Source organism: Ursus arctos, unplaced genomic scaffold, assembly GCF_023065955.2.
Source record: "Ursus arctos isolate Adak ecotype North America unplaced genomic scaffold, UrsArc2.0 scaffold_4, whole genome shotgun sequence".
Classification (NCBI taxonomy): Eukaryota; Metazoa; Chordata; class Mammalia; order Carnivora; family Ursidae; genus Ursus; species Ursus arctos.
Genome location: NW_026623056.1, coordinates 32,722,056 through 32,826,181, shown reverse-complemented (window position 1 = coordinate 32,826,181; position 104,126 = coordinate 32,722,056). Strand labels below are relative to the sequence as shown.

Here is a 104,126-nt window from a genome sequence, read left to right as displayed (position 1 = left end):
GTTTTTTGGAACTTTCTTAGGACAGCTCATTTTCTGCCTGCTTCCCAAGTGCCAGTTCTTGCTTTATTATCAGGTGCTAACTGGGGGATCCTGAACCCCACACAATCCCCTATAGGCCCCCCGGAGATTTCTCCACATTGGCTGTCTATCCCCCAGGCTGCCACCTGCTGTCTTGCCTTGTAGTAGTTCATCATCAATTCCTATCATCCCTGAGAACGTGCTCTGCTCTGACCATAACTCATCTGACCTTAGGAACTGTGTCCTGCTCCAAATACAGAAGGCACAGTGTGGCTGAAGACAGGCCCAGGCCGTCCTCCCTGGGCTTACTGCACTGTAGAGGTTTTCTGGCATTCACCATAATTTAGATGGGGGCCTCTTCAGACTTCATGAGTATGAAGCAAGTCTGGTCATTATCACGTGACTCCCTCACTCCCACCCTAGTGGCTTGCTACTTCTCAGATTTATCTGCTGCAGTTACTAAGAAAACCTCACCTGGACTGTAGTCGTTCTTCAGAGCCTATGCGAAAGCCTTCATTTTGTCTTTACTTGGTCTGTACACTACCCCAGGTATCATGATCTAGTTATTACTGGGGAATCTTCTGAGACCCTGACAAAGACCTTGATCTGGGGTCCAGGTTTCCATCAGTGGGGGCTTTATGTTTAACTCCCAGTATCTTGAGGAAGTGTCAGGGCTGTTTAATGCCCCAACATTGCCAAATAATGGACTTTCTGTTAAACTCTTAAGGCATGAAGAATTTGACTGATCCCACTGTGACCCTGACTTTTCTGCGACCAGCCAGAACACTCCAGAGTTTACAAAGATTTCCACACTCCCATGAAATACTGTGGCCTCCAGGTATGTTATAGATCAGTCTTCTCACACTTTAATGTGCATGTGAATCACCTGGGGATTTTGTGAGAATGTAGACTCTGACTCAGCAGATCTGGGTGGGGTCTGAGATTCTGCATTTCTAGCAAGTTCCCAGGTAATGCTCATACTGCTGGTCCCAGGACTACACTTTGGCTGCATGACTTTGAAGGAAGCAGAGGAAAAACATTCCAGGACATAATTCCAAATTATTGTCCTTCTGTGGATATAAGTTTCTTGCAGCTGGAAAGGAAGTTACCTTTAAGGCTAATGAAAATGGCCTTAATCCACTTGGCCCTTGTAATCTCCTCCCAGACAAATAACATTTCTTTGTGAGAAAGCAGAGATAAGGGAACTGGTTAGAGTCCAAGAGGAATCCAGACATCTGTCAGTATTTGTACCCCACTGCACATATACTCCCTCAAATACTCACCTAAACATACTCATTCCTCACCCACCCACCTAGTGATGTCGACGGTGATTCAGCTCTTCGGGTCCTAGGACAGGGCAGAAGAGAGGATGTGAAATTGCTCAGTGACTGGAAAATGGTTAGTTTTGGATGGCTGGGACTTTCAGAGAAGGGTTCTTTTCTCTTCAATCTCTACCTGCTGTCCAGGTGGTAGTTGGCAGCTTGCTGGGCTGGGCACTGTGGGAATCAGAAATAAATACATAAAACCTTATCCCGGCTCTCTAGACACTTGCCATCTAATGAGGAAGACACATGCGGGCAAATAACAATGGAATGATGTATTAACTCTTTAGTAGTTGTACGACAAATATGGTTTGAACATATGTGGTAAGAGGGTGAGGCTGAAGTTTGGGAAAACATGGGCAAGGCTTCACAGAAGAGTGGCATGGGAGTGAGGACTTTTCCAGCTGAAGGAGGCATGGCAGGGTAGTCTAACCAGAGTATCCTGACAGGTTTCCTTGAGGGAAAGCCTGGGAAGGAAGAGCACCCCCAAAGAGGAGTTCCCAGGACCAAGGTTTTCCAAAGCACACAACACAAGAAAGGTGATTGAAAGTGAGGCAAAGGCTCTTGCTTAATATTAGATAAATGTTTGGTCAGATGGAGTTCCTGCTGAGGTATGAGGGAAAACCCTCTTATCAGTTTTAATGTTTCTCTGAGTTTTTTGTAAGTATCCCTAGTAAAGGTAAAGGTAGATAAGAAACAGTTGTTGGGTATTTATGAGCTTCTCAAAGGTCTCTGCACCAGAAAGACATCAAAAAGCTCTGGGGACAGGCCTGTTGTCTAGGGTCAGCTGCAACAGGGCAAAGGGACATAATTGCCATCTAGTGGCCCAGACCCACGAGTGGGAGCTCCCTTCCAGGCATCCATAGTTTCTTTCTTTTCTTGGACTTTTAGAAAAACTTATTGAGGTATAATTGACATACTCAGGTGTACAACATAATGACTGACCTTTGTATACATTGCAAAATGGTTACCACAAGTCTAGTTATCAACTGTCACTTTACAAAGTTAATACAATACCATTGACTATATTCCCTGTGCTGTACATTGCATCCCCATGACTTTTTATTTAATAACTGGAATTTTGTACTTCTCAATCCCCTTCCCCATTTTGCCTACCCCCCTCAACCCTCCTCCCTTCTGGCCACTACCAATCTGTTCTCTGTATCTGTGAGTCTGGGTTTTGTTTTGTTTTGTTCTTTAGACTCCACTTGTAAGTGAAATAATGCAGTACTTGTCTTTCTCTGATTTATTTTACTTAGCATAATACCCTCAAGGTCCATCCATGTTGCAAATGGTAAGATTTCATTCTTTTTTATGGCTGGGTAGTATTCCATTGCGTGTGTATATGTGTGTGTTTGTGTGTGTACATAATAATATGTATATTCATCCATCCATCAATGGATGAATGGATAAAGAAAAAAAAGAGACTTCTTTACCCATTCATCCTTTGATAGACACCTAGGTTGTTTCCTTATCTTGGCTATTGTAAATAATGCTGCAATGAACACAGGGATGCATGTATCTTTTTAAACTAATGTTTTCATTTTCTTCAGATAGATACCCAGTAGTGGAATTGCTGGATCATATGGTAGCTCAATTTTTAATTTTTTGAGGAAACTCCATACTGTTTTCCATAGTGGCTACACCAAGTTACATAGCCACTAACGGTGCATGAAGGTTGCCTTTTCTCCACATCTTTGCTAATACTTGTTATTTCTTGTCTTTTTTATTCTAGTTATTCTGACAGGTGTGAGGTGATATCTCATTGTGGTTCTGATTTGCATTTTCCTGATGATTAGGGATGTTGAACATCTTCTCATGTTCCATAGGTCATCTGTATATTTTCTTCAGAAAAAATGTCTCTTGAGATCCTCTGTCCTTTTTCTTTCTTTTTTAAAAATTTATTTATTTGAGAGAGAGAGAGAAAGAGGGTGGGGGGTGCGCAGAAGGAGTGGGAGGGAAAGTCTAAAGGAGACCCTGCACCGAGCATGGAACCCAACATAGGGCTTGATGTGGGGCTTGATCTCACGACCCTGAGATCTTGACCTGAGCTGAAACCAAGAATCAGACGTTTAAGTGACTGTGCCAGGAGCCCCTCCTCTGTCCTTTTAAAAATTGGATTATTGGGTTTTTTTTTTTTGTTTTTTTTTTTTTTTGGTTATCGTATTGAGTTGTATGAGTTCGTTATATACTTTGGATATAAAAACCTTAGCAGATGTATGATTTGAAAGTATCTTCTCCTGTTAAGTAGGTTGTCTTTTTGTTTTGTTGATGGTTTCCTTCACTGTGCAGCTTTTTAATCTGATGTAGTCCCAGTTGTTTATTTTTGCTTTCATTTCCCTTGTCTTTGGAACCAGATCCAAAAAGTATTGGTATGACCAATGTCAAGGAGCTTACTGTCTATGTTTTCTTCTAGGTGTTTATAATTTCAGTACAATCCTTTCAGGTATGGAACCATCATGGATGGCTTCTACAAGCCATTTAGTATAACCTCTTCCACCCTCTTCCAGGTCCTGGTGCCTCTGTTTGCTTCCTGGAGAACATTTGTCCAATGATAAAAATGTCAAATGGGCAGTATTACTCAAAAAATTAATTCATACAAAAGTGTAAAGAATTACTCAGAAAATGCCTGTGCCTGCTGCTGCTCCTGTGTCTAATTTGGTAGAGGAGAGGAGCGGATGGAGGAATGGTGGAGAGCAGGAAGAGCAGGGGTGGAGGTCGGGGAGTGGGCTGTTCCTGAGAGACAAGAAACAAATACAGGAAGAGGTGGCCAGTCAGCAGCCGCCTTCGAGTTTACTTGTTTACCTTCTCCTGGGAAGGAGCAAACAGAGACTGCTCAAGATATTATTTTTAGAGCTATTTTCAAGCAGTGTGGCTAGAAAGGGCTGTGGTATTAGCTGGCTATAAAGAATGTTGAGCATGCTTAGCTTTCTTAGAGAAGGACTTTTTTTCTAGGTGCACCCACATGTTAAATTAAATGCTCTCAAGAAAGAAATCCTGTATCTGTGCCCCTTGAATGATGTGGGGGGCTCTCTGGCGCCCTAAGGGGTCTCATATGGCTTTCTTCTGGCGTCGGTTTTTCTGCTGGACTCCACTTCTCTGGGGTTCCTTGAGATTTGACAAATTCTTACATTACTCAGAGAGAGCCCAAGGGCTCCTTCAAGGTGTGAAGAGGTATTTTCAGATGAGGAGGCTGATGTATGGTGGGGCAGAACCATTACAGAGCAGGTGAGAGGGAGATTAGAATGAGTCCACAGTGGAGAGGGAGTCAGAAGGGGCAGGAACCAGGTTTCGTAATCAGACAGACCCTGTTCTCATCCTGGCTTCTTCTGAGCTGTTCGACAATTTAGGCAAGTTAGCTCTGGCCTCAGTTTCCTTTTCCATAAAATGGATATAAAAACAGTTAATGTTATTGTGAAGATTTTTAAAGGCAATAAAGAATGTAAAGCACAGAGTCTGGCTCCTCTGAGGTGCCAGTCATTCCCTTTGAATGCCTACCCTGGAATCTCCCTTCTAATTATCCCATTTCCTTCACCCTGCCTCCTCACCTCCCTTGGAAGGGTACCTCAGTCTCCAGTGTTGCTCAAAGATCGCCCTCTTCTAGAAGGAGCAGTTCCCATTTGACGTGGGACAAAACCAGAATGAGAATACGGAAAGGATGAAGCTTTGGAGAGCCTGTGGGTAGATGGCTTTTTTTTTTTTTTTTCAGAATACCTGGGCTTCCCTTTGAATCACTTCCTCCCTCCCATGCTCAGGGGCTGTAAGGGGCCCATTGCCAAAAGTCCAGGGGTGAGTGGCTCAGGGTGCTGCTGCTCTGAGTCTGAGCAGGAGAGAGAGAGATGCTCTTCCCCTGGGCACGAATTCTTTGGTGCCCCTTTACAAAGGGCTCTATTCACCTTTGAGTGTTAAAACCTCAAATGTCTAGGTTAAGCATCTAGGCCTGAGGGGAAATGTCCTGGGGAGACTCTCAGCTGCTTTTGGCTTGGGCTGAGATTTGGGTAAAGTACCGGACTCTTTTTTTTAAATTTGATAAAATATAAATAACATAAAATCTACCATTTTAACCATCATTAAGTGTAAAATTAAGCAGCAGTAAGTGCATTCATATTGTTGTGCAACCGTCACCACCATCTATTTCCAGAATTTTCTCATCCTCTCATACTGAAATTCCATACCCATTAAATAAGAACCCCCCATTTCCCTCTATCCCTAAACCCTGGTAACACTATTCTACTTTCTGCTCTATGAATTTGGCTATTCTGGGTACCGTATGTCTGTGGAATCATATCATATTTGTCCTTTTGTGTCTGTGCAGGCCTCTTTTAAAGGGAAAAAATTATATATTACAGGTTTACTCTATCACCTATTCTGATGTTGCTTGTGCACACACACACACACACACACACACACGTGTAAATGTAGGTGTGAATCTTGTGCTCTATTTACAGCTTACACAATTAGAAAACCAAATTATCAAGCTGACCCTAAAAATCCACAAAACCCTATATGATTAAATTTAATGTGAGAGATGATGTTTTGCCAAAACAAAACCCCCCAAATTAGTTAATAATTGAAAGACTTTTGGTTCTGGCTATATATTTAATTTTTTTTTTCTGCATTTTGACTTCAGTTGTTTTAATCCAGAGAATAAACTGTTTGCACAAGTGTGTTATAGAAAATGTCACTAGTAACATCACAGCTTGGTTTGATAGCACAAGATAATCAGACCACACACTTACCCATAAGATGACAGCAAGCAATTCTTGAAGACCAACTTTAATGAAGTGTTTCTAGATAATAATGTAAAATTATCTTTTCTTAGAGATAAGATTAACATGGTGATGTTATTAAAATCTGAATTACAGGGGCATCTAATCTAATTCTTATTAGAGTTGGGAATGGAAAAATCCTTTATTGCAATTATCTACTTCTTGCTGCTGATGAACTGCTGCAAGTTGGTAACCACAAAGATAAGCTCTAAGCAGTAGATTCTGAATGGGGGATCACCTGCTTTGGCCAGGTCCTCTTGAATACAGCATGCTTATAAAACTGTTCCAGTTGTCTATTGCTATGAAACAAGCAATCACAAAATTTGTGGCTTGAAACAACACTTGTATTGCTCACAAATCTATGATTTGGGCAGAGCTCAGTAGGGATGGCTCGTCTCTGCTCTACTAGGACTTACCTGAGGTGGCTTGAAGAATGGGAGCGAGAATCATCTAATGCAGAGGCCGGTAAAGTTTTTCTCTAAAAAACCAGATAGTACATTATTTTCACCCTTGTAGACCACATAGTTTGTTGTAAGTACTAAACTCTGTCATCGTAGCAAAAAAGAAGCCATAGACAAATAAATGGGCATGGTAGTGTTCCAATAAAACTATTATAAAAATGGGCAATAGGTCAGGTTTGGCAGTTCAGAAACTGCTAACCCTTGATCTAAAAGCTTGCTTGCTCACATGTCTGGCAGTTGACACCAGCTGCTCACTGGGACCTTGTCTGGATCTTCCAGCCAGAATACTTAGATGTGGTCTCTTCATGGGTCCTGAGCTTTTTTGCAACATAAAGCTATGTTCCACGGGCAAGTGTTCAGACAGAAAGAACCTGGAGAAAGCTCTATCTTTTTTATAACTTAGCCTGAGAAGTCATGCGGCATCACTTCTACCACGCTGAGGTCAAAGGGGATGATATACACTCTACCTCTTGAAGAGATAGTGACAAGGTTCTGAAGAAGCATGTAGGACTAGGAATATTGCTGAGCCCATTTTTGGATAACACAGTCTTCCACGTTTACCATTTGCCGTGTGAAGACTTGTTCTCCAACTACTTTTTACATTCAAACCATCTCAAAATCCTCCCTTATACACACCAGACCTTGATGCCATTGAAGCTTTGCTTGCGCAAACCTTCACAAAGCACAGCCTTAGGTACTGAAATTTCACAGAGCATTCTAAAACCGTCATCCAGATGATCAAGAACATGCTAAGAATTATTTTTATATTATCATTCAAATAAAAAGCCAAATTTAAAAAATCTTAGAGAGACCTTGCGATTCTCTGAAAACATTTTCTTCATTTGAGAGACACTAACGTAAATCTTTGGCTAGAGTGGAAAACCAATTCCTCCCAGCTTTCACATGGTCTAGTCCAACTTCCTGGAGTGAAGGTTGAAAGTCCTGTAATCGTAAGCTATGTGCATTTGCTGCAAGAGTCCTCTCCCCAGAGCTCCCTTGGGAAGCTGTAGTTCAAGGATTTGGTCTTGGCCATCTCTGTGTCTTTCGCTCAGAGGCACTGCTGACAGCCCCGATTTAATGGTTTTTAACTGTTTTCAGCTGCCCTGTGGCTCTTCTGCAGCCTTTTCACAGCAGTATGAGGAAAAGATTCTCTTCTTTCTTCAGTATTTAGAATTCTGGTTGACCTGTCTTACCTTTTCTATCATCTTCCAAAAGCCTTTCTTAGGGTTTGGTTTGGTGTCCCACCTGGAGGACTGGATACCTGATGCAGGATACCAGTGGGTAGAAGAGAAAGCACGGGAACCCTTTCCTGCTTAACCATCTGGTTTCTCGTTCTAGGTTTTCTGAATAGATCTTAAGAATGCCATCCACTCTGATAAAGCCTTGCTGAGTGAGATCCTCATTCAACATTTTTAGTGATGGAAGGGGCCTTGGGAAGCATGTCTTCAGGTAAGGAATACCTGCATTCAGAGACTCTGTGGTGGCTAGACTGAATTACCCTATCTGATCTGTACGGAATAGTGTAAGCACACTAGAGGCCTCAAGGAGTCAATGACTGTAAGGCAGGATGGTGCTAAGAGCTCACCCCTCTCACATCCAACATGTCTTCTTTCCAGGTTGTTGGATGCTGAGCTTTTTCACAGTTGGTCCAGGGACTGAGGGCAAGGGCCCAATTGGTATGCGGCTGGGGAGACCTTTTTACTGAGCTATTGAAAGGAAACAGCAACATATCTCTGAGGTGGGGAGACACTTGCTTAAAGCTATTTTGCTGTTTCTGTTGCATTTGTTACTGAGGAGCTGAGCTGTGGGCCCTCCTTTTTTCCTGCACATCCATAAGGGGTCTCTATCTTAAGATGCTTTCCCTCTCCTGCTGTTCATTCCTCCACTGAGAGCCAGACCTTCTTTCTGTGACTCATGCAGTTGCTGTAGAGATAATTCTGATGGCAGAGGCAGAGGCCATTGATTTGAGAGGAGGAAAGCAAGCCTCCTCTCATCATGCAAATACCCCTAATTAAGAAATCCAGAGAGAGATACTGTGTCATGGAAACATAATTTCCTTTGACTCAGAGAGTTTCAGGAATTGCTGCAGGCTATCAACCTATTTTGATTTCCTGGGTTAAATGGCTTCACCCTTTGCCCTGAGTTTTCTTGAACGAAAGTGAATTCAATCCAACATTGGTGAATTATCTTCTCTGTGCCAGGCATGGTCTTAGTAACTTGAGAACTAGGTATGAACAACAGAGTTCCTGCCCTCAAGGAGGTTACAATTGATTAAAATAATTAAGTGGTAAACCCCAATGGTATGCAGATCTTGATAGAAAGGTAAAATTTGGACACTGTTACGAGCTGAACTGTGTTCCTCAAAAATTCATATGTTCAAGTCCTAACCCCCAGTACCTCAAGTGTGACTTTATCTGGTTTTGGTTTTTTTTTTTTTTTACAAAGGGAATTAAGTTATAAAGTAAGGTCATTAGGATGTACACTAGGGAGAGAAGTCTGGAAGAGATCCCTCACAGCCCGTAGAAGGAATCAATCCTGCTGACATCCTGAGTTTGGACTTACAGCCTCCAGACTATGAGACAGAAAGTTCTGTTCTTTAAGCTCCCCAGTCCATAGTACTTTGTTATGACGGCTCTAGCAAAATAGTATAAACACTCAGTGGCCCCCTTTCCACTGTTGTACGATCTGGTGGAAAACCCTGGGTGGATAGAAATTAAATGTTTGTAGAGTTTGAATTTGCTAGACATTTGATAAATTCATTCATTTATTCATTCCCCATCTCTTTACTCTGGTTTATTTTTATTACACTTTATCTGGGAAATTATTTTATCTTTTGTTTATTTGTTTACTGGTTCTCCACCTGCTTTTTGATAGATGTGTAATATGTATTTGTTGAAGAAAAATTTATCCCTACTCATTCTCTTTACTCTCTCCCTCTCCATTCAATATTCAAGCACCTTTTATGTCCATTCCATGTTCACCCCTGTCAGAACAAAAAGAAGTTCAAAGAATGGCTGTTGACTCAGGGGTGCTGGATCATAACTGTTACAGAGGGAAGGTGCAGTGGGCCAAAGTGTACAGGAAAAGGCTCATGGAGGAGAAGGAATCTATGCTTGAGATGAAAGAAAAGCCCAGGAGAGAGTATAGGGGAGTCCAGAATGTTCATATTCCATCAGCCTTCCTTAACACCTGGGAGCTGTGTTTAGGGAAGAGTGGGATTGCTCCAGACCAGAGGCTGGGCAAGGCATGGGGATGGAGATGATGGATAGAAGTTGGAGCTTCCTTCTGGCATCCCAGGAGGCCGGAGCCAAAGCCCAGTGGTTCTCAACTCTGGTTGCACATGAAAATCACCTTGTGAACTTAAAAAAAAAATGTTAATATAAAGACCCTACCTTGATCTGGGATGTCCTGGAAACTGTAGGCAGGGCTTCAGAGAGAAGAAATCCCTTTAGGATGGGGATTGACAACAATGGCTTATAGTGCAGGACCCACGCTGCTCTGCCCAGTCATGAGACTCTTGTAGTTCTGGAGTGATATAGGGATAACTGCTGGAAATTAGACATCTGGCTGCATTCCACTGGTATGGCCTCCTTTTCCTGATGGTAAAAGTGCCTGCTTGTGACATCAGAATATGTTGACAGATCTGTATCCTGTTTCCGCTTCTGTGCTATATTTTATGGTGGGAGCAGTAGCAACAGTAGCCAAAATAACCTGGCCTCCTTCTTTTTAGGACCCTTATGCTTCCTGAAGGTGTTCATAGGAACCACCTAGAGAAGTAGTTTTTGTTGTTGCTGGTTTTTATTTATTTTGAAGATGTTGGGGGGATCCAGAGTTTTAGGGATCTCACAACTTGGGTCCTGTTAGCTTAATTTCATCCAGCATTACTGTAAGGCCCTATCCTAATGCTTGGCCTATATAGTGGACTTTCACTCATGACACAGCAGAGATCCTCTGAAATGCTAAACTCCAGGTTCAGAATGAAAGAAAAATACTGCCATATTTCTTTTCATTTGCATACTCTTGAGCAAGCAGAAAGGGAGGAACAGAAAGAGAGTTGGTCAGTCTTTAAAAATCTAGAAATGTTTGGGATCTACCAGGCAACAGGTACTGTGCAAGATATTGTGGACATGAAATGATAAATTAGACGTTGCTCTTGCCTTCCAGTCTCTGATAATTTAGTTGGAGGGGCAAGAAATGAACATGTGAAAAGTTAACAATAAAGGATTTCTATAACAGCTCCGAACAATAGAATTGTTGTCAGGGGCATCACAGGAGTATATAATTTATCACCAAAAGAATTCTGAGGCCAGTTGGAACTGGCCAGAAGAAAGTGAGGTCACTTCAGGCCAGGGTAGTCAGGATGAGGGAGAGATGGGTTGGTGTGAACAAAAGTTAGAGCCTGTAGTAGTGTTGGCATGCTCTGGAAACAGGCGGAAACCCATTTGGCAGAAGCAAGGAGAAGAGTTTTAGGCGAGTGGAGAATGAGGGAGGGCAGAACTCCATAATGGAGGGCCTTGAACCCCAAACCAAGATGAGATTTCATCTTGAAGAAGTGGGAGCAATGAAAGCTTTTCAGCAAAATGGACTTGAGTTGAAGAGATTCTATGGCCGTCCCCGAGCCTCAGCAGAAGACCTATGGTCTGCAGTGTTTCTAGTCATCATGGGATCTTTTGGAACCCTTGTCCAACTTCATCGTTTTGTGCCACTTAAAGGACACGGTGCTTGAGAAAAAACTTCCAGCTTGAAGGACTGGCCATAACTTTTTTAAATAAGGGAATTACTTCTTTTCAGTATCAAGTGTATGTGGCGTTGAACTTAGGGGGCGGGAGTGACCAGGTAGCTTTAGAAAGCTCCCTTCCAGCCTCCACAACACTGTTCAATGACTCAGCAATGGAGGTTTTGCAATAGGCTTATAGAACTAGATCAGCTTGCTTTTCCTAAGGAAACCTTAGTGTCCTAAGAAAACCTCAGCCTGGGCCCCTGCCCTGCCGGGTTGAAATGCCTTCTGTCTTCTGGTAGCACGCCTGTAGCACATGCTCTGGAACTAGTGTCAGGGAATCCAAAAACGGCCTTGGAATCAAGTCAGATTTCAGTTCAAGCTCTCCCTCTGCCTCTAACCACTTGTGTGACGTTGGGCTAGTTACCTGACCTCTTCCAGTTACAGTTTCCTCATCTGTAAAACAGAAACAATAACTACTTCATGGGGTGGTTATAGGTCTTAAGTGAGACAAGGATTAAGTGACACACAGTAAGTATTTTTTCTATTACAAAGTCCATAATATTTCTATCAAGGAAATTAGTTGTGTCTTTTGGCTCCCCCCAAAACAAAATCAGATTTCCTGACTTTCCACCTACACCTTTTCTTCTAGGCCTGCCCTAAAATTTGTGCCCTACAGGTGGCTCTGCTCCCCAAAGTGTGCCTGACCTAGAAGGGGTTCAAGGAGAAATTACTGTTGCCCAAGAAGTGGGCTGAACCAGAGGGTAATCCTCGCTTTGCCAGATCTATTTAGAAGACCCTTCCCTCTGGAACAAATTGAACACAAAGAAGGGGGATTTGGGTATAAAGCAAGAAAACAGGATTTCTAATTGTAAATCTGTGTTTCCCAAACAACTTTCCAAGACACATGCTTCTATATAATGTTTACTCTGCGCCAGGCACAGTTCAACCACTTTACAAGCATTAATTCATTGAATCCTCATAACAACTGTATGAGGTAGGTGTTATTATCCCAGTTTACAGTTGGGGGAACTGAGCCACAAAGAAGTTATGCAACTTGCTGAAAGTCACACAGACACACAGGTGACTTTGAGCTCTGGCATTGCCATGGGGAAAACTATTGTACAAAAACTAGTGGGGAAGAGAGCTCATCTAAAATGCCTTCTTTTGACAAAGCTTTCAGGTGTTGTAACAAGGGATTTAAACTCAGGTGAATCAACAACACTGTCATCCATGATGAGATACCTGAGCCTTGCTTCCCAGGTGACCTCAGCTCTTGGGAGTGGCATCACTGGGGTCCTCCTTGAGACAGTTCTGGCTAGGCTGCTCTTCTTTTCTTGATCTATTTCTTTTGACAAACATCTGTCGTGCATCAGCCATGTACTGGGCACAGTGCTAGGTGCTGGGGACACCAAGGTAATTATAAACAAGTTGTAGACTCACGGCCTCGTGGGGAAAGTCAAGAAATGAAACGATGGTCACATACATACTGAAGAAAGGGCTCTACAAGGGTATCCCTGCCTTTCTTCACAGAAGTGAGCCTCACTTTCTCTAATTCAGAACTGGAGCCAACACATTCATTTACAAGAGAAGTAACTGCCACAGTCTGTCCGCTGACAAAGCCAAGCAGGATGCCTTTTGTTCTCTGTCTTCCTCCCTCCTTCACCACATCTCCCACTCTCTGTTCTTTGATCTTGTCCTCCTTCCCTTCTTTTTTCCTCTTTTTGCTTTTCTCTTCATTATCTGCAGACCTTTCCAGGGCCTCTCCCAAGCACTTATTCTCTGAGCCTACCTGTCTTTTTAGTATATTTAGACATCCAAAGTAAGTCAAAGAATGAAAAGGGTTGGGAATCACCGACCCAGATCTTGTCAAGTTCATAACTGGTTATTTTGTCTTGTTACACTGGCATTTCCTGCCTCTTTGTGACCTCAATAGTGAGTTGAACATCCCAGGTTGCTCCCTTATTCAAATGCAGTGTGGCTGGGATTGCTAAGATGAGGAACATTTCAGGGAGAAAGAGATCAGAGTGGGTACCAGAGGTGAGGAAGAGCCAAGTCTGAGTACAAAGAGTAACGTCTCTCCTTGTTTTCAGGCCCCAAATGCCATCTCTGCACTAGACCTCCCTTGACAAAGCCCAGCTGCTGTTACTGGGAAAAGTGTAGCAGCCAGAGGATACAGAGAAAGTGCTTCATTTGGGGCTCTGAGAAAGGGGACTAAGGAAGCTGATGGTGAGAAAAATGAACAGACTGTCCTCCTACTAATGCTGCTTGTTCCTCAGTAACAAGCCTGTGAAGAAAGCATCTTTAAGAGAAGACCTTAATCACACTTTCCTGCTTCTCTTCCATTAACTCTATCATTTCATCCTCCTTCTCCCTAAGAGACTTAAAGTACTGTAATTTTCAGAATCCAGTTATTTCTGGGTCTTCTAGTGATATTGTTTCTTGCTTTTAATTCATTGGAAAGCAGTGAAACCAGATGGCTCTGCCTCCCTTTCTGAGGCTTTGCTAGCCCCAGAACTTGTTCCCTGCCTTCCTTTGTTTCATCCACTTACCTGTCCAGAAATCCAACCATCAAACATTTATTGTGCTTATACTTTGTGCAGAGCTCTCTGGAGAACACAAAGATGGAGAAGACAAACTCAGTGCTTTCAGGAGGAGGAGACACATCTGCGCAGGAGACACGTCTAAATATAATAAAAATAAATACAGATACAGAAGAGATTTTGTGGAACTTGCATTGACTTTTCTCTTTACCATTTTAGAAGTGATATGGCTCTTTAAAACAAGCCTCCTACATTCTGCTGCTTTTTTCTCTGCTATGAGCTCCAGGAAGGCCAAGTTAATCCTTTCAGGAAAGAGAGTTTTGCCGCAGGCCAGGAGAAAGGAATGGACTTTGGGATCAGGATGGACACCTTCAACCCAAAGATTTTAATCAGCAGGACAAGATATGCTTGGGTCAGAATCAGGCCTGGCTCCGTGGCAGACCTTAAAACCAAGAGAGACAGACATAACCCAGAGCACAGTAGTAGATGCAATGTTTCCTTTTTCAGGATTCCTTTGAATAAGTTACTGTCCTTTCTCCTAGAGCATAATGGTCAAGAGCATCCAAAAGTCATGATACACTCATCCCTTTAAGAATTTCATCACTGGATTAGCTGGTTTGAGGTAACAGATCTAGGAAAGGAGCTGGTGAGGAGTGGGGGTGGGTACACTGAGTGAACAATAGATTTGGAGACAGTATTTGAGGCAGGCAGTCATGATATTTGTCACATAGGTGTGTTTTTTTTTTTTTTTAAGATTTATTTATTTGAGAGAGAGAGAGAGAGAGAGAGAGAACTTGAGTGAACGTGATGGCGGGAGGAGCAGAGGGAAAGGGAGAGAACCTTCAAGCAGAGGCCCTGCTGAGCGTGAGCCCAACTTGGGGCTTGATCTTACGACCCATGAGACCATGACCTGAGCTGAAACCAGAGTCGGATGCTTAACCAACTGAATCACCCAGACACCCCATGGCACATAGTTTTTTTTTTTTTTGTTTTTTTTTTAAAGATTTTATTTATTTGACAGAGACAGCCAGCAAGAGAGGGAACAGAAGTAGGGGGAGTGGGAGAGGAAGAAGCAGGCTCCTAGCGGAGGAGCCTGATGTGGGGCTCGATCCCATAACGCCGGGATCACGCCCTGAGCCGAAGGCAGACGCTTAATGGCTGCGCCACCCAGGCGCCCCAGATGGCACATAGTTTTTAAACCAAATGATAAACGAGGAAAATTCAGGGTCGATTCTTCATCTCTTCAATCAAGTCTATCAAAGGTTACAAAGTCATTCTAGGTAAAATGGATAATAGAAGCCTCTATATAACTGAGTTCAAAACATGGACCCCAAAATATCCTTCTATATTTAGCTAGGGGATCAGTCCATTTTATTTGGGGGTGTTCAGACTCTACCTGAGTCTTGAAGGATGAGTAATTCACAAGGTGCACAAAGTTGAGAAAGAGATTCTAGAGAGAAGAGGGATGGAGATGTGAAAGTGTCGAGATGGTGGGGCTGAGGTATAGCTGCAGAGAGAGGAAGAAGCTAGAAGTGCCAGGTTTAGAGCCTGCATAGTCCACATTAATGAATGGGAGGCTGCTTGAAGCTGAAGGAGGTAAGGCCAGCTACAGGACCCCCTGCCATGGGTGGGAAGAGTGGAGGGTCTCCTGAGTTTTCTCGATCCACTGGGGCGGGTGTTTCTGGGATAGGAAGCTGCACAGGGAGGTCACGGAAGAATCTGTTACAAAGGCAAGTTTGGTAGAAGATATACTTGGAAGCCAGGGTGAGCCAGTGGCAACGTTGACAGCTGCTTTGTGTCCACTCCCTGGGTGTGTTCCTCTCCTCCGCCGCACGAGACCACAATTTCTAAAGAGACTTGCTTTGGGAGCCCTTTCTGGTTTATTAAGGTGTCACCTGGACAGCATACAAACAGCACAAGTGGAAACTACAAACCCACAGACAGAATAAATTATGACATTTGCATTTAAAAGTAAACGGTAGAGGAATCCGTGCTCCAGGAGGGCTTCCCAGTCCAGTGTCTGGAGATTCACGAAGTGTCGGCAGCCCTGAGAGTTCAGGACCAATCTTCTGCGAGACATTGGGAGCCCATCGACCCCCTGCAAGCATATCTAATGAGGCCCAAACTCCTGCACACAAACATGGATACACAAAGACGAACACACAGGGAGTGGGAGGTGAGGTGGGGGACGGCCTGTAAACAACAATCGCTTAAAGCAAAATGGACCCCGTTGCGCTTTCCCTGTGGTACCAGGGGTGGTTACGTTCAGGCCCTGGCTCTTCACCAACTCCCCGGCTCCCTTGAGAGGTGTGAATGGGCGCCTGAGGCAATGGGGTGGTGGGGGGCTGCTGCCTGAGGCCAGGAACCCAGTTCTGTTACCCGCAGGGTGAGCACTACCTTGGTCTACTGTCTGGCCTGCCCAGCCCTGCTGGCCACTCCCAGGAGAATGAATGAAGAGATGTGCCCTCAGGGAAATCTACCGCCTTGGGAGTCCCGTGAACTGTGGGCAAGTCCTATGTGGGCCACTCTCTAGCAGTGTGATATCTGGGGAAGTTACCTCAGTTCTCTAAGCCTCAAATTCCCCATGTTCCCCATCTGTGAAATGGGAACAAGAGTGCCTACTTCACAGGGTTATCATAAGGAATTACTGAAATTTTATATTGCCAAGTACCATGCTAGACTCAAGCGAAATATTCAAAACCTATTTTCTTTTCCTGCCTTCTCCCCCATTTCTTCCTTTATATTTCCCCATTTTCTATTTCCAGGTTTATGTAGTTGTATGTTATCCCAATGGCACCAAAATCACCTCTTGACAAACAGGGCCTCTCCTACCCCATCAGAAATTGCCAGTGTGTGCTTTTCCCACCCTCTGCCCCCTCCCAGTACAAAACTGTACCACTGGAAGAGTCAAAGAGATGGGCCACAGTCTGGGCCTCCGGTGTCATCTGAGCTCAAGAATGAGACCTGGGGAGACTATGGGTACATGGAGACCTGACAGTCTCAGGGATGCTGGTGAGATGCCATAATGGCAGAAAGACATGTGCACCAAACAGTGGTGTACAGGTGATTCTGAGCTGAGTCTGGTCAGAAGCTGGAAATGAGGGGGGGTGGTGTTCACAAACTTCAGCAGAAATACAACCACCCCCTACCAAGAGTGGGGCGCACAAGAATGTAAGAGACTATCTTCCTAGCAGGTCTGTCCACCAGAAGGCCAGTTTGATGGGTCACAGTCTACAACTCTGGTTCTGCAGAAACTCTCTTTCTATCTCTCCATCTGTATGTCTGCAAAGTTATCCACCTGGTATATATTAAGAGTTTTGTAGAATACAGACTGACCAGGACGGAAGACCCTCTGTGCTCATTTAGCACCTTTTATCTAAAAGTTATTTTTTATGGTCACTCAACCAGAGTCTTTTTTAGGAATGCTGTGAGGTAGTAACAAGACAGGCAATACCCCTCTTTTGATAGATTGAGAAGAGCTCAAGGTAGCACAGTGCTCAAGTGAGCATAGCTGAAACATGGTAAAGGCTTGATTAGTTCAGGGCACCGATCTGTTTCCTGAAGGCCAGAACTGGCCTTCCACCTAGAGGCCTTGGTATGGCTTGTCCTGAACCAACCTCTATATCCAGACCCACTCTGCTGCTTTTCACACCAGTGTGGGTTTCAAGTCATCTTTGAAGTTCACAATAGGCTTTGAGTGGGCCCACAGCTTCTCCCAGGAAGCCAGCCCGCCAGCAGGGTCAGGGTCGCTGTCTGATGAGCCACTGTCACTGGAATCAGAGGAGCTCTGGAAGCAGATTTCACAGTAGGGCCGGTGGCAGTGGCAGAAGAACTCGTCTGAGCTGCTGGACTCAGTGTCAAGGTAGTTGCATGGAGAGGACATGGAGGGACAGTGTGGGAATCCCAGGGGCAGCAGCAGCTGCTGCTCAGGAACGTCTGGTGAGGCTCTGGATAGGTGTGGGGCAGTGGGACACGGTGCCCGGTCAGAGCCAGAAGGCTGGTGGGAAAATGCTGCATGGCTCCCTATGGCCCCCTGGGGCTCTGTCTGGCTTTGTTTGCTGACCTCCATGGTGCCCAGCTTGACTTGAGGATCTGGGGGTAGTGAAGTCTTCCTGGAAGAGGGTTTTGGGACTCTGGAATCAGCAGTTTGGGGATCCAGGCAGGCACTGTCCCTATTGTGCACATTTAGCCGCCCACTGTGTGCCCCAGAAACAGTCTTATTTGCACGATGCCCCACATATGAAGGTATAGAGCCTGGGAAATGTGAGCGAGCCCGCAGTGCTGCCCGCCTTCTCCTCACCATATAGGGGCTGAAGCCCAGCTCCTTGGAGAGGGGAATCTTCTGGGGGCTGTGGGTAGAATTGCTCTTCCAGGGCTGCTGGGGATAGGACAGGGAAGAGGGGAGGGGAGCCTCAGTGCCCAGGCCCAGATCTTGTAGGACTTCCTGAAGCTTCTCCCTGATCATTGAATTGACCCTTGACAGCCGCTTTTGGGGCTCCTCTGAGTTCTCCAGCTGCTCCTGTCTCTGGGGAATGGGGCCTTCTCCCCCTGGTATGAGACTCTGGTGGGGGTTCATGGGTACTTGGTCTCGCCTTTCTGCACCTCGGCTTTGATCAGGCCATGGCTTCTGGCTGCAGCCCAAATTTAAATGCTCAGAAACATCTTTCAAGCTAGAAATTTTCTCCTTCTGCCCTGGGGAGGAGCTGGTGTCCTTCACAGCCCACACCAGGCTTTGTACACTTGAGGAGGGCACTGAGGTGCTCTGGGAGCCAACCGGGGCAACCACACTGGTACCATTCTGAGAGTCAGAGAGGCATTCCGAAGGCCCTTGAGCTACCAGGCTGTGGGCAGAGGCTGCAACCAGGATGTTCTTGCTGTGGGAAGAGGCAGGAGGGACAGCCCACTCTGGGGGATCGAAGGTGCACTCGGCTGACATCAGCCTCACTAGCTTCTCTTTGGCGTTGTTTACTTGTTCCTGCAGGCTTTCAATCATAGCATTTTTCTGTAAAATAAAAGCGAAACCATCAATAAAGGATGCCTCTGAGGGTTTTTACATTGTTTCCCATGGTGGAGAAAGCGTGGCATCGGAACCTTGCTCTAAATTCCTGTTCCTCCGCATATTGGCTGGTGATCGCAGGCTCTGAGGATGTGAGTGAGGTGCTTAGCACAATACTGACACATGGTGCTCAATAAAGGTTAGCCATGATTTATTGTTGGGTGATCTTAATCCCCCCTTCCATCCCCAGAGCGTGTGGCTTTGTCCGTGAGAAGGGAGGTCAACAGCATTAGCTGTTTGCTGGCTGTACAGCCCCCTCTCCCCTTTCCTCAGAGCTCAGAGGGTCACGCCGCTCTGCGGGACACCACCCTGGATGTTTGAGATGGCCCAACTCAGGGTTTGTCACACTTTCGCAAATCACAGATGAGTTTCAGGCACATCTCCAGGGGATGAATGAGTGAGGAAATACGTATTTTGCCTCTTGCTAAACAGACTAGAACATTTGGGAAGAACAGAGAGAAGAGTGGAGATTCCTGCACCAAAGAGACAAGACCCGAGCTGGGGTTTGGGAAGGGTGCAACAAGATTCTCAGGTTGGCGTCATCACCTCCCCTGGCTGGACCTCGGGGGCGGGCGCCAAAGCTACCATGTGGAGACATTAGCTGTCGGTAGCTCCTAAAGAAGTGGAGAAACTTTTGTTATTCTTGTTATTGGCATAGTTGGGACTGAAACTCTGATCACTTGATTGAGTCGCTCCAGCATGGAGCCCAGGAGATGACTGAGCTCCGGGACAGTTCTGCTGTGGAGCAGCCTACCTGCTGCACGGCTCTGAGCTGACCAACGCTGTACCCGGGAGGCTGGCAGGTGAGGGCTGCAGGGGGGTGCCTGTCCTAACTGCAAGATTAGGGGGCACGAAGTAGGAGGAAGGGGTGGTGGTGGGTGTGCCCTGAGCATCCACTGGTGGTACAGCTGGTGACTGTCTAGCTCGGAACTTACGTCCACCTTCTGAGAGTTCTGATATTCAAAAGTAGTGGAGCCCAAAGGAGAAGAGATGGTCTTGGGGCAGATGATACAGGGTCCAGGGTTCGGGGTTAATAACACAAATTGCCTTCTAGGAAGTGCTTGTCCAAATACCAAAATGCTGCCTCTTTGTGGTCATCTTCTCTAGAAGCTGAGGATGACCATCTGGACATCCACTTATTGCGCCCGAGAAATAAAAGAATGTTTTCCTTCTTTAGGCTACCTGAAATAAGTCACCTGTGGACTGAACCTGTGGTTTTTTTCCTCAAGTTGATATGGGGGTGTTGCCCAGAAGTGACCCTTTAAGTAAACTAGTCCAGCAATAGTCCTCAGGCAGCGACTCCGAGCAGATCTCCTGTTCGCTCTTTATAAGCAGCAGGGTGATTTTCCGAATATTGGCACTCCAGGCTCATCCTGGCTTAGTCCTCTTCTTTTATCATCAAGAGAGAGTCCAGGACCAGTGAGTAACTGGTGAATAAGCGGAAGGGACTTGCCTCTGAGCTCCCGCCTCCCCATGTCCCTTTGCTCACCTGCAGAGTGGTGAGGCCGGGGCGTTGCCGGGGAAGTGTAGATGACTCAAGGACTCACCAGGAGCAGAGTGGATGAGTAACACGACGACATTCATTCGGGCTCTTTATGATATCTGGGTGGTGCCTGATATCTTCCTGAGGATCTCATGGGCGTGACTGAGCTGGCTGCACAGGAGGGACCCCAACCCTCTTCTTCCTCACCAGCCCCTCCTCCCGAAGACCCCCTGCACGTTCTCATAGGCTTCACGAGGTCTCCGCGGCCCCACAGAGTTAGGAGGAAACCACCAGCTGACGACAACTACCCAGCAAGTAAACTCCGAGTGCTGACTTTTTGTGCCCCAAATCCCTCTGAGTGTAGAAAAATAGGGTAAACATTGAGTTGGGAAGAATACTTTTCTCCCAGCAAACCAAACATCTGAAGCTGACTGGTGACGAATTTAGAAATGTCAGCCTAAACAGTAAATTTCCCTTGTTCCAGAAAAGGAAATGGGACCCTGTCTTCACCGTGGCTGCATACTAATTACAGGCGTGGTGTGAGGCGTTGCCATTGTAAACCAAAATCCGACCTACCGTGGCAGCTACATTTAAATGAGCTTATTAATTATTACTTTTGGTACATTCAGGGAAGCAAAACATCCATTGGTGTGTTTTATAAGGTGCAGGCCATAAGAGGAAATGGAGTCACCCTCTTGTAGGTGAGTTCCCTCTGCTGCAGAGTGTACGAGGGAGTGTATAGGTCTTCAACCTCTGGGAAGGTTCTGCCTGCTGGCCTTCCCACAGCCTGGTGAGTCAGTGATGCATGCTGCTCAAACAGCCTCTGGGGGACCTCTGGCCAGAGGGTCAAGGGGGGTGAGAGTAAGAAGATGGACTGCAAGTAAGAGGAGACAGAGGGGCTGTGGAAGGGGCTGCATGAAGGGACCTGCAACGGAGGAGCTGGAGTCAGGGGCTGTGCACAGATGGAAGCAGGAGGGCTACTTGTGTTTATGTGCCAGGCAGTGCTGGTACTGGAGACTCAGATACGGGAAGCTCTCTAGGCCTGTGGAGGAGCCCAGGACAGGCTGCTTGTTCTCAGGCCTGTTCTGGGAAAGATGTTCCAGGTGTAGGGCACCGGGAGGAGGCCAGGATTTACTGCCTTTGCATCTGCTCTCTATTAGGGCCCTTCCTCCGCAGACTCAAAGCATCTTTTTGGATAGAGCAGATTCAGTTACTGCGTGGGAAACAGGGTAGCGTGGCAGAAATACAAAAAGCACGTCACAAATTACCATAAGGCTAAAGAGTCAGGCCACTTGGCTGTTCCAGCATTAGCTGATTGTGAATAAAAACCATCCTGGCTGTTCTCGCCAAGTTTCCAGCCTTCTGTTCAGCTGGAAAAAAAAAATACTTCTTTGAAGACTTCACCGAGTATCAAAGGCAATGCAACTTACTCTCTTGACAGGTAGGAAGAAATCTGGCTTTGAAATCAGGTCCTGAACGCTTCATGAATAGTAAAGAAATGGAGAAATATTACTCCGGTGGATTAAACAGCTCCAGACGGAGGGTGTGGTGTGAGGGAAAAGAGGAGCACAGGCAGTGGGGGCCTGGGGCAGTTAATCCCTTCCCTGGTTGTGTCCCATAGGTCCCCACCACACCATTGTCTCGCATAGGGACAACTGATACCCAGGTGTCAGGACAGTTTCAAACAAGTGCAGTTTCCCACATAGCACCTACTCAGGTGTGTTCTGTACTGAAAAAGAATGAAATATAATTTAGTTAGTGTGAAAAACTAATTCCTCTGAATCCTGTGTCTCCTTTCTGAGGCAGTGCAGCCTGAAGCTTTTCCAGGTGCTTTCTTTGAGCCCACAGCACACTGCCCAACTCTGGGACAGGTGCCAACTCTGGCTCAAGAACAGAAGAAAAAGGGGCTTGAGGTTGGCCCAGTTCTCCCCTGGCACTACTATGATCTTCAGAGGCCGTATTAAGCCCTCCACCCCATTTTGGACACTTTCTGGGTTGGTAGGATGATTGAAATCTCTAGTTCAAACCTGGAAAGGACAAGAATGGGCCCCGTAAGATCTTGGAAATGAGCGCACTACTTTAAGTAAAGACAATATATCATACATAAGAAGCTAGGATCCACTACTGCTCAAGGGCTTTACAACACTGTTCCCCCTGCTTGGAATGCTTTTCCCTGCACCTGGTCAATTTGTACTTAACCTTCAGCTCTCAGCTCAGAGTCTTTTCTGACCATTCTCAATTAGGTTCCCTCGCCTTCACTACCCATTATTCTGTCTTACCACACTGATTTCTTCCTTCATAATTCTTTTTTTTTAAGATTTTATTTATTTTTGTGAGAGAGAGAGCACGCGCACGCACACACACAAGTGAGGGGGGAGGGGCAGAGGGAGCGGGAGAAGCAGACTCCCCGCTGAGCAGGGAGCCCAATGGGGGGGGGCTCGATCCCAGGACCCTGGGATCATGACCTGAGCCAAAGGCAGACGCTTGACTGACTGAGCCACCTAGGCGCCCCTTCCTTCATAATTCTTACCACAGTTTAGAATTATACATTTACTTGACCAACATCTATTTCCTCCAGTAGACTGTGGGCTCCGTGAGGTAAGGACTGTATTTGTTTTGTTCATCAGCACTTTGCATAATGCCTAGTACACATGTGGCCAGTGAATGAATGCAGTGCGTGAGGTCAGCAATGGGAGGGTCCCTGGAGAAATGCTGACCCTTTTTGCCCGGGGCTGAGAGAAGTGGGAGTGGCTAAGAAGTGGGGGAATGGAAGAATAAGAAAGAATGTTAGCCATGAGACATCTGGGGTCTACCACTGCATGACTGGAGTTCTTGCTGACAGAGAATCCACCAGGCAGGGGTCTAGCTTACTTCTGTGAGGAGTCTGTCCATGGAGTTTCTCTCTCCTCCAGCGTGGCAATTCTGCTCCTCACCATACGGGGTATGGAAGCTTTTGCTGGGAGTGCTGAAATATTTGGCCATGCGTCGGGTTGTTTGGTTTTCCTCTTCAAATGCCTTCCACTGCTTCAGCTGTTCGATAAAAGAACACATGTTATTTATTTAATTACACTCCCAGAAACACATTCTCTCGCTCTTTTTCAAAAATATTAAGGAATGACAGAGTCACAGATACACACATATAAACTATTCTCTCCTCAAAATGTACTTTACTCTGGGAAGTTCATAAACAGCAGTGACAGAAGGTATAGAGAAGGTTAAGGTCATTCTTAGTTTAAAAAATGCCAAAGGAAGAAGATGACAGGGAGATAAGATAGAATAATCTTAGCTTGACCCCTCTACCTACCCATGGCTGGACAAGGAGAACCAGAGCTGAAGTATGCTTCTAGAGCCATATTCTCAAGCCAGAGTTTAGGAGCTCTCACAGGGTGAAGCAATCTAAACATTGTATGTTTCAAATGAAACTGCTTTTAGCTGTAAGTTGCTGTTCTTAATTATTCCCATTTGTGGAGTAATGGTGTGCTTACTGCTACTGAAAGCCCAGTCCTTGCCGGAGGACTTCTAACCCAAATCAATAATCAAGTCTCGGACAGATAGAAAACCACAAATGTCAATAAAGATCGATAGAAATGACAGAACATTAGGTCTGAGAGCTGACTGTCCTTTTTACGTGACAAATGAGGAAAGACTCAAAAGGAGTATGACCTTTCAAAGCCCCACAGCTAGTTAGCAGCACAGCCCCAGCTGTCACCAGGGCCCTGTGCCACACCACATCTCCTCAGCACGGCTGATGAAGACAGAGCCTGGTAACTGTGGGGGGTCCTACAGAGGGTTTTTCAGTAGAAACTGGTTTTGAAAAATAATCTGTGGAAGCTTAGGCTGGTTTAATTTCATAAGAATGGAATGGAATATAGAACATTCACAAGCAGGGGCATGTTCCTGGGCCTTTGGGATATTGTCTCCATGTGGCGAATGCCAGTAATGCGAAGGCCAGGGGTGGGGGCAGCGGCAGTGCTGGACACGTGTCCTTCTCTCTTAAGGAATTCTCATCATCAGGAGTGCTAGTGAGGTACACTGGCTCTAGGTAGGATGCTGAGGGGTCTGTGGGGAGCCTCACAGGGATCCTGGAATTTATTTGCTTACTAGTCAAACATTTATTAAGCTCTGACTATGGAGTGTAACCCAAATTTGGTAAAGCTGATAAGATTCTAAATTCCCACCACCGACTGCAATACATTCTCACCCAAGACCTCCTGGGTCCTCTGTTGACTCAGCATGAGTCCTTTATGGTACCAGGAGTCTGGGTGATCTGTGCTGGGTCCGGCTAGGACCGTCCCCTCTGGATGCCCTTCTCGAAGTCCCCTTCCCCAGGGAGCCATCCGCTCAGCTGGTGACTCAGGAGTTAGGAGCCTGGCACCGCAGGGTCACTCTGTGGTCTTCAGTGGATGGACCCCCAGTGTCCTAGCACTCACCCTAGCAGTGTTGCAGTGTGTCTGTTCCCTCCCAGGGCCCCTCGTTTCCATAGCAGTATAGCTTTTCCTTTCTCTCCCAGCACCCCCAGTCTGAGCCCTCTCTGCAGGGCTGCTGGAAGAACTGCTCAATATTGATGTTAGGGCACCACCGGGGCTACTGGGCTGCCTCGCCCTAAGCTGGAGGGCAGAGCCAGGGTGTCCCTTGACTAAATCCTCCTCCTCCCCTTTGTGGGGATCCTGGTCTTAAAGACTTGACTCTTCTGGCTTTCTGGACCATGGCAATAAACGACCCCCAGGTCACAATTTCAGGACTTCTCCATGGCGCTTCCTCCAGAAGGCAAGCATTTTCTTGTTTTCTCAGCCTCTGGGCTACGTGGGTGTCGTAGGATGAATAATGTTTCCCCAAAGATGTTCTTCCCCTCCTAATCTCTGGAACTTGTGAATCTTACCGCACACGGTGAAAGGGAGTCTATAAATGTGACTGAGTTAAGGATTTTGAGAAGGGGAAACTGTTCTCGATTATCTGGGCACGGCCAATGTCATCGCAAGAATCCTTAAAAGAGGAAGGCAGGAGAGCGAGAAGGAATGTTGACAGTGGAAGCAGAGGTCTGAAAGAGAGAGAGATGAAGATACCACACTGCTGGCTCTGAAGATGGAGGAAGAAGCCATGAGGGAAACAATGAAAGCAGCCTCCAGAAGCTGGGAAAGGCGTGGAAACACATTCTCCCCTAGACCCTCCAGAAGGAACACACACCTAGTGACATCTTGATTTTAGTCAAATAAGGCCCATTTCAGATGTCTGACCTCCAGGGCTGTAAAATAATAAATGTGTATTGTTTTAAGCTACTTGGTTTGTGGTAATTTGTTACAGCAGCAATAGGGTGCTAACACAGTGGGACTGACTCTCAATCTCTACCAGGTAACCAGGGCCTTCAGAAGTTCACCCTGTGTGTTTCTCTCACCTCCTGCCACTCTCCCCTTGCTTCAGCTTGTACTTCAGAAAGTGCAAAGCGCACAAATGTTATGGTGCTCCAAACATACCCTGTTCTGTCTCCTATATGGCTGCCTCTGGTCATGGTGCTCCCCCATTGAAAATGCCACCCACTGTCCTTCCCCACCTGCTCAGTGAACTGTTATTCCTTCCTCAAGACTGGGCCCAAACACCTCATTTTCTGAGAAGGTGTCACTGAGTTCACAGATGGCCTGAGGCACACCTTCCTCAACATTAGGTAACATGCCTTCCTCAGACACTTGATGCACGTGTTATAATTCCTTTCACATCTGCTCCCTACTAGACTTGGAGGTGGGGCCGTTGTGTTGAACTACATGTTTCCTGCAGTTAATAAGTGATGGAGAGATACATGAACAAATGAAGGAAGCCTTCCTCTAGAAAGCTAGGGAGCGCTGCGACGTATACAGATAATAGAAGGCAGAGTAGAAATCCCTTAACACCTTTATGAAGGAACAGATGAAACACTTGGGGAATTCAGAAGAAAAAACCATGTCCTATCTCAGAACCCACCTGCCTCTCAGAGCGAGAGGGATGGAGGGAGGATGTGTATAGAGATGGGTCATGTTCAGGTCACAAAAGCAGAGGCTGGCTCATTGCTGGTGATGACCTCAGTGTTTGGCATAAACACTTAGGCATTTCCTGAGGGCCTGAGTAGAGTGCTGCTTGGCCCACTTGCCTCTTCAGTAATGTCAGCCATTTCCCTCAGCTTTCTAGCGCCACCTAGCTGCCCTTGATGTATCTGTGCCTCTGCTTTCATTAGCCCCTCCCATCAGTCCAGTCTGAAGGCTTAGCCACAAGAAGGCAGGCAGTCCACCTCCTGCTGCCTCCCCTCCCCATACAGCTCTCGCCACACACCTTTCCAAATTTGTTCAGCTGTCCTATTTTCCTGGAAGACACAGTGCAGGTCTCACAGGGAGAATCTTTCTTCTACCAAAGGCCACTGAGCCAGAGAGGAAAATCAATTCAGAGGCATACAAAAAACTGACAAGCCTCAGTTACTTTTATATTTTGAAATAGCATTTACCCCCCGAAACCTAAACTACAATAAACTATACCATATCTTTTTTGGTTTTAGATTATGGTCAGTTCAAGAGGAGAAAAAGCATGAGACAGAAAATAGAAGAGGAAAGACAGAGTAAGAGAATGGAAGCTCAAGATGGCTAGGAAGAAAAGGGGGGGTGAGTCAGAGAGAAGGAAAGAGAAAGACCCACACTGTCTGTCCACCCAGTTCCTGTACCCCTTAATTTTTCCATTTTTACTCCCACTTCAACAATCCCAAGTGCTTGTTGCTGAGGTCAAACCTGCAAGTGAGATTCCAAGCTGCACTTTGCCCTGCATGTTTATGTCTGTGTATAGATGGGAGCGAAGCTATATTACCACTGAGGATTCAAACGCCAAGGACAGTGGGAATCTTCCATCTGAGGCTCAGGATATGAAAGGGACAGAGGTGGGTGTGGAGGGGGAAGTTACAAGTAGGGCCACATCATGGAGGTTGCAGATTCACTCAATTTTCAGATACAGGTCTTGTTTAGGTCAGGAAGGCTTTCCTCTAATAGTTCCTAGGTGACTACTTCTGCCCCAAATTATCTTGTTGTCTTTCAGAGACTCTTATTAGCTCTAAATTGTATCCTAGATCTGTTCTCCATATTTTCTTGACTAGTCTCATTTTTTATCCGTCTCCTTGTTTTCTGTTTCCTTGAATTAACTCACTAATTCAGTATTTTGCCATGTCCAATTGCCTATTCGATGCTTTTATTGGGGTTTTAAGTTTAACACAATATTTTTCATCCTTATTCAGTATTTCATGATCTACGATTATGTCCTTTTCATGATGGTTCACTTGAGTTGAAGAGAGGCAATATCCTTTGAATCCTATTGACAAGACAAGTCAGATCTCTTCTAAAAACTAATTTACTTCAGAGGAAGGCAGCTTCTCCAAATCTTCAGAAGTTTGTGGTCCTATTCTTGTAAGCTGCTGAATCTCTTCATAGGTCCTTTCCTCCTCAATTTATAGTCTTACATGAGAAGAGCTATCGTTTCCTAGTACAGTAAATATACTCGCTTTGTTTTTCACTTGTGGTCACAAGATGGCTCCCGTAGCTCCAGGCATCACAAACATAGAATAGGTGATGCCAGCCACGCCTCTAGTTTTTTTTTAGGAAAGCAAAAGCTTTCTCATAAGCCTTCCAGGAAACCTTTAGTGTTCAAAACGGTATCACATGGGCACCACTAGCTATAAGGGAGGTTGGTAAAGCAAGTGTTGAGTTCTTTCAGCCTATGTAGTGAAGAGGAACAAGGAAGAAAGGGGTTAGCAACAGATGGGTGGGTTACCAATCAACAACATTGGCCACAGAGCCTAAGGGGTGGGCCACACAAAAGGCCCCCGCCCACTCCCCTGCCCACTCCTCTCTGGAAAAGGGAGGAACAGCCCTTTTCTGCTATACCCCAAACAAATAAGCCTCAGCTCTCATGACTTCCTTCCATCTAGTTCTTATAACATAGAGATTCCTCTAGTTTCTAGCAGAGATGCAATACCTATCCATGGTTTTTAGTGCTGCTGCTACAGATTTTTCCATATTTGTTCATTCTGTAGAATATTTTAATGAGAATTTATGAAAGGGAAGAAGAGTAAAGGCCTTTGCCTGTGTCACAGCATCGTGCCCCAAAGTGCAGTCATAACCCTCCCTCAGCCAACACTTTAATTATCAGTTAGCTCCCTTGTGAAGTCATTCATAGTCAACGTCAAGCTGCAAAGGGAATCAAGATGGAGTCTAGAGGGGGTAGAGGGATGAGGGAGGCCTCGGGGGGAGAGAAAGAGATCTAGAAGGGAAACAGGACAGAAGCCTAATGCCAAGTTCATTAACTCAGATATATGTGGCTCAGTGGTACCCTAGGGCATTGCATGAATAATTTAACAACACTTTCAGAGCCCATGGATTCCTTCTCCTTTCCCTGACTCCCTTTCTTTCTCTTTGCTGTCTGGATATTTCTGCTTCTATCTTCCTCCCTCATTTGATTTTTTTTTCTTAATCCCCATAGTGTGAAACACATTTTTATTTAGTTTTTATTTCTCCTTATTGTAAAAAGAAATGTTCTATATTTTCTTCTAATGAAAAGAAAGAAAAAACATTTTAAATTGCACAAATTTCTGAATGAGTTTTTCTCTGTGAATCTGCAATCTCAAATAGGAAAGAAAGAAGTTCCTTACTCCCAGGCTAGGGAAAGGATAACATTATCAAGGAGATGGGGGTACAGGGGATGCGTGAAGCCGAAGGGAGGGTAGGTGGAAAAGCTGGTCATGAGGCAGCCCTCCACGGGTGGAAACATGCTTTTGTGCCTGCTCAGTCACCCTGGCCTGCCCTCCTTGCTGACGGGGAGCAGAGCTGTCCTCTTCAGAGAAGCAAGGAGGGAAGAACAGAGAGAGCCCACTCATGAGGAACTTGCCTTCCTTCTGACTCTCCAATAAATGGTACCCAAAAGTCTCAGTAGAAAACAGTGAGCAGTTTATCATGTCCAGGGAAGCCTCTGGAATGACAATGAGGACTAGCCTGCCAATTTCTCCCGAGAGCATACCTGGGGAACAAAGATGAAGCAGTTGATCGTGGTTGTGCAAACAAAGATACCTCCAGATGTGAGTCCAAAGACCAGGTTGGGCCAGGAGTGCAAGTATCGGGTGACCACGAAGAGAAGCCCAGCAGCCACTACTACAAGGTTGACCCCAACCATGATGGTTAAAGACTGATTCACAGGAGGAGAGCTGACGTGGTCAGTCAGGCCAGCCAGGTAGGCACCATATAGCAGCAGCAGGCCCTGGAGATAGAGAAGAGAACCAGGGGCTGAGAGAAGTGTAACAACGGGCTCGGTCTTGAAGAGCAGTAGGGTTGGGACCAATTTCCTCACCTTTAAAATAGGGATAATAAGACCTAACCTAAAAGGTTGTTATGAAGATGTACTAAGATAGCACATGGGAAGACCCTAAGGGCAGCCCCTATATCTAGTAGGTGCTAAATAAATGTTATTTTCCTTTCCTTCCCTGGGAATTACCTCATTGGAGGTTAGCAAGTCAGCCATCAGACAGGACTCTACTAGGACAGGATGGTGTAGGTGGGTAGGAGGTCTACAGGACAGGCTGTTGGGCCCTCAGAAGGCATTGGCAATGCCATGCTGTTGGTGGTAAGGACTACCACACCCACTGTGTGGTTTTGCACTACGTGGAGCTGAGGGGCACGTATAAGTGGAAACAGCCTGTGGTCTGCTTGTCAAGCCATGTGCCGCGGCAGGGGCAGCGCCCTGAGGAATGGGCTTTTTTCTTTTTTTTCTCCCTAATTTTCCCAAAGGCACCATCTGCTTGCCAAGCCCTGCACCTGCAAGACTGCATCTGTCTAGAAGGGATGCCTTTTTCTAATTTACACAAAGGATCTCTATAGGCTAGCAGCGGCTCCGTGCCAGTGGGTGTTTATGGGAGATGGAAAAAGAGAACAAAGGCAGGCTGGGACCTAAGCAAGACTGTGGAGCAGGCACAGGCAATAAAGGCTTCATCTATACCCTTCATCCTCTGTGTGACATTCCCTGCCCCCACGACCGGGAACCCAGTGCCCTATTCTTTCCTCTTTCCCATGAATATAAAACTGCTCTCAGATTTCTCACTTGAATTACAGAGAAAATTACTCACAGCACTTTAAAGTGCTGCCTCTCTTAGACGGAGCTGCACTGAAATCAAAGAAATCAAAGCTGTAATCAATAATACATAATGTATAGATTTAACATATGTTCATCTGACTATGTACAAAGTATGTGTTAGGTGCAGGGTAGGCAAAGGTGTTACAAAGAGTAAGTCATGGTTCTGGCTCTCAAGAAGCTCAGTCTGGTAGGGAGATTTAAGGCAAGCACACAAATGTCCATGTTTTGTCATACAGAATGTGAAGATGCCATGAGGACTGAAGTGGGAGTGGGAAGTATAGATATTCAGAGGGAGAACTGATAATGAAAGCAAGGCCAGGGATCAGCAGGGTACCTGCCAGTTACTCTAAATCATACGATCTGCCCAACTCCATCTGCAAGGACAGCCCTAAAGATAATTTTTGGAGCACTGGCTGTGCCTACAGTGGAGGAGTCAGCATGGCAGGGATGCCTTCTGGGCGCCCCTAATGCCCAGTGTCCCAGGAGGGGCCTGAGGGCCAAAGGTGGCCACCCTGAGATCTTCAATGACTAGAAGATACACAAGTCAGGCCAGTGAGGCTTGAGTTTGGGGTAATTGACACCATCAGGTGGCATCTGGCAGACTGGATCCCTAGTAATTTAATCAAAAGTAAATTAAATTTAAAAAAAATTTTTAAGTAAATGAAATTAATTTTATGATTTTGAAATGTTCACATCTCATTCTTTTAAAATGCTTTAACTCCATTAAAACTCTTGCCAAAAGGGAACTACGTATGAATAAAGTCTCTCTACATCCATGACTTGTGTTTGAGTAAATCATATCTAATACTTGTATGTCATTGGCATTCACTGCTGAGAAGTGTGGGGTAGGGCTTGTTGCCAGGCTCGGGTGGGGGGGTCCTGGAAATTAATGTGAAGATTTAAGTCATCCTCAGGAACTGCTCTTTGACCAGGGAGCCCATGAAAGGCTGGCTCAGTCAGTTTCCTGATGCTTAGCACTCTTTTCCCTTTTTCTTTCTTCGTTCTTCAGAAAGATATTACAGTGAAATAAAATGGAAATGGGATTATATAAAAGGCAATGGAGAAAATAAATCAACTTGAGTCACAAAGTGAGCTGCTATGGGCGAAGTGCTGAGTTTCTGTCCTGGGGAGGACATGTTTTTCTATAGGGCTCAAGAAATCGAACTGTCCAGGGGCGCCTGGGTGGCGCAGCGGTTAAGCGTCTGCCTTCGGCTCAGGGCGTGATCCCGGCGTTCTGGGATCGAGCCCCACATCAGGCTCTTCCGCTATGAGCCTGCTTCTTCCTCTCCCACTCCCCCTGCTTGTGTTCCCTCTCTCGCTGGCTGTCTCTATCTCTGTCGAATAAATATATAAAATCTTTAAAAAAAAAAAAAAAGAAATCGAACTGTCCAGGAGGCAGTGGGAGATTAATAATAATAATATCTCACATTTATTGAGCTCTTCCCATGGGCCAGGAGTGGTTGAAAATTCTGATCATGCACTATCTCTTTTGAAATTTAGAACAGTTCTGAGAGGATGTTATCATCCCCATTTTACGTCTGAGGGAACCCAGGCTCAGAGAGGTTAAATGAGGCCCAGGGTCAGCTAAGAAGGGGCTGAATCAGAACCCAAACCCTGTTCTGTCATATTCTGAAGTTCATTTTCTTAACTGTTAGCAAGAAACTAGAGATTAAGAGCTGTTTACTGGCCAGTGTTCTCTTTTAAAAACATTTCTATCAAAGTAATATAATGCACATAGTAAAAAAGCAACATTTCCTTATCCCAGCCCCATTTCCAACAAGCAACCACTTGAACACTTTCCTAGTGGTAAAATGAGTAAAGTTTACCTTTAAAGACCGTATATTTCTACAAAAATTCCTTCTCCTCTGCCAGCCATCAGTCAACCAGGCTTCTCTGTCCTGAGAATCAACAGGTAGTCTCTTACCACTCAGGGTTTGCCTGAGTGAAATTGGCCTGCCCTATACCCCTCACAGCCAGATTTTCTGTTTTTCCTTGCTTAAAACCAGCTAATAGGATAGTTGGTTCTAAGAACCTCCTTTAGTGCCCTGTATAGGTATCCTGTACCTGCTAGAAATAATATCCTACTTTTGCCATCTAACAGAGACAAATGAAGCTAATTGTGGGGGATTCAGGGCAGTATGGGGACACTTTGAGGCAGCTGGAACCACTCAAAGGACACCATGGATGTTGCCGTCTCTCTAAGGGCCAGAGTGAGAAAGGTTGGTGGAAGGCAGTAGGATACCTTGACCCAAATCTTGAAGAAAAACACAAGGAGGGTAATCAGGGCACTCAAGACAACAAATAAAGCTGGATAAAATGTCTCTGCATAATCCCCCCTGCAGGGAGTTGGAGAGAAAGCCAGTATTGCCAAATCAATCAAAAAATCAGACCAAGAAATGGGAGAAAGAGTGGGTGAATTTCACATGATTTAGAGGAAAACTGAATGAGGGGGTCCAAAGAGTTGGAAAAGTGACCCCCAAGACAAATAAAGAGTAGAGAAATAATAAGGGTCATAACTTTAAGATTTATGCATCAACAGAGGTTTCCTCTAATTTCAAGATTCTTTGCAGAAATCACCTCATTAATTCCTCTAATTCCCTTTCCATGGCTATTTTGTTGGTGACAGATAGATTATATTCCAAAGAGATGTGGTTACCAACCTTGCACACCAAAACAAGAGCAATCCAGACATCAGAGTACCGGGAAGCACAGAAGTGTGAGCTGGTCAGAGAGCAGGACACATCTCTCCCTGACACCTAAAAGGGACACAGAGTCAACACTGAGGAAACCCACAATTCTCAGGAATGCACAGGAGATCGTTGGGGACATCTGGAGTGTGAACTTTTCTTCAGCAGGTGATTTCCCCCTTAATAGGTAAAAACTATAACATGTAGGTGACTCCATTGTAATCCAAATGGATGTGACTGTGAGTTAAAGGGAAAGGTGATAAAGTCCGGCTAACATGTGGATGCTCGGTGGTGGCGGGGCTTACTCCCCAGTTAGGTGCTTTGCTACCACAGTGACTCAAATTAGTGTATCAGCAAAATTATGAATTATTTCACATCTTGTTTCTGCTATTTGTTAACAGTTGAAACTGTAAATACTAAATCAGCAAAGTCAAGTTTCCACTGTATTCTTCAGCCCCTTGTGAGGCTGGAGACTTACAATACTTCCCATTAATTGAACACTATGTACTAGGCACAGTTGAACCCTTTCCCTGTATTGTTTCGCTTCATCTTCGCCACAACCCTAGGAAATAGGAAGCACTATCATCGCCAATTTACCTGTGAGGAAACCGACACTGCAAGAGGTTTAAATCACTCTCCCAAGGTCACATGGCTGGTAAGTGGGATTTGAATGAGGGCTGACTGACTCCAAAGACCACCTCAAAATACCCCTTTTACTTCTCAATAACTAGGGGAAGTCAACTTCCTGTGGCTGAAAGTTCTCATTATTGATCATGTGAAAGTGGAGATAACCGCCGGGCAGTTCTGGTGTGCTGACATCTCAGTGGATGCTGCTGGAAGACATGTGGAGCAGGGGCAGTGGCCGTGGTAGCACACCCTGCAGACAAGGGCAAGGCATTCACCAAAGCCACAGCTCCCGACTCTCCCTCCTTTTGGGGTCATTTATCTTCTTTTTGGGAGGATGACCGCAGAGCAAGTGCTGCTGAGAGAATGACCCCAGTGTACCACAGAAGCCAGTCCTCCAAGTTTGGGAAGTAGATTATCCAGGGATTGGGCCCCTCACCGTCATACTGACACCAAGAATCTGGAGGCACTGGATGGGATCAGTCAGCACCCACGTCACAAGCAGGATCACATCAGCTATCACCAGGGCTGCCACCAACCCCAGTAGCTGCAGGTCTTTGATTATCTGCAAAAGAGTCAAGGTCATAACTTTCCTTGGCTTGCTGGCTGTACGACACAGGGGCTGGAGAACACTATGTGCTCTGAGCTAAAGGTTCCAGGGTCAGCCCTCCCAGGAGGCTTCACATCCAGCCATCAAAGATGAAACATACACTATAGATGTACAATGGTGTCTATGTCCATGTCATCATCATCACCATTGAACATTTTCATTTGTTTATTTTTTCACAAAGGATTAAGGAGTCTTATAAAATGAACACACTATTATTTCTAGATATGCACATATGAGCATATAGAGAGATATGAAAGTTTTCACATAAAACTGTTAACAACCATTAACTTGGAGGGTGGGATTGAAAGATGAGGGTGGTAGAAGAGAGATTACTAGCATTTTCTTTATACATATACAAATCGTTTGACTCAATGTATTACTTTTGTAACAGCAGAAATAAAACTAATAAAAAATATATTCTGTGGAAGGATGAAAAATGTCAAGGAAAAAAATCAGGAGAATTAGGATGAAAGGTCAGATGAGGAGAGTACATAGCACTCATGAACTGGGGGAAAATGTGGATCTGAGTTGTTGACAACCAATGAAAAGAAGAGAGCATGACTAGTTACATGATTCATGGTGTCTGTAAGATAAAACACATCAGTCATCAGTTGCTTCGTCAAACTGCTTAAAACTAGTGATAATAAGAAAATCTTCAAATCAACCAGCTAGAAGGCACATTATGTGCAGAGGAACAAAGACAAGGATGACATCAGATTTCTTATCAGATAAGGCCATGTTAGAAGACCCTAGAGTGAAAACTTCAAGGTACTGAAAGAAGAAAAGAAAGCCTCAACCTGTAATTCTATATCCAGCAAAAGTAGCTTTCAGAAACAAATAGGGAATAAAGACTTTTCCACATAAACAAAAGCTGAAAGAATTCAGCATTCTCACACCTGCATGAGAATGTTAATATCCTTAAAGCAAAAGAAAAATGATACCAGATGAAAATATAGGTCTATACAAGGAAATAATACCTTCATGGAAAAGTATATGTTGATTTTAATTATTTAAATATCTTCAAAAGATAACCATTCAAACAAAAATGAGTAAAAATTGTGTGGGTCTTATAACATATGTAGAAGTGAAAACAACACAGAGTGGGAGAGGGGGAAATGGAAGCATACTACTGTGAAATACTTATACTGTATGTGAATGCCAATTATAGCATTGTACACAAACACCTCCAGACTCTGAAGAGGAGGGAATGCTTCTTAATTCATTCTATAAGGCTGGTATTATGCTATACCAAAACCAGAAAAAGATTTTATAAGAAAAGAAAGCTATAGAACAACATCCCTTAAGAACATGAGTATACAAGTTATAAACAGAATCTTATGAAAAGGAGTCCAACAATAAAAGGAGAGGATAATACATCATGACCAAGTGGAGTTTAGAAAACAGGGTTGGTTTGAGATTCTAAAATCATTTAATGTAATTCCACCATATGAACAAACTAAAAAAGAAAAAAAATATGATCAATAGACATAGAAAAAGCATTTGACAGATCCCAACATCAATTCTTTAATAAAACCCTCAGCAAAATGGGAATAGAAGGGAACTTCCCCAACTAGATAAAGGATATCTATAATACAACTATAGCTTAGTTTTGAAATACTGAATACTTTCCCCATAAGGTCAAGAAAAATTCAAGGATGTCTGTGCTCGGCATCTGTATTGAACATTGTACTAGTGTTTCCCATCCAACTACTAACCAGGCCTGACCCGGCTTTGTTTCCAAGATCAGATGAGATAGGGTGCGTTCAGGGTGGTATGTCCATAGACTGTACTAGTGTTTCTAGACAGTGCCATCATACAGAAAATTGGAAACTCTTTATTCACAGATAATATGATCATCTATGTAGAAAATCTGATGGATCTACAAAAAATCTGATGGGTCTATAATAAGTAGTTTAGCAAGGTTACAACATACAAGATCAGCATATGAAAATCAATTGTATTTCTATATATTAGCAACAAAAAAATTAGAAAGTGAAATAAAAAACAATAACATATAATCACATAAAAATTAAATACTTAGGAATAAATCTGATAGAAGATGTAAAAGACCTCCACTGAAAACTATATAAAATTGCTGATAAATATTAGAAAAGACCTACGTAAATGAAGAAATATACTGTATTCATGCATTAAAAGATACAACATTGTTAAGAAGTCAATCTTCCACAATTTGATCTATGGAGTCAACACATTCTCAATCAAAATCCCAGAAGAAATTTGTAAAAATTGGCAAACTGACTCAAAAATTCATATGGAAATTCAAAGGACTTAGATCAGCCAAAACACTATTGAAAGAGAAGGACAAGTTGGAGAACTAATACTCACTGAAAAACATCAGTAATCAAGATAATATGGTATTGGTGTCAAAATAAACAAATACATCAATGAGACAGAATCAGGTCCAAAAATAGATCCACATACCTATGGACAACTGATTTTCAACAAAGGTAAAAAATAATTCAGTGAAGAGGACAGACTTTTCAATAAATGGAGCTGGAACAACTGCATTTCAATATGTAAAAAAATTAACTTTGATCCATACATCACATCATATTTTAAAATTAACTCAAAATGGATTATAGGCTTAAATGTAAAAAAAATCTAAAACTCTAAAACTTCAAGAAGTAAGCACAGGAGAAAACCTTTTGAGGCCTTGGATGAGGCAAAAGTTTCTTAGAGCTGATACCAACATGACCCATAAAAAAACAAATTGGTAAACTGGACATTATCAAAATTAGAAATGTCTTCTCTTTGAAAGATACTCTTAAGTGAATGAAAAGAAAGGACACAATTTGGAAGAAAATCTTTGCAAATTATATATATCTGCTGATGGGCTTATATCCAGAATATAAAAAGAACTCTCAAAACTCTATAGTAAGAAAACAAACAACTAAATTTTTTAAAAAGGGTAAAAGATTTGAGCAGATACTTCACCTAAGAAGATATATGGATAGCAAACAACCACGTGAAAAGATTCTCTCTCTCCCTCTGCCCCTTCCCTGGTATGCATGTATTCTCCTCCTCTCTCTTTCAAATCAATCAATCAATCAATCAATCAATCTTTTTTTTTTTTTAAAGAGTACATACTCCATGATTCCATTTATACAAAATTCTGGAAAATGCAAACTAATCTATAGTGACAGAAAGCATATCAATGGTTGCCTGGGAATAGGGATGGATGTAAGGATTGGACAGGAGAGGGAGATAACAAAGATTCATGAAGAAACTTTGCAGATTATACACCACATCTCATGGGTGTATACATATGCAAAAGTTGTCAAATCGTACACTTTAAATATGTGCAGTTCATTGCATGTCAATTATGCCTCCATAAAGCCATTTTTTTTACAAAGGAATCTGTGTTATAGAAGGATAGATGAACTTCTTGTCCTTTAGTCAATTTTTTTTTCATATTATGGTTATTCACAGCTGAGCTTTTTATAAATATTCTAATGACTGGATAATGTTGCAAAAAAAAAAAAAAAATCATGCCAGAGAAGTAAACTCCAATTGAGTGATATATTGGGTCTGGGTAGGACCTATAGTCAAAGAGTTTGATGATCAGACTTTGAGGTTTGGGCAGGGAACCTGATAAAATGGGGAAATGTGGTCAGGATGACATCTGATGTCAGGGAAATGCAGGTGATCTGGCTGCCACATAGCTTCTAGGGTTGATTCTATCTGCTGAATGGATGTCCTCTTCTTTGCTCACTGCTCCAGGCCCACCTTTCTTAGTGCAGAGAATGGCCTTCTACATGGAAAAGAACTGGGCTCCAGTAAAGGAAATAACTGCTTACTTGCTACTCTTCTCTGTAATCACTGTCCCTCACTCTACTTTCAGCTCACACTTGTGCCAAGCAACAGTTTCTCTGGGCATCTTGTTCTCCCTCACACTGGTTCCAGATGTTGGCCAGCTCACACAATACCAGCAGTACCAGGGCCTGGGGGTACATATGAACTATGTTGAACAGAACTATGTTCAATGACTTATATCTCAAGAGCACTGGCACATAGCCTTCCAGGCTTGGGGACTTAGGAGGCCACACTACTCCAAGATTTGAAATGAGAAGCAATAACTTCAGACTGCCATAAAAGGATCCACCCAGTAATCTGACACAAACTTCTCTAGCTTTTAATCAATAATAAAGCTGCTGTTTGCAATCAAGCAGTATGTACTTGCTGCCTACTCACCACTCTCTTGTCTGGGACCCTCTGAGTAAACACCTTGTAGAGTCGCCAGCTCTTCCCCAAAATGGGGCCAAACACAAGGGAGGTCCCAATGCACAGCATGGATAGTCTTATCTACAGGGGGAAAAGGAGAGAAGCAAGAGGCATGAGAGGGACTTCTGCTGTTCTCCACATGCTGATTTGCAAAGCCCCAGTCCACACAGGGCACCGGGCAGGATGTGGACTGCACTAAGCATTCCAGTGATCACCTCTGAGAGTGTCCATTCCAAAGATAAAGATAGCCACCACCTACAGGAGATGCTGATTTAAAAAAAAAAATCAAAAGTTGGACATTTTGTTCAAAACAAAAACTTAAGATTTAACCCACCTGAATGAGAGTTTCCATTGAGCCTCCCACTAAAGCATCTCGATCTTGAATCCCAAAGAGGTAAACACTACTGTAAGTCAGACAACTGCCGAGTAAGGTCACAATGTTCAGATTGGGACTGGACATCTTCACAATCCTAAAATGAATCAGGAAGAAAGAAGCTTCCAGTCATGACCCTTTGCCATGGGACTGAACAGAACATTCCCACCAGTATAATCTCCAATGTAACCTCATAGAGAAGGGCCACTGGGAAGAAACCACTTTATAGCCCTGTAAAAAAAATTATTATGATTTATTTACATTTATTTTCAAAAAGCACTAAGTTCTGACATCTCTTGCTTATATAACTCCAAGTCTTTAAAAAAAAAAAAAGGCCAACTTCTAAAATACAGGTGGTATCAGAGAAGAGTTAGGACTTTTCCATTAAATTTATAGTTGCTAAGAGACTGCTACATGCAGCCTAGTGAATAAATACCTAGCAGGTAGATACCTAAAGAGATACAGTTTGGAGCCTTTGGAAATGAGCTGTAAGGTAAAGCACTATTTGGAAAAGCTTTGTGATTTTTTCCCCCACAATTTACTCTATTTGATATGTAAATTTGTTTTTCCTTTCTCTGCTTGACCAAAAGAGAAAAAGGAAGCATGGATTGAAAGGAGGACATTTGGTAAGGGTTTTTTGTCAAATAGTTTTAAATGAGTTTACAGAGCAATTCAAAGATTAGAGGGAGGCGTGGACAATCAGAGTGTCAGTGTCCCCTCCTGGGCACCAATGGAAGCTCAGGACAAGGTAAAAACATGTGAATTGGTTAACTTAAGGGGAAAACCACGCTTACTCTGGACAGTGACTGATAACAAGAAGGAATGTCATTGTATTTAAGAGTTTTAGTCTAAATAGTGTATTCTACATAAATTCAATATTTATGTTAATAGTCACTTGATAATTATGCTTAGTTATACTTTTATTTTAAAATAATAACTGAGGAGGAAAGCATTCTTATCTATGTACCTGGGATTACCTGGCTGACCACTTTAAAGTCGAGAGCCAAGGCAAAACCAGCTACTTAGTGCAGCCTACTTTAACGACAGGCAAAGTATTCAGAGGCATTATGCAGTTTGGCAGTGCTAGACTTGCAAACATCATAACCAACAATGGCCCAGCTTGATTACTTTGTGGCTGTAGCATAATTACATCCACACACACACAAATACTAAGCCACTGCGCTGGGACTCAGGCCCCAAGCACAGATAATGTAGGCCAGTAAGTGCAGCAGAGATTTACCTTGTCTTGGAGCAAAAACCTTGATTTTTTATCTTCCTCTAAAAATGAGAACAAGTTTCATGGATTCTCCTTATAAAAAGGGGATAACAATAATACATCCCTCTCCCCCGCTGCCGGAGAGTTGTAAGGATTCAGGGAGGTAACATAGCAAAGTGTGGGGCACAGCGCCTGGTGCAGAGTAAGTACGTAGCCAACATTAGCTAGTGATATTATTAATCTCACCATCTTCAGACTTTAGCAACCTCTGAACCACCTTTTCCTCTCCTGTTTCTTTTCTTTTTTTCTTTCCTTTTCTTTTCTAAAGATTCGTTTTAGAGAGAAAGCACATGTGCGAGCAAGTGGGGGGAGGGGCACAGGGAGAGAATCCTCAAGCCGACTCCCCGCTGAGTGGGGAGCCCAACCTGGGGCTGAATCTCACGACCCATTAGATTATGACATGAATTGAAACCAAGAGTCAGCATTCAACCAACTGCAGCACCCAGGCACCCCACCTCTCGTTTATTACCTATACCCAATCAATTGCCAGTTTCTTTCACTTGTTATTTGGAAATCTCTCTGAGTTGTCTCTTACTCTCCATTCCTGCTACTGCATGCATCCAGGATACAATCATGTTAGGACCAATGCAAGTGGAGTCAAGTGTGACAGATGGGATTCCTGGCTCTGCCAATCACAGCTGTGGGACTTTGGGCAAGTCACTTAACTGCTCTAGCTTTCTGTTTCCTCATCTGTGTAGATAATATTACCTTTCATAACCACCCCACAAATTATTGCAAAGATCAAATGAGATGTGCAGCAAAACTCTTTGAAAACTAACGTGATGCAAAAGTATTAATTTTTAGATTTTTGGTGTAACCTCTAGCTCTCTGTAACACCAGTTTTTTTCCTGTCCTAATGAATTCTGTATACTTTCAGACTCAATTTCTTAAAATACTATCTTCGTCACTTAGGAAGAGAACTATATGTATACAGATCAATTTTGTTTACCTTAAGTATCCACATTTCAAATCTAGCCCTATCCTCCCTATCTACTCATTCATCTGTCTCCTCAGTCAGCAGGTCTTCAAATTGTAATTTATGGAGAGTAATCTTCACTAATTTGTCTCTTCCCATAAGAAGGGAAGTTATGGGGTGAATACTCACTGCAAAGTAAGAACAGTGTTAACCAGCAGCTTCACAATGCATTTTTTAAGTAAAGTAATACCTTAGACAGACCAGTGCTGACACTGCTTTAGAAAAAGGGGGCGCTGCTGACCTGGAACTGGCTACTTGGTGCAGTCAGAAGCTTGTGCAGTGGTACAACCACTGGGTGGATCTTGCAGGACAAATAACTGAGGCTGTTCTTCCCCATGGCTATGCACAAGCATGAGCCATGAATATCTGATGATGACCTCCTTGCCAAGCAGCTGCCCGAGTTTCACAGCTACACGTCTGTGTTGTCCAGATCATTGATGGGTACGTTTCTTTCTTAATTATTCTCTGGGGCCATTTTATTTGAACACCACTCTACAATCAGATCTTCTTTGTGTTATTCAATACTGCATGCAGCCCTGATTTAGAATGTCTCCCCCTCCTGATTTGGAGGAACTCAGTTTAGTTATTTTTATTTTTAAAAATTTTTAATTATTTTTTATTAACATATAATACATTATTTATTTCAAGGTCAGTTTAGTTATTTTTGACAAAATATACATTACATAGTCTTCACATCTCAGAAGTTGATGCAAATTCATTTTCTAAATGGACATGTTGTGGACTTATATATATATATTTTTATATTTTTCATAAAAAATTTTACTTAAAACTTGCATCAGAAAAAAAAATGGATGGAAGATGATTTACCTATTTTGTTTGGTGAAGTTAACACCTGTGAAGTCACTGAAAGGTGAATCATCTCCTATTCAGCAGATGAATTATGTATGTCTGGGGAATGTCTTTGCTACTTGAATAGGAATTCAACCACCAATGTCACTTACATTTTTCTGTTGAACTAAAAGATGAAACCTACACATGTTGAATATTTTAATCAACCACAAACACATAATTTCCATAAAGCAAGAAGATTTCAATATTATATACTTAATTACAAATATTCAGTCCCATTGAGATCACCTATGTTGTGTTTATAAAGAGATAAAAGCTTGGACTGGGTTATGAGCTCTCAGAAACAAGGTGGATTTTTTTTAAGGATTATATAGCTATCTCATCTTTTTCTCTTCATTTATTAATTGGCAGTGTAAGACAAGAGCTTTCCTGATTTTTCTCTTCTCAAGTAAGCCTCAATATAAATAGATAAATATCCATCTATATCTATAGACCTGTATAAACCTGGATTATCATTTCAAAAGTCTTTAACGAATTCTGATGCTTACATGACGTCCATCAGCTCACAGGTATGAAAAGGTTTTAAAATCTTCATCAAATACCGGTTTCTGAACTTAGAGGTTTATTATACTGGCTATGGAGGACTGACTGGTCATCCTATTGTTTCTTCGTAATTCTGGTTATGAACTGAATTTGGAAACATGGCTTGCAAATAGGGTTGAGGGTACTTCTAGTGGCTATTAGAAAATTTTCCTAAGATGTCACAGGGACATGGTTTCAAAAATGCTATATGGGGGTCACTAAGATTTAAACATATCTAAAACCAAGTACAAATGTCTTTCTAAAAAGATTTTTAATAAAACACTTAAGATTAAGTTGTGAGTTAATCAGATTTCTTTCTCAATCCACTGCTTTTGATCCATGCTACAGTGAGATTATAAATCTACCTCAGCTGGATATGTTCCAAACAGCTTTATCATAATGTTGTCTCATGTGTTTCAGCAAATAGTGATCATTTTGCTGCTTTGCTTATATCTAATGTTTTAGGTTCAAAATCTAAACCCAATTCAAATTCCATATACCTCAAAGCAATATTTGTGTGACTTCTAACCATATATATTTTAACTCTGTATCATAATGGTGAGAGCAGCTTGACTCTGTTCCCTCCTCTCCTGTCTGGGCCACCATCCTAGGAGACCGTCCTGAGAGATTTCATTACCTTTTCAACCTCCAGAGTTCTAACTTCTTTTATCATAATGACTTCACTTTATTCCACTTTTAGATAACCACCCCAGGGTCTCGCATTGGATGTTATGATCATTCAGAGTGATTCCAGTTCAGAAATTTTGAAAACCAATATTCCCCTCTTTGATCCAATGCCATCCAAATCGAACTCTTAGTCTTCTCCTTGGGACCTGTTCTTTTCACATTCTTCCCCAGTTCAGATAATGGCAAGTCCATCTTTCTACTTAGTTGGACCAAAAATCTTGAATTCATCCTTGACTCTGGCTCACCAGCCACATCCAGTCTGTCATGAAATCCTATTGGCTCTATCCTTGAAATACACCCGGAGTCACACCTTAACCACCTCTTGCCGCCACCACTCTGATCAAAGTCTGACTTTGCACTTCTCATTTGGATTACTACAATAGCCTCCTAACTGATCTCCCTGCTTCTACTCTGGACCCTTCCTAAGTCCACTTTCAACATAGCAGTCATAGCAATCCATTAAAGGTAAATCAGAGCATGTCACTTCTCTGTTCAGAAGCCTGCAGTGCCTTTCCATTTTCTCAGAGGAAAACTCAGTCTTCACCAGAGTGTGTAAGGCTTATATATTTGGTCCTCATTATCTTTCTATCTAATTTCCTACTTCTTCCTCTTGCCCACTCCACTCCACACAGGCCTCCTTGCTATTCCTTGAAAATGTCAGGCACTCACACGCTTCAAGGCTTTGAAGTGGCTGTTCTCCCTGTCTAGAATATTCTGATTCATACATTTGCATGGCTCATTCCCTCTATCCTTTTATGTCCTTGTTCAAAAGTTACCCTTTCAATCAGGGCTACCACCCCATTTAAAATCACACTCTTTCTCAAAATTCCAAATCCTTCTTATCTTGTTCTATTCTATCTCCACCCACCACAGTACTTATTACTTTCTAAGCTATTATATAATTTACATGTTTATTATTATTTATTGTCTTCTTCTCCCAATTAGAATTGTTCATGATGTACTCCCAGCACTAGAACACTACTTAGGATATTGAAAGCACTCAGTAAAGTGGTGCCTGGGTGGCTCAGGGGTTAAGTGTCTGACTTCAGCTTAGGGGATGATCTCAGGGTCCTGGGATCAAGCCCTGCATTGGGCTCTGTGCTCAGCAGAGAGTCCGCTTCTGCCTCTCCCTCTGCCACTTCTGCTGCTCATGCTCTCTCTCTCAAATAAATAAATAAAATCTTTTAAAAAAGAAAGCACTCAGTAAATACTTGACGAGTGAATGAGTAAGGCCCCTAACCTCCAGTCTTCTCATATGCTCACTTCTAACACACTTGCTCATTGACAGCCTGCAGACCTCCAGTTCCCTGGCTCTTCAGCTGACTCACAGTCTGTCAGTCTCTCTTCCTTTCTGTACCCAATGTGAAGCCTCTGGTTGGTCATCTGAACTGTTCTCTCAGCAACACCACTTCCTTTTCCAAACAAGCTCTTTTGCTGCATCTGCCTGACAAAACTCCCATCGAAATTTTAATCCATTGTCTGCCTTTATATCCAAGCAGCTGAGTGTTGGGGGAGAAATTTTTTATGACCTTACAGACTGTTGCCACCAAAATCAATGGCCTCGAACATTAATTAGCAGGCTTAGTGTACCACCAATTAATCTTTTTATTTGTTCTATGAGGTATGCTTCATATTTTCTTTGTGGGTGACCCACCTCACTGGATTCAAAGAAATAAGAGTACGTATTTGTCTGGATGATGCCCTCAGTCTAGGTTTGGTGCCCTCTTCTATGGCTTTATAACATGCCAGGGTATATGTGCGTCACTACAATTGTCATGTTATATTACCAGCTTTTTTTTTTTTTTTTTTTAGATTTTATTTATTTATTCAACAGAGATAGAGACAGCCAGCGAGAGAGGGACCACAAGGAGGGGGAGTGGGAGAGGAAGAAGCAGGCTCATAGCGGAGGAGCCTGATGTGGGGCTCGATCCCATAACGCCGGGATCACGCCCTGAGCCGAAGGCAGACGCTTAACCGCTGTGCCACCCAGGTGCCCCATATTACCAGCTTTTTATATTTGTCTTGCTAGACAGTTTCTACCCCTCAAAAGCCAGGCTGTTTTTTATTCATCTGCATCTCAGCTCCTAGCACAGTCTTTGCAAAATGGCAAGCGTACCATAACCATTTGTTGAATGAATGAATGAATTCGTTAATAGATAAGAACGAACCATCACTTCTTTTTTTATTTTTTTTTTTAAGATTTTATTTATTTATTTGACAGAGACAGCCAGCGAGAGAGGGAACACAAGCAGGGGGAGTGGGAGAGGAAGAAGCAGGCTCCTAGCAGAGAAGCCTGATGTGGGGCTCGATCCCAGAACGCTGGGATCACACCCTGAGCTGAAGGCAGATGCTTAACGACTGCGCCGCCCAGGCGCCCCTCACTTCTTCTTTCTTTGTCCTCTTTCTTAATCCCGTTTTTCCTTGGCAATGCTTTCCTCTGTTAGGCAGAAGGATGAGGCTCTCATCCTTCCAAAAGGGTGCCAAATGGCTCTAAAGCAGCAGAGATCTCTGACAGTCAGAGAGAAAGTCAAGAGTTGGCTAGATGTCTGCGTGTTAAGACAAAAGGGGTATATTCTGGGTTATGGTAGGAGTTTTAGGAAGCCCCTCCTGGAATGGCATTATTGAACACGAAGGGGCCAAGATATTTTGGGTGCTGTGGACTTCCAAAGACACTGGGTTTCGACAAATCTCCACACCCTAAACTGTCACTGAAAAGCCTTGTTGTTCAGGTGATCCACCCCTTTGCTTCCCCACTCAGCATGGTGCTGGGGGAGTCTAAAAATAAGTGAGAGAAAGAATTCTAACAGATTGCTGGTGAAGCTTCTCTTTGTCTCTATGAAAGTGCAGCGTCTTGGGGATGTGTATATTCATATATGCACACACACATATGTGTTTACTTGTCTCCAATGAAATCAGGCCACTTGAAAGATTCCTTTCCATTGGCTGAATTCTTCCTGGAGAATTCCCCCAGGGAATGCTTTTGTCCAATATGTCTCTTACATCATGTGTCGAGGGCTATGGAGGCCCAGGGATATGATGACAGCCCTTGTCAAGCAGTTGATGGATGAGCCCTCATCTTCATGACCACACAGATGACAGTCTCAGCTGACATCTGCTCAGAGGTTAACAACATGCATCCCATTTCCTGACTTCAGAAAATCTGCTGATCTTGGACTGATTTGCTGCTTGCAGCTAAGCTAGGACGTATGCATTCTCTTTACATCCTTGCAGCTACTCAATTATGTTCTGTAGTGAGCTAAAACACTCAGTCCTGCCTCTTGTCCAGGGTGGGCCAGGCCTCTCTAAATGTGCCTGCCCTAAGTGCTTGTATAGCTTTGTTTTACATGGAGAGAGCAGGCTCCTACCACGATTCTGTCAGTTCAGGCCTGCAGCTGCTGAAGCTGGAGATGAACTGGAAGAACGAAGACATTCCGCCTGCAGGATAGCTAGATGATTAGCAGTGGTTGGACTTGATGACATCTACTTTCCTTTCCAGCTCTCCCCTTCTCAACTTATTGCAGAGGCAAGGTTATTTTTTTTTTGCTACTGCTGGCTTATTAATAAGCCAGTCTTACTTTGTATTTCTGCCTCTCTACCTTAAGCAGGAACAACAGGCTGACCTAGTTATCAGAATTGCTTTAGAATTCACACCTCAATCAGTCAATCAGTCGATCAATCAATTAATCACCAAAGCATTTAGCTATTAAGTGCAAAAGAAAACTTGCTGGGGCATCTGGGTGTCTCAGTCAGTTAAGTGTCTGCCTTCGGCTCAGGTTAAGACCCCAGGGTCCGGCGTTGAGCCCTGCATCGGGCTCCCTGCTCAGTGGGAGCCTGCTTCTCCCTCTCCCACTCCCCCTGCTTGTGCTCTTTCTCTCTCTCTCTCAAATAAACAAATAAAATCTTAAAAGAGAGAGAAAAAAAAAGAAAACTTGCTAACGATCCTGGCCCAAAGTTCCCCTTTAGCAGATGACCTCAGTGTTTCCATGTTTTATTAGTTATTATATTTTTAATGATCTTCCTATGTCAAACATTAATTCAACAATTCCTAAATATCTATTTGTTAAAGTATTAAGCACTGGAGATAGGAAGGCAAATGAGGTATAATTTCTGTCCTCAGCTCATCTGGACACCACCTCCCTAGTTTCTAAATTTTTTACTGCAAAGACAATTTTCTTATTCTTCCTTTTCTCTTTCAGAATAGAATAAAATTTTAATGTAATATTAGCAGTTGTTTTCTCAATATCACTGGGCCACTTAATAAAATCTATGTATATGAATGTATGCTCATTATAAATATTTATATGTGAAAATGCAAATAAATTTTCAGAGAACAAATTTCAGAATATATAGCTCTCCTAGACTATACAAATAGACCAAAGGATCACTTTCAAAAAATGTATTCTTGCAAATATTTTTAAAGTTGAAATGTGGAAATTTAGATATAAGACCAAATGCCCATTACTTCATTTTACCAGCTCACACTTAGGACAGTAGTGAAAAAGCATACTGATAGATTCAAGATAAGCTGGTGATGAGAGGGGGGAAAAAGCCCCAAAGGGTACCCATACTAGAAAGGAACTTGTATGGTTTTAATTAGGAGTATTATGACCACATTCCACATCAATTTAAAAAAATTATTTCTAAATATATTTTTGCCATGTCTCATGCAATTATAATATATTTTAAATGTGTTTTAAAACACCAGGGGGGGAAACACTAGAAACATGAAAATCTTCTCCTCTCACATAACCTAGAGTGTAGCCATGTGTTTGAATTTATGAAACAGTGATTTCAACTTCCTTTCTCCCCTTAGCTCCAGGGAAAGGCCTTGAGCAGTCCCTAGCAGGAGACGCATAGCACTTCCCAGAGGGCACAGCAGACGCCCTGATTTTAAGTAGAGCATAAAGCACAGGCACATTTGGCCCCATGAAACATCCAATCATAGGCAGTCTGCTGTAAATCAGAGTATTATCTATTGCCTACCAGGTGACATGTACATCGATGTCTCTGAGGCACAGAGGATTTGCCAGCTATGCTGGGAAGGTTTCCTTTCTCTCCTTCCCCTTCTTTCTGGTTCTCAGGATTGTAGCAGGAGAACTTGGGGCCTTGGTGAGCCGGAGAGGAATCCTGAGCAACTACAGCTGCTGGAATCACTCCCCATTGGGCCAGGATCTGGGCATCCTTGACGCTGGGACTGGGTTTACCTAGCTTTGCCCTTTAGCGCCTGACACAGGGCCCTGAACCTGGTGGAAACTTACTGTTTGTTATCCCAGATAGACCGTTAGAGTTAGAAGGCTCTCAGAGGTCCAGTACTTAAAAGGCATAAAAGGGAGACTGCTAGCAAGGCACAAACTGCTTGTTCCCCACCACTCTGCCCCCAGGAATTGCCGAGGACAGGAGATGAGTCTGAGGGTCATGAGGAACACTGCTTAAACCAGGGATTGGGCCCGACCCTCTCATTTTACGATGAAGGGACCCTGCGTGGCAGTTTTACAGCCAGATGGGGACCACAATGGCACAGCTAACGCAGATGCCCTGACTCCTGATTCCCTCCAGTGTTCTTTCACTTCCCCCCTAGGTTACCCTGGCCACCTGGGATCCTGTGTCCATCCTTCTGATAATGAACTTCTGCTAGGGGTCTTCTTGACCCTGGTTTCTAATCTCCTTGGTAGGCCAAGGGTTTTTACCTGCCTCCTCAACTAAGGCTCCTCAAAGCCTCCATTAGGTGGCATTTATTGTCAAGTGGACAGAGAGGAAATCCTGAGTCCTCTGGAGTGCCTTCTGCTGGGCTTTGCCTGCCTTTTCCAATTCTGAGTGCTGAGTGCTGGCCTGGAGCTTGGACATTGTCAGGGCTCCCTTCATGGCTTCTGACTTTACCTCCTGACTGGAACCCCAGACTGCATTCTTGCCACAACAGGCTTTGGGCTCTTGCTTTCCATCATTGCCTAGAGTCTCCAAGTCTTGACTCCAGCATGGCCTGGAAGTGTCTGCCCTAGGCTGTGACAGGAGTTGTGTGTTCTGTCCTGTAATCTGATGTGAAAGGAACAACTATTAGATAATCTGTGTGTGTTTAAGTAGCTTTTGTGGATTAACGCTGAGGTTTACATGATGTAGTGGGAAAAGCGTGGGCTTTGAAATCAGACTGACTAGACTGACGAGCTGTGTATGGTGGGTGATTTACTTAACCATGCTGAGGTGGTTTCTTTATCTAAAAATGGGAAAAATAATATTTATCCTCCTGAGTGCTATAAAGGTCAGAGATAATGTATCTAAAATAAAAAGCACATGAAAGGCCTGTAATAGAAAGTAACAACTATTGGTTTTAAGTTAAATTGTCTGAATGCTAATTTTATGATGAGTTTGAAGTACTGAAGGATCCTGAAGTACCTCTGAATCATAAAAAATTACATGGCAGAATCATTTGAATGCATGTTTTTTCTATTTCTTAGAATACTGACAACGATATGGAATAATATTAAAAAGAGTAGCCAACATTAATTACATATGCATTACTTTTGCTAGGCAGTTGCTGTCTAATGCAATCTTCACAGCATTCTGAGATACGTAGCTTCATTACCCCTACTTTTAAACAGGGAGATGGGGTTCAGCAAAATTCAATAAGGTGATCAAGTCACATGCCTAGTAAGAGTTGGGACTGGGATTGAAGTGGAGTTTGATTCCAGCGCTGGGTTCTTTCACTGTTGACACACTTAACCTTTTGTAAACATTGTCAAGGAGTAACCCTTATCCCCCGCTCTCTGTTTTTCCACTGAGGCCTACTGAGGAAGGGTTTTCCTCCCTCTCTCCCCCGTGGAAAACTGCTGAGGAGGAAGCTTTCACCTTGGGACCTACACTCGCCCAGGTGAGCGGGGGGGAGCACTCGGACTGTAGAGAGGCTAACAGGCCTGGGCCAAGCTCTACCAGTCTCCAAGGCAGGAATCTCCCCTCCTCCCTTCTCCTCCCCCACCTCTACCAGGCAACAAGCTCTCCTCCACTCCCTGGCCCCCATGCTAGCATCATGTCAAGGAGCACTTTCTAATTCAGCTTTCGCCCACAATCCCTGTGCTTCCCTTTCCTCAAAAAACTTTTTATTTTGAAATTATCTGAGACTCATAAGAAGTTGCAAAACAGCTTGACCCTTAACCCAGCTTCCTCCAAAGACAACATGTTACATAACTAGATTACGTTATCAAAACCAGGAAATTGACAGTGGTGCAATACTATTAACTAAAGTATAGACTCTATTTGCATTTCACCAGTCTTTACATGTGCTCTTTGTGTGTGCGTGCGTACGTGTGTGTGTGTGTGTGTGTGTGTGTAGTTCTATGAAATTTATCATACATACAGATTAATGCAACTACCACCATAATCAGGATGCTTAACTGTTTCATTGTACAAACAAAACTACCCTCAAACTATCCTTTATAGTCACACCCTTCCCCCAACTATAACCTCTGGCAACCACACATCTGTTTTTTATCACTATAAATTCATCTCTTGAGAATACAATATAAGTAGAATCACTCAGTGTGTAACCTCTTGAGATTGGCTTCTCTTATTCAGCATAATGCCCTTGTGACTCATCCACATTGTCGCAATGTATTAATAGCTTGTTCCTTTTTATTGCTGGGTAGTGTTCCATTATATGGACGCACCACAGCTGGTTTATCCACTCACCTGCTAAAGGATGTTTGGGTTGTTTCTATTTTTTGATTATTAAAAATAAAGCTGCTGTAAACATTTGTCTTTGTGTTTTCACTTTTCTAGGAGTAAATACTCAGGAGTACTATTCCTGAATTACATAGTGAACATATGTTTGATTTTATACAAATCTGCCAAACTGTTTTCCAAAGTAACAGTACCATTCTTTTTCCTTTCAAGATTTTATTTAAATTGCAGTTAGTTAACATATAGTGTGGTATTAATTTCAGGGGTAGAATTTAGTGATTCATCAGTTACATATAACACCCAGTGCTCATCACAAGTGCCCTCCTTAATGCCCATCACCCAGTTACCCCACCGCCCACTCACCTCCCTCCATGAACCCTCAGTTCCCTACAATTAGAGACTCTTACGGTTTGCTTCCCTCTCTGTTTTTATCTTATTTTGTTTTTCCTTCCCTTCCCCTATGCTCATGTGTTTTGTTTCTTAAATTCCATATATAAGTAAAATCATATGGTATTTATCTTTCTCTGGCTGACTTATTTTGCTTAACATAATACTCTCTAGTTCCATCCATGTCATTGCAAATGGCAAGATTTCATTCTTTTTTGATGGCTGAGGTAACAGTACCATTCTACATAACCACCAGCAATAGGAGACATTCAGTTTCTCTGCATCCTTGCTGACACTTGGTATGTCAGTATATGTGCTTTTGGCTTGTGTGACACATATAAGCCTTTAAGAGTAAAAATATCATTTGATTATCCAGTTCTGTGTGTTTGTATGCACTCTAACTGGAGCAAATCCTGAAGGGGATGGGTATGTTTTAGGCTCTGAATTCTTATCAAGCATCTCCTACGTGCCAGACCCCATGGCAGGTGATAGGAAATACACAAGATATTGTATTTGACTTTGCACACGCAATTTGTAGCAGAGGAGGTAGATAAGTGTATAGGTAAATATGATTATGAAACAATGTAGTAAGTATTACAGGTGTATATAAAGTCCAATGAGCATTGATAAAGGAACTGCCTGAGAACAGTGGTTTTTAGATTTTAGAATTGGTAAGAATCACCTGAAGAGCTTGTTAAAATACAAATCTGGTCATCATCTCCTAGAGTTTCAGATTCAGTAGGGTCTATGGTAGGGCCCCAAGAATCTGTATTTTTAACACGTTCCCAGATGATACTGATGCTGTTGCCCCAGGGCCCCCACTTGATGGATAAGAGTTTGTCTTAAAGGACAAAGAGGGGCGCCTGGGTGGCTCAGTCGTTAAGTGCCTGCCTTCGGCTCAGGGCGTGATCCTGGAGTCCTGGGATCGAGCCCCATGTCAGGCTCCTCCGCTGGGAGCCTGCTTCTTCCTCTCCCACTCCCCCTGCCTGTGTTCCCTCTCTCGCTGGCTGTCTCTCTGTCAAATGAATAAATAAAATCTTAAAAAAAAAAAAAAAGGACAAAGAGGAGTTCGTTAGGTGAAAAACGAGACAAGGAAGAGCATTAACAAAGATGTGGTGATAAAAGTAGTGATGTGCTCAGGAAACAACTACTACCCTGTATTGTGAAAGCACAACCTATTTTAAAGGGAATAAGCAGAAATTGTAGATTAGGGCCAGACTACAAAAGATCCTACTCCTTATCTAAGGAGTTGTAGAAGCAGTAGAAAACCAGGTCTGTGTTCGTGGAAAAAATGCTGGCAAGAGAGCAGTAGCTAACTTGGAAATGGGCTAGACCAGCCAAGGGGCTACCACAATAACCCAGATGGAAAGTAGATGAGGGCTACACAATAGAGATGGGCAGCAGAGGACAGACTGAGAGACATTTGAGAAGCTAACATCTAGGACTTGGTGACTAACTGCATGTGCAGGGAGACAAAGGAATCCAGAATGAGGAGTGGATGGATGGTAGTGCCATTAACTGAGACTGGATCTACACAGAGGTAGTGCAGGACTCATGGTAAGGTTTGAGTCTGGTTTTTGGTCACTGAATCTGAATTGACTAAGGAATGTCCATCTCAGAATGTCATCTGTAAAGTTAGAGAATGGGACTTGAAAGAGGCAGGGCTTGAGGATATGTTGCAAGAGGGATTAAGACCAGGGGAGGGGTATAGCATTAAACCTGAATGTAGATGGAAACTCAGGATAATTATTAACATTAAATAGGTAGATGGAGTGTAGGAGCCAGTGGAAGCAGCTGGCAGGAAGCAGAGAGGTGAGTCAGGACATTCATGTGTGGTAAAGTTCAGGAAAGAGAAGGTTTCAGAGGAGAGGAGCAGAGGAACTGGTTAAGTGTTATGATGCCTGAGGCTAAATAGGATGAAGTCTAAAAAGAGCTCAGTTAATTTAATGACCTGAGCAAGGGGTCATTTCAATGAAATCAGGGCATGAGTTGAAGAATGAATGGGAGATGAGGAAGTGGAGGTGGCTAGTGAAAACTGATCTTTTAAGAGGCTTCGTGGTAAGAGGAGGGAGAGGCATGACCAAGGGAATAATTTCTTCTAGAGGACTTCAAAAATTTCAAGAGGAACACCAACAGTTTCCAGCAACTGGTCAGTGTTCATTTGTCTACCTGACTTGAAATATGCAAAACCCAGAGAACTATTTGATCAGCTTCTTCTGATCCATTTGTAGTGGACAATTTCAGTGTGGTAATCACTCTGGTATCTTTCTCAATAAATTCAGAGGCACATAATTAGTTTAGTCTTATTGTCTTTCGGTCTCTGACCACTCCCTGTGCCCTAGTATTAGCAGCGGAAGATTCTGCTGTTATTCTAGCTTCTCCCTTTTAATCCATTTAAATAATCCCTTTATGTATTTTGGACTCGCTTCAAAGGTGCTTCTCAAAGTCTTTTTTCCTATTTCATACCTAACCTGACAAACTCTGTGGGCTTCCTGCTTTCCTCTGGGGAGCTTTTTACATTCTTTGAGAGATGTCATTTTCCCTCCACTGTGACTGTCACATTTTTAAGTGCTTGGATTTTTTCTCTTTTTTATCCTCTGTTACTCTTTCCCTATACTACCAATAAAGTCTCTTAAAATAGGCTCCAATCTCCTTCTGACTTTCAAAAGCCTAAATTTCAATTTTCTCCTAGTTAATACTCGCATTTTGTCATAGTTTCCTTTTGAACACTGAATAGTTGAGATAAATTGTCTGGGCTTATGGATTTAATTGTGTCATTATTAGTCACATTTACTGGCTCACCCATGGTTAGCTCCTAAGATCTAGTCCTAGTCAATAGGCAAGAACCACAGCCAGGACATATTCTCTGTCATTGGTTTAAAACTTCCGTTTCTAGGAAAAATCCTATTTTAAAAATCCTTATTAAAAAGCTCCCCTCTACCTCTTGACCTGATTAGGCTTTTTACAATTCACATTTAGTTCAATTTATAATACCTGGCATAATTTCTAAGCCTTTAACATTTTTTAAAAAGATTTTTTATTTATTCATTTGAGACAGAGAGATACAGGGAGAGAGAGCATGAGCAGGGGAAGAAGCAAAAAGAGAGGGAGAAGCAGACATCCTGCTGAGCCAGGAGCCCAACTCAGGGCCTGATCCCAGGACCTGATCCCAGGACCAGGGGATCATAACCTGAGTCGAAGACAGACGCTTAACCACCTGAGACACTCAGGAGTCCAGCCTTTAACATTTCTATATTGGTATCATCAGCTTGGTCATCCAGACTGGTCATCCATAACACTGATTTCCAAACATTAGAATCATCTGGAGGATTTTTTTTTTTTTAATGCTGCTGGTGTTCTACCCACAGATATTTTGATTTAACTGGCCTAGGGTGAAGCATGGGTATTAGGATTTTTAAAAGCTCCTGAGCACATATTCTTGTGAACCAACTTGGTGAAATCACTGGTTAAATATATTCCTAAGATAAATAATCCAAGTTTAAAAATCGTCAAAGGATTTGAATGACTATTTCTCCAAAGAAGATATACGAATAGCCAATAAGTACACGAAAAGATGCTCAACATTATTAGCCATCAGAGAAATGCAAACCAAAGCCACAATGATTTGAGTAAAATCAAAACCATAAGACCACTTTATATACATTAAGATGGTGACAATAAAAAAGACAGATAATAGTAAGTGTTGACAATGATGTGGGGAAATTTAAACCTTCATACATTGTTGGTGAGATTGTAAAAAGATACAGTCACTTTGGAAAACAGCTCAGCACTTATATAACTATCTTATAACCCAACAATTCCACCTGTAGGTATGTATACCCAAGATAAAGGGCAACACATGTACACACAAAAATTTGTACATAAATGTTCATAGTAGCATATTATCCGTAACGGCCAAAAAAGTGGAAACAACCAAATATCTATCATCCGATGAAGGAAAAAACAAAATATGGAATACCCATTTAACAGAACATTATTCAGCCATTAAAATGAATGAAGTACCGCCTCCATGGATGAACCTTGTAATCATTATGCTAAGATAATGCTAAGCGAAAGGAGGCAGACACCAAGGACCACATGTTGTATAATTCCAATTATATGTATTGTCCAGATTAGGCAAATCTATAGAGGCAGAGAGTAGACCAGTAGTTGCCGGAGGCTTGCAGGGAGGAAGGAATGGCGAGAAACTGCTAATGGGTATGTGGTTTCTTTTTTGGAGTAATGAATGGTCTGGAATTAGACAGTGCTGATGACTGCCCACCCTTGTGAATATACTAAAAACTACTGAATTAAATACTTTAAAAACATGAACTTCATGGTATGTGAATTGTATCTCAAAAGAAAAACAGAACATGTATATTCCTATTTTACCTTATGTGTCTAAGAGAGTCTTACCCATAGAGATTTGAGTAAGACTCCCTTTGCCAGTAACATTTCTATTGTACTATTGTTTGTTGTAAGTCTCACACAAAACTAGGCCACCCCCTCCCCTTTCTTCTGAGAACCTAAAGTCCAGGGTAAAGTCTCATATTACAGAATAAAACATCTGACTCTGGTCGTATGAAGAATATAAATAAATTCTAGGGAAGGAAAACTGGAATGGCAGGGTCTTTACTGAATGAGGACAGACTATTCTATGCCTGGAAAGGGGAAGGCCAATGGAGATGTGAACAAAACCTACTAAATCACTAAGACATCTTGAGTATGGTTGAATGAAATCTTTGAATACTTGAAAGAGAGGATATCAAAGATTCAGATATGCAAATCTGAGACATGAAAAATAAAGTAACAAGCTACAAAACAGGCAGTGATTTAAGAATGATCATTATCTCCTAAGAGATGGTGCAAGCAATAAACAATAGTTTTAAGGAAATGGCTCTATATGAGATTATTTGACCCAAATGAGTTATTACTGATAGGAGTTTTTGTTTTTTTCTCTTTAAAGTTAAACAAAATGTTAATTGTGGTAAAATACAGTAAAATTACATAAATAACAAAAAGTATCATCTTAACCATTTTTGAATGCACAGTTCCTTAGTATTAAGTATATTCACACTGTTTTGCCACCAATCTCCAGAACTTTTTCATTTTGTAAAACAGAAGCTCTATACCCATTAAACCACAATTAACTGAACATTAACTGAAACTCTGTACCTATTAAACATAATTTCCCATTTCTCCCTCTCCCCAGCCTCTGGCAACCATTATTCTATTTTCTATTTCTTTGAGTTTGATATGTTAGACACCTTATATAAGTGGATTCATATAGTATCTATCTTTTGTGATTGGCTTATTTTACTGAGTATAAAGCCCTCGAGGTTCATCCATGCTGTAGCATGTGTTAGAATTTCCTTTCTTTTTAAGGTTGAATAATATTCCATTGTCTGTATATAGCATGTTCTGTTTATCCATTCACCTGTTGATGGACACTTGGTTTACTTGTTTCTCTTTTTCTGAGAGGTTGGCCCCATCACTAAGATTGACATCTAGAAGATTAACCTGTCCTCTCTTAATAAGGCACTTGGTACCACTACCAGAAAAAGGAAGACCATCAGAATTGGGGTTCAAATGGTGGCTGAAAAGGGTATGCCAGAGGAGTTTGAATTCAGGAGTCTAGGCAGACTCTTAAGATTAAGACACATAAATGATGCCAAGAGTATCAAAATAAAGAAAGTACTAGTAATTTAGGGATTGAACGTGCAAGGATGTCTAAAACCTGGAGATTATTCTGAGAAAGAGTCAGCAAAGGAGTAAACTGTGAGAGAGAATCTAGCAGGGTAAGAGAGTGCAGAAAAAAGCAGAAGTCCCAGTGAGTGAGGGGTTGGTATCAGAGAGGCGCAGGCTAGGGTACATATCTAAGGCTGAGGTCTTGGATTCTGGCAGTCAGTGGGCCACCAGAAAGGAACAGACTCCAGAGCATGCTGACTTGATAGAGAGAAGGGGTAAAATGAAAATGGATAGACCAGAAATTTATACTGGATTTTAGAGGTAATTCCCAATATCCAAAAGGGTGTGGCTACTTTGATTTTCAATCCAGCCGGTGTCAATATCATCAGGCGTTAGATTTGGTGAGGATGCAGGGATATCTATATAGTGGGGATGCTTGGAGTGTAGAAAGTGTTAAATTATGTTCTGTAGATTGTAGTGGGGTCTGCTATAAAATGAATTTAATACTAATTTAGAACACTTATTTTTGTGTGCCTAGAGTCAAAGTATGCCCTGATTCTGGGAGTGGGACTAAACTAAAAGTTGGGAGTTAAGGGGGGGCTGGTTGCAAAAAGAAGAGTAGAGAGGTTAGAAGACAGTGCTTTGCAATCGTAGGACATCGGTCTAATATGAAATTTCTCAGGATGGAAAATAATTGTTTGGGTTTTACATAAAGAGTATTACCAGTTTTTCTTTTCTCTTTTTCTTCTTCTTTTAAAGAGTTCAGAGTATATAGGTACAGATGTATAGGAAAAAACATGTTTCTAGAAAATTATATTCATAGATAACCTTCTCTAATTTGCCAGTTCTTCTGTGCTGGGGCATGTTTTCTAGCAAACAAAATACACTAATAAATCTATCAGGGGCAGAAAGGCAGTGGGGGACAGCTGCAGCCACAGCACCCAGGAGTGACAGTGATTAATTCCTACATCTGCTCAGTCAGATAGAAACAAAGGTCAGCGTGCATAGATTAGCACCCTGAGCACCAGCTCCTCCTAACACGCAAACACGAAAGAATAGCATCTTTCACCATTGAAATGGCAAAATTCAAAATGCCTGAAAAATGTGTACCATCTGACATCCCCCCCACCCCAAAAGCAAGCTTTTTAGTGGGCTGGAGATGGAATAAGGCATAGAATAGGATCAGATAATGATTAGTGTCATATTACAGTGTAATCTTGTGAGCATCCAAATTATGTGAGATTTCAATACTCAGCTACATTTATGAAAGCAAAAGAAAACAAAACTTAAGGACAAATCTTGATGAGGTAATTTGGTCAAAGAAAGAAAGGCTATTATGGTGAAGCAGATGAACACATGTGGACATTTGATATTATGTAAATAAGGTATTTGGAAGTCGACTCTGTTCTCATGTTCAAAGTCCCCTGAAGACATTGCCACTTCCTATCCATGATTCCTGCAGTTATAGATACCTGACAGGTTGAGGGGTTTTGTTTTTATTTTTTTAATAATCTTGGACTAGGAAAGGTACTTTTTAAGTGCAAAAATTATAAATATTTAGTTCAGTTAATTATCACAAAGGATATATCTATGCAACTATCACCAGAATTAAGAAAGAAAACATTATAACATTTTAAAATCTTTACTTACTCCTTCCTTTTCCCCAAAATCAAACCACTATCTTGACTTTCAACACTATACTTTAGTTATGTCTGGTTTTGAACTTTATATAAGGTGAATTATATAGTACATGCTCTTTTGTGTCTGGCTTTTAAATTTGATGTTTGTGAGATTCTTCTGAAACTTGTCATTTTCACTGCTGTATAATAGTCTGTTGTAAGAGTATATCACGGCTTATTTATTCCTTCTGCTACTAAAGGACATTTGGGGTGATTACAAATAATGTTACTGTGAATACTCTTTATACAACTCTTGATACAAATGTGCATACACTTCTCCTGGATACAATTTAGAAGTGGATTTGCTGGCTCACAAGATGTATATGTTGTTAATTTTAAAAGATATGTCAAATTATTTTCCTAAATGGTTATATCAGTTGGCACTCTCACCATGAGTAGATGAGAATTTCATAACTTCACATCTTTATTTTAACATTACCTTTTAAGTTTTACGCCATAGTTTTATTTGCTTTTTCCCAGCCATAAGCAACCACTCGTCTACCTTCTATCTCTATATGTTTATCTGTTTGGGACATTTCATATAATTGGAACCATACAATTTACAGTCTTTTGTGACTGCCTTTTTTTCACTTAACATATGGCTTGAAGATTCACCCATCTTGTAGCATGAATCAGGGTTTTCTTTTTTTTTTAAATTGTTGAATATTGTTCCATTGTATGGATATACCATTTAATTTATCCATTCATCAGTTGGTGGACATCTGGATTGTTTCTGCTTTGGAGCTACTAAGAATGCTGCTGTGAACATCCATGTGCAAGTTTTTGTGTGGACATGGATTTCATTTTCTTGAGTATCTCCGTAAGCATCTAATTACTGGTAATATGGTAACTCTGCATTTTACATTTGGAGGAACTGCCAAATTATTTCCCATAGCAGCTGCACCATTTTATATTCTCACCAGCAGTATATGGGGTTCCCATTTCTACACATCCTTGCAAACACTTGTTTTTCTCTGTCTTTTAAAATTTTAGATGTGTTAGGAGGGCATAAAGTGGGATCTCAATGTGGTTTTGACTTGCATTTCTTTCATGGCTAATGATGTCATACATCTTTTCATGTGCCTATCAGCCCTTTACAGATCTTTGGAGAAATGACTATTCAGATTTTTTGCTCGTTTTAAAATTGGGTTGTCTTTTTTATTATTGAGTTGTAAGCATTCCTTATGCATTCTAGATACAAGTCCCTTATCAAATATATGATTTGAAAATATTTTCTCCCATTCTGTGAGTTCTTTTAGTTTTCTCAATTGGTGTTTTGAAACACAAAATTTTTAATTTTGGTGACATTGAATGTATTTTTCTTTTGTTGCTTGTGCTCTTGGCATCATTTACTGATGTCCTCCTGATAAACAGAAATTTTTATTTTTTTACTATTAGCAATTGTACCATAAAAAAGTCTTATGCAATTCACCTTTGCATTTATAGTATACCTATCCATTCTAATCATCAATGTCCAGGATATAAAAGTGAGAAATTTTTTTCAGAAACTATTAAAAAATAGTGCTGTCTCTACTGATAAAACGGCACACATCTTCCTTTTAGATGTTTCCTTTTTGGTTTTCTTAGGAAACTCAAAGATAATTTTTAAAACTTTTACTGAAGAAAATATGCATAAAGAAAAGTGTATATATGTGTATAATTCAGTGAATTTTTGAATACTGATGAACCTATGTAACCCGCATACAGGTCAAGAAACAAACATTACCAGTGTTCCAGAAGCCTTCCTTTTGCTCCTTTCTGCCACTGTGCTCCCCTAACTTCCCCCTCAAACTCTAGGGTAACTACGATCTGGACTTCTAACATCACAGATTAAATCTGCATAGTTTTGTACTTCATATAAGTAGAACCATATAGGGTTTCATCTTTATGCTTGGTTTCTTTAACTGAACATTATTTTTATGAGTCATCCACATTGTTGCATGTAGTTGTAGACTGTTTATTCTCACGGTTGTATAGTAGGCAATCATTAAATATACCATGATGTCTTTAGACATTAAACTATTGATGGATAGTTGAGTAGTTTCTAGTTTGGGACTATTAGCAATAGTTCTATTCAGAACTATCTAGTACATGTATTTCAGTGAATATATGCACGCAATTTTTGCTAGAACTTCTGTGACATAGGGTATGAATATGTTCAGGTTTAGTAAATTCTGCTGAACAGTTTTTTGAAATGATTGTAACATTGAAACTCCCACAACAATGCATGAGAATTCAGGTTGCTCCCCATCCTTCCCAACACTTGGTTTTGTCAGTCTTTTTTTTTTTTTTTTTTTTATCATAGACATTCAAGTGAGTACGTAGTGTTATCTCCCTGTGGCTTTACTTTGCATTTCCCTGATGATTAATGAAGTTGAACACTTTCTCATTTATTTATTGGCTACCTGGATATATTCTTTTATAAAGCATCTGTTCATATCTCTTTCTCATTTAAAAACAATTGTGTTCTCTGTGCCTTTCTTTTCTATTCATAGTCCTTTATTCTGGATAAAAATCTTTTGATGATACACGCATTGCAAATATGGTCTCCCATTTACGGCTTGCTTTTTTCCTCTTAGTGGTGTTTTTTAGTGAACATAAGATGTTCTTAACATTTACGTAGGGCAATTTAACAATCTTTTCTTTTATGAATAGTGCATTTTGTTTTCTATTTAAGATGTTTTTCTGTCCCAAGATTATGAAGATATTCACCTACATTATCTTCCTGAAGCTTTATTGTTTGACTTTTGCATTTTAATCTACAGTCCACCAGCAGATGATTCTGTTGAGGCAAGACTGAAGTTGCATTTTTTCCCCCATGTGGATAGCCAACTGATCCAGCCCCATTTATTAAAATGTGTTCATACATGCTTCGTTCTGTTTCTGGATTCTCTCTATTCTGCTCCATTGGTCTATTTGTCTATCCTTGCCCCAAAGGCATACTTAGCATGTATGAATCACTAGCTTTTTAATAAATCTTAATATCCCAAAGTAGAAATCCTCCCACCCTGTCCATTTCTTTCCAGGCTATTTTTGGCCCTTTGAAGCTCCATATAAATTTGAGAATCAGCTTGTTGAGTTTCACCAGAAAAGAAAAAAAGTTGGATTTTTATTGCAATTACACTGAATCCATATATCAATCTGGGGAGAAATTACATATATCTTTACAATATTGAGTCTTCTAACCTATAAAAACAATATATCCTTTATTTATTTAGAACTTCTTTAACTTCACTCAAAAATGTTTTATGACTTTCTATGTAGAGATACTGCATATCTTTTCCTACTGTATTAGTAGGGTTCAATCAGAACAGAACCAGTTGGAGATATGGGGATTTGTGCCATTTGGGGGGCTGGTTAAGCCCCCTTAAATTCCACTTTTAGCCCTTTGTATTCTTGAATTAAGGCACCCAAGGAACATGACTTTATTTAAGGGAGTGCTATAGGTAGCTCTTTCAAATGTTAAAGGTCTATTCTCAAAAAGCAGCCAGTTTTCCTGTTAAATTTAAGCCATGTCATGTCATTCCTCAGTTCCAAACCCTATAATGGCTCCCTATAACACTTGGAATAATGCCAAAGTCATTACACTGACCTACAAGACCTTACATGATCTGCCCCTTACCCCCCTTTACCTCTCTGACCTCATCTTTTCCTACTCTTTGCCTCATTTACTCAGTTCCAGCCACACTGGTCCTCATTCCTTCCTCATGGCCTTTGTATATTCTGTTCCCTCTGCCCGGAATGGTTTTCACTTCATGACTTGTTTCTTATGTCTTTCAAGTCTATACTCAAATGTTACCTTCTCAGTGAGTTCTTTCCTGACCAAACTCTAAAATAGCACTACCACCCTGATATTCCCCATGCACTTTCCCTGTTTTACTTTTCTTTCCTGCACTTATCACTAATATTCAATATATTTGACAGTTGATTTGTTTATTGCCTGCTCACCTCTGCAGGAAAGCAAGGTCCATAAGGGAAGGGGTTTTCTGGCTACTTTGTTCTTTGATGCAATCCCAACACCAAGAATAGTACCTGATAGATTGTTGACTAATTCAATAAGTATTTGTTAAAGTAATAGGCACATTTGTAAGAACCTAATTATGAGAAGGCCTTCTAAAAATACAGCACTCTGTGGCCAACAGGGCATCAAAAGCAAACAGATTTTAATGGTATGATAAGACTTAAAGGATAATTTAGAATGAAAGGCCACAACCAGGAGCAATGGGAAACTGAGGCTCTGGATGTCATTCTTTGGGCTCCTGAAGAGACAACCACCATGAGGGAGAGAGAAGAACAATGGAAAGCAATTGCTTACCTATGGCATAATTTTATATAGAATTGCTACCATATTAAAGTTAAAGGATGAGAACATCCATCTTCTAAGAACTTACCTTTATTGTCATAGTCTATAGTCCATTTAATTTGTTCATTCAGGAAACAAGGAGTATAGTCCAGGCACAATGGAGATACAGAGATGAATAAGATGTGGTCCTAAAGTCAAGGAGCTCATTTTCTGCCAAGGGAGACACTGTTCTCCTCCTTCCAGTCTAATAAGCTGTGATGGGTCAATGACGTGCTTAACTGTTAACAGTGGGTATGCAAAAGGGGTGTGTGTCAACTTCATCTAGGGGTCATAGTGATTTAGGTCTGACTACAGGATGGACAAACAGCATCAGAGGGCCATGTAGAAAACACTCCTATCCATTAACCCCGATCCTGCCTCATTAACTTCTTGCTGAATCATTCCTATTCCATCTCCCAGCCAGTACCCAAGAAAACCTCATCTCTATTCAAAATCCTACATCTTGTCACCTTATTGCTTCTCACCTCTTTTCCAGCACCATTCCTGAATGCCAACGGCTTCTGACCTCATGATACACCACTTACTTTTGGCTCTATGCTCAAACCTTTGGAAGTGATGATGGATATGATTTTCCCCCCCAACTATGAACCTTAGCTTTCTTTTTGGATAAGTTCTTGTAAGATCCGCTCCTTTCTCTGCCTCAGTTCAGTCCTAGGCTCTGCAAACCTATCCCCAAATCAGCTATATGGGTGGTATTTATTCTAGGACTGACTGGCTCTTACTTCTTGGCCAATAACCATCAAACTAAGGATTATACCAGAAAGCTTTGTAGGGCCAAGATTAGTGCAAACTTTCTCATAGCCAACAAGATGCCAACTGCTTTCCTTTCTTCTCTGTCACCTTCCCTTCAGCTCCAATTACACAAACCACAAGGAGGGCAGACCTGAAACAATCAATATGAAAAGAACATAGCTATCCCTGCAGCAAGGCATTAGTTTTTGAAAAGCTATTTTTAAAAAAACCAGAATGTATTTTTTGGATTTGCTCATGTTTTTCCACCTAGGTGATGCATTTGAAGCTCCCAGAAACACTTAAATTACATTTTACACAGAATCCTGAGCACAGGTGTTCAGCTCAGCAAATATTTACTGAGGAAACATCTCTCCCCCAGACAAAGACCAGACTTGTTATGACTCACTATAAAACTGGGGAATTCCTCAGGTTCAGATTCCTCTCATTTAGTGACAGCTCCCCATGTGTTCAAGCCTCCATCGTGGGTCCTGCATCATCCTCATGGGGACTTGGGGGCATGGTAACCAGCACAAATGCAATATAAAGCTGTGACTACTGCTTTTGCCATGAATAATGAAGTACTTTGTCTCTGAGCCCGAGTCTCAAGTCTTTTGCTAGCATCTATAAGATAATAACAGGTTAACTTGTTAACCTGCAAGCAGAGCAAAAGTTCATTCCTACACAATTCTTATTATTCAAATTTCTTGATTTCCCAGGCAGTAAAATACAGGATACTGGGGATTATTGTGCAAATGCCACTTTCATTCTGAGAAATAACAACATGTAAATAACAACTAGTATCTATTCTCATTATCACAAGCGACAGTGAGATAAGTTCTTAGAATAAAAGTTCTTTAATGAACAACTTTAGCTTCATACAGAACTTAGGACATTGCCCTTATTTTATACATTACATAGGAGGCACCAGGAGAAGTTTTGGGTCTGAAGCACCTGCTTTGCTCCAAGTTAAGTGATTATTAAATTGTAAGAGGAATCTAGAAAAAAAAATAATGCATTCTCCCATAATAGTGATTAATATCTAACACAGTTACCAGGTGGGTTTCAGGTCACCTAGCAGGGCCCTTTGAAGAAGGACACCAGATATGGTATACTTTTTTCCCTTCATGGGAACCTTCTCAGAAAAATAAGAATGTTTGTAGACTACATTTTGAAATAGCTTTATTGAATATAACTGCCATGCAATAAACTGCATATAATTAAGGTACATGATTTGGTAAGCTTTGATATATGTAAATATCTATGAAATGCCACAATCAAGGTAATGAACATATCCATCACCCCCAAAAGTTTCCACATGTCCCTTTGTAATCCCACCTTTTTGCTCTTCTGCCACCCCCCACCCACCTGCAGGCAACCACTCATCTGATTTCTGTCACTACAGATTAGTTAACAACAGATTAATTTTCTAGAACTTTGTATAACTGGAATCATATAGTATGCAACTTTTTTTGCCTGGCTTCTTTTACACAGCATTAATTACTTTGAGAGTCATCCATGTTGTCCCAAGTATCAATAATTCATTCTTTTTAATGCTGAGTAGTATTTTATTGTATGGATACACCACAACTTGTTTATTCATTCATCTGTTGATGGATATTTGTTCTATTTCCAATCTTTGGCTATTAAAATAAAGTGATATGAACATTGGTGTATAAGTCTTTGTACAGACATATAGTTTTATTTTTTCTTGAGGGCGAAATGGTTGGATCGTAGGGTAGGTGTGTGTGAGCTTTTAAAGAAACTGCCAGACTGTTTTCCAAAGTGATTGTGCCACATAGCAGTGTTTACCAACACTTGACTTAGTCAGTTTTTAAAAACTGTAGCCATTGTAATAAGTGTATAGTGGCATTTAATTGTGGTTTGAATTTGCATTTCCCTAGCGGTGCCTGACTGGTCAGTCAGTTAAGTGTCTGCCTTCGGCTCACGTCATGATCTCAGGGTCCTGGGATAGAGCCCCACGTTGGGCTCCCGGCTCAGTGGGGAGCCTGTTTCTCCTTCTCCCTCTGTTGCTCCCCCTGCTTGTGCTCTCTCACTCTCAAATAAACAAATAAATAAAATCTTAAATAAATAAATAAAATCTTTAAAAAAAGTAAGCTAGAATTGTGATGGTAATTGGGCTTAGTCTATAGATCAATTAAGAAAGAATTGACAATACTGAGTCTTCCAACCCATGAATACAGTATTTCTCCATTTATTTAGGATTTAATTTCTCTCAGCAGTTTTATAGTTTTCAGCATGTAAGTATTTCACAATATTTGTTAGATTAGCAATGTTTTGTAGCTTTTATTTAGTGTACAAGTATTTCGCATTGTTATATTTATCCCTAAATATTTCATATATTTGATGGTACTGTAAATGACAATGCATTTAAGTTCACTTTTCAGTTGTCTGTTTTCAGTATTTATAAATACAGTTGAGTTTTATACCTTGATCTTGTATAATTCAACATTTCTAAACTCATTTATTAGTTCTAGTTCTTTAAAAATAGATTCTATTGAATTTTCTACATACACAATCTGGTCACCAGAGGGTAAAGCCATTTTAATTCTTCCTTTCTAAACCAGGTGCCTTCTATTTCTTTTTCTTATCTTATTGCACTGACTAAAATCTCCATCGTTGAATAAAAGCAGTGAGAGCACACATCTTGTCTTGTTTCTGATCTTAATGGGAAAGTAATCAGTCTTTTACCACTAAAAATTGGTGTTGGCTATAGTTTTTTTTTTCACAGATGCACTTTGTTAGGTTCAAGCAGTTCTCTTCCATTGCTAGTTTGTTGATATTTTATCAGGAATGGATGTTGAATCTTGTCAAAATGCTTTTTCTCTTTCTAGAAAGATGATCATTATTTTAAGTTGGTAAATAGGGTGAATTAAATGATTAATCTTTGGATGTTAATTCAACCTTTCATTCCTGGGATAAATCTCACTTTGTCATGATTATCCTTTTGATATTTGGTTGGACTCAATTTGTTAAAATCTTCTTTGGAATTTTGGATCTGTGGTCATGAGGGCTATTATAGAGTTTTTTTCCTTCTAATGTCTTTATTAGGTTTTGATACCAGGGTAATGCTGTCCTCATAGAATTAATTAGGGAATGCTCCATGATTTTCAGTGTTTCAGAAGATGTTCTTTAAAACTGGTGACATTTCTTCAAAAACACAGGCACAGATCAGCTGGGAGCCTCTAGCTCAGGATCTTGCACAAGGATGCAATCAAGGGGCCAGCATTTCTGCAGTCCTCCAAGGCTCAACTGGGGTAAAATCTGCTTCCGACCTCATTGCTATTAGCAGGCCTCAGAAGATCTGTTTTTAAGTTCATTGACATGGCTGTTAGTAAGCCTCAGTCCTTGCTGGATGCAGACTAGAAATCAGTTGTTCGCTGTGTGGGCCTCTCCACAGGGCAGCTCACAACAAGAAGGTGGCCTCCCTCAGAGTGAGCAAGTGAAAGAGTGAGAGAGATCCAAGAAGGAAGCCACAGTCTTTTTGTAACCTTATCCTAAAAGTGATATCACATTAATAAGCATGTCAGTAATTCCAGCCCATATTCAAAGAGAGGGGATTTCCCATGAATGTGACTATCAGGAGGTTGGAATTAATGCAGAACATGTTAGGGACTGCCTGCTAGAGTTGTTCTTAACGTTACCTTATTATCCTTCTAATACCTGTAGAATCTTGGGTGATGTCACCTCTCTTTCCTTATTTGGGTAATTATATATTCTACTGCCCCCACCCCCGATCATTTGAAGTAGAGGTTGGTCAATTTTATTGATCTTAATAAAGAACTTTGGTTTCATGGTTTGTTTCTGATTTTGTTGTTGTTGTTCTATTTCATCAAGTTCCACTTTCATCTTTATTATTTCCTTTCTTCTGCTTATTTTGGGACTCAAGTTGCTCTTTTTTGTTGTTTCATAAAGTAGATCTTTCTCCTTTTCTAATATGGGGTACTGCTTTAATGGCATCTAACAAATTTTGATATGTTATATTTTCATTTTCATTCAGTTGAAAATACTTTCTAGTTTCTCTTTTGATTTCTTCTTTGACCATGAGTTATTTTAAAGTGTTCTATTTAGTTTCCAAATATTTCAAAATTTTCCAGAGTTCTTTCTGTTATGGATTTCTAATTTAATTCTATTGTAGTCAGGGACCATACTCTGTATGAAATGAATCCTTTTAAATTTAATGAGACTTTTTCTATGACCCAGAATATGATCTATCTTGGTAAATGTTCCATGTGTACTTGAAGAGAATGTGTATTCTGCTGGTGTTGGGTGTAGAATTATATAAATGTCAATTAGGTCAAGTTGGTTGATAGCGCTGCTCAGGTCTTCTTTATCTTCACTGATTTTCTCTTATAGACTACATTTTAAAATTTTATCAAAAATGCCGTATCTGCAACTGAACTTGAACATTACTATAATATTTATATTTTATTAAAATATTTTTCTTCCTGTGGTGCTACACACACACACACACACACACACACACACACATAATCATAAATTTAGAGACCAAAGAACTGAAATTAAATGAACCATCTGTGATGCTGAACCTTCAAAGTTTGTTATTTAAGAAAGCACTTTGAAACTGGGTTATTGTATCTTTCCTTGTCTGAACTTGTAAGCTACTTAATTGCAAAATGTGTTTTTATTCACAGTGCCTCTTATTATTTTATTCTTTATGCCAAGTCATGCTCCCACTGCAAGCAAGACAGGCAGCAAAATCTTTAACGGAATGAAAGAAACATAGGTGTTTCTACTATAACACTGTTTGCAAGTGTTCCTGTTCTAACAGGATATATAAATGCTTTAAAAACCTTGCATTCTACAAATTTGTGTATAAAAATAATGGGTTATGGGGAAAATAGTATGGGGCCATAGAATTGAAACATATTTAATGTTGTAACCAAACTACTAATAAAAATAATGATTATCCAATTAAAAAACTGAGCACTCAGCAAATGTCAATTACCACCATTTGTACTCAGGTCACAATTGATTTTTGCAGCCTTAAATCTGCAAGATGTAGGTACTTGAGGGCATTCACTTCCAACAGATAACACTGTCATCCAAATTAAAAATCTGCTCTGGATCTGTGACTTCTTCAACAATCAATTGTTTTTAAACACATGGGAAATATCTTCTCTACTTCATAACATAGGAGGTACACCAGTTCTTGAAGCCATTATACCAGCTACTACTTGCACTGCCACAGTAGTGCAATATTCTTAGCTTAAGGCTTCCTTCTTTAACTGTAGGAAGGCTTGCCTCTGAATGCTTTAAACCACTGATGTGCTGGGGGAAAATTACATATGAACCAATTATATTATCTTCTTATTTGCCAATTGGGTATTAATTTGCACTATAGAAATGTGTTGCAGCTGAAAAGATTGTACTCCATAGTTCTCTAACTTTGAAATACATGATTTTCCCAGTCATTCTCTTGGCAGCAGCTACCATTGGGATGTAAATATCCTTCTTCCCAGGGTCACTGAAAATATATTTACTGGGTACCTATTATGTCCCACAGTCTTTTCTAAATGCTGGAGACAGTGGTGAGCATGACAGACAAAGTCCCTGTGTTCAAAGACTGTACATTTTGATGGGAGATACAGACAATAAACAGGCAAATCAATAAATATGGTAATATCAGAGAGTTATAATTGCTATGAAGAAAATAAAATAGGGTGATAATATATGGAATGAGATACTGGGGCTGGGTGGCCATTCTGTAGACAGGCTACTCTGGATAGAATGATCAGGGAAGGTTTCCCCAAAGAGGTAACATCTGAGCCAAAACCTATAAGATGAGAAGGAACCAGCCACGGGAAGACTGTCAGGCAGTGGGAACATATGAGGATAGTAAATAAAAGGCCTTGAGATGGGAGTAGGCTTGGTGAATTTGAGGAACAGAATGAAAAGTGGCTGTGACAGCATCAGAGGTATACTAAGGTTTGACTGCCATGCGTCACGGCCACGCTGAGGTTGACACAGCAGTTCAAGTCACTGCTATTGAACAATTCCATGTTCTCTATGCCTCAAATGGCCAACAGTGCCCCAAAATACCTGCTGACAAATCCAACTGACTGACCCTCATCTGAGTGCCAAACCCAGGTGGTGGAGCACAGGTGATCATCACAAAGTATAAGGTTGGGGTGGGGCCAGGCAATTTTGACCTCTCTGAGGGAGTTGTTGAAATCTGATGTGGGCTCCATCTAGAATTCAGCTGTGGGCCACAAAGAGAGAGCTGCAGCAGGGCTTCTCAGGTGGCAGGCTGGGGCAGTAGGGGCAGGATGATGGTAAAGAGTGTTGGTGTGGGAGAGATGGGGTGGGTCCTGAGGGAAGGATCCAATAGCAGTGAAGGCAGAATTTTGCAAGTTGCTTCAGAAAAAAGTCTTCATTTAGTTTCTTTTGCCAGCCCTGGGAGCCATGGATCCTTACCCTGAGGAGACAGTAACTTTCTTTTCTTTCCTTTTTTTTTTTTTTTTTTTTTTAAAGATTTTATTGATTTAAGAGAGAGTGTGCACGAGAGAGAGCATGAGCTGGGGGAGAGGCAGAGGGAAAGGGAGAAGCAGACCCCGCTGAGCAGGGAGCCCGATGCAGGGCTCTATCCCAGGACCCTGAAATCATGACCTGAGCCAAAGGCAGATGCTTAAATGACTGAGCCACCCAGGCATCCCAAGCCAGTGACTTTCTAACCAGCTAGAACTTATCTAACAGAACAACAGGATAGTAGGGCCTCACTATTTTTTCAGAAACCTTAGCCCACTTATGCTGCTTCCAAACTGTATCGGCCGTAGACTCTAATGTTGCTTTGGAATACTTCTCTACATGCTCTCTGTTTTTAATACAAATACCTCATTTTCTATGGTGAAAACAGAGAGAGATGGACGCAAACCCTAAGAGACTCTTTAGGAAACAAACTGAGGGTTGCTGGAGGGGAGGTGAGTGAGGGGATGGGGTAAATGGGGGGTGGGCATTAAGGAGGGTGCTTGTTGTGATGAGCACTGGGTGTCGTATGCAACTTATGAATCACTAAATTTTACCCTTAAACTAATTTAAAAAAACAAACAAACAAAACCCCCCAAATACCTCATTTTCTCAGAAGGATCATACCTTTCCTTCATTCTCTTGGATATCCTTGTAGTAGTTACCACAATACTGGACTAGATTGTTTTTCCTCAAGAGGAAACTGTACTGCAAGGCCAGGACGATGTCAGGGTAACTTCTCACATAGCTTAATGCCACAGTAGGAGATAAGTTTTAGTGATACCTCCTAATAGTTCATGATGTCAAAAGGATAGTAACACTCTGGGTTTCATGATTCAGGCGATAGAAGATGAGACACTAGGTATGGGACTGCTTACCTGTTATTCCTGCAGCGAATTGTGAAGCCAAGAAAGAAGACTATGAGAAGAAGTCCACAGCTGAGAAAGGTCCACACAACACCCAGAAGGACAGGAGATAATGAAGAAATGGTCTTACTGCTATAGTGGGAAGAGGTCTGAGAACAGAATAAAGAGCTGTTAGGAATGAAGGCTCTTTTATAGATCAAACACAAACTGCCCCATCATCCCCAAAGCTGGGTAATATGTGGCCTGCATGAGCATTTCCTCCCCCTCCCCCTTCCCCCTCCCCCTCCCCTTTTCCTCCTCCTCCTCCTCCTCCTCCTCACCACTACCACTGCACCACCACCACTAACAATAACAATAACAACAACAACAACATGTATATCTGAGCAACCCTGACACCCCATGGCTGTTCACTCACAATTGTCCTGCAGAGATCATGAAGAGGACTCCGATCCAGCTCCTGGCCAGGAATACTGTCACACAATTCGGAACAGTTTATTTCAGGCTCCATGTCATCACGTGCCCCTTTTGGTGTGCACTTATTCACGGTCTTCGTTACCTGCTGGTCATTAACCAGCAGATCTTAGACTAAAACACAAGAACAATTCAAATCTTCTCTTCAGAGGAACCATTTTAGAGCTGGCTCTTGGCTCAGACTCTGGGATGAACAACTGGTTCAGGTGGAAGCGAAGGGTTATTTCATTAGGCTCCTTCATCAGACACCCTCCAGGCTCTCCTTGTGCCCTGCTGGCAGTGCATACCATGGGAGTCAAGAGTGGGCATCTTTGTGACCATTAGTTTACACAAGGTGATGATTCTGGCTTGCCACCAGATGGCAGTCACTGCTCCAAGTACTCTCACACAGGTCCAGAAGGAAAGGAAGGCAATTAAACCTGTTAACAAACAAATTATGTGTGTGTGTGTGTGTGTATATATACACACACATACATATATAAAAATATATATAACACAAATTATATATATTATTTATTAATATATAACATATATATAAATGGTTTATTACAGAGGTTTAAGAATATTGTTTTATACATTTCAATTATACAGTTATATTTTTATTTTATATATGTACTTTATTACATATAACAATGGCTTACCATATATTTAAATAAATATATTTTTAAGCCTCTATAATAAAACCATTTTTAAAACAAAGACAAAGCTCATTTAACAATTTATAGATATAAAGTTCAACAGTCTCTTTTCAGATCCTTTTTGGCCCAGCCTATAAGACCTTTAGTTTAAATATGTAAGGCCCATGTTCCTTTCTTCCCTACTGGGAAATCCCCTGTCCTTGCAAGATCTTTCCATGTAACTCATGGCTTAAGCCCTGTCTGATCCTGAGTGGCAGTGGCCTTGGGTGACCCATGCTGTCTGCATGAAATGTCTTTCAGTCATTGGAGTTCTTGTTCACTCAGTGAGTGGAAGAACAGTCTATGTTCAGGCAGCGGGGGCGGGGGGGGGTTGGGGGGGTGGTCTCAGAATGATACAGAAACCCTTCGCCAAAAGGTTTTTGTTTGTTTTCAAACTTGTAGACTCCTAGAAGTGGGATAGTCTACTCAGGTAATAGGGAGAGAAACAGAGGAGCTCTAGGAATTCCCACCGTGTGAATGAGTGGCCAGAGGACAGCGTTATTTCTCTTAGAAGATGCTTGCAATATGAATACTGTGATCTAAAAAGAAGCTCAATTTACAGAACAAAAGTAGAAATGTAAAAAGGCCCAGATTAGCCTCAACAGAAAAGGTAGACATGTTCCTAATTCTTTAAAGCAATCTATCTCTTGAAGAGAAAACAGATTAGAAATTTACAAATGGGAACTTGAAAGAGGGTGCCACTTCTGTTTTGTGCTTCTGAAACAGCTTAGCACAGTTTTCTTTTATTGTGGAGGGAAATTAGAACAGGAAAAAATATCAGTTATTATTATTTCAATAGCCACTGAACATAGAACTTGTGTTTAAGCCAGAACAATGGAGACAGGTGTAGAATGCCATCTTTGGATTCTGCATGCTTAGGCATAAACAATATAGCACCAGGTGTTGCCCATTCATTGGCCTCTCATATGTTCCTGAATTATTTACCAGGTTCATTACAATGAAATCCCAAGAGAACTAAAAGCCACTATCTCCCACCAAGACATTTAAATTCTTGTACAGACTGTCCAATTACTGAATGCAAAATTAAGAACTAAATATACAAACACGGCTATTTGCCTCCTACTTTGGTTGAAATTTTATTGCTACAAAGACTATTTTTTTTTCCTTTTCCTCTCTTTAAGCTTAGACATCCCCTATAGTGTCTTCTAATACTGTAACCCACAGGGAAGCTATTCTATATGATGGACTGAAAGATTTATTTTTCCTATATTGCCCTTTTAATCATACTGGCAAATCAAAACCCTTATATCTGAACCCTTATTAACTCCATGCTACTTTATCCTTGCATCATACAGAAGTACACATCAGTGTATGTGTGTGTGTGTGTGTGTGTGTGTGTGTGTATAAAACCCCATTCATTCTTACTACAACAATGTCATGTGAGGTAAACAACACCATTCCTCATTTTTAAATAAGGAAATTGAGGGGCAGAGTAAAGAACCTGGTTTCACATCTGTAGAGGCTGCATTTGAACACAGGAGCTTACATTCCAAGGTCAATATCCACCCACTGTCCACTCTACATGGGGCAAACTCTCTAAACTGACCTCTCCCAAGAAGATACCAAATGGCCTGCTGAGTTTCCTCATGTTTAGTTCCCTGAGCTTAACTTCTAGGACTTCCCTGGAGTATGGAACATAGTGGTGTCTCTATACCAGTAGTTCTCAAGTGAAGCAATTTTGTACCTCCAGAGGATATTTGGCAATGTCTGGAGATATCATGGTTGTCAAAACTGAGAAAGGATGCTACTGACTTCTAGTAGGTGGAGGGTAACGGTGAGGGATTTAACAACAAGATAGATACAGAATCTAAGGCACAAAGAGAAAGATCTGCTAGGCTCCTCCAAGAGCAACCCTTGCCCCCCTCCCCAATCTCTAGAAGTAAACTGTCTAGGCCACAGGTAGTAGGAGACCCAACACTACACATAGTGGGGCTTACAATTTATTTGACAGATTACAGAGTCCTGCCCAGTGATTAGGATCAGGAAAATAGGCGATGCATTACCTACATTGTTGCCAAATGTAAGACAGTCTATTACCAGTTCACGACTTTGAATGGCCCCATGTCTTTCCATAAAATCCCTCCTTATTCTTCTATACATTATTTCTGGCTTCTGAAAAACTAGTCCTACAATTACTGTCTTTGAAAAAGTTGTGCAGTTGGTAGGATTTCTGCTTCATGAAGAATTAACTGCTATAGGAATTGCCTTCCTACTGTAAACGATTTGAAAACTAGACAAAATACATGAAACTGCTCTTTTCAGACACTGGATAGCAGATATAGAACTTTGGAAAACAAGTGACGTGACATATATAAAATATATAAAATGAAATATAAAAAATTGACCCAAAGTTACTGCCTGGAGGCAGTTTCCTGGCTATGTCCCAGGAAGGAAACCCAAACATAGTCTAAGTCTTGCTGAGGTAAGGACAATAGATTGGAGTTTGGGGAAGTCAAAGCAGATAGAATTTGTGAGGCAGAGGAATGAAGAAGAGGGAGATACAAAGCGAGGGCTTTGGAAATCTGCAGGGTAGCTCCTCAGCCCTTTTCTGAGTACTGAACTAGGCATGAATGAGAAGAAACTATTTGAAATGGAAGACAACCACTGGTAGGCAGTAGCTGAACAATTCCTGGAGCTCACATGGGGCTGGGAATACTTTGTGCTCCCACCAATAAAAAAAATCTACTGGGGCACCTGGTGGCTCAGTCAGTTAAGCATCTGACGCTTGGTTTTGGCTCAGGTCACGATCTCAGGGTTATGAGATTGAGCTGCGGTGGGCTTCGTGCTCAGTGGGGAGTCTGCTTGATATTCTCCCACTGCTCCTCCCCTCTCCACTCTCTCTCTCCAAAATAAATATATAAATCTTTAAAAAAATAAAAATAAAATCAATAAAACAAATACAGAAATGAAATAATCAGCACACAAGGACCTTAAAACAACTATTATAAGAATGATCAAAGATATGAAACAGAACATGAACAAAATGAGGAGAGAAGTGAACAATACAAAAAAGACCCAAATAGAATTGTAGAGATAAAAATATAATCCTGAAATTAAAAATACAATAGATTAGACACTACAAAGATAAAATAATGGTTGCAGACAAAGCATTAGAAATTATCCAAAATGAAGCACAGAGAGAAAAACAATTGATAAAATGGACATAGCTCTAGTGGCTTATGGAACAATAGCAAGAGCTCTAATGAACATGTAATTGGATCCCAGGGGATAAAGGGGGGGGGGAGGAAATAGAAAAAAAATATTCGAAAGAAATGACCACAAATTTTTCACATTTGATAAAAAGTATATACCTACAGATCCAAGAAGCTCAACCAAACCCAAGCAGAATAAATGTTAAAACACACATACATACATTAATGCACATTATAAGGAAATTACTGAACACTTGCAATAAAGATAAAATTTGAGATGCAGCTAGATTATGTACAGAGGAATAACAGTAAGACTTACAACAGATTTCTCATTTGAAATTATGTAAGCCTTAAGAGAACTGAAAAGCATCTTAAAGTAATGAAAGAAAAATAAAATCAACCCAGAATATAATACCCAGTGAAAATGTGTTTCAGTGAAAAGGTTAAAAAAAAAAAAAAAGGACATTTCGAGACAAAAAAAATCTGAGCGACATGCACTACAAGAAATGTTAGATGAGGGGTGTCTGGGTGGCTCAGTTGGGTAAGAGTCCGCTTTCGGCTCAGGTCATGATCCCAGGGTCCATGGGATCGAGTCTCACATTGGGCTCCTTGCCCAGTGGGGAGCCTGCTTTTCTCTCTGCCTGCTGCTCACCCTGCTTGTGCTCTCTCTCTCTTTCTCTCTCTCTGACAAATAAATAAATAAAATCTTTTTAAAAAAATGTTAGAGGAAGTTCTTCAGGCAGAAGAAAAATGATATCAGATGCAAATCTGGATCTATAAAAAGGAATGAAGGGTGCTAGAAATGGTAAACATGTCGGTAAATGTAAAAAAAAGTGTTTTTGTTATTTTTTAAAGCAATGCTTATAAGCATGTACCTACTGCAAAAATACACATATACTGAATTCTCCTTTACATCCGTATCCTCTATACCCTCTCATTTTCCAAACACAACTGCCTTGGTTCATATTCCCATTGCTAGTGGAGTTGGTGCCTGCATTACCAACAATAAAGCTGAATCATAAAAGGCTCCCAGGGCCATGAAGCTATGAGATGAATGTGAAAGGAAAGGTTGCATATACATTAATGCAGAACTCCATGGTTACATATTCCTTTTCCCCCAAAATTCTGTTGCTAGTATTCATTCACTTAATTTTTTTTTTTTTTTGAACACTAACAATGTGACAGACACTGTTCTAGGCATCTGGAATACACTGCTGAACAAAAGAAAGATCCCTATCTTTATAGAATTCATATTACAAACAACCACCAGTGTGCATAACAGCTAAATAAATTAAATAATATTTTGAAGGTGTTAAAGACAACGGATGGAAAGGTAGATCAGGGCAAGAGCATTTGGAAATGTCACAAGGGGAATGAAGCAATTTTAAAGGAGGTTGCCAGGTTTGGCCACATAAATAAAAATATCAAAATTTAATTCACAGTGAAAATTATAACAGCTCTCTACATCAATCTCTTTCCTGTTCTTGCAGGAAATATTCAGAGTCATCTAACAAGGATCAGTTGAGCAAACAAAGTTTTAGGAGGATTTGCTTCTTTCCTTTTTATGAGCAATTTCTCTTATGTCAGGTAACCCTCATGGAGTATTTAGAGCTCTCTGTTTAGGCCCAGTTCCACCATCTACAGAACCTTCTCATGCACACTCTCCCCTGAACTTTCCCTCTTTGATCTAATTCCATTAGATGTTCATATGTCAGTGATTCCTGAGAGTTGTCCTTTGCTGTTCTGGTATGCAGTTGTATTTAAAATTGCTTTTAGGGGCGCCTGGGTGGCTCAGTCGTTAAGTGCCTGCCTTCGGCTCAGGGCGTGATCCTGGAGTCGTGGGATCGAGCCCCATGTCAGGCTCCTCTGCTGGGAGCCTGCTTCTTCCTCTCCCACTCCCCCTGCTTGTGTTCCCTCTCTCGCTGGCTGTCTCTCTCTCTGTCAAATAAATAAATAAAATCTTTTAAAAATAAATAAAATAAAATAAAATAGCTTTTAAATTCATAAATATTTCTAAAACTCAGAAAAGTACAAGGAAGAAAATATCAAACACCCAGAATGTTTTTAAAAGGTTTTATTTATTTGAAAGAGAGAGAGTGAGCACAGAGGGAGAGGGAGAAGCAGAATCCCTGCTGAGCAGGGAGCCTGATGTGGGGCTGGATGGGGCTGAACTCCAGGACCCTGAGATCATGACCCAAGCCCAAGGCAGACGCTCAACCAACTGAGCTACCCAGGCACCCCAAACACCCAGAATTAAGTACTAACACCTTGGCATATTCTTTCCACCACTCCTCCTGTCCACCAGTACCCTCACCTCCTGAGAAAAATTAATCTGCTTTCGTATAATAATTAGTTTTTAAAAATGAGGACTATCTCCATTTTTTAAAAAAGAATGAGAAAATATCTATATACTGCTATGACTTCCAGGACAGATTGTTTAAAAAAAAAAAAAAAGCAAGATGCAACACAACATATATAGCGTGCTGTCTTTTGTGTAATAAAAGACATGACATCCATATAGGTCATTGGATTATTTTCAAAAAGAAACAATGAAAGAATAAAAGCATCACCTAAAAGAGGAGGAAAAGAACAAGGGGGAGGGGACAGAGAGGTAAAACAGACCTCTCAATGTTTATAGTTTTGACTCTGAAACCATGTAAATATTTCACTTAATTTAAAAGCAAAATTAAATCAGAAAGAAGAAAATCAATCTCTAAAAATTAAAAACAAATTGAAATAAACTAATCTAACTGTACTGAGTTGATGGTAAAACCTCATAAAGAATTTAAGTAACTGTAATTTGACTATACTTCCAAAGGACAAAAAGTACCCATAAAGAAATCTTAAACTGCATTAAATGGGTAATATTCCTATTTTATATATATGTTTACATACACATATATACATATACCCACATATAAGTATCTATTAGGTAAAGCAAACAAGTAATTATGGCTATGTTATCAGGAACTAAGATTTTCAAAGTGAAAGAAAAGAGATTCACATATAAAAATAAGTTAATACCTTTCTTTTTTTTTTTTTTTTAAAGATTTTATTCGACAGAGTTAGAGACAGCCTGCGAGAGAGGGAACACAAGCAGGGGGAGTGGGAGAGGAAGAAGCAGGCTCATAGTGGAAGAGTCTGATGTGGGGCTCGATCCCAGAATGCCGGGATCATGCCCTGAGCCCAAGGCAGACCCCTAACCGCTGTGCCACCCAGGCACCCCAGTAAATACCTTTCTATCTTTAATTTAAATTACAAATACCATGCAATGATGTGGATGCAACTAGAGCGTATTATGCTAAGTGAAATAAGTCGGTTAGAGAAAGACAAATATCATATGATTTTAATCATATGTGGAATTTAAGAAACAAAACTGATGAACACAGGTGAAGGGAAGGAAAAAATAAAATAAGATAAAAACAGAGAGGGAAGCAAACAAACCATGAGCCAAAGTTGCTGGAGGGAGGTGGGTGGGGGGATAGGGTAATTGGGTGATGGGCATTAAGGAGGGCACTTGATTTAATGAACACTGGGTGTTATATAAAACTGAGGAATCACTAAATTCTGCTCCTGAAACTAATAATACACTGTGTGTTAACTAAATATAAATAAAATCTAAAAATAGTGAAAAAAAATACCAAAGATTGTTAAAAAGCTAAAAAAAAAAATTAGAAATACCAGTAGGATCTTAGAATTTATTTTCCTCTTTTTAAAACGCTCATATTTTCTAGTCTGTTAACTGAGGCTTGGGAATAATTACAACCTAATAACAATAAACACTCTGAGTACCCAGATTTGGGTCTCTAAAACCACTCACTAAAAGGAATCAGGTTTCTTTAGTGGAATAGCCAATTTAAGTTATGGAGATGGAAATATACAAGATCAATCTGGGACATCTTGTCATACTAGAAAATAAAAAAATATCAGAGACTACAGAATCATGTTAAAAGGACATAGGTGTCAACTGGCTCTTCCTGGCCAATGACAGGATAATTTGAACACCAAAAAGAATTGCAACTGTAATGCACTGAAACATATGGCACACAGTAGGCACTCAATAAATGCTTATTTAATGAATGAATGAATTTAGCATTGTAAGTATTAATAAGATATTGTTGATGGTGTAGTCTATCTACAACACTGATTTAGTGGATCCTCCATAAGGAAACATGGTATAAATTTCTCTTCCTCTTGAATACTAGGAAAAGTTAACTTTTTTCTGGAACATTTTTATATCATGCATAGTATATTCCTCTCTCTCTTGGCCTCTGTGAAGTGTGGAGCCAAATGCGTGGCTCACTTACAGCAGCTGTACAACGTTAGGTATCTCTGGCTTATTTTATTACCTTCTATTTTCCCTTTGTCCTGATTTCCTTAACTCCTATTTTTCATCCCACCAACTGTTTTATATTAAAAGAAGGGGAAGAGACAGTTGGAGTAATAGGGATGTTTCTACCCAATGTGAGCAAATAGATACATTATTCGAAGTATCTCAGCCTCAGGTTACCCACTAAATGGGATAAGACAGAACCACATGCAAATGCATAGAAAATGTATTTATTCAAACCACCACCACCAGCAGCACTGTACTAGATGTTCACTAAGATTCCTTCTGGGCCCCAAAGTTGTCTAATGTATTAGCTCACCATTAACTATGTTAATACAGGCAGCAGATACACAGATAATTATAAACAGCAGGGAATGTAAAATGCATTTTTAATTGCCTTTGAATGCCTTGTGTTATGTTCTGGTAGCAGATTTACAAACACCCCAAATACAGGTCACTTACACAAAGAGTAAAACTCACTTCTATTCCTGAGCATGCACTACTCTTCATGGGGCAGCAGGCAGGACAGAGGGTAGTCAACCTCCGCCACACAGATCCTCATCCAGGAGATGGCTCACAGTTGTAAATACTTTCCAAGAGAGCATGAGTATGAGATTAGGGTGTGAAAGTATTGCATATATAGGAACAGATGTTTAGTCAGGGTTCAGTTACAGAATGGTGGGGCAAGAAGCAACCACAGATATCATGAAGTCCAATCTCTTCATTTTATGGGTAAGGAAATAGTCCTCAGAGGTTGAGAGGTTCAGGATCACCTACAGTAGGAAGAGAATCTAGGTGTCTCAAGTTCAGGACTCTTTCTATGCTACTTTAAAGACCTTTAAAGGAAGTTGTGGTTGCCCTGTCACACGTTTGGGACAGCTGGGCGAGGCCTGGACTTGCGGAAGCAGGCAGGGTCATAGGGGTAAGAACTCTAGGGCTGCTGTTAGAAGGCTGTGGAGGAGGTCCAAGAGGGAAAAGGAACACAGTGGAAAGAGAAAGAATATTCTCTTGGGAGAGTATAAGTTTTGAAAGAACTTGTATGTTTTCTCCCCAAAATGTAAAGAAGACTGAATTAATCTGTTCCTCAGAACCTCAGATTTGCCTTATAAAAGAGGGGGAGATGATAAGTTTATTTTTGAAGTCTCTGAAGTTCCTCCAATTAGGTTTTCCACATACCTGGCTTCTGAGTGATCATCCCAAAAGGACCCTGGGGCAGGGCTTGTGCAGGGAATCCTGATTCACTGGAGGAAAGGTCTGGGGAGAGACGGCTGCTGCAAATACATCTGTCTTAGGGGATCTTAAAAGCAGAATGGAATCACTGGGTGTCCCTTGGCAAGGGTGGGAGGTGGCGGGGAGTGAGGAAGGGGAGTGGACTTGGTTCACTCCCTTAGTCTTGTGTGGATCTCAGAGAAAGCAGAGCTTTGGAATCCTTGGGATTTGTATATATTCTTGAACTATATCACCATTCTTTCCTAATTCCTGTGTCCCACCCAAAGCCTTTCTCCTCCTGTGCTACCCAGTCCACACTTAGTGATCTTTCCAAAATCTGGAGAATATTTTTGCTCAACATTATAGAAAATAATACTGAACCTTAGTTTCATATTACTTATAACTTTTCTTCTACTAAATCTGATTTCTTCCTTTACTATATAATGCTTAGACTTAACTGCCTATTTGATAAAATTACACTGAATCAGACTGGTTATTGGATTGGGTTCCCCACAGGATATAGGAAACAGTGTTGGAAATAGTAGGTTTACTATAAACATAGGTCAACCGAATACGGGGCACATCCCAGGGCCCCTGGGCCAGTTCAACCCTCCATCCTAGTACTTGGGAATTTGGTTTCACTTCACATATCCTAGAAACCATTGGCAGTAATAAGTGGCACTGCAATGGACAAAGCTGAGGATGAATTTAAGTCTCAGATACATCATTTTCTATCTGTGGTGCCTTAGGTTAGTCACTTCTCCAATTCTTAGCTGACTCCTCAATGAAATGAAGATAATACTATCTACACCTCATAGGTTTTGCTGGTGATTAAATCATATGATGTATAGGATGTATGCAAATATAACTGATACATACTAGATCACCAATGAATAGTGGTTTATTTCATTTCCATGATACAGAAGGGTCATTTGTACAGAAGACTTGGGGGTGCATAATTGAGGTTACTCATCTTGTTTCTCTAAATATCCTAACAGAATCCCAAGTTCTCAAACATTATGAGTAGTGATCTTTATACTGTATTTACAATCAGATTGGTAGAGGCCATGTGCATTAATTCAATAAATATTGATTGATTAACTATTATGCAATAGTCACAGTGCTAAGAGCTAAGGATGCAGCAGGGAACAAGCTAAAGTGTCCTTGCTCTAGCACCTAGCACAGTGCCTGGTACACAGTAGGCGATCAATACATATTTGTTGAAGTGGACCCAGAGACATTTGCAAAACATCACAGAGCATAGGGGTCCTATATTTCTAGGAACAATCCTCAGGACCGTCTAGATACTCCTGTAACTCAGGAGAAGCGGGGGGTTTGATTCATGGAGGGCTAGCACATCCCCCTCTGACTACAGTGGGAGCATCTCCTGCTTTTAGAACCCTGCCCTGACGTGTTTTGCTGACTCTCTCTATGCTCTCAGTCTAAGCTGGCACAACCACACAAACCGAGCAGTGAATCATTATTGCCTTATAGACAGATCCTAGAGAACCCTTACAGACAGATCCTAGAGACCTGTTAATATTCCAACACTATTGCCAGAGACTGGAGCTGGGAATTAAACCAAAAAAAAAAAAAAAAAAAAAAAAACCACCCTGAAAAAACAACATATTTAAACCTCACCAACTTCTCAGAGTTGCATTGTTACCTAAAAGCACTTAGGTACTATTATGCAAATTATACATGCATGATTTCCATAAAAACCAGTCACAAATGTCAATTGGTGCTCATTAATATGCAATAAAATTCTCATTTGAAAACTATTAAGAGCCAAGAATGAATTCCACTTGGCTGCCCTCCTTTAATGAGAGCTGCTGTGAAGTGCTCAATGCTATTATTCATCAACAAAACAGTAAGGTGTTACGACAAATCAAGCTTCAGAAGGTAACAGAAGGACCTGAGAATGATCATTTGACATTTCAGAGGCTAGTTTTGGACAGCTCAGTTTTATGCTGCTATAGCTAAGACCTCATTTGGCTACTCAGAACGGAGGCTGAGTGAACTCTTGAACCTACGTTGCAAACAGAGTCAAGGATGATACTGAGTACTCCTTTAAGGGACATTTGTGAGGGTGCCACACAGCTGGAAAAAGGTAAACAAAACTTTGTTCCTGAGCTTCAGTCAGTTTGGGAGACTGAATGTTCTCCTCCTCAAAAGCAGTAGAGATCCAAGGCCTTTGGAATTACTGGGGCTCTTCTCTGAAAAGCCTCCTGGTCAGAATTTTTATGAGTGAACTTTCATGCTGTGTCTCTAAATTCCTTCAGTTAGACACTGATTTTCTCTAAACTGTTGTTCTGTGTTGCTGTGCAACCCAGTACACTCGTGTGAGAGCAGTTCTGGCTCTGTGAGGATAAAAGATGGAAAATACAAGCCATCAAACTAGACTGTCCCTTCTGCAGCCACTGCCTTAACAAACTGTCCTAAAGTTGGCCTGGAAGCAGGGGGTAGAGAATGGGCTTTTCTAGGTATAGTTTAACACAGTGGTTATCAAACTTCAGCGTGCATCACAATCACCTAGAGAGCTCCTTAAAAAACAGATTGCTGGCCCCCAGCTCAAGAGTATCTGACTCAGTAGGTCCTGAGAATTTGCATTTCTAGCAAATTCGCAGGTGATGCTGCAGCTGCTGGTGTGGGAATCACACCATGAGAATCATAGTCCAACTAAAGGAACTACAGGGCTTTCACCAAAGTTTAACCCATACAAACCCTTGAAATAACCTGTGATTGGTTAGTTCACGCTGCTGTGATGAAGCTCATTTACGCATGCACGGGTCAGGTCATTTGACTTGTTCACTAGAAATTAATTTCAGAGAAGTAGTGTTAAGAAAATAGACACTTAGGGGCACCTGGGTGGCACAGCGGTTAAGCGTCTGCCTTCGGCTCAGGGCGTGATCCCGGCGTTATGGGATCGAGCCCCACATCAGGCTCCTCTGCTATGAGCCTGCTTCTTCCTCTCCCACTCCCCCTGCTTGTGTTCCCTCTCTCGCTGGTTGTCTCTATCTCTGTCAAATAAATAAATAAAATCTTTAAAAAAAAAAAAAAGAAAATAGACACTTAGAAAAGCAATTTTTTTATTCTTTGAACCATGATTCTTAAATATTTTTTTGGACGTGAGATGCTGATGAAAGCTATAGACCCTCTCCTGAGAAACATACAAAAACGTAATATTTTACATGTAAAATCACGGGCCGCCCATCAACCACCCCCATAAATTACCTCAATCATCCCAAGTGAAGAGACTCATTTCAAACTACAACATACAATGTTACATTAGTTTCAGGCATACAACATAGTGATTCCACAACTCTATACTCTATGCTTACCACAAGTGTAGCTACCATACAGCATTATCACAATACCACTGACTATATACTCTCTACGCAGCACCTTTCATTCACATGATTTCCATAACTGGAAACCTGCACCTCCCACTCTCCTTCACCCATTTTGCCTGTCTTCCTACCCTCCCACCCTACTCAGGTGGTTTCTGTCTTTGTGGGTCTGTTTCTGCTTGTTTTGCTTCTTTGTTCATTTGTTTTGTTTTTTCGATTCCACATATAAGTGAAATCATATGGTATTTGTCTTTCTCTGACGTATTTCACTTAATCTAATACCCTCTAGGTCTATCCATGTTATCATGAATGGCAAGATTCCATTCTTTTTATGGCTGAGTAATATTCCATTGTATAGATATATACATATACATCTTTTTAATCCATTTACCTATCGGACACTTAGGTTGCTTTCGTATCTTGGCTACTGTAAGTAATTCTGCAGTAAACACAGAGGTGTTTTCATTTTCTTTGGGTACGTACCCAGTAGAGGAATTACTGGATATACGGTATGTCTATTTTTAATTTTTTGAAGAAACCCTACATTGTTTTCCACAGTGGTTTCACCAATTTACATTCCCAACAGTGCACAAGGGTTTCTTTTTCTCCACGTCCTCACCAATACATGTCATTTCTTGTCTTTTTGATACTAGCCATTTTGACTGGGTGTGAGGTGATATCTAATTGTAGTTTTGATTTGCAGTTCCCTGATGATGAGTAATGGTGAGCATATTTTCATGTGTCTCTTGGTTCTCTATATGTCTTCTCTGGAAAATGTCTAATAAGATCCTCTGCCCATGTTTAAATTGGACTGGTCTTTTTTTTTTTTTTTTTGGTGTTAAGAGAGAAGTTTTTAATTAAGTTTTTCCTTATATTATTCTCATAAATCAAATATTTCTTTGTGGCTACCCACAAATAAAGTGTGGTTCACTAAGATAATAAAGGCTATGACAAACTCTGTCAGCAATTAAAATATTTCAATAATTTTTAATATGTTTATTCTTTAATAGTAATCTTTCTCATTTAATTAGAGTAGTATTTTTATTACAATAATTATTGACATAAATGAGTTAAATATCTATTATGTTACTATTTATTTTTCCAGCTTGTTCCATGTTCCTTTTATTGTATTTTTTTACTCTCATTTTCCCATCCATTGGCTTTTTAATAAAACAGCTCTACTGAGGTAAAAATTCCATATAATAAACTACCAATATTTAAAAGTGTCAATTTGATAAATTTTGACATGTATATACATCTGTAAAACCATTCCTGCATTTAAAATAATGAACAGGTAGTAGTAGTCCCAATTTTGTTCCTTAAAAAAAGTTGTTTTGGCTATTCTAAATACTGCACATTTTCACATGAATTTTAGAATGAGGTTATTAATTTCTATAAGAAGGGCATCTGGGATTTTGATTAGGATTGCATTATAACTATAGATGAATTTGGGGAAAATCAACATCTTAACAATATTGAGCCTTCTACCCCTTGTCTTAGCTTAACTGGTACAACAAAATACCATAGACTTGGTGGCTTATGAACAACAGAAATTAATTTCTCATGATCTTGGTTGAAGTCCAAGATCATGGTACAAGCATGATTGAATTCTGGTGAGAGCCCTGTTCCAGTGTACAAATGGCTGACTTGTATCCTCACATGATGGAAATAGATTTACTTAGCTCTCTGGCCTCTTCTTATAAGGGCACAAATCCCATTTATATGGGCTACATCCTCATGACCTAATTATCTTCCAAAGACCCTGCCTCCAAATACCATCACATTGAGGACTAGATTTCAAGAAATGAATTTGAGGGGGACATAAACATTCAGCTGATACCATCTATGAACAAGGTGTATCTCTCCATCTATTTAGGTCTTCTTTCTCTCAGAAAGGTTTTGTAGTTTTCAGTGTATAGCTCTTGCATAGTTTTTATCAGATTTATCCCTAAGTATTTCATATTTTTAGGCTATTATAATTTTTTACTTTCAATTGTGATTGTTTAACACTATATATTTCCACAATTGGTGTCTGTAATGTATTTTGCAACCATGCTAAACTTATTTAATAGTTCTAGTAACTTTTTTGTAGATTCCACTGAATTTTCTATATAGATGATCCTGTCACATGCAAATAAAGGCAGTTTTACTTCTTTCTTTCCATACTGGATGCTTTTCATTTATTAATTTTTTTCATCTTATTGTACTGGCTAGGACCTCCAAGACAATGTTGAATAGAATGAGTAAGAGTAGTCATCCTTGTCTTGTTCTTGATCTCAGGGAGAAAGTATTTGGTCTTTTATCATCAAATATGATGTTAGATGCAGGTTTTCAATGGATTCCCTTTATGAGGTTAAGGAAGTTCATTCATTCATTCATTCATTCATTTGTTCATTCATTCATTCATTTATTGAGATAGAAATTTATTGCAAGGGAGCAGAGGCAGGACAGCAAAGGATACTGTCTGCATGAGGCAGTGGGGGTGGGGGTTATAGCTAGCGGGGAGACTGAGGAGGTATGGGAATGTATGGAATCTTCCTGTGCCTGGTTGTAAGTATCCCATTGGTCAGCTAGGGCTTATGAATATTTTGAGATGGGTTGCCTAATGAGCCTGTTTGCATTTAGCCCAGTGGTCAGTGTGGGCCTTTTTACCTTACTCAGGTTTCTATTGCTCAAACTGTTGCCTAAAAGTGGCCTCTACATTCCCCTTTGACAGATCAACAACAAATCTTTGGCATTTGGGCGAAGGTCTCATCTTCAGCAGCTGCTTCGTGCTGGACATGGGGCATGCTGTCCCTACCTAAACTTGTCAGTCCATTAGGGGTTCTATTCAGTTATAGACAAAGCATGGTACTATATTAACATGCTGACAGGCAATGTGAGTGAAATTCCCTGGTGGCCAGGCCCATGGGATTTAGGGGGAGGGGACCCTCTGATGGTATTGGGTGGGATCCTTGTTGAATTATAATTTGTACATGGAATTGTTGGATTCACTCAGACGGGTAGGAATATATATTTCCTGTAGATCAAGATGGTGGCTGGATCTGCAGGAACAAAGGAAAAAAGAGGGTAGGGGGGAGGCTGAAAGAAGCAAGGTGACTGAGAGTCAGACAATGTCAGGAAATGGTCCCAACTGAGTCCATAATGTGTGCGGATTCACCCTGGACGAGCTTCCACTGCCAACTGTTGCACACTTTGGGAATGGAAACCTCAGGGGGATGGAGTGGGAGAGGAGAGGAAAGGGCTTTGCCTTCACAGGCATGGACAATCTGACCTGTTCACCCTCAGACCTTCAGACCACATGGGGAGCTGCCCTGGCTAGAGATCTTCAGTTGTCTGAGGAATACTAGGGTTAGACCTCTGAAGGGCTGAAAAGAGAAAAGAGAGGGAGGGAAGGATCCCTCTGAAGGGCAAGAGGGGAAATCCCTCACTCTTCCGGGCAAGGGCAGTCCCGCTGGTTCCCCCATGGGGCTTTGTATCCTCACCAAGGAGTAACCTCTGCTGGAGGTTGTCAGTTTCCCAAGGAGTACTGGAGTTGGTCCATGGAGGGAAAGTTCCAAGAAATTCCTAGAGAATCCAAGGAAAGTCCTAGGCTGGCAGAGGGTCCCTGTATGGGCTCTGCCAAATGTGGGGGGACCCAATGGGGTGGAGGCTGGTGGTGTGAGCAGTGAAAGAATTCACCCAAGGCAGAACAAAGGAGACAGAAGTCTATCGAAAACACTGCAAAGGAGCAGCAGGCGGGACAGCAAAGGAGAGACTGCAATGAAGTTCTCTTCTATTCCTAGGTTGCTGAGACTTTCTTTAATAGATGTGGGCTTTCACACTCTCTAATATTTCTTAAATGAACTTTGGTAGTTTGTCCCTTTCAAGGAATCTGTTCATTTTATCTAAGTTGATAGACTTATTGGGATAAAGTTTTTATACTATCTGTACAATTTATAGTGATGTCACCTCTTTAATTCATAACATTAGTAAATTGTGTCTGCTCTTTTTAGCCTGTCAATCTGACTAGAGGCTTAATGATTGTATTGATAGTCACAAATCAATCAACATTTTCTTTCATTGATCTCTACTGGTTTTTTTGTTATCTATTTTATTGATTTCTGCTCTGATATTTATTACTTTCTTGTGCTTACTTTGGGTCTCATTTACTCTTCTTTTTTTTAGTTACTTAGGATGGAAGCTAAGAATATTAATTTGAGACTTTTCTTCTTACAAACCCTCAAGCACTACAAATTTTCAGCTAAGTACTGCTTTTGATACATTACTTTTCATTTTCCTTCAATCTAAAATAATTTCTAATTTCCGTTTTGATTTCTTCTTTGACTCATGAGCTATTTTGAAGTGCATTAAATAGCTTCCAAATATTTGATGATTTCTGTTACTGATTTCTTAACTAATTCTATTGTGGTCAAGAACATACCTTGTATGACTTGAATCCTTTTGAAAGTACTGAGAATTGTTGTATGGCCTAGAATATAGTCTATCTAAATGTTCCATGTGTACTTGAATGGAATGACTATTTTGCTGTTGAGAGGAAAAGTGCTTTATAAAGATCAGTGAGGTCAAGATGATTCTGTTGGCTCCTTCTTCCATATCTTTATTTTCCGTCTTCTTGTTATATCCATTACTGGGAAAAAGCCAATGAAATTTTGAACTGGAGGGGTACCTGTGTGGCTCAGTTGGGTGAGCATCCAACTCTTGATTTGGGCTCAGGTGATGATCTCAGAGTGGTGAGATGGAGACCCCAGGGGGGCTCTGCTGAGCACGGACCCTGCTGGAAATTCTCTCTCTTCCTCTTCCTCTGCCCCTCTCCCTGCTCACACTCTAAATACATAAATAAATAAATATCTTTAAAAAAAGAAATTTTGGACTACAGTTATGAATTTGCCGATTGTTCTTTGAAGTCATATCATTTCTACTTCATGTATTTTGAAACTCTGTTGTTAGATGCATAAATGTTTAATATTGTTATGTCTTCTTGATGAATTGACTACTTTATCATTATGAACTGATTTTATTAATATTTTTTGTGCTGCAATCTATCTATATTTTGATTAGTGTGTTAGCATGGTAAATCTTTTCCATCCTTTAATCTATTTGTGTCATAATATATGAAGTATGTTTCTTGTACATAGCATATTGGTGGCTTTGCTTTTTTTTAAATCCTGTCTTTTTTTTAAATCCTTAACCATTAGTTGAGGTGTTGAGATCATTTACATCTAAAGTAGTTATTGGTATATTTAACTTGAATGTATTATGTTGCTATTGTTTTTTATTTATCTCATCTCTTCCTTGTCCTCTTTTTCCTCCTTTTCTGACTTCTCATAGGTGAATTAAGTATTTTCATGTTTCTATTTTATTTCTTTGTTGGCTTATTAGCTATGCTTATTTGTTTTATTTTCTTTTTGATTGTTTTTGTGTTTACAGATACATCTTAATTTGTCAGTCTATCTTCAGATGATGCCATATCACTTCACATGTAGTATAACAATATACTTCCATATCTCCACTCTTAGCCTTTGTGCTCATTGTCATACATTTCCTTTTACATATGTTATAAACCCCATATTGTTTTTTATTTTTCTTTAAACTCTCAATTATATTTTAAAAGAGGCTTAAATCATAAGACAAATCACTATGTAGTTACCATGTCTGGTGCCCTTTCTTTCTTTCTTTCTTTCTTTCTTTCTTTCTTTCTTAACAGATCCATATTTCCTACTGATATCATTTTCCTTCTGCTGGAAGAGCTTCCTTTAACATTTCTTGCAGTGCACATTTGTCGGTGAAGAATTCTTTCAGCTTTTATATATTTGAAAAAGTCTTTACTCTGCCTTTGTTTTGAAAGATACTTTCACTGGGCATAGAATTCTAGGTTGAAAGGTTTGGGTTTTTTTCCCAGTACTTTAAAGATGTTATTCTACTGCCTTTTTGTTTGAATTGTTTTTGATGAGAAATCACTGCTATCCTTAACTTGTGGAAAATGTTTCACTCATTATCTCTTCAAATATTTTTCTGTGCCCTCCAGGAACACCCTAATTACACCTAATATTAAATATTCTTGGACATTGTTCTGGGATGTGGTTAAATTAATTGGGAATAGTTTGGCCCTTTTGGGTCTTCTTTTAAGATGTTAGGCAATATCAGAGCAGTGGTCAATGTAGGGCTAATTATTCCCCACTGCTAAGGCATCATCTCTCAGAGCACACTACCCAAAACCCTCTGAGTTACTAGCTTTTCTAGTATGACCAGTGGGAACAGGCACTATTCCCAGCCCTGTGTGAGCAGCAAGTACTGTTCCTTTTGAATGGTTCTTTTTCCATCTCTAGGTAGTTTCCTTACAGTCGTATGTTGACCAGCACTCAGTTTCTTACTTGGTGTACTCTGTGAGAATCTCTGGAATTCTCTGTGTACTCTTCACTTTGATACTCTGTCCTGTAAACTCCAGCTGCCTTGGTCTCCCTGGACTTGAAACTGTCTTCTCAACGCAAGGAGTCTGCATTCTCTCTTTCTGCACCATATTCTGGAAACTGTATCTTGGTATGCCTGCTTTTGTTTTGTTTTGTCTCACTGAATATCAGAAACCACTTAATAAAAATATAGTGGTTCTGGATCATTTTCTTTTCTCCAATGAATATGTTATTTAGCTTCTGCTAGGGTGCTAGAAGAAAACCAGATTACTTTAATCCAATCAGTGACTGATCTGACTGGGAATTAGATTTGAATTTCAGTAAGACCAGGTCTATTTCTGGGCTAACTCCTAGACATAGTTCTTCAGAAGTCCCAACTGAAAGCTTAGGATGTTTGTATTAGTCAGGGTCCTCCAGAGAAACAAAACGAGTAATTTATATATCAATAAAAGAGATTTATTATAAGGTTCTACGGCTCATGGAATTAAGGAAGCTGAGAAATTCTGTGATCTGCTATCTGCAAGCTGGAGACCCAGGAAAGATGGCAGCAGAGTTTGAAGGCCTGTGAGCCAGAAAGCTGGTGGTGTAGATGGCAGCTCAAGAGTGAAGGCCTGAGAACCAAGAGCGTCAAGGACAGGAGAAACTCAAAGTCCCAGCTCAAACTGTCAGGCAGAGAAATTCCAAACTTCCTCTGCCATTTTGTTCTATTCAGAACCTTAATGGATTGAATGATCCTCACCTACATTCCAGAAGGCCTACTGCTTTATTCAGTTCACCAATTCAAATACTAATCTCTTTCAGAAACACCCTCAGAGATACACCCCAAAATAATGTTTAACCAGATATCTGGGCATCCTGTGACTCATTAAAGCAGATATGAAAGCAACCATTACAGTGTTTTCCAGGCCCTTCCACCTTGGAGGACCCCACATTCCACTTTTTATCTCCCCAACACAGTAAGATTGTAAGTACCTATGATTAGCTTCTTGGCTTTTTTAGCACCTGCTTTCTGTTTGGCTTGTTTACCTCTTGGTCTGTGCTACTTATAAACTGGTGAACAACTTGGAAGGAAAATTGCTCAGATCATTGGGCTAATTCTCTGTCTCTCTTCTTTCCATAATCAGGTCTCTCATCAAACGGTAGAATGTTCTGCTCAGCTTTTCTGACTCTTAGTGGCTGCTTTTCTTGGCTTCTTAGTTTCTCCTCACTTGCTACTTAGTAAATAGTAAATGTCTCAAGGGAAAAGCAACCTACTCTATGAGACACTCACTGAGTTTCTCTTCTTTATGAGGTCTTAGCTCTCAAGTTCTGGTTGCCTTAGTAGGTCTTTTACGAACTCAACTAAATTTTTAAAATCTAGCTTTTGGGGGCACCTGGGTGGCTCAGTCGGTTAAGCATCCGACTCTTCATTTTGGCTTAAGTCATGATCTCGTGAGACTGAGCCCCATGCCAGGCTCCACACTCAGCAGGAGTCTGCTTGTCCCTCTCCCTCTGCTCCTCCTCCCACTTGAGCTATCTCTAAAATAAATAAAACATCTTTAAAATATATTAAAAAAAGTAAAATAAAATCTAGCTTTTCTAGATGTCCTCTATGGAAGCAGCAGTCTACTACCAGATAGTCCATCACAGCCAGACGCAGATGCTTACTGTCTTATAATATGTTTAACCTTAAAATTTTTTTTACTGACAAGACCAAACTGTTTAAAGATAATCTTTACAGACACAAATGACAGTGCAAACAGTATAAGATATAACTATCCTTACTATTAACTATGAGACCAATTAAGAGACATTACAGGATTCCTAAGTTATAAAAGACAAACCTATTATAGGAACTGGTTTTACTATCATTATTACTGGTCAGTGTGTATTTGAAAATTAAAAGTTTCTATAAAAGTATGTATTAACACAAAGGCTAATGCTTATTCTACAGGTTTATACATGTTCAAACAAAGTTAAAACTTCTCCTTAGAAATTCATTGCAATAACTTCTATCCTGGTTTTCTTTTCTTCCTTTAGTTTTCAGTCTAGGGCATAGAAATCCATTTCAAAGCTACTGAGTAAAAGTTGCAGCATGTGTTATGGGTGCCAGTATCAAAATGTCTGCCACAGAATTTCATCATTTTTTTCCCTCTATTTAGCTAACGTTTACATTCTGAACATAGACTCACAATTGGGTTTCTAACAAGAATTAGAGATCACAAATTTCTACAAAGTGTCTATGAACTCTTAGGTCCGTGGTCACACACCATCCTTTATCTGAGGATTTTAAAATCTCATTTACTTCTTACTATTTTGTTGGTTAGCATTTTGTATTTCACTTGTTTGTACTCACCAGCTTCCCTTCGTGCTTCTCTGCTATTTTTCTCCAGCCCTGGTGTGGTGGGAATCCCACTCCTCTCTGGTCTGGTGGACCAGATTACAGTTTTACATTCAAACAAGAGCAAAACTAAGAATGAAAGCCCAGTACTTCTGGGAAGTACACTCCTAATACCACGTTTGTTAAAATCATTTGTTTAAAAATGTTCGCATCTGTTGCTTGGCACTGATCCTTAAGCTCCAAGACCCCTACCTACTTAATTAATTATCCTCATGTCAAGTTGTAGTTGATTGACTATATACCCATAAAACTCCCCAAACTCAAATCCCTCAAAATAGAGGGAAACAATTGGATAGAATCAAAGAACTTTTCTCAATTCCACTATTAAAGAAAAGGCATTTAAAAAATAAAGAAAAGGCATAAAAGGGAACATAGCAGATATGGTGTTGTGAGAAAGCATCATAACAGCCTATTTTCTCTGAACCCTCCCCCCCAACAATGCTCATGCTGCTCCTGCCGCAGAGGAAGACCATGTATAATTCCACAGCACAGAATAAATGAGCAAGGGGAACTGTAAACAGTCTGGCCAACCAGAAGCAATAGAGACACAATGCAACCAAGACACTGCAGACCCCGTTTCCCACTGAGCTCATATAATCCACAGTTGGCAAGGAGGAGTTCTCACTGCAGGGCTCTCCTGCCTAAAGACACAGGCTCCCCTGGAGAAAGGTGGTGGGAGAGGGGAGAGGAAGACAAAAGAAGAGAGGGAAACAATTGCTGTAGGGGAGACCCACAGTGAGAAGTAAAATTGTGTGTATTCCCTTTGACCCAGAAATGCCAGTTTGGGGAATCACCCTATGGAAATGGAAACCAAGTGTAAGGATGAATGTAAGATGTTTACTGTAGCATAATTTGTTGTGTGGGAAAAAACTAGAGGGAAAACTGGAATATCTATCAATATAGAAATAATGGGAAAAATTATGGAAGTCCTACAAAGAAATATTAAGTAGCTATTAAAAATAAGAAATTGGATAAATTAGATTTATATATGTAGAATGTATATAACAACTAAAATGAAACAAATAATAGAGTAAATGGTATTATACGATCTCATTTACATATGAAATAGAAAATAACTACGTATTTGTTTAAAGATAGAAATGGAGTAAAGGAATTCACACTTAACTTTTAATAGTGGTTTTGTCAGGAAGATGGAGGGGGAGAGGAGGTGGAGATTAATAACATTTTCTTTATAGACTGTCTTACTAGACTTGTTACAATGAGTGTGTACTGCTTTTATAATTTAAAAATGTAATAAATTTAAAATATAAAAACGATTTATTGACTTAATAATTACAAGTAATGCCAGACCCCAGAGTTCAGTGGTTTCAGTGTAGTTCTCTGGCATTTGCTTTAAATTGATCCTGGTGGGTAGAAGTAAATAGTAACTTCTGCTGTCAGAGAGAGGCCTCACCTTGTGTCCCCCAACAACAGCCAATTAAAGCACAGACTTGAGAGTGCCCCTGGAGAAGGCCGGTGGCTGTGAAATAAAAACTATAGGTATCTCTCCAAAGCCGCAGCCACAGAGCTTCCCAAGGGGCAGGGGCTGCCTGAGCCAGTGAGCAGGCGGCAGAGGCATGGATGAGAATAAAACAGGCTTTTGTCTGGAAAAATCCCACTACTCCAAGTCCTCACAGCCTTTGTTGGCTCCTGTTCCACACTTCAGAGATGAGATGCACAAGGCTGGCCCAGCCTCTGCAGGGATAAATATTAAACTCTGTGAGAAAGATGCTTCCGCCCAATTCTGAAGTGTTCTGTGTTAGTACTTTGGTGGAAGATTCCTTGAGGACCACTGGAAGTTAGCTGTGGGCCTTCCAGTTGTTACCCACAGGATAGAATTAAGGCCCTGGAGGAATGACACTTGGCTCAGTATCTGCATTTGGTTTCATGCTGATAGAAGCTCCAGATCTTCTGAGGGATAATAGATACATGATATTCAATAATAAAGAAAATAATGTACAGAAGCTAGCAGCCTGTGAAGAATTAACTTTTTTGATCATTCATCTTTCAACATCTTTTTCCTCTTCTTGTACAATCCTACTGTCCTCCACCCATGCCTCTTCTATCTCCCCGCTTAACCTCTTTAATAGATTTTTTATTCAATGTTTTCCTAATTATCATAGAAATGCTAGAGTGTTCATGGGATTTATGGTTACATTTTTTTAAAAAGTAATCATTTATAATGCTACTGCTGATAATATTTTGGAATAGTTTCTTTTTGTCTTTATACTTACTTTTTCTTCTAATTCTTTATTTAAATTCAATTTAGTTAACATATACTGTAGTATTAGTTTCAGGGGTACAATTTAATGATTCATCAGTTGCATATAACACCCAGCTCATTACATCAAGTGCCTTCCTTAATGCTCATCACCCAGTTGCCCCATACCCCACCAACTCCCCTCCAGCAACCCTCAGTTTGTTTCCTAGAGTTTAGCCTCTCTTATGGTTTGCCTCCCTCTCTATTTTCATCTTATTTTTCCTTCCTTTTTAAAGCAGGTCTGCGTTTGTGTAGCTTTGCAAGTATAGATGAGTGGCTCATGTATATACCCAATATTACAAATAAATATGAGAGAATACGTGGAAGTGAAAAAGGGGTTTGGACAGCATGTTACTCTTGTCATCTGCACAGTTTTGTGTGGCTATGTATTCTGGTGTGTCAAGCGGGTATTCATATTCCTCAGACTAACTGTGACAGCAGCCTTCATTTCTCAGCCCTGCTTTTCTCCTTACGGCTGCCTTGGAAGTCAGCAATATTTGCATGTAAAGATCCCCTTGGGTAGTTACTCCATCTTCTTTCATCCCAGTTTTTCACTTGCAGACAACTGGGTACCTAGGATCCCAGCAGGTCACTATTCTCTTCCCTTCCCCGTCTCTTGATATTACCTTTTCTGCTCCCTCTTTATTGGATCTTCTGGGTTTATCCTAACAGCATCCAAAAGCAGGCAGCTATCACCAGCTTGGGCACAATCAGACAATCATCAAAATGCCCATTTGGAAAAGACACTCAATTAAACATGCATTCTGTTCTCATGTTCAGAGTAAATGCTACATCTAACGTGGCCTTTGGGAGACTCCACTTCATGCAGAAAACCAGGAATATATCAGATTAGAGGCAAGAAGGACACTGTTGGTCTGGAGTCTTGCTCTACCAATACTTTAGACCCTTATCACACCATCAGTCCAGGCCACATGTTCAGGCCCTTACCATTTCCCTAGTTAAGACATCTGCTTCCGTCTTCTCTCTCAAGGTCTCCCCAGTTACCTGTGGAGAATCAGGATGGATAGCTGGCAGTGCCAACTGACAGTCTGACGTTTCAGCATAGACAAATGGCAGTGGGAAAGCCCAGAGCACTCTTTCCTGGGTGTTCCCATTGTCACTCTGGAACAGGTCCCCATGGCAGCAAGAGAGCAATTTCAACCAACAAAACCCCGGGCAGAACCTTGAAGTTTCTCTAAGAGACCTTCCCATGCTCTTCCTTGTCCTCATACCACGAAATCACTTCTCTCTCTCAGAACTCCAGAACTTCCTGCTAATCTATATCTATGCAAAGCTCCTCACTGCAGCACTGAAAACTGAATGAGGAATTCTTCTTCCATCACTTCCACAAGGATCTCTTCCTTGTCACAAACATCATAAAGTACAGATGCTGACAGGCTTAACACCACTATCTCCCTCCCTATTTTCATGATGAGCTAAAAAGGAAACATCCTAGGGGCACTTTTGAATAGGAACTTGCAATATGAAGGGAGAACACAGGTGGAAGGGGGCCAGGCAGTTCTGCCTATAGGTTTTCAATCTGCATGACCTCCGCCTTCTACTGCCAGTTGCCTCTCTGGTCACTGCCCCGTAGCCTGGTCAAGCAGGCCTGAGTTCTGCAGTGATGGTCTGACAGCCTCACTGCTGGGTCCTCTGTTGCCTGGCAACCCACATCTGAAGTACACTGACCCAGATATGGGTTCAGGTACTAAAGGGCTACTCAGACCCTCTCAACTCCCTCTATGAGGCAAAGTGGCCATGGAGAAGAGCAGAGGATGCAGCATACAGCCTACGAATTTAATTTGACTTGGCATATTCTGAGTATATGTTATGCGCAGCAAGAAGGTAGTTGGTGAGACCTGGTCAATCCTAGGAGTATGTTGAATGAATCTACCCTCCCTCTTATCTACCTCCTTTAGAATAGATCACACACGCTCTAGAATAGACTGGACACAGCAAAATATTCTTGAAACACCTTGGACATAAACAGACCTCAAGGCCTTGCTTGGGTTGGATGCACTTCCCAGGAATTGCTCGAATTTTGACCCAGTCTCTGGTCAAAAGTTACATGGTTCCCTACAACAAACAGACTAAAGTCCACACTCCTGTGTTCTCGACAAGCTGGACTATAGCTCTCCTGCTTTATCTCTTACTGCAAACCTGCCCTGACCTGACCCTCCCCACCTCTTCACCTCACTCAAGCCACACCGGCACTCTGGCCCTGACTTGAATACCGAATACCAAATACCAGCTCTAGTTACTGTCTTTCAAGTAATGTTCTTCCACATTACAGCTGCCAGTCAAAGCACCACACCTCCTCCGGAGAAGAAAGACACTTCTTCCTTGGAGGAAAATAACAATCCCTACTGAAATAGCTAGTTCTCTGCTCTCCACCTGGAAACCCTGGCTAGCCTCCACGCCTTCCCCACAGTTTCATAACAGGTGTGATAATTATAGCACTCAGTATAGTTGTCATATATAAGCCCTGTCTACATCAATGTCAAAGGGACTATGTCATTTATGGGCTGGTTTCTTCATGCTTCTATCTGGAATGAATGCATCCCACCTTCATTAATTCTTCCCCACTCTAACAGGTTCTTTCCCACAATCCCCTCTGAATTCACACCTTTAGCAGTGCTATATTAACAGGCCCTTCTCTTTTCAAAACATTTTCCTCAACACACACCATTGTTCTCTTGATCCAGACACTAGTAATGCCCATTTTTTCTGTGTGCTCATCCTCCCCCACCTCTGCAAAGCAGGGTCTGCTGCAAGGTGGGGTTCAATAACACGGGATATTCCCTGGCTATATCATCTATCTCTGTCTGAGTACCTCATGATTATGACAAGTGCCGCAGAAAAACACCTTAAGAAGTCTAGATGGAAACCAATGCCCCATGGAAACACATAAATATTTTATCAGGCTCTGAACAAGACTCTTGCTCATAAATATTTAAACTCCTTGATAGCATAATGTTCAGTGGCTGATTAGAGTCAACTTGTACTGGGGTGGGGAGCTGAGAGGAAGAAGGGATTACAACAGCAATGGCAGCAGGCATGCTACAGAGTCCCTTTTAAGGATCTAAGAACACTGAAAATGCTCCTGAGGTCTCCCCAATTTGCACAGACATTCATTTTCCAAGTGCTCTCCCTCTGGAGTGGGAGGTAGGTCCGTGGCCAGTGGAGCTGTCTAGAGAAGGCACTCACTGGGCTGCAGGAAGGCTGCCACTGCAGTCACAGCCCCAGTAACCTTGCCATACTTCTCTCAGCATTGGTAGCACAAACAAGACTTTCAAGTAAAGTACACAGGACTCAAGATGAGGCAGACCCTGTAAGAATGTTCATGGCAGCTTTATTTAAAATAGCCCCAAACTGGAAACAACCCAAGTGCCCATCAGTAAAAGAATGGATAAGCACGTGGTAGTCATATGAAGGAATATTATCTTGGAATACAAAGACATGAACAACTGATATACTCAACAACATGGATGAATCTCTATCTATGTGGAGCAAAAAGAAGTCAAATGCAAAAGTACATCAGTGTGAATGCATTTATATGGATGTTCAAGAATGCAAAACGAATCTATGATGATACGAATCATAACAAAGTTTGCTTCTGGATGGTGGGGATGACCAGAAAGGGGCATGAGGGAAATTTCTGGGACTGCATTTTTTTTATATCTTGTTTGGAATGTGGGTTTGTCAAAACTGGCAGAGCTTCTGGCACAGGATTCGGCTTTGAAATGCTGTGGCAGGGGGTGGGGGGGGCTGGGGGACTCAGTCGGTTAATCGTCTGCCTTCGGCTCAGGTCATGATCCCAGCGTCCTGGGATCGAGCCCTGAGTCTGTCGGGCTCCCTGCTCGGTGGGGAGCCTGCTTCTCCCTCTCCTCTCCACTTGTGCTCTCTCTCTATCTCTGTCCCTCTCTCTCTCAAATAAATAAATAAAATCTTTTAAAAATAAGCGCCGTGAGGATAAAAGAGGCCACTAATCTCCAGTATCATCATTTACCTATAAAATATTGATTGGCCCAAATTACGTAAAAGGACTTCAAGTATTTTACCAAGGGTTCTGCAACCTTTATGGGAGTTAGTGCCTTGTTGTGTCATTTAATTACCTAATTAATTCAACAATTATTTATTAATCACTTATAATATGCCAAACAGGAACACAGATAGCCATGAACACAACAAAAAATTTCTTGTCCTTACGGAGCTGACATTTGAAGGGGGGGTATTGGACAATTAACAAAGAAACGCTATACTATATAATACCAGGTAATGAAAAAGCAATGAAGAAATAAAGCAGGGTCAGAGAACAGGGAGTGACAAAAGCCTGTTTTGGATCAGGCAGTCATGGAAGGCCTGATCAAGGAGGTTGCATCTGAAGAGAGACCTGAATGAATTGAGGACAGAAGAAGTGCAAGTATCTGAAGGAAGAGTGTTCAGGCAGAAGGAAGGACAAGAGAGGGGAGAGTGACAGAATATGAGGTCAAACAGGTCAGATTGCATAAGACTTTGAAAGGTAAACCCTGGAAGAAAGTTGGGTTTTATTCAAAGTGTGAAGGGAACCATTAGAGAGTGTTAAGCAGGGGAGTAATGTAATTCAACTGATGTTTTAAGAATGGGAAAAAGAAGGAAATTAAGAGATCTGCCCAATTCTTAGGGAAGAGTCAGAATAAGATCCAGATTTTTCCCCTTCAAAATTTTAATATCCTTCACACATCTATTTCTTTTTTTAAAAAAGATTTTATTTATTTTAGAGAGAGAGAGCACAAGCAGGGAGAGGCCAAGGGAGAAGGAGAGAGACTCTCAAGCAGACTCCCTGCTGAGCAAGGAGCCCAACTTGGGGCTCGATCTCATGACCCTGAGATCACGACCTGAGCTGAAACCAAGAGTCGGACACTAACTGACTGCACTGCACCACCCAGGCGCCCCCCACACATCTATTTCTTAGCCACCTTCTGATTCAAGCTCTGTCTGGGGCCAGATCAGATATTTCTGGATTTCAAACTCTGATTTTCATTAACAAGTTTATATCTCAAGACAGTTATAAGAAAGTGAGGCAGGTAACTTTTCTGTATGTCAGAAAATGTATTTATTATTTTCATAATAAATTGTTGGCGATAAAAAAAAGAGAGGTAGGGATTAGCATCCTTTATCAGGCAAAATTAATCAGCAACTAAATATGAATATTATACTTCTCAACACCTTTCTGCAAAATAAAGGTTCTGATTTTTAACTAAATGTGGAACATTCCTTCCAACTTTCAAATCCAACTTCTCTGTCCATGTTAGTCCATGTCCAATTGTCTCTGTGGCAAGTCAGAGCCTTGGTGCTTCTTTCTTCTCTCTCCCCCTGCCCCCAATTACTCTCTGAAAACCTATAAGGGAGTGCAATAAAATGTGAATTTGTGGGGTGGGAGGGCAGATTCCTTCAACCCCATCTGGAAATGCCCTTATGTTCAGACAACACAAAAGGAAATATTAAAATCCTCAGCAGGAAACAAATTGTAAGCACCTACTGTCCTCCCCAGAGAATCTCCTTCCCTCAATCATTATTTTCCCACTCTTGAGAGCCTTCTAGGCTGGAAGTCTGTGGCTTCATCCCATTCACCCCTTAAATCACCGGAGGCCATAATTCTGCTTTCACTAGACTCTATCCCCAGGCTACCGTAACTCTGCCTCTGACCAGGCTCAACTCCAGACTTTATAGAGGAAGAGGGGGAAGCTAAAAGCTGGTGGTAGAAGAGAAGGGGAAATACAGGGAGCACTCCAGAGACAATGGTGGCCCTGAAGTGGAATTAGGCTGCCAAAATGGAGACCAGAGAGACCCCAAACCCCACACTTCTGGAACCCTAACTCAAGTAAAGCCTGCCCACGCATTTTATTCTCCAGATTCAAAGGGACTTGCTGCTACCCAGCCTGGAGGAAGGCCTTCTGTGCTGAAAATCGCCATTGACGGAGAAAAATTAATTTTCCTTTGCAAGCTTTGCTGCCTAATACAACTATTCAACGATTTTTCCAACTTTTAACCCGTGCCCGAAAATCTTTCGCTTTTACCTAGGGAGGCAATAATTTAATGTTATCCTCTATATTCTGGTTTAAAGGACTCTACCAAGAAAGACATCTCATTACAGGCTAGGATATAATTTGCCTGCTATTCATGCATGTTTGTACCTAGAAAACCAACAAAGGGAAGAGTAAGCGCATGCCATGACCTCTCTCCCCACAGATTTCTATTCTGAAATGTTAACAAAACGCAGTTTTCAAAACAAGGTTCATCTTCGGCAGTAGCATGAGTATACTTAGATACACACCATTCAAACAGCGAGTTCTAACAAGTGGCCTCTAGGTAAGTCGGAAACGGGTGTTTGCTGGGGCACAAGGATGCTGCACTTCCCGGGCCATTCTCCTCTGCCCAGAACGAGGCAGTCTGGCAGGCAATGAAACTTTCTCCGTTCGGGACCTCACACGGCCGGTGAGGGAGCCCATCCTCCCACGCAGCCACCCCGCACCCCGGGCGGAACGTGCCCCTGCAAGGCCGATTTGGGGCCAAGCTCCGTGAGGAGGCTGTGAGAACTGTTCCGGGATCTCTTAATTCAGCAGACTGTCGCTCATTGAACGAAACAACAGCCACAGCCCCCCTGCCCACCAAATACCAGTACCCTCCCCTCTTCTCTCAGGAAACTGCCACTGGCACTCCTGGTGAGCGACCTCGGGCTCGCCTCCGGTTCCGAAGACAGTTTCTTAACCGTTTCCAAAGAAACCGCCCAGATTCTGGAAAGGAGGGAAAGCCCTTCCCCCTTTTCGCACGTAAGTGTTTGATGTTTTGTGGATACATAGTGTCCACAGAGAAGTCGTACAAACTCCCGAATTTGGGATCCTCAAGGGCGCGCTGCTCACCTCACCAGGTCTCCGACCGCCGAGAAGCGCCAAGCCCGCGTCTGGCGGCGGGACGCCCGCGGTCCCCGGGTGTCTCGCCGGTTCGCGGGGCTGCAAAGGACCGGGAGGGACGGGGGGCAGGGCAAGGGCCAGGGCAGGCGGCCGCGCCCATCGCCGCGCCGGGGGCCGGGCGTGGAGGCGGCGGGACGGCGGCGCCGGCCTCTGAGGTCTGCGCGGGGCGCGCGCTGCCCTCCCCGGCCGCCTCCGGCCCGGGCGCTGCCGGGGCCGCGCCTCCCGCCCCTCCCCTGGCGCCGCCCCGCGTGGCGTGCCGGCCCCCGCGCTCGCCGAGGGAGGCCCGCACGGCGAGGACGCGCGGATCCTCGGACCCCCACGCGCCGCGCTCTCCGCGCTCTCGGCGGACCACGCGGCTCCCGCCGGCTCCGCAGCACGCGGCGGCAGCACGGGGCAGCCCCGCCTCCGGCCGCTGGGCTCCGAGACCCTCCGTCCGCGGGAGACTTGCCCTCGGCGCCCCGGCCCGGCCCGCGGGGCCCAAACTGGCCAGGAACAGGCTGGAAGGGTTCCACGCGAAAGTTCCTTTTTTATGTCTGGGGTGGAGTCACCAAGCAGTGTTCTTATTTTATGCTCTCTAGGTTTTCCAGATTCTTTGCGTTGAGTTCGTACTTATTTTATAATCAGAGAGACGGGGCGTTACTTTTTCCAGGAATGCTAAAAGGAAACCACAAACGAGAAGTCCATCCATTCAGAGATGTGTGAGCCTCTCTGTGTTTAAGACACCCTGAAGAAATGTTGGGTAATCGATGTATTGTATGGTATGGTGACTAATATAACATAATAAAAATTTAAAAAAAAAAATTTTTTTAATATAAAAAAAAAAAAAAGACACCCTGAAGAAGTCATAGGGTGGGAGATTTGGAAAGCGTCTCGGGAATCTGTTCAGACTTTTCATATTTTCATTTACTCAGTTTTAAAATTGCAGACGTATTAATGCTGCTTGGGAAATGCCACATGTTTACGAGTGCCTTGAGGAAACCCTCGGCTGGCCAGGGGGTAAGGGAGGAAAGCCAGCTGGGGCCGCTCCCACCCCAGCCGGACGGTGGTGACATTCTTCGATGTCTCATACACGAAGTTACTTACCCAGAAGAATTCTTTTCACAGGAAGCGTTTTTTACCCAGGGGAAAATAAAAGGAAAAACGGATAGCCAAGGATTATCTCAAGACAGTTGAGCAAAAAGCCGGATTGCCCAAGAGCAAGAATTATGTCTGAGATTTTATTCAGGGCTCTTTCCAGAGTTCTCATTCTGTACCTCCAGATGCTTTCATTTGGAACACGAAGAAACTGAGGAGGACCATTTGATCCTCCTGTTTGGGCATTGCTATATTTAAGAAGGCTTTCCGGTTCTTCTTTTCCTTAAGACAGCTGACTTCAGAGAGCAGAACTAGGTCTTTAGTTCTGTAGTTCTACATTGAGGATTTGTCTTTCTGATCTCTGTGGGACTTTTATTTTACCTCAGAATTTCTCTACGCTTTTAGCTCATCATTCTCACCATTCCCTCTACATTCAGCAAGATTTTGGAATCTTTCTTTGAATGTGGCTCCCCCCCTCCAATCCCAGCATTCTCTTTCTCAGATTGGAGTATTCCCAACCGGTCACTTGTCAGACACAGAAGGATTTCCATCTTCCACCAAAGCCTGCCCTGTTTACCTCAGATAGGTTTCTGG

At 41.5% G+C, this 104,126-nt stretch overlaps 1 protein-coding gene and 1 long non-coding RNA gene across 2 annotated transcripts; one reads left to right on the top strand and one right to left on the bottom strand.

The window, feature by feature from the left end:
• The first annotated feature begins 7,565 nt into the window (after positions 1-7,565).
• LOC113251995 (uncharacterized) lies at positions 7,566-19,171 on the top strand. The gene is made up of 4 exons (XR_003314677.3): positions 7,566-7,703; positions 7,909-8,019; positions 13,381-13,516; positions 13,891-19,171. It is a non-coding gene; the product is annotated as an uncharacterized LOC113251995 (long non-coding RNA).
• GPR156 (G protein-coupled receptor 156) lies at positions 15,692-102,571 on the bottom strand. Its single transcript, XM_026494268.4, has 10 exons — positions 102,408-102,571; positions 71,661-72,135; positions 71,258-71,394; positions 38,989-39,124; positions 38,625-38,735; positions 34,242-34,367; positions 33,152-33,247; positions 29,385-29,621; positions 23,241-23,399; positions 15,692-18,832 (listed from the first exon to the last, which is right to left on the bottom strand). Exons 2-10 carry the CDS (start codon positions 71,751-71,753, stop codon positions 17,477-17,479), a joined length of 2,451 nt encoding a protein of 816 aa, XP_026350053.3. The 5' UTR covers positions 71,754-72,135; positions 102,408-102,571; the 3' UTR covers positions 15,692-17,476.
• Positions 102,572-104,126: the final 1,555 nt, after the last annotated feature.

What these genes read in the sequence shown, in the direction of transcription:
- GPR156 (XM_026494268.4), bottom strand. Translation starts at nt 71,753, where the DNA reads ATGGAGCCTGAAATAAACTGTTCCGAATTGTGTGACAGTATTCCTGGC. An exon ending in TTCTTGGTGTCAGTATGACG is followed by an intron (nt 33,248 to 34,241) that starts GTGAGGGGCCCA and finishes TGTCCCTTTTAG; the next exon opens with GTGTCAGGGAGAGATGTGTC. An exon ending in GCTTCATCTTTGTTCCCCAG is followed by an intron (nt 23,400 to 29,384) that starts GTATGCTCTCGG and finishes TTTATCGAACAG; the next exon opens with CTGAAGCAGTGGAAGGCATT.